The sequence below is a fragment of the Sylvia atricapilla genome, chromosome 13 (assembly GCF_009819655.1).
Source record: "Sylvia atricapilla isolate bSylAtr1 chromosome 13, bSylAtr1.pri, whole genome shotgun sequence".
In the NCBI taxonomy this organism is placed as follows: Eukaryota; Metazoa; Chordata; class Aves; order Passeriformes; family Sylviidae; genus Sylvia; species Sylvia atricapilla.
The window spans coordinates 10939954-11084132 of record NC_089152.1 but is presented as its reverse complement, the minus strand read 5'-3'; the positions used below and the strand labels follow the sequence as shown (position 1 = coordinate 11084132).

General features: G+C 41.3%; 1 protein-coding gene and 1 long non-coding RNA gene across 8 annotated transcripts; one reads left to right on the top strand and one right to left on the bottom strand.

Moving 5' to 3' along the window:
• The first annotated feature begins 27855 nt into the window (after nucleotides 1–27855).
• Nucleotides 27856–56864, top strand: SEMA6D (semaphorin 6D). 7 transcript variants are annotated; one of them, XM_066328422.1, is made up of 19 exons: nucleotides 27856–27937; nucleotides 44248–44389; nucleotides 44773–44884; nucleotides 45471–45531; nucleotides 45645–45707; nucleotides 45794–45895; nucleotides 46116–46206; nucleotides 46484–46603; nucleotides 47054–47142; nucleotides 47896–48113; nucleotides 48221–48352; nucleotides 48549–48704; nucleotides 48786–48959; nucleotides 49666–49806; nucleotides 49907–49984; nucleotides 50783–50874; nucleotides 51219–51275; nucleotides 53083–53250; nucleotides 55342–56864. In XM_066328422.1, exons 2-19 carry the CDS (start codon nucleotides 44281–44283, stop codon nucleotides 56643–56645), a joined length of 3267 nt encoding a protein of 1088 aa, XP_066184519.1. In that variant the 5' UTR covers nucleotides 27856–27937; nucleotides 44248–44280; the 3' UTR covers nucleotides 56646–56864. The 7 variants fall into 7 exon arrangements, with proteins under 7 accessions (XP_066184519.1, XP_066184521.1, XP_066184520.1 ...); XM_066328424.1 differs by lacking the exon at nucleotides 27856–27937 and having other exon boundaries at nucleotides 43650–44389; nucleotides 50813–50874; XM_066328423.1 differs by lacking the exon at nucleotides 27856–27937 and having other exon boundaries at nucleotides 43650–44389.
• Nucleotides 56865–60298: 3434 nt separating this feature from the next.
• On the bottom strand, nucleotides 60299–143110 carry LOC136366788 (uncharacterized). The gene is made up of 3 exons (XR_010744582.1): nucleotides 143024–143110; nucleotides 63759–63863; nucleotides 60299–62415 (listed from the first exon to the last, which is right to left on the bottom strand). It is a non-coding gene; the product is annotated as an uncharacterized lncRNA (long non-coding RNA).
• Nucleotides 143111–144179: the final 1069 nt, after the last annotated feature.

The window sequence follows — 144179 nt, the reverse complement described above, 5'->3', positions numbered from 1 at the left end:
ATCTTAAAATACATGCTTCACCTTCAAATGTGACAGCTGTTCCGTTTTGTTTTGCTTTGAGAGCTTCAACCCATATCAGATTAGTCAGTCTTTGGTGTTCTGCAGAAGCTGTCTGTATTCCAGGCTGCTAAAAGAAAGAATATTTTGTATCTGGCATATTAACGCCAGCATATTATAAAATCAAGTACAGTATCATCTTTACAATATAAAATGTGTGAATCATTTATACGTTTTTTGCTGTCAAATGTTGTTTGACAATCATCATATGATAATGAAATGTATAATTAATAATAAAAATGCCAGCATCTGTTAGATTGTTATTACGGACTGATTCTAAGTGTATTACTTGGAATATGTCATCATTAACTTAATTAATATTAAAATCCTTTAAATACAATTTGTTTTCATTAGTTGCTAATTTAGGAAGATACAAGGCATACAGAGTAGGTTCTGGTTTTTTCACTGTGTCAATAACCAAACTTCACAAATGCTTTTCAAACTGTTTAATTAATGTAAATGTACTATTAGCAGATGAATCCAGTTAGATGAATGTTGTGTTCAACTGTGATTGACTCAGCCTTTGCCTAGCCAGGTTTGTCTTTTTATGGGGACCCTCTCTCTGGGGGCTGTTGTTTTGTCTGATGTCCTGCCCACTAACCTCTTTAATTGTTCTTTCTGCTTTTTGCTGCCAAAAGCAGACACATTTAGGTGCTTGTTCGACTCCTACTGCAATATGCAGGCCCTTGAGCTAATATTATGCAGTTATACTATGCATGTTTATAGCCCTAAGACATTCTCCTGCTCATTGAAGAGAAAAGGTTCTGAGGTCAGGCTCCCCTGAAGATCTGATCAGCAACTGAATGAAAAAAACTCCCCACGAATTTATGCATATATATATATACACATATATATATATATATGCTTACCTGTGTATGTGTCTGTTTACTACATTAACACTTGCCAAGAGAATCACTGGGCATTTGGAAGACTGTGTGGTGAACGAACAGAGGCTGTTGTAGAGAAGAAATTCCCATTTCTTCTATTGTGCCATCTGCAGGGAATGTCTTATCTCTGGGACAAACTGTGAGGGACTGCAGAAAAACAACCTATAAAGCAAGCCTGCCTATCTTTTAACATGCAAATTAAAGTCATCCTCCAGTAGTCTGAGGGCGACCTAGGGATTTGCTGAGGCCATCTGAAAGATGCAAAGCTGCTCAGTAATGGGGGTGAAAACATCTGGCCATGGATGAAGATCTCTCAGAAACATCCCATTCTTCTGGTCACAACTGAATTGGGAGGCATTTTGTAATTTTTGTGCTTAGAGCCTGATGGTCGTGTGTGTCCCTGTAGTCTTTCTCTGAAAAGCTACTAAAGCTATTGAAAACAGTAGAACCACATAGACACATTTCATTTTGATTTATGAAACTGATATCTAAATATTTGTTATGATTGATAATTATCTTTTATACTCCCTGTATTTTTGCAACAGTAGATGTTGCAAATTTTCATAGGAACAATGCATACAGCAGACACTGACCACATTGTTCTTGACGTGCAATTAGAACTGTCCACAAAAAGGGCTCAGATCTCCTTTTCCTGCCTGGGAAGAGATCAAGCTGGAGTAAGTGAGAAACTATTCTTTTTTTCACATCCTTTTGCTCTTCAGTTAATTCTCCATCCACCATTTTGTGAATGCGATAGAAAGCAACTATTGCTGGTTTTGTGGAGTTACAATAAATAATTCATGAGTTGGAATTAACAGATTGTGAAAATACACTAATTAGGAAAATGAAAAAAAAAAAAAAAAAAAAAGGAGAACCAGCATTTATGATGACCACAAAGACAAGACAGCTTTCTTCAGTTCACAGTGATGTTAAGGAAATTAAAATCATCAGTGAGGCTTTATACGTAATTTAACAAGAAGAGTGATGCCATATTTCAATATGAGCTTTAATAGTTCAGTCTCCTGTAGTGCCTTTGCTTTTGTGGCATTCCTCCACCTGCATGAAGACCGGGCTGACGCCTTCTCAAACTAAACTTTTCAAGCTAAGCTGGTTCACTTTAATTGGCATAAATCATTCGTGCTGAGGGTATCCATCTCTTCCACCTGGACTGGGCTCCGTATTTCTGTAAAATCCCTTCAGCTGGATGTCTCAGTCCAATGCCTATGGCTGAAGTTAGGTGAGATGAGTCACACCTTTTGTCTTCATCACTCATGCAAAGAGTGAATAATTTCTCCTAACCACACCCAGGAGCCAACAGAAGTTTAAGGTGCAAATAATTTGTTACAGCTTCAGTGAACATTAGAGCAAACAAAATGAGCCAACATTAAAGCAAACAGTAGAAAGGGATGTAAGAAGCAGGTTGCTCTGAGGCTTTGTTTTCACATGAACAGCTTCCCTGTTGTATGATCTGTATGGGGCAGTAGGATGGAATAATATTTTCAAGCAGGCTATTAGCAGTGGGTCAGAGGTATCAGGTTGGTTCCACTCCAGAAATTTTTAATAGTGGATTGTAATTCAGTTCTGGATATAAAGACTGCCTGAGTCAATGATTATTGAAGCTATTTACTTTAATGAACTTCAGAGTGGATTTTTATGTGAAAATCTGGAGAAGAAAATTTTTTTTTTTTTTTTTTGCATTTAGTTAGTTTTTGCCATCCTGATTTTTAAAAAGCCACAGTTCTGGGCTCACATCTTCTATGGCCTCCAGCCTTCTGTTCCAACCTGACTGCAAGAGCTGCTGTGACAATGACTCCCTCCTTCCTCTCAGGCAGAGCATATCCTTGCTGTGCAAAATATGCAGACTTGGGGGGTTAGAGGTGTGAGCTGACCGTTGACGAAGCTTAGCTGGTTCATCAGAGTAAGCCATTACCTCTGGAACCAGGAGTGGAAGCTTATCCATGTCTAAGTGACCAGACCAGAAGCATGCTGAGGATGTGATTCCCCCTGTACCTGATCCTGTTAGTTCCTTTCCCCTCAGTCTTCCCCCTTCCATCAGTTTATTCACCAGGAGCAGCTTGGTATGCAGCAGTAGATGTTGGCATTGTTGCTGTTACACTATATGTGTGCTTTAATTTAAAAAAAATGAGACACTAAGAAAATTGTAAAATCTCTGATGCTGCCAAATACATTTTTTACATATTTGAATATATTCCCCTTTAAATAGTTCAGCCAATAAGCATGCTCATTTCTAAATAAAGATGGGCACCCTTTAGCTGGTCACATGTTTTATGCACAGTATTTACTAGTCTGCAAAACCTGGATAAACACAGTATTCTGCAAGCAGAGTGTGCTGGGACTGCACACTCACAGCACCAAAATTAAAATGTACTGATTTTAGTGGGGACAAGTTTCAACTTTGATAAACAGAAATAAGGACAAAGCCAAATCAGTTATGTATTCTTCAAAGAATAGGTGTTATAAGATATAACACTTACTGTAAAGGAAAAAAGTTTAATAATATTCCTGCCACAACTGATCTATAGTAAATGTAATATACTAATGCAAGTATAATATTTCCATTGGCTCATGTATTCACTTTATTCCACACATACAAGAATTGTGTATGTCTAATAATCTGTGCTTTTAGCATGAGAGAAGCTGGGTGTGGTCTGGCTTCTTTCTTGCAGAAGTGAATCTATCCACTGCACTTCTGCCACTATCACTATTATTTGGCTCTCTAATTCCCATCATGAAAAATGCAAACAAAGACCTTCTGGGTTTTGCATTCTGTATACAGAATTTTGTACCTTCTACTCTTTCCCTAGTCCAGGTAAGATTGTTATCTTAGATAGTATTGTTTAATCAGTGATTGAAATGTAAACAAATCCCATTTCCCTTTGTGCTGTTAATGGTTAGAGTGCATCTTTGCAGCCTGCTTGGACCAATGAATAGTTTCTGTGCAGAGGGTGAAGTATTGCACTTTGTGCATGTACCATGAGCTATTTGAGGGTATTTTCTAAGGCATCCAGGAGGTCTGAAGGAGAGAGCCCATCACATGAGGGACTGTAACCAATCAAGTTCCATTTCTGGGTGTTTTGCACGCCACCTCAAATCCTCAGATTTCGGTGTCCTGGCAGTTCCAGAGTGTTTGTATTATCATTTTATGAAAAATAAAATAAAACAGTAATACAAGCACTCATACTGTTCTATGATTTAATATTCTCTCCATACATTCTCAAATAACAGAAAAAGTTCAGTGTTCAGACGGAATCAAATGAAAGCATTCATTTACTAAGAATTCTGCAGTTGTGAGAAGTTTTGCTAAGGAAATAAACATTCAGGTGAGAAGGGCAAAGTAGAAAACCATGCTATTTAGACATCTGAATTTCTTATTTACATCAAATTTGATCAGTGCTTGTGAAATACAAACCATTGCAGCTCTATAGCTCTTCCCTGATCATACAGCAAGTCCCTACCAGTGCTGTAGAATAAAACGTGCCAATGGGCTGGCAGCTAAGATTAGTAATTTTGAGAGTTGCTTCACCTTTTAGAACATCTCTGTAACATTTTCAGATCTGTCTCTCCTGGAGGCAGGTTTATATCATGACTGTGGTTCTTCAGCTAAAAGCTGTAAAATATTAAAATAAAGGGACTGTAAGTTACCCATTCCCATTCTTGGAATGCCCCATCACCCTGTTCCCTTCTTTCCCTCCCAAAGTAGATGTAGCTCATATATCTCTAATGCTGAATATATTCAAATTTATGACAGCAGTTTTCTAGGGCTTTTAGGATTACCTCTGCTCTGAAAGGAGTCAGATCACATTCTTAAGTGGCAAAGGTGCAGCTGTTTCGGGAAATGACACCAAGTCCTACAGAGAGGTGGATATGAACACCATCAAGCAAAGAATAAGTACCTCAGTGAGATACACAAGTGCCAAAGTTTCTGTCTGGCATCAACAACATGTTTTGCCCATCAGTATCTGGACTCAATGAATGAATCTTAATTCATCTCGTAACTGAAAGAAGCCTTTGATCAAATTTTGAAAATCACAAGCCAGTAACAGCTGTGTGGGTAGATGAGAGGTCAGATATGCATCAGAATAAGACTTCCTGGCTGTTTTGCTATTTCATAACAAAAGCAGCAAGTGTAGAAAACCACATCAAACTCGTACTGTTGAACCAATTAAAAACATCAGCAAATCATCCGTGCACTAAAGTCCATAAAGGTTAGTGAGATGAATTATTTCCTCCTTAAGGACCACCACGAAGTAGGGGAAATTGGTCAATCTTCCTAAACAGAACACATAATATTTTCGGTACATCTGAGTTGGCATGGCAGCATGGAACTGAAAGCAGAGGCAGGAAAAAAGAAGTAAAGAATGTCAGTATTCATCACTGTGGATTTATTTATTGCTTTGCTAGGCCAGTGCACACCTTTCACATGAAGGTGGTATTAACTGAGGGAAGTATTCATCATCTCCTTTGTTTGACATAAGATATAAATCTGGTCTAAAGACTGCTTAAAGGAAATTATTTTTGAAGATTGTATGAAAACCATATTGGTTTGGTTTTCATCAAGGCTGCAGTTCTGGCCACAAATATCTAAGCAGAACACCATTTAATTGGGCTGTAACTGGCAGCACGTTACGCTCCCCTTGCTCCAAAGCTGCGTCTCGAGCTACTCACTCCTGATTCAGTCACACACATTTAGCTCGTGATGGCTGCTCAAAGAGCAGATAAAGCAGTTAGCATCACTGTATTTTTTGAGTCTAAACTTTGTGCTTACAGTTTTCCTGAGAGAGTAATGTTTTCTACGTAAAGTATACTTTTACAATGTATTGGAATTTAACTACAAAGATATACACCTTCATAAGTATAGGCTATTAAAACAATTTACTAGTATGTCAACAAGTAGCGATATGTACATAAAACCAGAATAATTTGGTTTGTTTTAATGCACTGAGCCGATCCAGCAGTGTGCTGTCAAGTGCTGTTGAGAATCACTTTGCACTAACGGGATGACATGACTGGAATCACATTCACTGCACATCTTAGTTCTATTGAATGATGCAGAGCTGAAATGAATGACTGACACTTTGTGAATAAAAGAATAAAGCAATTGTGCCATTCACACTGCATTAAGGGTGAAAATTTACTTTCATTATATTGGGTGTTAAGATTCACTGTGTTAGAGTTCATTAAAGTAGGTGGGAGATTGGCACTCATTGAATAATTAACAATAAGTCATTTATCAAGGAAAGCTAGTTTTTCCTTATGTTTGTAGAAAATCCATAAACAAATCACAGCTGCTTAAAAAGTGTTTGCTATGCAAATTTACTTCAAAAAAAAGGATTTTTTTCCCCCAATTCTTAACAGTTTGGATTGATTGTAATTTCTCGGTGAGGCTATAAGGTACTTGCTAGTCATATAGCATTGATTAGCTAGTTTGTCAGAAAGGTACATGATTAGCTGTCTCCCTCCTACTTGGATGTGTTTGCCTACTTCTCTAGAGCAAATGCCAGCGTGTACACATGCAAATGTAAAATTTTTCTTCATCAAAATCTCGTTAGTGACACTTTGAAGGCTATTTACCATGAATGCTGGTGTCAAAAAAGGGATGTTTCTTGAATTTCTGTGAAATGTAAACAAAAAATCTGATGTACAAGTAAATCAATTTGACATAATGTCAATATTTTCAAAGTACTTTTACAATATTACACCTTCTTTACAAAGTTGTATCTCTGCGTATTCAAATTTGGAAGAAATTAGACAAAGAAGCCAAACAGTCAAAAATAATTAGTCTGACATACAAAATAAGCATCAAATAGCAAACATCTGCCTTACAGCTTGCAGTGCTTTGTTACAAAAGGCATATTTTGAATACAGAGACCATGACAATATTTTTCCCAACACTTTTTTGTGTTTATGGCTCCACTGAAGTAATTTTGCCATTAAGTGCAGTGAGATCAGCATGTTACCCGAAACAATTGACCATTGTCCTTTCTAACAGCCCAGTGCACATTGTTCTGTAGGCTTCCTCCTTCAAATGATAGGATCCCTCATGCCACAAATTTAACTTTCCTCTAGTAGTAAGTGCCAGTATCTGGTTGAGATCAACGGATTAAAAGCTTTACGGGAGTGCTGAGAATTATTATTATCTTAGTTATCACTATTTTTGAGAAGTATTCCCCAGGACTGCAGACACTCTGGGCCTCTAGATTGCAGGGTCAGACAATGCTGAGTGCCTGACACTGTAATAACAAGAGAATTCATTCAAATACAAGTGGTGGTTGTCCCCTACTAGTTCTGATAGCTGTCAGGTAAAGGCAAGATGTCAAAAGATGCCTGTGGGAAGACATCTATCTCCAACCCAAAGCCATCCTTAAAGTCAATAAAATTAATTTCTCATTCATAGCCTATAGAGAAAAAGGTGCATTTACAGTAAAATATAGATACTGAATCCCCTTAGCAAAATAGCACATCTCTTACACTTAAGTATATATAAAGCCCTCTTTGAATGCCTTTTCAGAGCTCATGTTGCCAGCAGTTATGCCTGAAGTCTTTTATGTGACAAACTTGCCTGCACACCTGGCAAGCAACGGGCTGTGCTCCCTGACGGGGGGCAGATTGGGTTACGGGGGGCAGAGCTGGGAAAGTCTCAGGAGGGGTGTCTGAATTATTTTTTGAGAAGAAAAGCTTCAAATGGAAAGTGTAACCCTATGCTTTCTAAATGTGGAGACATGCTTAAAGAGCAGTGCTATTTAGTTTCTCTCTACTTTGGAGAAATTTAAATCCTCGGTAAATAAATCCTGCTCTTTAAGCACTGAACAAATGAAATCGCCCGATTAAAATTTAGAGAAGCTCCTGCTGCACATCTCAAAAGCAGAAGGAATGTCAAGACAAGAGAGTCAGACTTGCTAAAAGAGAGCAAAAGCTCAGCCTCTAGCCCACAGAGTTAAATTCTGTCCTTGGGTCAACTTAGTGGAGCTGGGATAGCCTGGGTGTAAGCTGAGAGCAGAGCCTCACCTTCCTGGAGGAAGATCACAGCCAAACTGAAGGCACTCCTGTAGTAGAAACAGCTGCTTTCAGAATAAAAGTCTTCCTCAGTTTGAAGCCTACAGGCATGACAAGCACAGGCTTAGCAAAAATAGACAAGAGGAGAAAGACTTGAAAACAGAAGATTATAGGAATTTTTTAAAAGCACCTAATGTACGTGGAAGAATCCTTTCATGTTCTTGTGCAGTTGTGATCTCTAGGCACAGGTGTGAGCACAAACACATTCCCCAGCAGTGGAGGCTGCCAGCATGGGAGAGGAGCTAAAACTGTTCGTGCTGATGAAATGCTCTTGGAAAACACATGGCTGGGACTTGCTCTCGTAATATTTTTGCATGAGTATGATCAGGTCTGTGGCCAGAGAAGCAGCAGGGATGTGGTAGGGCTCATTCAGAGCACATCAGCCCTCTTTCAACAGTTTGGTTTAGGGTTTCTTTTTTTCCCAGAAAAACGTCAATCAAGCAAAAGCAATCCCCATCCAGCAATTCAGCTGCCTGCTCACTCTGATGAGTCACTGGAGCAGAGACTCAAAGCTACATCATCGATACCAAAGGCAAATGCTCAAACTTGCTGGATTGTACAATCCATCTCTCATTAAATTGAATAATATTTAATTATTCCTACAAATCGGAAGAGTTCAAGAGTGACAGAAAAATCTCCTTTCAAATGACCAGCTCCTAGTAGTTAGAACAGGTATGTGGGATGTGAAAGTTTTGATGTTTTGATGTTTTGAGTTCTCACTTTGACCCATCCTGAGCAGATTTAAGACCATAAGCTGAAAGATCCTAACCATGAACTTACTGGCTAGCTCATTGTCAGGCCCTCTCTCTACTCTTCTAGGAGAAAAAAAATTAAAGAAGATGCAGTTCCTCCTGATGTAGTAGAGAATAACTGGGAATCTCCCTCCCAAATACCTGATGGAAGATCTTTTATGCTCCCCTTGCTCTAGATGGGAGCACAAGTACATATTTATATGAGGTACAAGGAGGTCCTTCAGGTGCAAGGTAGCTTGGACTAACACAAGGTCCCATCTTGTGGAAACCACATTTTCACATCTGTGAGGAACTCAGCCTTGTGTGCAAAGCTCAGAAAATGGCTTCTGTAGTATTTGTTTCATCTTTTGAGCCAAGAACGTTGTCACCTTTTGACAGTAAGATCTTTTTACCCCATTCCATGTCCCATTCTACCTTCAGCAGCAATTTTCTTCATTATTTTATCTGCTATCATTGTTCAAGATGAGAGTAGTTGGGCATTATAGCCAGGAAAGAAGATGCCGATGTGTGTAACAGTGGTACAAGACACATGCAAACTAAACCTATTCTGCATCCTCTTATGGCCCTTAAAGACTATTGAAAAAGGGCCAAGACAGGTCCCACAAGACTGAGGGGCCTTCAGTGTATTGTTCATGTTTTTCCCACAGATAATTTGGAAGAAATACAGTGTATTTTGCATGCCCCCAAAGTAAAATTACAACCAGCTGATAGAACTATCTCAGCAGCAATGAGAGTCAACTCAGAAAAGCAGGTTTTGTTGCCAAATAACACAGATTGTTTATAATGAATATAAACAATTACACTGCTGACCAGATTCCCAGTACACTTCCATCTACAGAATGTACAAAATACTGCTCTGGCACTGCTCTCTCAAATATTTGCCATATATTGGGCACTTTCAATGAATAAAATTCAGTGGAAATGACAAAGAGGGAATTCCACACCACACTGTTCTCATTCCCCAGCATTTTTTGTTCCATATATTTATTTTTGCCTTTCATATTATAATCCTTAAAAAAATATGCTTCTTGATGCACCATGATCTCCCCTAATTCTTTGATCCCACATTGATGTTCCTTGTCTTCTCATGTAACAGGTTTTACACTGGGCACAGACTAGAAGACAAGGGGAATTGTTGTGGTAACCCTGCAGGGTTTTTTTCTGTGTCAGTGATCTCAGTGCAGATCTAACAATGTGACCTGTCTTTCCAAAGCTGAGACCCAATGTAAATTTGTGATAGTACAGGAAAAAAGGTTTTCCACTGTAGCATCCATAAAGTGGACTGAGCCTGGACACTGCCAAGCATTTATCTGAAAGCAGAAACTTCAGAGGTTTCTAGTGCACTGTAAAATTTAAACCCTCCTTTGGGACAGTATTGAGGAAACTAAAGTATTCCCAACAAACAAGAAGAACCTTGCAAAAGAAAACTCTTTCCAAAGGTCTAGTGATAGAAATACATTGCATATGATGTTAACACAGGTAATTTGCAAGAAAGTTCCATAAATCATCATTTCAATGGGTCATGAACTTCAAACTGTGCATTCAGCTCAGCAATTTCATTAGAGCAGAATAACCTTATTTCCATATAAAGAGCAGTCATGGTGCTAATTCTAAAGTAACAAATTGTCCTTTTGTTTCAAAACTTATTAGTACTGTCACTGACAGATACAGGGAAGAAAAAGGAATCAAAACAACTGAGAAAAGCTGGCCTTTTCAATGTTGTCCACAGAGGGGAAGTTGGAGAATGATGAAGACCACAGCACACTCATTGCAGTTTTCTGTTGGAAAGAAATGTGTTTTTCTGGCAGAAGATAAGTTGCTTTACTTATTACTGGAGTCAAAAGCAATCTCTGTGTATACCAGTTTGGAGAACAGCTTCTAGCTACTGCTTACAGGTCTCAGTACTGTAGTCCCACATCTTTGGGGTTTTATCCCCCTGGAAAGCCACTCATCTCCACAATGTTTTTCTTGTAAAAAACGAGAATTACTGTTACACATTGATGCAAGAGACAAAAAAAAAAAAAAAAAAAAAAAAAAGGTAGTTTCCTTAAACCACTCCCACCAACTTTAGCACGAGTGTAAGAGTGTTGGGAAGACATCTGGATTGAAGCTGCATCTGTCTTTCCAGAAAGCTCTACCTGTGGTGCTATCCCATTGCCTTATTGTTGCATTATTGCTACCCCTCTCCTTGCCCGTTCCCACCTGCGACATCACCGGGGTCAGGTAGTCAGCAACAGGTTTGAGTTTCTGACTCTCATCTCAGCTAAACTCACTCTTAATACTGAAGGGGTATTAACTGGTTTTCAGTTTTATTGAGTTCAGTTGTGCACTTACTAAGGCTCATGACACTGACATTGACTATCAAAAACAGGGCTGGGCCTGTGATGCTGTGATTAAAGTTTCAGGCAAAAATACCAACTCACTTAAAAACAATGAACTGCCATACAATATTAAGTGCCAACCAACCAGACAAGTGATTTTCTTGGCTTCCTGTAAAACTGCAAGGCCTTGAGTATAGCAAATATGAGAAAAATAATGATAAAGTATGATACATTTGAGTCTGGCCTTGAAAATCTGCAGTTACTGCAGCTGTGGGTGCCTTACACTAACTACATCCTGTTTATAAACAGCCAGCACAAAAATGTCACTTTTCTGATTTGAAGCCATTTGCTGTAGCCAAATATGCATTTCACGATAACAAAAGTGTCTCAGCCAGTGAGAACTCATTTCTCTCCCTTCAAATAAACAGTAATCAGCTCACCCATTGGTGGTGATGGCTCAGTTTGTGTGTGCAGCTCCTGTTCTAAATGCGCAGATTGCCCCACTCTCATTAGTTCCCGAAGTGCCACTGTTCACCCTTCCTGCTGTAGCTGGTGTTTCTGAGCTGTTTGGATGACAATACCACAGCTAAAGACAAAGATGACTTTAAAATGTATATAAAAGCACAAAAACATACTATGCCACTAATCAAATAAAGCTGACTGTTGAATAATGCTGAGAAATACTAAGAAAGAGTGGTAGGAATACAGCTCTTGCAGATGGAAGGACCTTGTCTGTAAGGACTGGATCAGGCAGTGTCTTTGTCCTAAACCAGTAAACCTGGTGCGAGTGTGTTTGCAGGGCTTGGTCTGAGTATGGCACATCTCAGAAATTAAGTTTACTCAATGTTTATGCTCTTGCTCTCAATATAGTAATCTGCCTTCCCAGCACTGGCTGGTGCTATGCTTTCTATGTTGTTCTAGTATATTTTTTAATAAAAGAGAGTTTAGCAGGCTGCATCGTGTTCCAAAACTTAAATTCCAAAAAATATGTTTCTGTTATTAAGAAAACCCTGAATCAGCAACTCCATGTAGGCCTATATACAAGCTGCATGAGCAGGTTTGTGAAGGGTGTGTACATGCTGATCTTGCAGAGATTTACATCTGAGTGTAACCCATATCTCTCTTCCTCCCCTTGCCCAGGAGTCTCAGAGAAGTGGTTGGGAACCCACAACGTCAGTTAACAAACCCTCACTGTGGTTAAGGCATCACTGCTTTACTTTTCCCAGCGAGCAACTGAGTGTCAGAAATTTCCCCACATTTATTCAGCAGAATGGTCTCCGAGACTTCTCCCCGTTTTCCTGCTAGGCTCTTACGGCTTTTAAACTACATTAGGTTTAAATAGTTTAGCAGGTGGTTAAGCCGCCTGCCGGATTTTGCCCAGAGAGCACAGGGAAGAGGCACATGCTGTGCTCTGCCAGCAGTTATGGGGAGCAATTGCTTGGCAGAGGGGCAGTAAAAAGCAGCTGGGCCTGGAAATGAGCATCAGCACATGGGAGGGGATGTGTGTGCTCAGCCTGAGCACCTGGGCCTGCCCTGGTGCTGGCAGACCCCTCTGCCCCAGCAGAACCTCCGTGCTGTCCAGCACATTCTGGGAAGTCTTCTGGCTGATCCCATCATAGGACTGGAAGCTCTGGTCTCAATGAGGAAAACTGCTCAATCTGTGTCAGTGGTCCTTCAGTGGAAGTTCAAGACTTAGCCATCTGCAGATGGAAGGGAACATGTCCAGGGAATTTAGCTAAGCCACAGGACTTCCCACTGAAGCAGCTACCAAAGGCTCACACACCCTGCTCCATCCACTCCTTGGTGGGATACGGTGTCTGACAAGCAGGTGGTAACAAACAGCTTGAAGAAATGGCTGCATCTGCTTTGTGAAGTGAGCATGTATCTGAGCCCTGAATCCATCTTTCTATCAAGTCTTTAACAGGAAAATGTAATCCTGAAAATTATATTTCTGAATAGGACCCAGTAAAGAATAGATGGACAGTTAGGTATGGTTTAGAGTGAAATCAAACCAAAAAATTCAAAGTGGTGTTAAAAGGTCCTGAAAGCAATCACAGTTACACCAATGAATTACGAAATTTGAAACTGGCCAATTTCCTTGTCTAGTTAACTTGCAAGGTTGAGTCTGTCCTGAACAAAGAAAATCAACAGTAAACCAAAGAAAAATCATCAGGAAACATGTATCCAGTGTTTACATTTCTATCCCTTTCACTGGGCTATGATAAGGGAGAGACTAGAGAAATATGCATTGTAAAATACCTTATCTTGCTAGTCCCCTTTTAAGATTGATGAGTTATAAAAGCAATTAGCTGGAAATGTTTTTAAAATTTGTCAAATACATTATTCGACAAATATATTAATAAATCGTGTATCTAGTAACAAACTGCATAAGCTCTGAAAACTACATCATCATTTTAAAACAACTTGAAAATCTCATTTCATCCATTGATGAATCACCTGCCCACATTAGCAATAAACTGGCACAAATAAGACAGAGACATTTTTATCTTTCACATCATATGAAGTGCATTTCAGGACACTTTGCTAAATTTAGGCAAAGGCAGAAAAAGGCACATGTGTATGTTTTGAGATAGTGGAGGCACACACATAGATTTGGGGCAATTCTCTACACCTGTGCAAACTCCCACTCTAGTTTCTCTGCAGAGACTCTCTTTGCACAGGGGGTGGTGGAGGTCCAGAGCTGAATCTCACTCATATGATCCCCAGCCCACCTGCAGCTTCTGAACTGGGAAAAAACACACTTAGTCCATTAGACACTCAGAAAAATAAATTATAGGTCAAACTTTACATTCTTATCAGCAACTTCAGTCTCAAGCAGTCAGGTCTGCTCCATGCAAACAGCTCATGCAAAGAATCTGTGTAACCTCCAGTATAATCCAATGTATGTCCTTTAGGAAAGGGCCCTTCCCATCCAGGTGGCACACCTTGAGGTTGAGAAGCTCATTGCCCTTTCACTCCCCTTCTTCCCTCTGGCTGAGGTCTTGTCAACAGCTGAGTTTGTTAAAAATTAGAAATTTAAAATCCATATTTATTTAACTGTTTGTGTAACTGCAAAAGTGCTTGTGCTGCACATTTAACTGGCAGTGGCTTTCAGACCTGGTGGATGCTTCATCTGGCAACTCTTTTTTGCCTCATACACTGCTCATGATGCATTGTCCCTTAATTGGGTTAAAATTAAATAAACGGAGCCAATCCAATCCTCCAAGGTTATGGACTCCTAGCTGTGTACTGGACTGTAGTGACAGGTTGCTTTGCAGTGCCAGGGGATGTAAATTGTGCGCTTGGTTTGGTGCCTGTGCAGCATGTACTGAGCTCCTGCTGGCTTCTCAGGGAGCTCCCAAACTGTGGCCAAAGCCAGGTTCACCAGGTACTTCTCTGAAAGAAAAATTAAATTCTCAGTTCCTTGCAGTGTAAAATATAGCCATTCATGATACACCTCTGAATCATGGTCAGTTCAAGCTGCTCCTGTTATCCACTATCAGAAAGCTAATCATACTGTCGTGCTTTTTTTCTGCCATGTACTCATTGACATTTGCAGATGAGATGGCTGTAAGTATGATGTCTGGGTGAGGGAGAAACAGTTCAGAGGGACACAGTGGTTATCACAAAAAGTTTCAGCTGGAAAAGATTTGGATCTAGTAAGAAGGGAAAGAGAAAAAGAGGAAAGGAAAAAGTCATTTATTCAAAATTAAATATCGAAAAGCATGGCTTTTGGTGAAGAGATGAGTGGAAACTCACTATTTAGATTCTCAGAAGTTTCTGCAAAATAGAAGTATTGCCTGTTGGATCATTTTCTCCATTTCACAAGACAGAATGTCAGGTCTTAGCTGAAAAAGGAACAGAAATTTTTACATCTTGAAGTCAAGGTACACATTCTCTTGCTTTTTCCTAAGCATTGTTCCAGCTCATCTCTAGTCATTCACAACAAGCCATACCATATATTAATAGACAACTTGGCCTTGGAATTTATTTTGCAGGTTGTGCTATTGCCTCATAAACACAGAGATTCCTTAAATTGTCATCAAAATTCATCACCATAAAATTACAGAAGCAATAGAAGAAAAAACCTACAGTACTGCTACACCAAATTCTACTTCAAGTACTGTGCTGCTCTTCTGTGAAATTCATTGGTCTTGCAGGAATCTAACAGCTTTGCCATATTCTTTCACTGATGTGGGTAGTCCAAAAGAAGCAATCACACCTTTAGCAAAAATTGATTTAATTTCCATGGGACTGTGGGCTCCAATCTGGTAGGACCATCTTAACTCTTTTTATATGCAGCCACCACTAACTGCTGTTCTTTGCCACTTTTAACCTTAGACAGACATTTATGGCTGAGTAAAGTGGCTGTAATTTATATCTGAGCAAAGCAGGGCTCTTGATTTGGAGCACTTTCCATGGGTGTAAATGACAAGCCCAAGGCAGCAGCAAATCCAGCCCAGGAGATACAGTTAGTCCTTTTCAGGCAGCTGGGGAAATGAAACTTTGATTATTGTGATCTGTACTGGGTAGGTGTTGCAGGCTGTGTGAGGCTTTGCAGGAGAGGAGAGTTTGGGTTTTGCTGAGCCATTCAGTGCCTCATTCCCCACACTTGGGATGTGACAGGGAGCACCAGGCAGGGATCCCTGTGCCTGCCCCAGGAGACAGCCTTTCCATGAGACTTCCTCACCTCACTTTAAGGGTTTTGGGAACCTCCCAGATGTGCAGACACAGATGATGTTACAATGTGAACACTGTGATTCTCGGTAAATAAACTCTTGGGAAATGGCAGTACCCAATTAAATGGCAATAAAGATTTTGTTGTTTCAGTTTTATGCATGTTTTAAGACAAAATCTGTGATGAACTGCATCGTGTATGCTTGCACCAAAATAAAGAGGGTAGCATGGCATATAAATAAGTTTAGCATTAGACTGGTATCTTTTTCAAATTATGACTCACTAACAGAATTTTACAGCAATTTGATTACAATTTTACTGCATGGAGGACTCTTTTGCATCTGTTTCACTGATATCCACCTTTTAAATTTTATTTAATTTGTATTGATTTTTCCTGCACTTTCATAAGCAGGCATCACACATCTGAGCACACACAAAAATGATTACTTAAGTGATGATTTTTAAAAATGGAGGTACATTAGCACATGAATGATTAATTCCTTTTTGTGAGTACAAGCATCCAGGCTATGGCTGAGTAAAATATTGATGGTACAAAGGAAATGAGCTGTTTCTTAATTTAGTTTTGTTCTGGTAATGTGTAACTAATGTTGTTCCCTTCTAGCAGTATGCATTTAGTGACCCTTTTAAATTTTAATACCTAGTGATAGCTAAACTAATAGTTTCATGGGACATATAAGACGAGATTTTAAAAAGATGCAGGTAGAGTTTACATGCATTAATTTGAGACTCTGTTAGACATATAACACAAACAGGTAGTAAAGAAGAACCTAGATAAAGTCTCCCCACACGGGCTGGCATTTCACTGGAAAGATGAGGCTTTTGTCATACAAGACACATTGGAAGGTAGAGACTTCCTTGTCATATTAGTCTCACGAGGCTGTGGCATACAAATCCCAGTTCATTGAGGCCTGATGCTCTTGTGAGGCACTTGAGAGTGGGGCATTTCTGACACTGGAACAGACTGAGACTGCAGAACTGCTCTTACCAGCTGACACCTGGGCACATATTTACTCGAAATGCAGGGGGACTTGAGCACTAAGATTAACCTCTGCTGGGCTCCTGCAGCTCCACTTAGAGATACCTATCTTGTGGTTTCTCACTGTTTCACAGCTGTTGAGGCTTTTCTGGAAGTTTTTGCCTCGACTACAGCACCCTGAGGTGTTTTCTCACATATTTGCTACCAAATCCCACAGCTGGGAGAAAGACACTGAAAGCCAAGCACTGCCCACACGGTCCTGCCCACACCTTCATTGCAGAGCATGGCAGGCCAGACTCACTCATCCCAAACTTAAACCTGGTGCCAGTGGAACAGAGCAGGACGGGCTGCAAATCAAATAGAAACCTTTCAAATACTGCATAGATGTGTGTGAGCAGCAAGGTGTGTGAGGACACAGGTTAAGGTAGAGCACCGCTCCAGGCTTCGACATCCTCAGATGGGAATACAACCTTGTTACTCAAGGTTGATATACAGACTGGATTGCTGGCACTGCCTACCCCTGCCCATCTGCTGGAATGGCACCGTGCCCACAGCACGGTGACATGCCAGGTTTCATTTGAAGTAGGTGTCTTCTAACAATGGGTTTAGAAAGCAGCCTGTTGAAGACAGCAACTGACACTTCTTTCTTTAAGAGGCTATTTTTGGAGTGGGACCACTTGCTGGCAGCAAGTGCAAAGGGTCTAAATCAGTTTCTGCCAGTCAGCTGCAAAAAAAAAAAAAAAAAAAAAAAAAAAAAAAAAAAAAAAAAAAAAAAAAACCCAACCAACCTATTTGCTACAGTAACAGAAGGTTTGGGCTAAAAAGTAAAGCGATTGCTTCCATTTGCTCTTGCTGGCCTCACAGGGGAGTGTTTATTGTGGATACTTAATCTCACTTTACCAAACTGCATGGCAATTTGCAGGTGAGAAGGGAAGAAGAGGAAGAGGAATAGTGTATTGCTTTTGAGACAAGAAAGGGTGCTGCTTTGTTTAATTTTAAGTCATGATCCTTTGATATTTTCCACTCCTGCAATGGATATTATATGGTAATCCTGCCAGGACAATTTATATGTGAGGAAGAATTTGAGGGTTGGCTCCCCAGGATGACATTTGAAAAGTATAGTTCACTTTTTTTCTTTTGGCACCAGAGAGAAAAGAGGGATCTTCACTCAGTCCCAACAAAAAAATCAACAGGCTTTCTGTCATCAGGTCTGTTTGAAAGGTTTTTGAAGATCCAAGGGAAAACACAGTTTAGTCACTCTCAAAAGTTCATGAAGGGGTGTAGATCAGAGAGCAAGTTAAAGCATGCAGTTCTCCCAAGTGCCATTCTGGACACAGGACCCTGAAACGTGGGCAGGGTGTAAAACCCCATGGCTTTAAGAGCAGCCCAGATGGCCAGCAACCCCAGGAACACATGCACACGTGCCATCCTTATCCTTCTAGGAAGGATTTGGAATCTAAATTGTCAGCCTGACATCAGTGCTGTGACATTACTGATGGGCAGGACTGAGAGATGATCCACCTTGCTGAGAGCTCCTTGCTTGGATCTATAGTAAGTCATATGGCCCTCTTCTGATGTGTCCAAAGCTCATCTGAGCTTGAGTCCTGGCAATGTGATGTGATGGGAGTCCAAGGCTGACCATGGCCCTGACCTGCCCTCCAAAACCCCGGTCAGCTGGCCGAGCAGTGGACAGTCTGCTTTCTCCCTGCTCCCCCTTTACTGTGTCCCCCCTGACTCCACTCCTTCCCTTGGCAGTGCACTCCGGGCCTGGGGCAGTGCAGGGGCCTGGCCAGGTGGCAGGGAGCCTAAGCCTGTGCCTTATGCAGCTGGTCTCCACATATGGACAGTGTTTCTATCCGCTCTGGCTACATGACAGGTGGAGACCTTTCCATCCCTCTCTGGTTTGGTGCTGAGCTCTTGGCCTGGTGCACGTACGTGGGCAATAATGGCAGGGAGAGAAATCATCAATTAGGCATTCTCTGCCAGCATGCAAAGTACACATGCACAAAATAAACAATCACCAAGACTCTTCTGAACACGGGAAGTTATTCAGGCAGCATCTGAAGTACTCAGATAGAATATCCAAGTCTGAAACAGCTTTTGATAAGAAAGCTGAGAATAACCTGTAGTTATCTTTGGCTATTGGACAGTAGAGACTTTATTATAAAATTATTTATTTGCTATAACATGACTGCTGAAATCCTGGCACCCTGTTATGCAACTAATTTTAAAAAAGTGTCAAATCTATAAAAGGAGCTGGGAAACTTTGACTGGAACCACAAATACTGTTTCTTCCATTGCTTCCCAAGTAGTGAACCACTTTTCATGCCCTCCTCTTCCCCACAAAGACACAGAAGAGAAGAGATCTGTAGCTAACAGCGACAGCAGCTACGACTGCATCACTCCAAGCAGCAGAGGGAACACAGTGCCTGCAGCAGTCTCTGTGATTTGCCAAGAATGGAGATGTCACAGCTTACTCTTTTTTCCAGCTGTCAGATAATGGTGTTGGCATTCCTACCTGAGCCTATTTTTCCAAGTCAAGCACCATCCAGGGTATTTAGTTATAACTTGATTATTACTGGTTGTTGCTTTGTTGTATGTTTTTGCAATGTTAATTCTTCCAGGATGTGATGCAAATAAGAGATTTGGTAGGATAGAATAGGTGCCATGGCTAATTTATATTGCCTTGGATCCAAAGTGCTTTCTACACTTTTGACCCCACACACCCCCCTCTCCTAGACCAAGCCTCCTCTCCTGACAGCTCCTTTGCCTGACTGTTTCCTGCATGAGTTGTCACAGACAATGGTATTTCCCCAGACTCTGTGGAGCTTTGCATCACTTAAGATTAGTGGGCTGACATGCACAGTCATACAAGCAGCTGGCATACTGTGATCAGTGAGACAATGTGGGGCTGAAATGGGCCACCTATCTCATTGTCACCTACTGTCACCTCAAAGGTGAAAATGTGCCATCTTGCATTCTCCTAAGGAAAACAGTGGCTTCCAGACAGGTGCATATTTCAAATGTTGATGGGGGAAGGAGCAACAGTAACTCCAAAGGATCAAACAATCTGCACTCACTTCTGCCTCCTACTATAGAGAATAGTAGAATAGAGAACATAGAGAGAGAATATATAATATATAGAGAATAGTAATTGTGTGTGCTCCCCTTCCATAAGTGGAAATTTTTCTTCTGCACTAATGTGCAAAGCACAGAACAGAGGAAAAGAAGCATTTCGTGGATGCCTCTGTACAGCTACTCAACAGAAAGGATTTTGCAGCCCACAGCCAGCACACAAGAAGGAAAACTGAGGTACATCAAAGCTAGAAGTAATTTTTTTTTTCAAACAAACAGTAATGTTAGATAAGGCCCTAAGTGTCGAAAGACTAATTAAAAGGTAATCACCTATGTCTCAAGAACAAAATATCCTAGGCTGAAGCCAGACAGAGACATCAAGGAGCACACACTAAACAGAAACTCAAGGTAATATGCCAAAGGGAGCAGCTCCTGTCATTACTGATTGTGTGTGGGCCATGGACTTTATTGTGTGTCACAGAGGTAAAAGAGTTTGATCATCTTTCTTCTAACCTAGGATAAGAGTCAACACTCTTGCTGGATAGGAATGCCATGTGGTAAGGCTTTATTTCAGAATTCATTCAGACACAAATTTGCAAGCAGTTTGTTTACCTTTCTATTCTTAGTAATTACTGGTATTAACTATTTTCTAAGCACTCTCCCTACATCATCCATGGATAATGTCTGTCTGATCCTTTACAACTGTTTCACTGTCACCCAAATGAGGCAGGTTTTTGGCTCCTGAGTCAGTGTTAGGCTGGACAGCTGCTTAGCTGTGACAGCCCAAGGAGCTACCTCAGGCTTGCCCAAGGGGGATTCAGACTGTACTAAATTACATTCTTAGAGACTTATTTAAGGCCTTAATCCGTGGAGTTATATTTGGTGGGACAGTGAAGGAGCAAGGTTTATGTGTCTCTGTGTGTGTCTGTCTGCACAGGCACATATGTCCAGTTGTTTTCTGTAATACTAAAACCCCCATGACTATAAAATGTCATCAGCTGCTACCTGTGGACTCACCTTTGTGTAGGCTGTGACTGTTTGTGTATGAAGTCAAGCTGATTCATGTTGGATTTTATGGACTCTGGAATGAGTAACATGATACAGATCTATAGATAAACTAATCTGCTGGTATTTATAACCAGTGAGCAATTGCTTCATCCCTTCGCAAGTTCTGAGATGTGACAGTTACAGTAGAAAGTAGCTTTACTGTAGCTCTGAGCTATTTGAGAATGTGTAAGATTGGCTACATATCTGTGGGAATATTTGATTTACCTTAAAGAAAACATCAGTCATGTCTTTGGTCATTCTTACTGATAGGGAGTAATAATTCTTCTTGGTCAAGTCATAAAACACTTAGAATTCTGAGCCCAGTGAAGTAAATAGACAGATAAAATCATCTGCTCTCATCCTACATTATCTTGTAATTTACACATAAAAAACCCACTGAAATAATGGAATGTTTTCAGGCCTGTTTCTATTCTGAAGGTCAATGGGTCTGCACAGGACAACAGGGACTCATCACACAGAATCAATTACAGGATTAGGTAATCCCCTAAAATGGGACTGAAAAGTGACTTTGTGTAACAGAAGTTTATATATATAATATATAAATAGAGAACATTAAGTGTCTTGTCATCTTGTGATTATATGCCATGAACGCAGATTTGTTACTAATACATCTTTTCATCTGTCTATGCCTGGAAAAGGCAGCATATTTTACTACTAGTGAGGAATAGTGTAGATAAACACTGTGATGGTGAATCTGTACTGAGTAGCAGTATGACAAATGAAATTTTGGAAATTAAAATTGTAGGCTGCGAGGAAACTCACCTATTAATTTTGGAAGTGTGCCATTAAATCTAATTACAGTGTTTTGATGATATTACCTTAGATGTTTTGAATTAATTCCCCCATCAAAAGATGGGTGCTGTAATACACCAAACTGAAAAGCTAATAATTGTACAGAAAATGGAGATTTTTTTGCTTTCAATCATTCCTGCAGACATTTAAAGTGCTGAGGGGAGTGAGCAACACCTACTGCTCTATAGCTGGACCCAAAAGGCACCATGGCAATGCCTTCAGCTTGGCTTTGCTGTTGCCAACTCTCTGCCCTATACAGCTGTCCCTCACTGGGATTATTTTACAAGAATATTCTTTTACAAGGACCAGGAATGAATCGTGTTTTACTATTGCAGTGATCTTTGCTCGAAAGTGCCATGGCCAGAGCCACTGGCCTGAAAGAGTTGGTTCTTCAAAGTTAAGCCTGATGGGGAGCTTACAGGCAGGAAAGACCAGTTTTACAGGACTGTGCCCAGTTATGTTTATTGCTTGAATCCCTTTTATTAGCTTTGACATACAGTCATCCAGATTTCACTCCAAGCACATTTCATCCAGATTTCACTCTAGGCACCTTTCAAGTTGTAAAAATACACAGGACAGCACATTGCAAACGTTGTGTCTATGTCTCTTCTCTCTTTGCTGACATGGGGTTCTCTCTGTCAGCCCCACGGCCTCAGCAGAGGAGGAATTTCTGGCTTTCCACTGTTTCAGGTTCATCTGTTCAGGATCCTGCAGGATCCCAGCTGGCTGACCCATGCAGTATACTGACAAAGCTTTAAAACAATTATTTGTTTTCCAGTTATTTGTATTCATTACTGGCACATCTCCTCTGCCTCCCCAGAGTATAGATGGGGGAATTGGAGAGCCAACATATTGAATTTCAGCCGGACCTTTGCCTGAGAGCAGCTATTAGATTTATCACTTAAATATTCAATATAGAGATAGTTCTGTGGGCTTCTCAAGGCAAACTGATGTCAGATGATGATGGGTGGTCATGAACAACAGTGTGGACCCATTTCTTACATCAGCCAGAAAGCTAAATCACAGGAATGAAAGCACATGCACATGTTGATCCTTTACAGAGACAGGACGAAGTTGCCAAGTTGGGGTACAGAGGCCCGCATCAATGTTAGCAAAAAAATTATCACTACACCTTCAAGTGACAGGCAGACAGCCTGAGATTTCTGCACATGCCTCTAAATGAGGTGGCAGATAAGAAAAATATAAAAAAGGGAACGATGATGTTGCTAATGGTTGGACTCAATGATCTTAAAGGTCTTTTCTAACCTAAATGATTCTATGTTAAAGTGAATTCTTGACAGTGAGAAATACTTTAAACACAATTCTCAATACAGCATCCAAGAAGATGCTATGAAAAAGTGTTGGAATTGTTTTCTCTTCTCCCTATATTTTACAAAATGGTAATTGCTTAAAAGCACCTCATGTAATTTTCTGACAGCTGTCAAGGGTGAAAAGAGGGGTCTCTCATCATTTGGAAAATACGAGAAAATTATGTTCACTCTTTTAAGCATTATAAAGAACTACGCTCATATGATACCTTGGATACTATTTACAGGGATAAATTTATGACATCTTTTCTTGAACTTACCCCTCTTTAAATAATACTTGACTTATAAACAATTATTTGTCTGTATCAACACAGCACAGGCTTGTTATATTAGCAATCTGCTATTTTTAGCCAATTGGTGTAAATCATGAGCAACAATGTTCTGAAATGTCTCACTTCTGACTTGCATTGATACTGCTACAAGCTCAGGACTCCAAGAAGGAAAATGGTTGGCTCAGCTTTACTGCTTTGCCAGCCAAACACTGGGATTTTCACCAATATTCCCCCTGGTAACAAGATTTAGGGTGATTGAACAGGGATATGATTTACATTCACTCCAGGCAGACTAAAGACCCATGTTCTTGGGATCTAAACCATGGGGAATGGGGAAGAATGAGTGGCTAAAGAAGGGCAATACCTACAGAAAGGGTTCATGGAGACAGGTGCTAAAGCCAGGAATGTTCGGCATCCCTCTAACGGAGGTGAGCATTAGGAAACATGGAATTCTGCATTGTGCAGGCTGACATCGTAATGAGCTATCTGTTTCAGCTTATGTGGCTTTAACCCTGTTCTGGACATGAGCTGGGAGGCACTACAGCTTGATCTTCCTATTTTCTACATTTATGTTCTTGAAAAGTCCAAAGGAGAGAATTCTTCACCAATCAATAGAAATAAAATGCCTGTTTTTCTTGGAAATTGTCCTACATTTATTCACGTATTATACACGCCTGCCCTGCCCTGTGCAATGGCTCCCAGGATACTGACAAGACAAGAAGACACATAAAACCAGAGCTGTATGAAAATAACTTTTCTAGGCTGTTAACACGAACTACTATTATCAGGCAGACAAATGTTTACCCCTTCTATGGGAGCATTACTCATTGAATAGCACCTTAAATTGTCCAACTAATTTTATGCACTCATAATAAATAAATTCTATTCGCTTTTACTATCAAACTTAATTACAGTCAAGGTAAGTCATAACATCGCACTTTGCAATTTAGATTTAAGGACAGTGAATATAAAAACTGCATGTCTACTTCATCAGGAATTATGTATCGATCCATATTAAATTACCTAGCAGTTTCTCTATGCAATGCCTTGCAGTAGGCAGATGTCTGTATGCACTGGCAAAAAAAGAAGGGAGGAAGAAAATATTTAGCTAAAACAAAATGACTCTTAGGATATAACATCATCACTTCTTGGTACTGCTGTGATTTGACCATCCCCCTGTAAATGACATTTTCTGTTTTAATTGGAAATGACACAGCTTAAATGAACATATCCTCAAAATATAAGTTTGATATTTCATTCAGAAACCATTGTGTCTGTGTCTTTGCATGCTGAGTCACTGATGGAGCGCTGATTCAGCCAGGGGTAAACCACCCGTTCCATTTCCCTCAGTACTTCCTGAGGGTGTGCCATTTGAGCTCACTTTTCCTGAGCTACCATGATCTGTGCCCTGCACTCCTTACCAAATCACCACGTGGCTGAAGTGGTGATGTCAATCAACACACTCACTTGCTGAAATCAGTTCAGCTTTGGTTATAAACCCAGCGGAGGCATTCAAACAGAATGAAATGTCTGGTTTAAAAACAGTTTAGTATTATCCATATTTGAATGAATAAAAAACTTGGAATGTTATTCTAACAGAGGGTGGTTCTGTTACCAGTATGTAATTTTTTAATACTTTGCTTGTATTTTCAAGTTCATGAACAAGTGTTGCTCAAGTCTGTAAAGCACTTAGAGATGAAAAGTCCTTTTGACAGTAGGAATAACCCTACACCCCACCCAGCAGACAGTAGCCTGTCCTCCTGTTACCACCTGGGACACAGGGACGGTCTCATTGAAGCCAAAGCTGGTCCTCAGGCATTCCTGGCTCTTGGGATGACGCTCACTCCATTTTACTCTGCCTCTGTACTTTCAGATTCTGCTGATGTGTTTCTTTTGCAAATCAATCATTCTAGGGGTAATTAACATTTAAAAGCCAGGTTTCTTTTAATTTCATTAGTATATTTGTGACAAGAAATGTGTTGGCAGAATCCAAAGGTTAAGAGTTACAATGAAGAACAAGTTTTAGGATAAATGAAAGTTAAGGCCTAAAATAGCCTGACAATACCCCATTAATCTGCACACTATTGACACAATAGTGGTCTGTTGTGTCAATGAGGATTTAAGAAGCTTTGCAGCACATGTTACTGATAGTTTATCATATCAATAGGAGCCTGCATATATTTGTGTTTAAAAACCTGTGGCTGTGTAATTCCCTGACTGAACACATATTGTAAATGCACATACTTTAAATCCTTACATAAAGTGGTTTCTAGCCATGCAGCAAATTTTGAAACGATAATAAACTACCACATTTAAGTGCAGACACAAGATATTAGTCTTGGCTGTATCAAAATCCTCTAAAATGCTGTACTTCTAGCTGAGACCCTTTGCCCAACGAGAATGCGATCTGGTTCTCAACATTGTGTCACCTGCCTAATTGAAGCAGAAGGAGATTTAAACCATATCCATCTTTCATCCTGATATATGGAAACCTTGAGTCAGCTTGTGGGTGGGAGATATTGCGGGGAAGAAAGGTCCCTTCCCACAGGCTGCCCTTCTCAGAGCAGAGGGGAGCACACAGCCACAGCCCAAGCAGCGCCAAGGGCTGGGCATCCGAAGCCCCCGGGGCAGCAATAACCGAGCCACATCGAGGAGTAATTTCTACATGGCAGTCACCAAAGGGGTGCATTGAATGAAAATATAAGTGGCTCTTCCAGTACTGCAGTTTTCCTGGCTGGCAGTACCATCAGGAGTTTCAAAAGCCAAGGAGAAAATCCCACATTTTTAACGCCCTGGTGTGGGTAGCCTGCACCTAGGCACCCATCCGTCTCCACCATAAATCCCCACCACAGTGGGTCTGCTCCGAGTGTCTCACTTCCAGTGCAAAGGCCACAGAGCTATTCTGTGAAACAAATCCTTCTTTTGGAAGCACTTTCAGCTTTTTTCTCCTGAGGCTGCGATTCGATTCTTAACCAAGTGAGCAGTCTCTTTCGCAGCATTTTCATGCACTGTGCAAATTTTGATGCTTTTCAGATTAGGGCTGTTCATGAGAAAGAGAAAATACTGTCCTTACACCTTTAACCAGGCAGCAGCTCCTGGGGTGCCACATAGCTGTGCTGTGTTCGCTGTGAGGAAGCCCATAATGATCTTGCCTTTAGCCTGTCACCACTAGGAAACATCAGACAGAGACAGCCAAGGGACTGAGTTGCCAAAAACGTCCTATTCCCATGGCTGGGAGATTTTGTTGGCACCATCTCTAAAGAGAATTTACTATGGGCCAAATCCTGGCGCCCTTACTTAGATGAATCAGTTCTCAAGAGGCAACGCTCCCACTGCGAGTGGTGCGTGCATAAAAACCTGCCAGATCAGCCCAAAATACTGCCTGGGAGTATCAAGTGCTTGTCTTCCAGAGGGCTAGGAGTGCTGTGGGAAGCAACCAGCCCAAGGCTTTGCTGTGGAGACAGTGCTCAGCTAAGGGGCAGGAATTTGGGAACTGCGCATGAATGAAGGATATATTCCCCAGCAAAAATCTCTAAATTGCTTTTACTTGGAATTTTTCTCATTTCCCATGGAACAAACACAGAGGAAACAGTTTGGCAAGTAATCTTTTTTTTTTTTTTTTTTGTTCCCTTGCAGGGCCATCCAAAATACTCCATGGTCCTTTAAGCCTTAATTAATTTATCTTTCACGTGAAGAAAAATGAATTAGTGACAGCTATTTCCTGGACTTCATTTCTGGGATTAAAACCTTTTGTTTCTGGAATATCTGAGGGGATTTTGGACAGGCATTTAAAAAGATGTCATTTCAAGGACATCCCCCCCAGCACCACACGCGAAGTACTCGTCCGCAAAATCGAGTCTCATTAGCCTGCAAAATTGCATTGCTCGCAACGGCTTTTTCTTTCCAAACAGAAATGAAAATTTCTGTCTTAAGAAGCGAAGGCGGCGCCGGCGATGAACAAAACAAATTCTCGATGGCTTCGCCCCAGCTGTTTACCTCCGCGGCCTCGGGGCGGGGGCAGCTCTGCCGAGGCGGGCTGGGAGGGGTAAAACTACGGGCGAAGTTTGCCCGAGCTCCGCGCAGCCGGCCGGGCCCGGGGCCGGTGCCGGTGCCGGGGCGACGCCCGGCGCTGCCCGCGGCGGGGGAGGCGGGGGGCAGCGGCCGGGGCGGTGCCGGTGCCGGTCCGCCCCCGCCACGGCGCGACTTCCGCCGCGGGCCGCGCTCCCGGTGCGCTGACACCGAAAAGTTGTCCGCGCTGGCGGCGGGGAGCGGGCCGGGGCCCGCCGCGGCGCCGGCGACGGGACGCGCGGCGAGGGACGGGACGAGGGAATAAATCCGTTCGCGGGAGGTGGAGGCAGGGGCGGGCTCTCGGCCCCGGGGCGCCTCCCCCGCGCCGCCCCGGCTCCCAGCGCAGCGCCGGGATGGGGCGCTCGGCGGGGCACGGCGGGCGGAGCGGGCCCCGCCGGCGGGCGGCGGCCGCGAACAGCGGAGCGGCGGCCGCAGGTACCGGGGAGAGCGGCGGGAGCGCGGCCGCGCTGCCGAGCCGAGCGGGCGGCGTCCGGCGCCGGCCGCACACGGGGCAGCCGAAGCGGAGCCGTCGGGTTTGTCCCCGGCGAAGTCGCCCCGGGGCGCTTGGGGTGAGTCGGGGCTGGCGCCGCGTCGGGGGCTGAGGGGGCTCGGCGCTGCCGGCGGGGCGGGTAGCCTGGCCGGGCGTGATTTACGGGCTCCCCGGCAGCAGCCGGGCGCTGGGAGGCAGAGGGAGCCGCCGTTTCCAGCTCCCCATCAATTATGGATGGAAACAAATACTGGAGTCAGTTCTGAATTATCCCCGTAGCAGCTCCGCGCCCGCCCTCCTGCCGAAAACAATGCTCAGGTGCAGAGCGGGGAAACTTTTTTTTTTTTTTTTTTCCTGGGGGTGGGGGCATTTCATCACTGCAGAAACCGATACAGCTGCTTTCAAGGAGTAATTAGGGTTTAAAACCTTCTTTATTATTTATAAGAATGAATGGAAATGAAAGGTCACACAGATGTATCTAGGTAGGTATTACGCCTGTGTTTTAAAGGGCTGTGGGGTGGTTGTGGAGGGGTTTCTTTTTATGGTTGTTATGTTTTATCTTGTGAGTTGAAAAACGCAGTTAACTGCTTTAGGTTGATGTGTTGAAAAAATTGTAGTTCCGGTGGATATCCCACTTGTTAGCATGAATGTAGCTAGTCTTAAATTAGTGGGTTTCTGCCAGCCTTTCAGTTGTTTCTTACTTCTGGTCAAGATTATGTCTGTATCCCAGGCATTAGCCTGTGAGTAATTTGAGCAAAATTCAGCCCTGTGTGTAAAGTAATTTGTATTTGTATGTGTGTGTGGCTTAGAATACATTTACTTTTGAGCATAGCAGCAGCAATGATGGTTCATAATGCTCACATATGTGGCACTTGCTGTACAGATGGTATTGTAGCTTATCCATGTACACACACACACACGCTTCACACATAATGTGCAGGAATTACAGCAAACTTCCTCCAGAATACTGTTCAGTGCTCTGTAAATGTGTGGCTTTTTTTTTTTTTTTTTTTTTGCCCCTAGTTGTTTCCTTTGGAGGAAAAAAAAAAAGCGTCTTTATCGGGATACCTTTGTGCTTCAAGTTGTTGGTCTTATTAATGTTCCCTAAATATTATCTGAAGAAACAGCTTCCGACTGTCTTAGAGGCATTTACTGCTGGTCTGTTGCTCTCACATACAAATACTTTCACAGTGAATTTTCTGAGGTTCTCTCCTTTTTCCAAGTCCAACAGGAAGCTCATTGTAAAGCTTTGCAATTACTTTTGTAGCAAAAGAGAATAGACGTTTTTCCTGCTTTATTCATGCTATAAAATTGTGTGCACCTCTAAAGTCTACTTCAATTCCTTTCAGTAAATTAAGTTGTATGGAATCATGTTTAATGTAGTAAGTGACGGGCATATTTTGTTATGTTGGCAGATATTATATAAACATTTACTCTGGCTTAGATAAAAACAAATTGCCAGCTTAGTGCTCTGATTTCTTCTCTACATAATCACGAACTTCAACAGTTTTTGTGTGACTAATATAAAGCTTGGTTTTTTGTTTTTTTTTTTTTTTTTTTTTTTTTTTTAATCAGGAAGAAAAAGTTAGTAGTAAGAATTTATTAGGATTCTGAATTATGTAGCTCAGATTTGTTTTCAGAAAGGCAGCCAAAAAAGTATATCCCAGAGGCTCTACGTTGGTTTATTTAACCAGCTTCTCACTTTCATCTGCACTTTTAGTTACAGTGAACCTTCCTCCCCCATATCCTGCAGTCTGTCACTACCTGTTCTCCTTTATGGTGAGATGCAACAGAGATAACATCATTTTCTAAATGTGCTTTGTGTGATGCAGGAGTGTGTGCCAGGAATACAGTGATGGCCCTGTCACAGCTCTACAAACCAGCTGTATGGCTGCGGGTTTTCTCCCCCCAGCCTCTCGCGCCCTTTGAGCTGGACCATCTGAACGTTTCTGGGAACGGCTGAGCTGAGCTGACTGTTAGAGCAGATACTTTACCCCGTGGAGCCACCATAACTTTGCTGTCTATTTATGAAGAGCACATAAATAGCTAGGATGCTTAATTGACTCTAAGTTGATCTTTGATCCATTGGGCCTGTCATGAGAGGTGTGTGAAGGAAAACACTAGCTTGGAAGTTCAGTTCAAAGTGTATGTTAGGCATCTGTAATAATGTATTTTCTGGCCTTACTACAGGTGATCACGTTCAGATTTCAGTTCTGGATTTTTATGTGTTTTAAATTATTTTTAAAGCATTAGTGTGGTTAACACAGGACTCAGTATGCCCTGAAGTCAGGTTAGCCCAGTTAGCTGGACACAACCTGCATGGAAATGCCGAAATGCTCTGTTTGTTTCTTCTTCTGAAAAATAAAAAGGAATTTGAAATCTGAAGTCAAATGGAGAATACGGTCAGTTTTCATCAGGTGTAGAAAAGTGGTATGACTGAGACTGTTTCAGTTCTAGACTTTCTTTATAAGACAAAGGAAACAGTTCAGCAGCTTCTATGTCTGTATAAGCTTAAGTGGAGCTTACTTACGTTGCAGTGTCTGATATTTTTCAAGGCTTAGACTGTGTGTTTGCTTACTGAACAGAGGAGATGATGGTTGATTACATACTCATATGATAAACATACCTCTAATTCCAGATTGATAAGATCAGATACCTTTCCACTTGATAAAGTAATAATTTGCTTCACAAGTAATTAAGAAAAGATGGAATAAGGCATATTACTGGCATTGGGTAGTACAAGTTATTTTCAGTCTTAGCAACTCTGTATGTAATTAAAACAGTTCAAATGTCGCTTTCGTCAAAACTGCTGCTCGAACAGATGATCCCTTCTTATGCATCCGATAAGCTACTGCAGTTACTGTTAAAATCCATCTAAGCCATTTTATTAAGCTGTTACTTGTTCTGTGAATAGCTGCCAGCCTTAAGTTCAAGAGAAAGTGGGTTCTGATTTGTTCCCGTGTCACATGGAAGAGGTGTGCAGTGAGAATAGTATTACTGCCCTTTCGATGATGTCTGTGGAGCTGTGTGTGTTGTCTGCCATAGCCTGCTTTCCCTCACCGTGGCTTGACAGTAATTAGAGTACAGCTAATATCAGAAGTTGATTCCATTTATTCAGACAGGAAGACTGTTGAATTGTCCCACTTCCAAAGTCAAATGTTTGTGTTAACCACAGAGATCAAATCCGTAGTGCATATATACAACGTATGAGTAGTATTTATTTCCCTAACGTTTCTATTCCATTCGGCTTTTGTTAACTAACCCAGATTAGCATTTTAACAACCCTGAAGTGAACTTCTGCCATTCTCCCTGCTTGGACAGTGTGTGTAGACCATCCATCATCCTGTCCTTGGCCACAACAGGCTACTGGCTCCATAACCATTTGGAGCTACACAGAAACCACCCGACTGTGAACAGCACAGCTGGCTACAGCAATTTTTTCTTCCACGCCACTGGCAGCATTGTCTGGCTATGGTAACTAAAGTTAACATCCAGAACGTGAAGTTTCTTTCATTCTGGCACCGCTGCCCAGCCCCACTGCAGCTCAGTGTGCACACCTGCAGAAGGAAGGGCTGCAAAATATCTGGGAGGAGTGAGGCAACCGCTGGACTCTTGCTTTGCAGGGCTCCAGTCTGGAGACAGCAACCTGTTGTTTGGAGTGGGATGGCATTAACTCTGTCCGTACTTGAGGGGGAGCTTGCTGGCTGAATCCTGTGTGCACTCAGTGTGCAGATTGGGGTGTGCTTGGGAAGCGCCAGCTAAAGAAACAGAACTTGCCGCTTTAACTTAGCCACACAAACTGCCAAGGAGCACAGAAAGAAATGGAGGATTTCGGCTGTGTATTTCACACATTCTTGTAGAAGCCTTTTTAGTTCCACAACGGAAACCATGTGATTTCACAGGATCTGTGCCCAGACTCTAATACTTGCTACAGATGCTTTCCTTGGTTTGTTTTGCAGATCTATGAATGCAATAGGAAAAGTTGTTACAGGATTTGTTGTTTTAATTCTGATGTGTGCTGTGAATGGCAGGTAATCACCAGGTGAATGTACTTGTGACTCTCTGCTGATTTTACTTGTTGGGATTTTTGCATAATTTAAATAAATTGGCCTGGCATGGCTCTGTCATGTGTGAGCCACTGCTTTCTTGCTAGAAGAGAACTTTTGCTTTCAAGAGCAAAGGAGGTCAAGAGGTATTAGTGGGAAGGGAGGGGCTTGGTGGGAGTGGAGGAGCAAAGAAGTGGTGGTGAAAGAGGAGGAGCAAGGTGCTCAGGCAAGCAAGTAACATTTGTTCTGTCCAGAATGGTTACAAACCTTGTAAACTAAATCAGTCCCTGGACAGCTTTGATTTATATTCTCACACAGCGGAATGGCCTTGGTCTGCCTGACCTTGGTAACATAACAGAGGTTGTATTTGCACACAGAGACTCTTGGTGCAAAAAGGTTTGTTGTTGCCATTACTTTTTTTTTTTTTTTACTGTTACATCTAAGAGCCAAATTGTAGCCAGTTTTCTAATTGGATAGGCACTGGGAAAAGACAGAATGAAAGGTAAGGGTCCTGTTCCCACAGTGGATGATTTAAAAGAGATGGCAGATGGGTCCAGTTGGGCAGTGGCCTCTAGAAGCAGAAGAGCCATGTTGACCTGCATAACCAGCAGCTGTGCTGGTGCACAAGCCACCTAAACACAGCTGAGCTCATGTGTCAGGGACAGGGGGCACACACACTTCGGCATCACAGGCAAAGGGGAGCTTTGAAGAGGGCCTGGGATGAGAATGAGGAGTTAATTGGCAGATGCGTGGCAGGGGGCTCTTCAAGTGTGTGAGGGACAGCGGGGAGGCAAACACAGAGTTGCTCATCTAGAAAGGTAACGAGTGAGTGCTGGGGACCAGCATCACAGACTGGCTGCCCACCAGCAGTAGGAGTGAAACCTCAGAAGAGCTGAGAGCTGATCAGCTGGTCATTCAGCTATTACTGCAATAATAGGCTTTTCTTAATGCGAGCTACATAGTTCATCTTTTTTTACCAAATGGTCGTGGCGGCTGGGACTCTGCTTTCTCGAGCAGCGATAAAGTACCAGCTCACACCTATGCTGGGTAGGGCCCTCCTCAGAACTTTATTGCAGTGTGAAACAAAAGGTATTTCCCTCAAGTGCTGCTGCCTCGCTTCCCAGGCATGTGTATGGGCACTGGCGGTGGGCAGGGACTGCAGCACCAGCACAAAGTGTTGCTGCTATTTCTGTGTCTGTCTATCATGACAGATGCACTTTGGGGTCGATAGAAAATCTTCACGCTTGTATGTCAAGCTGTTTATGCTGTGCCTCCATTTAGGTACCCCCTTCCCATGTTGTGTGAACCCCTACGTGCCCCATCGGGCTGTGTAACCATCGAGTTTTGGGAGACCACAGAGAAGAAAAATGCCTATTTAATTTACAAAAATCCTTCATGTGTAGTTAAGGCTGCAGTATTGAAATTTTAGATGGCACTTGAATGTAGCCCAGCATGAGGGAGCATGACTCTGCCACGATTGGTGTGATGGTAGCCAAAGCAAGAAAGGGCTGTGAAGGCAGTGTGTGTTTCCTGAGCAGCTCTCAGGAGTGAAATACCAGAGCACTGCCTGGTGGGTCAGTGGAAACAACTTGAACCAACCAACCTGGGAGGCAGGAGAGGGCCCTCTGGCTCTCTTTGACAGTTGTCCAAGAGCCAGCTTTGGCACCCCTTGCAAGTATAGCTCTTTTGTGTATCGCCACCTGGGGACGAGTGCCTGAGAGAAGGGAACGGATAACAGAGGAGAAGCAGTAGTGGGAAAGCTGTCAACAGTGTGTGAACAATGTCCCCAGGTGTCTCATGAAAGGAGTAATAAGGGAGGGGGGAAATAATCTTGCAGAGTTGAATGGTTTCTTTCAATTTGCAAACTTCTCTCTGTGACAGTTTCTTTAACCCAGCACGTGTTTATCGAAGATTAACACCGAAAAGCCAGTAATTTGTTTTTGCTCAGTAAATCATATTTTCTTCATAAAGTAAATGCTGTGTGGGTATTTTTAGCATTATGTAGGTTTTTTCCCTGATGATAACCTCAGACAAAAATAATCAAATCTCATGCTTTGGGGATTAATCTGATTTCCTGCAAGGGTATGGATAGAATTTTTTTTTTTTTTTTGTCTTGCGTACCACTATACAGGTTTTACTGTGAGAGTGGATTATGGCTTTTCCTCCTCCTAAAGCATCAGGTTTTCATCCTCACCCAAAACATAACACTGCTCATGGCTAAATACTGCTCTTCAGCAGCAATCTATGCCAGCACAAACCTAAATGTTTGGTGCAGATGGGTAAGAAAAATAGACCTGCAGACCTAAATAGTGTGGAGATAGGTATGATTATCTTGTCATGTTGTTACACTGGCCAATATTACTAGTGACAACCCAAGGATTTAAGGAAACATTGTAATTGTGTTGGGGATCTGGGGAGGCTGGTGTGGAAGAGAGAATGGGACAGGCTGTAATAGAAATCTTTAAAGCCCTAAGTCTCCTTCCCTGATTTGGCACAGATTTCCTTCTGACCTTGATTCAAGCACTTGCAGTCCATATGTTACTGATTTGAATATTTTTTTTTTAGATTTTACTCTGAAAGGTCTGATCTGTGACTTCTCTGTGTCTCACTAGTCAAAATGCCAAAGTATTGTGATGCCAATATTTCCCTTGTGTTGCAGAGTGAATGTTATCATGAGGTGATGGAGCCCAAGTAAAAGAGAAGGGAGGGCTGGTGCCCAGCATGGCTGCATCCAGTTGCAAACGCTGCCATGGCTGGGCTCTGCAGGCTGTGTTTGCTCTGTGGAAAGTGGGCAGTTCTGTGGTGCAGAGTTCCCCAAATCAGCACAGGGATGTGCCCAAGCTTGGGACCCCGAGCAGAGAGAGCCGTGGCTGCACATTTCACCAGTCCTGTCTCGAACCCCTAATGGCAACAAGTAAATGTGGTTTACCTTACTGCATTTATATCAGTTTAATAACTTCAACAGGCTGCAGGGCCAGGAATCAGCCAGATCAAATGCTGCACTAATGCATCTGATTTCTAAATAAATAAAAATGAAATTTTCACCACTACTCTGCATTTCTGGTAAGCCAGGTCCCCATAAAAGACCCTCAGCAAAGGCACCTCTCAAGGCGTATCCCTGTCCCTCTGACCATCCCCAGGGTTTCACAGCATGAGCACCAGTGTTCTCCCCCTCCCCTGTGAATATGTATATACATACTTTTACAAATACACACTTGGAGACTACAAAGGCAGCAAATGTGATAATGTGATCCAACTGTTCAGTGCTAGGCTAGAAAGAAGTATTTTTCTGCCATTATGTGAAAATTTAGCGTGACTGGAACAGAGTCTGCATTTGATTAGGCAATTTAAGAAATGGAAGAGACTTCATACTGTAGGGCAGTGCTGCAAAACAATTGCTCGGAACATGTTCTAAAATTGGTTTGCCTTCACCAGATTTCCATGTGTTTCTGCACAACATCTCAAATGAAAGTATGAGCAGTCACGTGGCAAGTGACAACATTTTGGTATTATGGTAAATAAAAGCAGCAGTTTAAACAATTTCTCCAAATCCTGACAAGACTAAGATTAAAAAAAAAAAAAAAAAAAAAAAAACCCAAGAAAGCAAAACTCTCTATTTACTGCCAGCCTGGGAAAGACATTTCATAACACATCCTTTTACTGGTGTAGTTAATCTTTAATCGTAACAAGATAATAGTAATTGTTAACTTTGAGCTCAAGGTTCCTCCAGCTTTTCATGCCTGTGTTTTGTACATGTCATTGATGGTGCCTAGGAAAGGGGCAGGGCACATGCTTTGCATGTATAAATAGGTAACTGAGTGGCCAGCTACCAGATTTGTCCCTGCAGAAAAACCAAGACTAGTTAAAAATGTGTTGTTCCCCAGTCTCTGTAGGCTGCAGTCTCAGTATTCCTGCAGGCAAGGCTGGCTGACCATTCCAGCCCTGAGAATGGCATACTGAGAATACCAGCACAGTGTTCAGGATCTCTCATGTGCTTCTTGCCTGTTGAGTCCTCTGCTGTCTCTCCCTTTGCATTTTCCGCAGCCATTTACTTTCTCTCTGAAGTGAGAGCAGTGACATGCAGCAGCCTTTTCCCCAGCAGCAGCAACTCAAGCCAGCAATGCTCCAGCAAGGCACAGTGATCAGATGCTGGAGGGATGTTTGTAGCAGGGGAGAGCAGTGGGTGGAAAGAAGTGATGCTTTCTGGAGTGAGGTTGACAGCAACATTGTCTGAGGCACAGCCTGTTGAACAGCAGATGTGCCCTTTCCACAGTGCAAATCTCTTTTTCCTCCATCTGCCCTGCTTGTTGGGGCATATTCCTTCCCCCAAACCTCCCTTCCATTTCAAAACATCCCATTCACTTCATCCGGTAGGCAAACCCTGACCTCCTGGGCTCCAGCCAGCACTCAAATGGGCAGCACTTATCTCAGGATCAGGGCTGCAGCCCTGCTCAGGGGGAAGGCTGCTTAGACTGCTTTCTGCCGGGCTGGGAGACAACAGGGCTGGCAGACAGCAGGGCCGGGGTGCTGCCAGCAACTCCCTTGGCTGTGGCGTCAGCTGGACTTGTGCAAGTTGTGCTTGAGACCTTCATTATGTCCTCACCTGCAAGTACTGGTTTATACCTGTCTCAGAGTAACCTTATCAGATGATGCTTAATCATGCTGAAATGAGTGGCAGTTTTGCTATGTAAATCATGTTCTGCAGGCTTCCAGGAAGAACCCTGACTTCCTTCACTTCCAGCACTGACCCATACTTGTAGCCAACCCTCCTACAGGAAAGAAAAGTGATACTTTGATCTAGGTTTTGTTTCCAGCCAAGAGAGGCAGTTTGGGTCTTACTGTACCTACATCCAAGCCTGTATGTACTTTGGGAGGTAATTAGGTCTTTGCCATTATGGTTTAAGGAGTTCTCCCTAGTTTTCAGGATAAAAGTATTTTGGTCAAAAACATTAATCAAAAGCATCAGACACCTCTGACAGAACTGGGAGCTGGAGGTACTCAGGACTTCACCCTGATGAGCCACAGCTGATCTCCCCAGCAGGGTGGCTTTGCTTCCCTCAGGTTGGGGTCAGGGCAGGGGTAGGAGTTCCTGCTACCAGAGCTGCCCATGGCCAGGAATGAATGGAGGATCAATGCCCAGAGTGTGGAACAAATGTCACTGTACTGACATTCTCTGCACCAGTCTATGGACACTTCCACAAATAAATTTAGTATATCCTTAGGGCAGTCCCGGTTGGGCATGAGCACTTTAAATTAATGAAATGCAGATCTGCTAAAATGGTGAATCCAGAGCACTGCTTAAGTTAAAGCACCTTGCACTCCATCACTGATAGCCCAGCCCTGGCAAACTTGCAAGGAAAGCATGTCCTGCAGGAGCTTTGCAAACCAGAACAGATTTGACCCTAGATGTGAGCTGAAAGCAGAGGTTGGTTTCAGGTGCAGGACTTTCATGTCACCCTTACAAGGGAAGGTAGTTAACATTCAGTCTCAAAAATTAACTTAAAATAACCATAATTGAGGCAATCATTTACAGTTTGCTCAGCATTTTATTTCCTTTCCTGCTGAAACTATCTGGTGTTCAAGTAAATTTCTGATCACAGGAGAATTTAGCCCTCAAAGTGCTTCTAATCAACCACTAAACACTTGCATCATTAAAAGTCACCCCATCCACTTTGCAAGTTCTGTCAGCTCGTTCTAGAGCAAGAGGGGTGCGCTTGCTGCAACGTTCAAAGCCTGCAAACAACTGAAGTGTAGCTGGCACTGCCATAAGCCAATTAAGATGAAAGCTGTGATACTCACTGGTAGGGTTTCATCACTTTAATATTAAACTATCTTTTTTTACTTAGGCATAGATCAAGAGGTGTTAATGCAGAATCCTTAAAAGAAGTCAAGTATTATCTTAAAATAACAGACCTGTTATTTGCACTTTCATGCTCAATTAATATCTCAGCTCTAAATATCCTAAATTTTTTCTTCAGAGCTGCAGACTTTAAAGTTTTTATAAAAAGTAAGGACGGCTGCATACCGCAAGTTTACATTTGGGTGTACCTTTATAGGACAGAGTTTTTATTACCTATTCATTCATACAAAATCATACTTTGTGTTCCTAAAAGGGACTTCAAGAATTAAGTACCCTTCTTTCATTATAGCCATAAATATTATTCTGTGTTATTTGATAATTAGCTGGAACAATCTGTCACCAAATTCCACAACATGGATTTATCACATCATAGAGAATCTCTAAGATTTGAATGTACACTAAACCTCTGTGTCAGGCATTGCCTTCAGGAGCTTTACTGAAGTCAGCCTTCATTAGAAGAAACACATACTGGAATGACATTAAAAAGAATTATAAAGAAAATCACACTTGCATTGATGCTGGCTATTGTATCCCTGTTTGGGGAGGACTTACCATGCTATAATGCAATTGCATCATTGGAAATCCTATGTATAGATATGACCTAAAATGGGAATCTAATCCCCCGTCTTTCATATCATAAATACTGATACAGATTTTTAAGGCAAATGTTGCATTCTATGTGGAATACTTTCTGGCTTGTAAGCAAATGACTCATCATGCACATTTCACACAGTAAGACATAGAAAAAAAAGACCAAGACAAAAAAATAGAGAAAGGAAAAAGAAATGTTGGCTCTCCCTCTAGAGTTTGAGGCACCAGACCCTGGGCCATGTTGATCGTATATTTTGACTCAGAGGGTACAAGAAGGCTCCATTTTTATATTTTGATTACCAAAACACACTTTGGTCTGGTTCCCCCAGTGTGTGGCTCTGCTCTGGAGGTATTTTATTCCAGTCACAGCAGGGACTAGGTGCTATTCTGGGTGAAGGTTCTGGTGCATCTGTGGTTGCCAATGTGCACATTTCTACAAGTCTATGGCACCCCTGAAGGCAGTCTGTACCACCTTCATATATTTTCTTCTGAGTGTTTTATCTTCTGAAAGGATTGACGTGGTCAACAAACCGAAATTGAGCAACACTCTCCCCTTCTGTACTCTGCACTCACTGGCGAGCTGTGTTCTCTCTGCAGCTGCCTCAAGGAGCTGAACTTCTCCCACCTGGCAGCAGTTACCATCAGCAAGTAAACTCAGGTGCAAATCCTTAACCCTCTACAGCAGAGTCACTGCCGGCAGGCTTTTAACTTCATGAAGCCCAGAACTTGAACCCTACCCTTTTCACGTAGTGTTTTTTAACTGCTGTTAGTAGACCATAAGTGATTTGTACATCAAAAGATAATCCCTGAGGCTGCAGTAAACAAGATCTTTAACCTTTCTACACTAGTCCTTTGCATCAAAAAAAAAAAGGGGGGGGAGAGGTGCTAAACACAAGTAAGTTCCTATTCAGCCTTTTTTTGTGCGCAGATGGGACCTGTGACTTGCTGTAGCCTGGCCAACAGATCTTTGTTGCTTGAGTGTTCTTCTGGTTAAAGAGCTTTAAGGCACTGCTTTGGCCAAGGGCTCAGTGCCCTGAAGCCTCTGTCCAAGGGTGTCCTGTGCCCCTCAGGAGGGCTTGTCTCAGGGGCTCAGTGGGAGCTGCTGGGGTTGGCACAGGATCAGCCTTGCTCTGTGTCAGGAACTGAAGTCTCAGCTCTAGGCCCTGAGAAACTTGTTGAACATCTGTGAACAAGCAGCAGTAAAAGATTGTTCTGTTTTGGCTTAACTTTTATTATTAGACTGGTTTCATGCTCAAAATTTCAGAAGGTACCATCTGAGAAGCACTAGTCAGTGCCTTTGCACTAATTAGTGCCCTCAGGGAAACATTTGCATGCAGGAAGAAACAGAGGACAGCAGGGATTTCCTGATTTGTCCAAATCCAGTCAGCTGGGATTGTGGGAAACCACATCAACATAAATTGACTAGGCTCAGCATATTACTAATCAATTCTGCCTGTCCCTCCTCAACATTATGGCCAACTTGTACTTCAAAGCACAGCGGGGATCCTTGGTCTCACCCGAGGGAGGCTATCATTTACCTGTAGTAAATGACTACATCACCTTCCTCCTCCACCTCAGACTCACCTGACGCTGGTGGAGGAGGAAGGTGATGTAGTCATTTACTCAGCTTTTATTATTCCAACCCTTTCCTCCATCCCTTGCCAAACCCTCCACGAGTGAGCGAAGTTTTAGGATGTATCTTTTGTTCTGACCTGTCTTGAACTTGAGCCTGGATTTGCTGTACTGCAGTCCTGTCTGTGCTTAGCATTCTGAGAAGCGTTTATCGTGTTAAGAAAATTTTTAAGAATTTTTTTTTTTCAGTAAGTAGAAACTATTGCATCAGTCTGGTTTGAAGCCATTTTATATGTTGCTTCTCCCCAGCTGGCTGAATGCCCTTTCCCTTCCCCCTTCTCTTTTACGTGGCAGTGCACGGAAAGATGATTGATGGAGCGTCACCAGCACGTTGTCAAAGGCTGGAATAGATTAATGGGCAAGAAACACCAGCCTGTTCCCCTTCATGTGTGATTGTTTGAAGGCAGGCTCATATTTTAGCAGAAATTATATCCTGCTTCTCTGGATTCCCCCAATCAGGAATTGAAGGATGGGGTTTCTATCTGAGATTGAAAGGTGGTGGCAGCCACAAAGAGCCGGTTTATTACTTGGGACAACTGCCTGCCTCCCATTTGACCAACAGCATCTCCCTGAGGCCTGTTTCAGGCAGCCTGCTCGCCTCCTTAACAAGGTGGATTTTTGCCACCAGTTAACATTTACACCTCTAGTCCTTTCTCCTTGCAGACACAACTCATTATGGCATAGGCCACGTGGCCAGAGGAGCTCTGATCTGTAAGTAGCTTTTCACCTGAGGGACACTGGTCAGTGTGTCTCTGCTGCAGGGAAGGAGCACATCTGACCCCAAGCAGCTCAGAACCTTTGAAAAAGCTTTTTTGGTGGTTGGCCTTGGTCACAAATTCAGCCTTGATCTGTGCCTCAATTCCCCAGCTGCAACACAAGGATAGCAATATGGTAATTTCCAAACATTGCAATTGCCATGGATTGTTTTCTAACAGAAATGCTAGGAATGCAATTTATAAGAGAAATTAATCAAAGACTGGGCTGAATCCTGGCAGGGGAAAATAATCAAACCCAGAGTATGAATGTTTTCTGCATTTTCTTGAAGGTAGACATTGCCAGCATTTCATAATCAGCTATTCCAGGCCCAGCAGATATTTCAGCTTTGTTATTTGTAGTCCCCAGTAGTGGCCTCCACTGAAAGGTTTGAATGTGGCAGGAATTGCGACTTTCACACTTGTCTATCTGTGTCTACCAGAAGGCCACACCTGGCTGTCATAAACCCCTGCTCCAAGGGCTAGATGGAGCCCATTTTTCTGATTACCCAGGAAACAGCTGTTCTTCCCAGTTTATTCTCTCTTCAGTGGTTCTGATCTCAAGCCTGTGTCCAACCAGATAAAAGCTGTATTTAAGAGCCTCTTGAAGCAGGTGCATTTTCTTTTCAAATGTAGCTGGAAAGCATTGCTACTGTTAATATTCTTTTAATAAGTCTACAAGCAAAATAATAAAGATCTGTACTTGTTGCCTGGCTGGTGAGAAGTGATTACCTGTGGTTTGCTGATCCACTGCAGCTCTCTGTCTGCTTTGCTTTCTTGTCGTGACACAGGTCTGTGCTTCATGTTGGTATTTTCTTTGATAGAGATTTGTGGCAGATGATGTTTAGTTAGAAAAGATTGCTGAACATAACTATTCCTGCCCTGTACATTCTCAGAGTTCATCTCTGGAGTATCCTGAGATGTTTGAGGGGTTTTTGGGGAAGACATAAATGTGAATCTATTTCTGCTCTGGATGCAGCCTCTGGGGAAACACATCCTCTGGATTTACATCTACAAAATTCACATTTTTTTAGGGAGTTTGATACCCAGCCTGAAATTTGAATCTGTTTGAGAGAACTGATATTTTGTTTACCTGGCATTTCAGTTGTTTCCTGTTTGCTTTTGTGACAGTTTGCTGCATTATTGGCCATGATAATCATGACATAAAAACAAGTTGCCGTTTGACAGTTGTGACCTAAAAACAGAAACAAGTTGCCCTTTTTTCTGCAGCCATTTCCTGGAGTCCAGAAATCAGTATCTGCCTCTGTAAGGCAGGTTACACGGAAGTTTTGTAATTGTCACTCCAGTCAGTTTGTCCCAGATGGAACACTGGAAGGAAAAAGAAACTTCCTATTACAAGCCCCTGCATGGTACAGGTGGAATTTGTACAGTTTGTATGTTGTGTGCAATTTGAAGCCAGGCCAGGGTCTCTTTGAGTCCTGATGTGGGCCACAAGCAGCCTCATCTTCTATGCTGACTGCAGCCGACATGTCTGGGAGAGCTTCTTGTTCTTTGGCAATTTGTATTCATTTGTTCTCCAAGAAAACAAGGCTTCAGGGAGGACTTTTACTAAGCACCTTATAGATGTTACTGTGCACCAACTCCACATGCAGTTTATGTGTCTCCCTGTTCTCTTTCACTGGAAAAGGAGTGGGCTGGATATTTGGAGCCTTTTTTTCCTTACAAAAAGCACCCCCCTCCCCCCCAAGAAAAGATTGTGTAAGCATTAATGATTTGTTATTGTGTCTGGGAGCCACAGTGCTGCAGGACTTTGCTGTAATGGTGCTTTCACAAGAAAGAACTAATTTGACTAACTTTATTAATTCCAGTTTGTTTTAAGTTTGCTCATTAGTAATTTAACGCAAGATGCTTCAGCTGAAGAGGCCATGTCAGGACAAGGAAGAGCAGAGGGAAAGTGCCAGGAATCATTAGTGTTTATTAACCACTGCACTCATCAATCTTGACTAAGAGCACAGCCCATTCGTTCTGGACTGGTGGACTGAGATACAGAAATATCATTAACAGTGGAAAATGCTTCTTTCCAGGTCAGTCTGCAATGGGCAGGCATCCAGACAACACCCCCACCCCCATGCCCAAGTGTTCCCAGCCTTTCAGCTGGTCTCCTCACAGTCCAGCCTGAACTGACAGCTCAGCAGCCTCTGGAAGGAGGAAGCCCTGCCCCTAGCCAGCCATAGCATCAATTAACAAATACAGCATTTTCGCCCCCCATAGGCATTACTGAAAGGTTAAGTGTTGTTATGAAGGGGTTTCTTTAATTGCTTTTCAAATTATTAAATGATTAATACTTTTGTGCTTTGCTGGATCAGGCCTGGCACTTTGTGTTGGCAATATGTTCTTCTCACTAAAAGTCTTCAAACATTAAAATGGAATGGTTTCTCTTTTTTTCTGTTTAGACAAAGCATTTAATAAGCAATTTCAGCAACTGCAAGGCACTGAGCTGATGACTCAGAGCTCTGACCTGTGAGCTGGGGCTGAATGAATGCTTCCAAAAGGTTGGAGGAGGGAATAATATTACATTTGCCAGATTTCTAATGAGAAATATGACCCCTGCCCAGTCCACTTGCAGTCATTAAAGATCACATTTCACTTTGAGATGTGTTTTCTTGCATCCTACCCAAATTGCAACTTGAGTAGTTACATTCTGCTCACTAAAATATCCCTGTGGTTTAATTGAAGAAGTTATGTTTCCCTTCCCCTCTTAAAAGCTTTGTTGTATAATGTTGTGGTGCTGTCGTGATCTGTGCTGTCTGATCTACAGAGCACACACACACAACCCCCAGGTGGAAGCCTCTGAAACCTTCAGCAGTAGGAAACAGAATGAGGGGGGAAATGGCATCTTGGGTAGGTGGTTCAACATTGCATCCCCATTTGAGTCTCTTGCCACCCTTGGGAAGTGTGTGACAAGGCTGTCACACTGCAGGGGCAGCATTTTGCATTTACTTTCCTCATGTGTAAGTCACTGCACAAGGCAAAGCATCAGGTGCCTGCTCCTGGGCAGCAGGTCTGTGACAATGGGCCCAGCCTGGAGACAAGCAATGGCATTAAAACACAGCATGGATGTTCAGACACACTGTGTGTGTCATGATGTTTTGTGGATGAGATTTAGGTACTTTATGGGAAAAGGGTTTGTGCTGGATGACATTCGGTGATTGAGGGGATGGAAAGAGATTGCAGTTTAATTAAAATTCTAATCCCAAGTCTGACAATTTTTCTTGCCAGGTCAGCAGCCTGTACGTTCTATTTCTGATTTTGTGAATTAAATGGGCTGACAGTCGTCAGCTTCTTCGGAAATGCCCGTAAATCCAGCTAGAAATTAGCAAACATCAATATGTTTCAGAGCAGCTTGGAGCAGGGCTGTGTCACGCAGCAGTTTCCCATCAATGTCCCCTGCTGCCAGTGCTCCAATCCAAACAAAACGCCTCTTGTGCAGCAGGAAGTGGCTTTGGTGGCCCGTGCTGCTGCAGCCTCACCGCTGTGTCCCTGTTTGCAGGTAGTTGAGCAGTGCTGTCACCTGTCCCCAGCCATGAGGCTCCCCATGCTCTGTGCCTTGGTGACGCTGCTGAGCCTGTCCCGCTGCCGGGCCGTCAGCTTCCCCGAAGACGAGGACCCCATCAACGTTGTGGACTACCACTGTAAGTGATCTGCAAGGGCTGCTAAACACCAGGGAAAAAGTTATAATGTTGATTTTGTTTTTCCTTTTCCCTTGGCCACCGCCACGGGAAATTAAAAAAAAAAAAAACTGATTCTTTTCAAATTGAAATGTGTTTACTGGCTTTGTATCTGTAATAGAACACTTAATCATTTTCTTAAAAAAGCAATCAGAAATACAGCAATAACTTCAGGAAAAAGAACATTTGCTGACATTAGCCATCTTTTCCTCATTTATATTCAAGACATTACTCAAGGAATTTAGTTTAAACCCTTCTACACCTAGTATATACAGCTAATCAATGCCATATATTGATTCTTTAGCTCTATAATCCTGAGTGATGGTGTAGCCCATTTTTACTTGCAGATTCAAGGCAATATCCAGTATTTAGAGGACGCCCTTCAGGCAATGAATCTCAGCACAGACTGGACTTCCAACTAATGTTGAAAATTCGAGACACACTTTATATCACTGGCAGGTAATTTTCGTTCACTCAGTTCATTAGATTAAAATTCTTTTCTCTTCTGGTTTTGCATTTATGTGTAAAATTCATTTAGAAAAATGTGCAGAATATGATAAAAATTAGAATTGGGGCAGAATTTCCCAGAGAAATATACCATATCTATGGCCAGTGCATGAAAATTGGATTTGAAGGCTGCAGTTACTGTAGTTAAGCTTAAACCAATGATCAAATGCTCTTTTCCCTCTTTTATATTACTGCCCTGCCTGATAAAAACCTCTCCTGATCATTTTAAACTTGGACTGACACGTCAGGGCTGCAGGAAGTGAGGATAACACACTTGCATATTTACAGCCCAGGTTAATCCTCAGCAGAATGGACAGACAGGGATGGACAGCTGGACACGGCAGGTGCTGTCTCAGAACCACGCCAATAAAAATCAAAGCCACCTATGAACAACCTTCTCCCATTTGCATTAAACACAGAAAATCCATAAGCACAGAAGTTGCTGATATAACCTAACATTCTGAAAATAGATTTAGTTTATCAAATAAAGAGGCATAGAATTAATGAATTTACTGGTGTTTTTTTACTCTGCAAACAGGGACCAGGTTTACACTGTAAACTTAAATGAAGTTCCAAAATCAGAAGTTATCCCAAGCAAGGTGAGCAGATGCATGCTGGGAAGGGAAGGGTGTTTTCTTTGGTTTTAATGGTTTTTTTTAAGAATTTGCTGTGGCAAGGAATTCAAATGTTCCTTTCTGTTCTGCTTTAACAGAAATTAACATGGCGATCAAAGCAGCAGGACAGAGAGAACTGTGCTATGAAAGGCAAACATAAAGTAAGTATAGCACATTATAGAAAAATGACACTAGTATTTATTATATACATGCAGTTTATGATTAATACATCTTGCTCTGTTTTCAGGATGAATGCCATAACTTCATTAAAGTCTTTGTTCCAAGAAATGATGAGATGGTGTTTGTCTGTGGAACAAATGCATTTAACCCTATGTGCAGATACTATCGGGTAAGAGTCCTGAAGATGTCATTAATCTATTACTGGTTTTGCTTGCACTGGTTATGCCATAGCAAATACATCCAGTGTGCCTGGAAAATGCTCCAAGGTTAAATAAAAACAGACAGCAGCCAATGTGCTGAATTAAGTTTTGTGGAAAGACAATGTTTTGCTTTTGTGCTAGTGCACAAAATAGAAATGACACTATCACCCATTTATTTTTCTTCTCTAGTTGAATACATTAGAGTATGATGGGGAGGAAATTAGTGGTTTGGCAAGATGCCCATTTGATGCCAGACAAACCAATGTCGCCCTCTTTGCTGGTAAGAACTTTTACTTGTAATGAGTCTAAATGATTAATGACACCAAAGGAGACAGAGAGCTTTTAAAGCAAGCACAGGAAAGCTAAAGGTGTCATGGTGCCCCTGATCTTAAATTTTTTAAAGGGCCTCCAAAGGATTAGAAGCTGACCTGTTAATAAATAGGTTACAGCAGTATGGGGAAGTGTGACAGTAAAGAAATGGGGAAAAATACAGGCTAGTCAGAATTCTCTAGATTAATAAAGGCCTCTTAATACCATGTTTTCAACTTCCATTTTAGATGGAAAATTGTATTCGGCAACAGTAGCAGATTTCCTGGCAAGTGATGCTGTTATTTATCGCAGCATGGGGGATGGATCTGCCTTAAGAACAATAAAGTATGACTCCAAATGGATAAAAGGTAATTTGGGGAGTATTTTCCCATACACATGGCAAATGTAATTGCAGTGGCACAGAAGGTCATGTTATTCGCAGCCAGCCTGGTTTACACATATGCTACAATGTCAGCATATACGAGGCTTTCTGAATATTAAAAAGCTGTATAATGCAAAAAAAAAACCAGGCAAAAATTTTGTTAAATGCTTCAATAAACAAATTTGCAGTAACAAAACACCTTAGTTGAAATACAATTTCTGTGGGGCCTTTTTAGAGTCCATTAGTCAATGCTAAAGACTTCAAGTTCATTTAAAACTCCAGTGCACCTGTATTTGGACATCCTCAAGTGTCTGCAAGACTGGAGCTCACATTGGCTGGTGTGGACCTGGGGAGGAGCCACCAAGTCTCACAGTGTCACTGTCGTGTTCCCATTGAGCAGTTCTTTGAAGTAACTTCTCCTTGCCCTTCCTTACAGAACCACACTTCCTCCATGCCATAGAATATGGGAACTATGTCTATTTCTTCTTCCGAGAAATTGCTGTGGAGCACAACACTTTGGGCAAGGTCGGTATCGTCACCGTGAGCGTTGAGTCATAGCAGAAAGAGCTCATCCTAAAACAGCATCAGGAACTAGCACAGTTCATTATAGGAAGGAAGAACTGGGACAAAGCTTGCACAGTTTTACCACGGTTATAATTTACAGGGAGGGAAGATAAAGAGAACTAGAGCAGTGCATTCTTCAACCAGAAAGCTGTTTCTGTTCTCCAGGCCTTGCTGTCAGTGAGCTCACTACAGGTGTCTTTCAATGTGCTGTTGCCTTAGTGCTGCTGTTGCCTTAACTCTTGCACCAAGTAATGGAAAAGCTGAGGGTGCTTTCATGCTTATTAAAGAAACAAAAGAAAACAACACAAAAGGAGAGTTTCAAAGAAGTTTCTCTAATGTCGCTGGATATTGAATAATTCAGTCATGCCAGTACAGAGTATAATACTCATGCCTCACCATGGAAGGATATTCTACAATAAATTATTAAATCCCTTACACATGGTTAATTAAAGTCTTTAAATCTCACTAACAATATGATTTTGAAGGCAAAAAGGGTGGGAGCAAACCGTGGAGATGCATTTGCTTGGTGATACATTAAGATGCCTGTGCACTACAAGCTGAATGCATTTTGCTTTCATCTTCTCTGTGCAGATAAATGGCAGCTTCCTGTTAACAACATTATCTTGGTGTTTTATTAAGGGCTCAGAAACAAGCACTGCTTCCCTTGCATCTCTCAAGCCTCTCTCCCTTTTTCTTTCTTTTTGCCTTTCACAGGCTGTGTATTCCCGTGTGGCACGCATCTGCAAAAATGACATGGGGGGCTCCCAAAGGGTCCTGGAAAAGCACTGGACATCCTTTCTGAAAGCTCGGCTCAACTGCTCAGTTCCTGGGGATTCATTCTTCTACTTTGATGTTCTGCAGTCCATCACAGACATAATAGAAATCAATGGAGTGCCCACTGTTGTGGGTGTATTCACCACACAGCTCAACAGGTAAGAGATGAGCAACCTTTCATCAAAGGCACATCTCGGGTTCTCTCTCACGCTGACATTGGTGCCATTGTAATCTGAGTTCTTGAAACTATCTTCAAATTTTACAGCATCCCTGGTTCAGCAGTGTGTGCTTTCAGCATGGATGACATTGAGAAAGTCTTCAAAGGGAGATTTAAAGAACAAAAGACTCCTGACTCTGTTTGGACAGCTGTACCTGAAGACAAAGTACCAAAGCCAAGGTAAAAGGTTTTCACTCATGATGTCATAACATTGTCCCTGTAAAGAGATACCTTAAATCAGCTGCACTCCTGAATGCCTTGTTGGGTAAAACCCAAAGCAGAGCTTGCCACTTCTGCCATAAGGATGCTCATTAACCGGCTGCCTTCTCTCATTAACTAAAATATCAAGAGGAAAACAATATTGTTCTCATTTCAGACCTGGCTGCTGTGCAAAACACGGCCTAGCAGAGGCTTACAAAACCTCCATTGATTTCCCAGACGAAACACTCTCCTTCATCAAATCTCATCCTTTGATGGACTCGGCTGTTCCCTCAGTCACTGAGGAGCCCTGGTTTACCAAAACACGTGTCAGGTATGACAGTTCAAAAGTAACACCTGTGAAAAGGAAAACAAGAAAACTTGCTGTTAATGATGTGCTTTTTGGTCTTGCTAGATACAGATTGACAGCAATTGCTGTAGACCACGCAGCTGGACCCTACCAGAACTACACAGTCATATTTGTTGGCTCTGAAGCAGGAGTAGTACTTAAAATCTTGGCAAAGACCAGGCCTTTTTCTTTGAATGACAGCATATTACTGGAAGAGATTGAAGCATATAATCATGCAAAGTAAGTATTACCAGAACATCTAAGCTCTTCATCTAGTCCTTGGTACCTAAAAAAGATTATGGTAAACCAGCTCATTATCATCAACATCACCACTTGTTTGTCATTTTATCGTGTTCCTCATGTTGAATAACCTGAAAGTATTTGGTCACTTGCCATTTTGCATGGGTTGAATGAGCAACCTAATTCCACTCCAGTGACGTCAGTGACACAGTCTAACTCTCTCACAAATGCTTCTGAAACATCAGAAGTATTTGCTGATATTAAAAACAAATGATCTGTGCTTATCTTGAGAGTTGCTCAAGAGTGGCCAATAGTGTATAACCTATATCTGATCACTTTAAAATTTTTGATTTTTGGCACAAAGAATTTGGGAGTGGAAGCATTCCAATTAGACTTTACAGGCATCCAGTCCAGGACTCTTTCTCTGCTCTCTCACAATATTTATGCTGATTGAGAGAACAGAGAAAATAGATTTGGATTTTTTTTTCCTACGCAGTTCTTCTCACCTAGCTGTTAGCAGGAGCCAGAAGCCAGCATTTGATAACTCAGGGGTTTGTTTAGCAATGTCTCAGCAAAGAGTAGCAGGTTACATTTATGTATGTAAAAAGCTGCTGTTCAGTATCTACACAGACAATAAATAAAATGTTTACTGCACGAAGTACTACAGTCACTAAAGCCGTGGCCTGTCCTTGTTTTTGCTGACCAGGTGTAATGCAGAAAGCGAGGAGGACAGAAGAGTCATTTCCCTCCAGCTGGACAGAGACCACCATGCTCTGTTTGTGGCATTCTCCAGCTGCGTCGTTAGAATTCCCCTGAGTCGGTGCGAGCGCCACGGGTCATGTAAAAAGTACGGCTCCGTTCCTCAACTGCCCCTTGTGCAAAGGCACCAACAGTTCTTAGGAAGGAAGTAAAAAATGCATGATTTTTTGGGGTTTTTCTCTTGCAAGGGCATGTATTGCTTCACGGGACCCGTACTGTGGCTGGTTAGACCATGAGGCGTGTGGAAGAGTGACACCAGGCATGCTGTAAGTATTCCTTTTCAAGTTAGCCCAGCATCTCTACATACGCTTTACAGACCCCACGAGCTCATGCCCTATGCCTCTTCTCTTGCACACAGTTACTAAATCTCTATTTATTTAAAGATTTTTTTCAGTGCACTGTATATGTAAGAGAACAGAATGCTAAAGTCTGGCCTAATTCTGCAACTTCTGGGTGAAGACTTGCTCTCAGTGGGAGATTTACATGTGTAGGAGGACAGGCAGACCTGTAGGAAGAGCCGTTGAAAGCAGGAAGGCAAGCAATTGCAGCATGCAAACCTGAGCAGCTCCAAGAGGACAGGACACAGTGTCCCCTCCCAGGCATGCTCATGGTCAGGGCACAGGCAATTGCTAATATGAAAGCACAGGATTCACAGTGGGAAGAGCAAGGTTGTGCCTCCACACTGGAGCTGGGGTGTTATATATGCATACCAAAGGCATTTTGCACAAATCGAGTCTGTAATATATGGTGCACTAGCAGCTGTATCTTAAAAAGAGGCCTTTGTAGCAGGCCAGTGCAAACTTTAACTGGTATAATTGGATGGTTGTATCTAAACGCAAGAGCATGCCCAATGGAGAAGACATGATGTAGTTGCTAAAAAAAGGGATTGTTTTTCTTTTATTTCCTGGCATAAGCACACACAGATAGTTTTAAAGCCAGACTATCCTGTACATTTTGTACAGTCCTTTGGGCCATACACTGGCTGTTGTGTATGTTTCCATCTGCTGCTTCCCAAAAAAAAAATAAATCTCCATTTGTATCCTTACTAATACTGTTAATTGCAGGTTCTCTTTGTTTGTTTCATACAACCACAGCACTGGAGGATTTGTACAAGATGTGGAATACGGCAACACGGCACAGCTTGGGGACTGCCATGGTAAGGCACAGTCACTGCTGCTCCTTTGGAATGTCTCACCATAGTCTGTGGCCACACCTCACTGTGGATGTTAAATTTCTGATGAGCTTTTCAGTAACATGATGAACACATCACCTGGTGTTACTGTGAATGTTCACAAAGCTGAGCTTTTTAGTCCTGGGTGGCAGAGTTTTTCTCTTTCCTTCACCAGTTTACAGCTATTTGGGGTCTACAGCAAAGTATTGAAGAGTTTATTTTTTGTAACCAGTGATATTTTAGTTTTTATTTTCCATTACTCAGGTTTGAGATCTTTTGCTTTCTTTTTGTTACTTTTTACTGATTACTTGTTCCTTTAATTCTTTTAGAAATTTTGCCTACTACAGCTACACCAGATTACAAAATATTTGGCGACCCAACATCTGGTTAGTTTTTTTTAATTTTTTTGAATTAATGACCTTTACTTTCCTTCAGTTCAGCATTTTCAGCCCTTTTTTCCTTCCTTTTGCACAGTTGGCAATCCTCCATTTTTGTGCTTTTACTCATGTTCCCACTGATGGTAAAGATAGTCAGACTCTTCTCACTCAGCACTTCACCCTGTGTAGCCGCATGTTAACAGCTCATTATTTATGAAGACATCTTTTATTAAAGAGCCTGATTAACATAGATGACATCTTCACTGCACGAAGTCCACTAAGCTTTACTCTTGATCCCCAGCCATGCATTTGTGAATGCCCCTCTTGGTCATCTCTAGTAGATGAATGGCAGAACTTCATCATCTTCCTCCTTACCTCTCCTTTTCTCTTCTCCTTCTTTCCCAGCAAGCTTTTTGCACAAATACACATTTTCTAAAATGTGTATTTCTTTATTTTTGAAATGCTTTAAGTAGTTTATGCTAATGGAAAAAAATTTAACATCACAAACTGTGTAGCTGAATGAGAAACTGTGTAGACAAAAGTGGCTTAGAAAAAATGTTGTGCATGGTTGTCAGATGGACTTTTGCATCCTTTTCTACTCCAGTGATTTTTCTAATAATGTGTTCACCACCAGCCCCTGGTTTCAGGGACACCCAGTGCTCCTCTTGAACTCAAAAGCAGAACCTGTGTTGACTTCAACAGGAGCAAGACTCAGCCCTTATTTTCAGTCTTTGCTTTTGGAACTTGGGTCTTTGCTTTCAAACCAAGGGCACATTTCTGACTGACAAACAGGACAATAATCTATTTGTATCTTAAATTCATAAGAGTGCCACAAGAACATTATTTGTGGTTTGGTTTCTGACATGTTCACTTCTGTTACTTGACAAGAAGTAAGTAATGTTTGAGACAAATATTTTCCAGATCTATTTAACCACAATGGAAGTTAGAGACTCACTCAAGGAAACAAAACAAAACTGTCACACAGAAATGCTGCCTGGCTTTATGAGTGTTTATCAACTGAATTTTCAAAGTGATATTTTATGACACAGATACAATTGAACCTTATTTTCAAGTCCTGAATGAGTGTGCTTTTGAAGTACATTTCTCAAGTCTGATCTTGAGCCATAGACCTTCCTGTCTAAATGTACTGGGACAGTGAACACAAAATACTCAAGGGTGCAAACGAGACTGAACTGTAAACCCGATTTGATGAGTTTCCTCCTCTGCATTTTCACGTAGGCTGTGGTGGGTCTGTTCAGCAAGCATATTGCAGAGGAGCCAGAATCTCTGCAGGATTGTTCCTTAGGAACCATTACAAAATAGGGGTTAAAAACATTCCTTTTATCCCCACCTGCAGAAATGGCTCATTCAGCAGTTCCTGGTATACCATAATAGCAGTAATGGAGCTGATCTGGTTTCTCAGGCATAACCTGTCATGAGTGTGTATCATTCCAAGTAACTTCTTTTTTTGTTGAAGATGTTTAAAAGGCAGCCAAGTGTGTTGTCTCCAGTGAAGAATACAGCAATTAAGTAGACTAAGTTGTGCTTTTCACCCCCACAGTTGCTTACTTTAACTTTTGTGCTGGTTTCACAGTTGACTTCTCTGGCTTTTTGGCTAGCAGCTGTTGAAGTGTAAATGTACTATTTTCATACTTCCAGTTTTGAAGTAATTGATTTTAATCAGCCATCTGTACTTCTGCCGAGTGTAGGGGGGGTCACATTTTGCTCTGACATGTAACTCCCATAAAATACTGTGTCCAGCTATAGCTTAGATGTGCCATGAAACACATTAATAAAAATCTGTTTGCCACCACAGACATGGAGTTCTCCTCAGCTTCCATTACCACAATGGCAAGTATCCCAGTTATATCACCTAAAGTGATTGGTTCCTGGAAACCTAAAGTGACTGGCTCTCGGAAATTTGTAGTTCAAGATGACCCAAACACTTCTGATTATTCTGATCCATTATCAGGTGTCCCAAAGGGTAAGGCCTTACCAGGGAATACATTGCCGCTGAATGGAAACCTGATAGTCTCAGCATTGTCTAAGGCTTAAATGTAACAGCCATGATTGTTGGGCTCTATTTTACACCCATTTCCTGTGAATATGCAGACAGTGCAATCATGTTTTTCATACCTACTTATCCCATGGACAAAGTGCTGTAAGCTCTGCTTAGAGCTTATAACAGGAAACACCGATTATAATCAGCCTTTTAATCCTGGAGTGGTCCAAAACTCCCATTGAAATCAATGGCAGTTCTGGATACACTAAAAAAAAATTACCTTCAAGACCTATCTCCACCTCTGTTTATTGTTTTCAATTCAGTCTAGTTTGGCTTAGACTATTAGTCCTCATGAATGGTTGCTTATGTTCAGGGGTTTTTTCATTTGGGTTGGGGGTGGTGGCAAAACAGAACACAAAGCAGAGCTCCATAAGGGATCCATGTGTTAAATGGGGCAAATCCCAACCTCTGCTTGCCTGGAACGGGTTCTTGAAGAACTGTCAAGAGTAAGAAAGTGCTGAATTTTTATCCTCTGGAAATGAGCATCAGCTTAGAGATGATCTCAGTACATACTGAGACATGCAGAGGTTTTAAGCTGAACACAACAAGAAACCTATTCTGCCTGTAGTTTACCTTTCTCTGTGCATTCTTTCAGCTAAGTGAACCTTTGATCAGGCTCTTACGGTAACTGAGACTTTAATTCAATAGGACTTTTGCAGTCAACCACAGAATCGAGAAGCTTCCACTCCCATAACCAAAATTTAACACAAGTCTCTCTCAGTGCATAGCACAGCAAGGTGACAGACATGTTTGCACAATTCTGTATTTACTCAAAAATCTCACCAGCCAAAAACCATTTCTATTTTATTACCATTCACCAAAACATATCAGGTTTCCTATCAGCCATTATGGCCGTGCATTTGTCATTTTAATTTGTTGCAGTTATTTTCTGTTTTGCTTTAAGTTTTTATTATCATCTGCTCTTGGTTCTGAATCACATTTTGTGTCATAGCTATTAGTGAACTTTACTCATATTTTCCTTCTGCTTCTGCACGGTGCCATTAAAACCTGTAACCCTGAACATTAACAATATTCAAAGGCCTTGCCTCTAACAAAAAGTGGCTCTATTCCTTCCCTCTTGCTCTTTCATTTTAACATCTCTTGGGATAGCAACAGAATTACTTTCATTAAAAACTAACATTGTCTTAGCTGCAAGATGTCTGTGGTTGCTTAAAAAAAAAATCTAAAAAAATCAAAGGGAGCTTGTTAATACCCAAATAAAAAATTAATCAAATATTCAATTTCTTGGTCTAAGCTAAAAAGTTTTTAAATTTTAACATTCTCTAATAACTTAACCTAAGTTATTTTTATAATAATGTTATGCAAGTATTTATGTTTGTTATTGGTAAAATATAAAGATCAGTGCTCTAACAGTATCACATTGTCTTCCAACTTGGACATGTATAATGAGTGCAGGTGCACCACTCCAGGACTAGCAGCCTGGGAGTGGAGGAGTTTACAAGTTTTCTACTGTTTTCCATTAGTGTGGCTGTAACAGCACAGTATATATCTTATACATTTTAACACAACATTTGCATAATCCTGCCTCTCCTTTGATACTGATTTATGAGTTGGGCAGGAAAGTGAGAGAGAAATCCATCCGTGAGTTATTAATTGCTTTCTGGCCCAGTAGGACCTTTTAAACTCAATTTTCCAGCAGAAATCATTAATGTTAATAATGTAAGGCCCCTATTTGTGAGCCGTAAAGGAAATTTGGGGACAGGCTAAACAAAACATAAGGAGAGAAGCTGCAACAAGCATTCCTCATTATCACAGAAAATGGACAGTCTTCATTTAGCCTTGTCAGTGCACACACAGTCATTTTTATTTTTTATAAAATTATTTGCATTCACCAGTGGAGTAGATTGCAGGATCCTACTGAGTTACACCCACACGACAGCCAGAGCACTTAAAAACATTTGGCAGACACTTCCATGAGGAAGGCTGCCTTCTTCTGAAATGTGTCAGTATGAAATACCTGTAGATTTATGATATCCTGCCTGTCTTTTGCAGGTGTGAGGTGGGAAGTACAATCAGGAGAGTCCAACCAAATGGTTCATATGAATGTCCTAATCACTTGTGTCTTTGCCGCGTTTGTCCTGGGAGCCTTTATTGCGGGAGTGGCCGTTTACTGTTACCGGGATATCTTTGTACGGAAATCCAGGAAAATACACAAAGATGCAGAATCGGCTCAGTCCTGCACGGACTCCAGCGGGAGCTTTGCCAAACTGAATGGGCTGTTTGACAGTCCTGTCAAGGAGTATCAGCAGAACATTGATTCACCCAAACTGTACACAAACCTGCTGACCAGCAGAAAGGAGTTGCCTCCAAACGGTGATACCAAGTCCATGATGATGGACCACAGGGGCCAGCCTCCAGAGTTAGCTGCACTTCCAACTCCTGAATCTACACCAGTTCTTCAACAAAAGACTCTGCAGGCTATGAAAAGTCAGTCGGACAAAGCGCATGGTAACCTCAATGCCTCACGAAAGGAAACCCCACTAAAAAGCCCTCAATTTTTTCCTTCTAGTCCTCCACCCCACTCTCCTCTAAGTCATGGACATATTCCCAGTGCTATTGTTCTTCCCAACGCTACCCATGACTACAACACATCTTTCTCAAATTCTAATGCGCACAAGGCAGACAAAAAGATGCAACATATTGATCATCCACTTACAAAATCATCCAGCAAAAGAGACCACAGGAGATCTGTTGATTCCAGGAACACCCTGAATGATTTTCTGAAACACTTAAATGAAACTACCAATAATCCCAAAGCCATCATGGGAGATATTCAAGTGGCCCACCAGACTTTAATGCTGGATCCAATGAACAATATGCCTGAGATCCCACCTAAGGTTCCCAACAGGGAGGCGTCTTTATACTCTCCTCCATCGACTCTGCCGAGAAACAGTCCCACAAAACGAGTGGACGTTCCCACCACTCCTGCAGTACCAATGACCTCTTTGGAAAGGCAGAGGGGTTATCACAAAAATTCTTCACAGAGGCACTCAATATCTGCCCTTCCTAAAAACTTGAACTCACCAAATGGTGTTTTGTTATCCAGACAGCCAAGTATTAATCGTGGGGGATACATGGCTCCCACGGCAGGCACAAAGATGGACTACATGCAAGGGACGCCTGTCAGCGTTCACCTCCAGCCTTCCTTGTCCAGGCAAAGCAGCTACACGAGCAATGGCACCCTGCCTCGTACAGGAATAAAGAGGACACCCTCCCTAAAACCCGACGTGCCACCAAAACCCTCATTCGTCCCTCAGACGACATCAGTCAGACCACTGAACAAATACAGCTACTAGGACATGTCTGTGCTAAAATGAGCGTGGCATCAACCTGTACGGGTTGTGAAAAGATGTTGTGGTAGACACAAAAGGCAGAGACTTGCTTGTTACTAAGGAGAACAAAGTGGCCAAAGAAACTGTCTTTACCTGAGCAACAGCTGTGTCTTGCCACATGTAGCTGTAGCAAGACTTCATGTGCTTGCTACAAGCAAACACAAAAAAAAAAAACAAAGGAAAGTGCTGGTCATTACATTTCTTTTGTTTGGAGCTAAGGAGACATGTAGCACAATGGGGTGGGGGCTACGTTACTGTTCTAAATAGCTAAACAACAGTTGTTGGGAAAAAATCAGTAAGCAAATACTTGAAAAATGGGTTCCATTTTAGACTGCCATTAAGTGTGGTCATTCCCATTAAATGTGAACATTTTACTATGTATGCATTCACCTTGCCTCTTGCACAAATGTCAGAAAATGGTAATGTCTCAATGAATAGCTGGGTTAATAATCAATTTGCTGGAATTAAGTCTCTGGCCCAACTGTAGCATTATTTTTTTCTCTCCATGCGTGTGGCATTTTGTTTTTGCCACCGATAAAGCTGTGCGTGTGTGTGGATGTGTGTGTGTGTACTGTACACACTAGGATGTACTTAGATTCCCATTGCATCTTTTATGCTATGGAATTATTTACATTGAGCATGACTGAACAAACAGATGACTCTGCCTTCTGCAGCCCGCTGGGTTCAGCTCGGAGCCAGCTGAGGATGAACTGCACATCTCTGACAGCCTTTGAGGGCAGTGCCTGGATCAGACAGTCACCCGGTCAGAGAGTGCAGATATGGTTAATCCTTCATAGCTCCGTTATGCTGCTATTGATTCAGAGCTGTGCATTTCAAATCTGGTGTTTTGGGCTGGAACGGGGGAGTTTTACTGTGTTTCCACAGTGCCTCCATCCAATACCTGGCCACTGTGAACTCGAGCCCCTGTACTTCTCGCTGAGGGCAGCTAATAGTCAGTTCACTTGGCAAACGCCTGTGTAACTGGAGAAGGTCACGTTTTTGTTGCATTTAATAATGCCCTACACACTGATAGACTCTTGTCAATAAAAAAGGAGAAACATTAATTGGCCTGGCAGAAGCAGCCTGTGAAAACTCAACAGTAGTGCAATCAATTTGTTTTTGTTGTGTAAAGTAAGGTTTGTTTTTGTTTTTGTTTCTGTTTTTTTCCAAAGTCATGCAGGTAATGACAATATTCTGTAAATATTATGTGTGAGTTTACCTGAATCTGTGCATTTTGTGCCTTATTCATGCAAATGATAAAAGTACTAAAAAAAAAATTAAATCTGTCAAGTGTTCTCACTATAGCACATATCTCCCGAGTGCCAGTTGTAAAACCTCTCAACAGCACCCCCCCAAAAAAAAAGATAAAATGTAAGAATAATTAATGGTAACTAAAGGCAGCCTACAATCCAAGAAGACAGCAGCATTAAATCACCTTACCATGATAAACATTCCACTCCAGCTCTCTGAAGGATCAAACAGTTATAATGTGAAATCAAATGAGGTTTCCAGGGTAATGGAACACCTGCTAAAGTTGTGTAAGCTATTTAGTAGGGTTTACAGTATCCACTTGCAGCTGATGTTCAACACAGATGGCTATTTTAGCTTGCAAACTACACACTACCACATTGTTTATTGAACATAACTATAGAAATAACCATGGCAGAGGAATATTCATGAATTAGTGGGACAAATAACTGCAATGGGTTTCAGAGATGGTGGAGATTTATATTATGTGCTCAAAAGGGAGAGAAGGTTAGTCACTAAAAACTGGATCTGTGTTACAGAACAAAGAATAAAGGATAGAAGTAGTCATTTTTTTCCTGTAAGGCTGTAAGGGACATTTATTTCCTGAGACCTCTGGATCCAAAAATCAATGATCTTTCTTCCTAAACACTTCTGTCTTGCAACTAAAACACTACAGATTAATAACTATTAAAATGTACTCGGTTGTCAGAAGACACAAACTGATCCGAATTCACTTTACAAATATTAATACAGACTTGTGTGACCCGGAAGATAAATGTATGTGAACCCTGATAACCTCCTGTAACATTGTGCTGCCTTGTAGATGGTAATGTGAGTTCTCTCAGTATTTATGTTGAAATTTCTAACATTCAACCTAGTCCTTATTCTGTTAATTTAATAATAAAAGATGCTTTATCCATTTGTGTAAAGGTAAACGCAGATTGTATCTTTTTTAATGGTACGGCATAAAAAAAGTAACCCTTAAATGAAGCTGCTCTATTACTATAGAGTACTTTAACATGTATAGATATCTTGTAAACTTGTATTGTGGATGTGTAAATAATACGTTCTCTGGGTTTTTAACACTGCATGTAAAGTCAAAATAAAATATTCCCATGTACCGAGCGTGTCCTGTCATTGTTAGTGCAGTTGTGCTGTGGGATTACCGTAGGGGAAGTCTCTGCTTGCCTTCAGCAGCTCTGCGAGGATGACACAGAGCCCTGGGCTGCTGCCTGGCCTGGCGGGTCCTGGGCAGGTGGGGTGACACACCAGGGACCTGTGTGTCCTCTGCAGCCACTCTGAGCTGTGTCCCTGGGCCACAGGCAGGGCCTGGCGGTGACTGCTGGGGTAAAGACAAAACGTCAGAGTGACCAGCACACAGTGCAGAGCTCGGAACAGTCAGGGCTGCCCACACAACACCACGACCAGGCACTGAAGGTGATCCCTGGAGCTCCAGCCAGGTTTCAGCTGGGCTCTAGTTCCTGCAGACCTTTCTTATAAAGGTCAAAAAAATACCAATTTTGTGCAAAAACAGTACGGTTTTGAAAGAAGGTAGTGTGTTCCTTCTACAGTGTAGATTACAAAAGATAGAGCTAATTCCTGGCCAAATTAATTGTTGACTCACATAGCAGGACATTCCTAAATACTTAATAATGCTTAATAATTGAAACTCACATTTCAGGCAGACAGTTAAAGCCCAACAGACAAATAGATGCTGTATATTTAATATGTGCCAACATCCCACACAATTTTAAAATAATCAAGGTTATTTAGTATCAGAAAACAAATATAACATTCTTTTAATTAAAAGTTGATTTTAGATAGTGGATAAAAATGATTTTTTACAAGATTGTGCTGTCAAGGTATTAATCATTTGAAATTGCTCTGCATGTTATAACATTACAATGGCACCTAGTTGTATCTTACAAAAAAAAGAATTCTGAAGAAAAAAGAAATATGGTGCTTAAAAAGTTCCAAAGCTATAACAGCTCAATATATATTTTCCTAGTACCAAAGAAAATTTCTACTTTTGTATTAGTATGGGGTTTTCTTCATTGCATGTCTTCATATATGAGATGAAGCATCAAACACACAGCTCTAATAATGTGCTGCTTTCCCACTTTGAAATTAGCTATGCCTTTGACACCAGTGTGGCTAAAGGCCTTCCCTCTGTGGAGGGGCTGTACCTGCCTGAGTCATCTTCAGCCAGGCATTAAAGGTCATCATGAGAAAATTACAAATAACTCTTTTAGTGATGTGTAAATGTGCATCTGCAGAACAAATCCTGGGATATTTTTAGTTCAGAAAACGTCTCTATTTTATCTAAAATGCCTCAAGTGACCGTTTTCTGGAGTTCTGTGGTTTGGTCTGGACTGACCCAGCCTTCCCTCAATCAGTGATGTGGAGGCTGGATGGGTGCAGCCAGGCCATCAGCGTGCTCTGTTGGGCTACATGGTGCATGCAAACACCACAGAAGTCCATGCAAATAAATATTAGGAATTTGTTAGGAAAAAAAGTACAAGAAAACTCCCCCATTACTAACAGAGATGGTTTGTATGCAGTGATGATGCCAAAGCAGCCACCTACAGAAGCCCCATTTTGAAAGGAAACTTCAGCAATAAGAAAAAGCTTAACAAGAAAAAAACCAGTTTTTCTCCTGCAACAATTTCCTGGGTCAGCCAGTTGGTTTTAAGCATCTTAAGGTCTCTCTTGAAGAACAGTGCAAAGCCACAGCTGATAAAGGAGCACATGAAGGGTGTTTGATGTGGCCAGAGTCACTCCAGCAAGGGGAGGTCCAGCACTGTGGGATGTGGGGCAGGAGGGCTGTGGGCACGGGAGGGCACAGGAGAGGCTCCTGCTCAGCTCTGGCTTGCTTTGGGCTTTGTAGAAAAAAATAGTTTTGAACAGAACACAGACAAAGCACCAAAGGGCTGCAGGCCTGTGCTAGTGAGATGATTGCAAGAAAACCAATTTGTAAAGCAGTGAGTAGTTATCTCTATGACTGCACTGGCAGAACAAACCTATGGCCTTTTAAATTGGGGTCTTAAAGCAATCACAGTAGTTAGAAAAATCAGGATGCCTCTGTCTTAATGCTGTCTTGCTAATGACTCACTCTGTGACCCTGGGAAGATTATGCAGGGTTTATGCAGTAAATGGCTCCTCAGAATGCAGTGGCTTTTGCTTCCTTCTCTCTCTGTGATTCTGAGCACTAGCAAGGACATCTTGCAGGTAAATAAAGGGAAAGAGAAATACCTTCCCATCTGGGAAAGGTTAGTATTTGCAGGAGTAGGGAAGAGTTAGTTGGTATTTCCCCAGGTGCCTATTAATTTCATGGCATGGAATAATATTTTTTAAAAATTGATCACGACAAAATACCTCATAAATGCAGCATCTGGACTTCAGCTGGGATGTGCAAGCTTTTCATATAAAAAGCACTACCAAGAGACCAACGTACTAAGACTGCATTTGTTGTTCAAATGTCATCATATCACAGTATGAAAGAGCAAGAAAGAAAAGGATTTGGGAGGGAAAAAAACGCACATTAAATATTTAATTAGATTCAGCTTTGCTCAGAGAAGTAGAGATTCTTGCCTTTTTATTCAGCCCTACTGAAGTTCAGCTGGTGTGAGGGCCTGACTCTGGTCCAGCCATTGCTGCCTGCTTGCAAATATTTTCATAGGCATATTGCATTGGCCTGACACACATCTGAAATTATAATCTGTCCCAAACTCTCAACTGAGAAACTGTTTCTACTCTGCCTGAAATGAAATTTATTGGAAGCTCTGATTTTATTAGTGCATTCTGAATTCATCTGAGGGCCTGATTTATGGTCTCCTCACTTGCTTTTCTCCTACAGCCACTAATAACTTTTCTGAGCTCTTCTCTTAAAATTTGTAACTAGATCCCAGCCTGTGTCCTACAGTGAAGGCTGCTGACAAGAGCAGAGGTGCCAGAGGGTCCCCACGTTTGGGTAAGGGTCCCTGGACTGCAATGGTGGCACTGCATCCTCCCCACCAGACTGGTGCCTCTGCCCTTCATGTCAGCCAGAAGTAAAGCTCAAGCTCCTGTAATGCTTTAAGGGGAGGGGAGGGAAATCTACCACATAGACAAGCTGTCCTGACCATTTTCAGGAATGACTCCCATTTTTCAGCTTAAAAGGAATTTTATGACAGAAAAACTTAATGGCCAAAAAATAAATCCCAACCCCCAAACCGACCTGCACACCTCTTGCTGTCCTTGTTTTGGGAATGAGAAACTGTTTTCCAAGGCAGAGTCTCACTTAACTACACAAAAATGAGCAAAGAACACCAGTTCTCAACGCAGGCCCTTCTGCAGGATCATACCTGGCTGTAGGAGCTGTTCTGTAACTTTTTCAGTAGCTGACCTTAGCCATTGGCAGAGGCAGTCCATGAGCTCACTGGTTTGCTGTTGCAGCAGCACTGACAGCCTCTAATACATCTGTTCCTGCACAGAAATGGACAGCTGCCTAGGAAGAGAAGAAAGGGGGCAACTGGCTTTTAATTTGGGTCACTTCAAGCACAGGGTTATTTCTCAAATCTTTGATTTACAATACTGGCCTCACATGAGGAAAAAATAATCAGAAGCAGATCAGAGCAGATGAATCATAAAAGCAATGCACAAGCTAGCTGCACCTTCCTTTTCTGTGCACTGAATATCCATGTGATTACTCTGATTTCCCCAGGAATACATGTTAGTCAATTAACAGCCTGAGATATTTTTTTTTTGTTAGAGACTAATGGCAAATTTTTATGATCAGACCGTGGTGTATGAATGGCCATTAGTCACAGGTTATTGTGCCTGGCCAACAATTAGGTGAGACAGGAGCACTTCCAATATTAATGCTGCATGTGAGAATTGATTTCTGTGAAAGCCTGTGCATGCAGCTCTAACATTCAGTCTCTGTCACTGCTAGCACAGGTGAAATACTGACTCCATCGAGGGAGATGGCAGAGCTGCATGGGGCCAGGCCTTCACCCTCAATCACTCAGACCTCCCCAGAAAGCAAATGCTGAGGAGGTGTGAGCAAGGCCAAAGCAAAATGGGATGCACATCTGCAGGAAAGCATTTGCTGGAACAGGATGCAGCCCCCAATATCATCTCTGGCCACAAGGGTTTGATAAGGGGAATCAAGGCTTCAAGGTAAGAAAAATGCCTCTGTGAGAATGACCTGCTTATTCTGGTCATTGGAGAGTTTTCCAGCAGGTACTGCTGCAGGAACTGAACAGGCTTGCTTGGGGCCAGCTGACATTTTGTGTGTGGAGTTCTCTTGCCATTCCTGGACTACCATGTGTGTGCCTGCAAGTCTGCTTTTAAACTCACTAGCAAATCCCATTATATATTGGACTCAGCTGGGACATAAGGTGCCAAATGCTGAGCTCCCAGGCGCAAGAGGAAAACCAGGGGAAGGTACCTAGAGAGCTCATTGACATTGCTGGGAGGGGGCTGCTGGTGCTAACAAGAAGCAGAAGAAGGTATCTTGAGTTTGTTTCACTTCTACTGGTAACACTCAAGTCAGGCACATCTAAATATCAAAATCACAGAATGATTGAGGTTGAATGGGACCTCTGGAGATCATCTGTTTCAAGTCCCCCTACTTAAGCAGGGCCACTTGGCGCTAACTCAAACATTCAGGAAATCACTGACCTGAACTAGGACTCCGGACTGAATGACAGTAAAAATGATTATTCATCCTTAAAACCTTTGCTAAAACTTTCAGATTAGGCAGGTCTTCTTGTAGACAGGTGAAGTCTTCTACCCAGACTGAGGAGAGTTTAGATATCCAACTACTCTCTTTATTGCAGCACTTACTTCTCTTTGACAAGCGCAGAGTGCACATCTCAAACAGCGCTCCTCTGCTGAGATCCCGGAGGATGTCTGCCGATCCCAATGCACAGCACCGCTCTCCGTGCCAGCCTTTCATCTGAAATGACATCACCATCAAAGGCAAGGTTATACAGAGTGCAACACACTGAGAAAGTCATGTGATATTTCAGAGCTGCTTCATTACTGGGACGAGAGTTCAGAAAGTACTTGAAAATGACATTTTACTATACATGATACGTTCCATATTACAAGCATTCCTTGCCAGTTCCTGCTGCTTCAGTTAAACTGCAGTACTTGGTAAAAGACTGGATTTGCTCTTCCCAAAGAACAAAACTCCTGGCAGAATTGCTCCCCATACTCTGAGGGAGGGGATACACCTCAAAAGGCTCTAACTACAAAAGGTATTCTAGACCAGGAGGGACAAAATATCACATAGGACACAAAGCAAGATCAGTTGTCAAAAATATACTTTTTGTCACATTTCAGAAGAAAACCATTTAGAAACTTGTCATCTCAATTTGATGGCAGAAGGGAGGAGAACATATTTGCCCTGAAACTGGTTGACAGAATAGACAGTTTTATGGTGTTGGCTTCTAATAAAATCTTGCACAAATGCCACCCAGCTAACAATGTCAGCACTTTCTATCTAAATCCAGTTCTGGACCTTTTACACTCCTCCTTGTGTTCTCTGAAACAGTTTAACTTGTTCTGCACAGAACAATAACTAACCTTTCATGAAACTGCAGTTTAGTATTTTAGTAGTGGTTTGTTTATTCATGAAGTCTTTCCAGTGAAGGCTTCTCTCCTGAATTGCTGCTTTGTAGGATACTCCAGCCCCACTCCCCTCTGCTTCAGATGCAAAGTGAAGTCAGGATCAGAAGAGTCCAGCTTCAAAATGCCAGACTGCACCTTTGTTATGCCACCCAGTCTCACCTCCAAGCTTGCCACAGCATGGCAGAACCTTCTCCAGGATGGTTCCCTATTAATTCCATCCTATCAAGCATGGGCTCCTCCATCTCATCAGTGTAACTCAGATATTGACATTTGTCTCTGAAAATTTCCCCAGATCTCCATCAAACACCTGTAAGCAGCTTGTCCACAACAGGGTCAGGGAGAGCAGTGGGACAACAGACCCAAAACAGGGGTCTGAAAGCAGGTTAGGAAAACCAACAGAAACCAGCAGACGATCCATGTCTAAATGCCACTCGTGCCTTTGAAAATCCCTTCAGCTGTTAGGCCTATTTAATCCTTGCTCTCTGTTCAGACACTAACAAAGACACCAGCTCTGATGTGTGACATTCACCCTGTAGACATGGGGAAGACCCATGGCATCAGTGGACAACATAGCAAATGCCCTAATCCCAGACACCCCTGTCCCTACAGACACCAACCAGTTAATGCTACTTGATGACAACAGAATTTCAACCAATAACCACAAACCTACACAGTCCCTAATACCTTTTTTAAGAATTTCTCTGCTATTTAAGGTTACAGAATCTGTTTCCATTTTGGGGGCTACTTTCCTCACTGGGTTGTTCTGCTGTTATGGCTGTTATTTTAAAATAAAGCAATTCTGGAATACTAATAAGTCTATGTGAATTCCTTTTCCCCTAAGATTATTACAAACGCTGACATTAAATGTACTAGCCTGAACTCAGTTTCTGTCTGATTTAATAAATTTATGCCAGCCAACCAGCAATTTTTTTTTTAATTAACCCTGGAGGTTAAATGGAAGTTTACTAAAATGAGAATATGTTAAATGAATAATTTCTCTTGGCTTCTTTCAGGAAGTCTCTCTCTTACCCCAATAATCAGTTCAGCTGCAAAGAGATCAATAAGGTCTTTCAATTCAATGAGTAGAAGGCATACATTAAAAGGTTGGTAACAAACCTGATATACTGGAGAAGATATTTCAGCTTTTATGGGTTTTTTTGACACTAAATCTATCTGCTAAAAATTCTTGAGAAAAGGTTACTGCCCATACACTAATATTGCCAAATGGCATAATTTGTTAGCACTGCTTGGGAAGATTTCCTGGCATTTATCCGCAAACACGAGTCATGTCTGTTAAATCCTCATTACAGAAGAAAGCACACTTTTAATCCTAAAGCAAAAAATAGCTTCAGAAGCCAACCACTGTTGGCTTTTCCCATGCCATGAACAAGCACCGCAGGTTGTCCTTTCCTACCCTGTAAAATCCCCGTTGAATTCTGCCCTTCCCATGGAGGAGAGTCCCACCTACGAGCTCACAGGCACAGTGTGTGCAGCCCAACACCCTGCACAGCCCCTGACACTTCTGTTAGGGACCTGGCTCTACACAGGAACTGGGTTTTGCTCGCCCCAGGAGTGGTCACTCAGGACAGACCAGTGCAGGTCATGCTTGTGAGCTAAGATTAAATTCCCCATGATTTAATGTGAGTTTCACTGAAGGACATGGAACAGAATAAAACCCTTCAGCTGTATCCTCTTTGGGGCTGTAATTATACCAATAGCTTTAGATCATTAAATGTACCCATCATCATACTTCTATCAATCTCACACCAAACATGGAGGCTCCCAGGGAAAAGGATGAGTTTTTAGGAGAGTTGAACTGGAACAAGAGCTCAATGACAGCATGCAGAGCAGCAGATCTGGGCTCTGCAGCTCCCAGCAGAGCAGCCACTGTGTTTATCCACTGCAGGAGGATGTGTTCAGAGAATTTCATGCCGCAGAATCTTCTCTGTGGATTTAAATCCTCAGAGGCACAGAAGTCTTGGTTTATTTCTGTGATATTTCAGTAAAACAGAAATCACCTGGCAGATACTTCTGGTCATGTCTGGCAGGAATTTACTTACACTGGTTTCAGTTCTCCTCACAGTCTGAGTTCTCCTCAGTGGCCCCATTTAGTTCTTGTTAAGTAAACAGAACTAGCACTCAGGAAAGTGCTCGAAGTAAAGCGCTTTATATGAGGTGCCTGACTGAAATAAGCATTTCAATTAGATTCATTAAGTAAGTTATTACTTGTTAATTGAATAGCAACAGACTGCTAAGGATCACTTACTGAGGTCTAATAAGTATGTAAGAGTGAAATCTACTCTTCATGTAATTCCATCAGCAATAAACTAGTATAATTAGCTTCTTACTAACAAACTTAAATTGTGGGGAATGTTGAGGCAGATAATTGGCACTTAGGAAGATACCTATAGCAAGTTATTGCAGTATCAATTAACATACTTATGAAATGTCAGTTTAAACTCTGAACAAATAATTGATACCAATGGGCTTGGGTTACTTACTTAAAAGCTATTTAAATGCTACTAAATTTCATATTCGGAAAAAAATTATTACATATACCTCATTTCCAGGTGCATAACCTAGGAATTACCTGTAATAACCATCAGTAAGGACTCTGGGTGTGCTGGCTATGAATACTGACACCAGTGGTTCCAGGACCCCTCTGCTCAGGTGAATGCTGCTTGCCTTTCACCCCTCACTCTCTCACATCATATGAAGGTGGTATGAAGAATTTAGCAACTTATTTTCCCAAAGTTTTGCTTCCAAAGGAGTGTTAATCATCTGAGAAACAGCTAATCCCTACTCCTTGCACCTGCAGACTCAACCACCACAGGACCTCACCCTGGCTTGATCAAATTAGGGTTCATACCCCATGTCTGCGAAGTCTCATTCTATACATAGAGAATCTGAGGCACCTAAGCAGTAACTTCTGCCCAAAGATCACACAGGAGGACCTCAGTAATTCCGGGATCAATTCCTTCCCCAGGAGCTAGTACATAAAATAGCTTTATATGTCTTTTGGACCAACCAGCCTCAGTGAGGGAACACGGTAAACAGCAATTGACTGGTCAGGAGAAGCAGCAACAGAACCAACGTTCATGCCTCTAGACCTGGGATCTTATGACAGCTCCATCTCTTCCTCCAAACATTCTCTAGATGTTCTGGAAGTTCTCTGACTTCATGTTAGAAATGGAAATCTCTCTTCTCTCTGGATTTAATTTGCAGTTTGGCTGAAGAAAATTAAACACTTTGCAATGCACAGTGTGTATGGAGCACTTCTGTTTGTATGCAAAGCTTGAGCCCTCAAACCCAAGAGAGGAGGAAGGTAAGAAACTCCCACTTCATGGAGCAAAGGAACTGGTGGTGGCCGAGGTGCTGCTGGAGCCCCAGGGCAGGTGTTGGCCTGCAGGGAAGGTGCAGGCAGAGCACGGAGCTGGAGCCTGCCAGGGCAGGGAGCAGGCAGGAGAAGCAGGACAGCAGGCACGAGTCCCCAGCTGGGCACACCAGGGCGTGAAGCAGCCAAGGTGCAAGGGAAGGGGAATACAGGGTCTGAGCCGGGGTGAGGAGCACAGGAGGGCCAGCAAGCAGGAAGTTGTTGGCAAGGGTAGTAGTACTTGCCATTTAAAGGGTATCTGTGCAAACCAATTTTAGAAACTTCTATTTTAAATCGGGTTCACCCCTCCCCCTTCCCCACATACAGAAACACATACTGATCCATCATCTATTAAAAAAATTGTCAGCATGTCCCTGTCAGCTAGCAGTGTGATTTTTTTTTCAGCTATGCCAGCAAAAGCCCTAATGTAGACACAGATATAATATGAGCAAAAAGGGGAAAAAATGGGAAAAAAACTTTATTTTTGCCAATACAGCTTCTTTTGCTCAGGCAACTGATACAAGGTATATTCTTGCAGGTTTTTTTCCTAGTATAAGTTTCTGCACTCTGAGTGATTGCACTGTCAGTGCAGTTGTGCACTAGGTTCAAAAAAGGTGTCCACAAGACCTTAAATTGTGTTGGGGAAAGGACAGCACCCAGCACCATGCAATCCTGTCAGTGCCTGAAGCTCCTAGGTATGCATGCAATAAAAATACAAAATGATACACAATTGCAAGCCCACCATATCCAAGCTCCAGAGCAATGGCACCAAATTTTCCTCACTTCCCAACCTTTCCAAGAAGCAGTTTCAGCCCAGTGCAGCACTACAGGTAATCAATGCCCTCTTAGAGTAAATTATATCCTAAAACTTAGAGCTGGTTCAGTGTCCAGAAGCTGAGAAGTATGAGAAGGACTTTTCTGTTCTGTATGAATGGAGCAAAACTTAACATCTAGGGGAAAAGGCAATCTCAAATTATAAATAATGCAGAAACTCCAACATACCTTTTAAAGCCTCAGTCCCCTTATAATTTAATGTTTGAAATGCTACGCTATTCCTTTAGAAGCCTTTTCTCTCTCCACTGCTGATGATGGTCCATCTTCTTAGACACTTGAGTAATGTCTCTCTTCCTCTTGGAACACCTTTTTTGACTACTGCTCATGCATAGTAATGCTAATAATCTTGCAGCTTTCAGCAACATTTTTCCTCCTTTAAATGAAAGCCTGGTTTTATGCAGGGCTGTTTTTTCAGTACCTTGTCTCCTGCATGCTCTTTCACTGTACAGGGCACCTGTGTACATGCAAATGTCTATTTACTGTTGCCCATTATGAGCTGTTCATGTTCCATTTAGCAGCATTCAGGAGAATTGGACTAATTGATTACCTATATTGTATAAATTTTAGCAAAGCATAAATGATACAGTCAAGATGAGCTTGCTATTACATTGACTATTTTACAAATCTATATGTAAGCATAATCCCTCCCAAAAGAACTTACACCATCATCAACCAGGAACCTTGTGCATGTGAAATGGACTTGATACCAGCAAATTATACAGCAGATAATACCATGTGCAGTCAAGTAGAAGGACATATTTTATACTACCTGACAACCACAGAGTTTTACAGTTCTTTCCTTAGAGAAGATGAAACCAGATCCTATCACCTCCTAAAAGTAATAACATAAATATACACAATAGATAAATATTAAGCTCATTTGTCAAGAGAAACTAGGCAATTCACCTCAGGTCATGAAGCAAGCAAGGACAAGAAAAGCAAACAGAATCCAAAATTTAACTGTAAGCCCAGTCCTATAACTGGTGGGGACCACACTAATGTTCTTTGTGCTTCTAAGTTATTTTTAAGCACCTTCTCAGTCATCATTAAATGTTAAAAGGATCTTGTATCTTTTGGAAAGGGTGCAGTTGAAGATCCTGGCTATTTCCAAAGGTTCCTGAAATAGAAATCCTCACGTGTAAATGGCCAGTATAGAATTACAACTGCATTTTATATGAATAATTCTGGTAGGAAACCTGGACTAAAAACATTCTAATGACTTTGATACAAGTGCACAGTTGGTCTGTGAACTTGCAGCCACTGCAAAGAGTAATCACATTAATCTGAACACTATTCCAGTGGCAGCTGACAACGAAATGAACACCAAACTAGTCAGCTCTGGCCTCTCCTGCTTATTTAACCAATGCTCCTGCTGCACTTAATATTATCACTGTAAAACCCAGAGAGAACCCTTCTCCTTAAATATAATCTGGAATCAAAGTTGTACACTGCATTCTCAGAAACAGTCACACACTATTAAAACAGAAGAAGCAAATTATAAACAAGAGCTTAGAATAAAGGTGGAAAACACAGACACCTTCAAAACATTGAACACGATTACAGCGAGTGCCTTCATTTGCTTTCCCTTTGAATTGATGTTAACAAGTAAAGCATTTTACTTGTCTCTGTTTACCAGGAGAACATAAATACTGCATAAACTACATCTTCTTGCCAACTAAGCTTTGTCTGCAGGATGGCAGCTTGTTCTAACTACACTTACACTTTCAAAGAGTTGAAAGCTCAGTGGCTGAGCAGGAACAATGTGGAATGCTATATACATGTGAAATGCATTCTTCATTAAATAAGTACTTGAGAAACCTTTAAATGTCTCAGCTGAAGATTGCCCAAAGGTCTGCACTGCTCATCGGGATCTATCTCCAACAAGTATTTCATGAACCACCGGAACTGGGAGCCTAGATCCAATCCTAAACAGAGGCTTCCTAAAGGATTTAGAGCCACCTTTTCTAGGAATAGGATGACAAAAGCTCTCAGCTCTTTCTGAGGTGTTAATGCACTACTAGACAATCCAGCAGTGCCCTGCCTAGGCCTTCTGTGTGTTCTGACTTCCCTGTTTTTTCCCAGAGAAGCCTCTCTTCCCCGTGTACTCAGTGGGTGCCCAGAGCTCTTCAGGCTCCCTTCAAGGAGCCAGCTGCACCATTCCTTGGTGCACTAACACCAAAGCACCTGGGATCTGCTGAAGCCTTCCTGTCCTGGGTACAGCATTGCCAGGCAGGGCTCTACAAACACTTAGAGTGCCTGTGAGCTCCACAGGGCCAGCAAGCCCCTTGGGAACGATTTTATACAAAGGAGCTTAGAGAGGGCTCTGAATGTCAGCTCAGCCACAGCACTACCCACAGGGCTCCTTGTGGATATTCTTGCAGAGCAAACATCGAGTGATATCCAGGGATAGTTCTTGCATTGTGTGCTGTTTTGTGAGGATAGAATAAAAGCCCTCTCTGGCCTTAGCTTCCTACCAGGCAGGCAGAGGAGTTTGGCCAATTCAGCATGAGCTGATCAAAACTCAGCTGTTTCAATCTGCCCGTGATGGGCTGGTTCTGCCTCCAGAGCTGCAAGCTGCCTGAAGACCTGTTGTTAGCACCTATGGATTGAGAGGAAGGAGGAACAGTTTTCTACTGGGTTTATGAAAGAAATTACATCAAAATGTGTCTTTCAATTAACCCAAGGATGAAATGCCTTGAGTGTGTTTGGTGTGTCTGCCTTGCTTGAACAACCTAATTCTGATTTCCCATTTCCCATGGAAGAAAAACAAAAGAAATTATATGCCTAAGCATGGCTCCTCTATATGATACAAACTGGGCTCTACTCCATAGATTGCTGGATGAAAAATTAGCATCAAGTACCAGCATGCAGTGTGTAACATCTGGGAAAAAATTATAGAGCCATCTTCATTATATTTTAGAGGAGAAGAGAAAACTGTAAATTGCAGAAGGTGTAAGAGGAAATTCTAACAGATTGTACACTGTTAGATTGGCACTCTATTTCCAGCTGTGGCAAACCTGATAATAAAGCACACTATCACCTCAAAGTTCAGACATCAGCAGAAACAAGGCAGCCCCCATGGAGAGCTTCCATGCAATATGGGCTTCCAAAATGGCAGCTCCCCACAGGTAAGAAGCAGTCTGGATGTTTTGGAGAAAGTCTGAAAACATTTAAAGGATCAAGATATAGCCTTGAGTAAGATACTCCTTTTTTTGTATCTTTGGCAGACGTTTTCCTTGTTTTGTGCATTATATAAAAGAGAGAGAGGACACTTATAATAATATCCTCCACAACCATATATTCCTTGGAGAATAAAGCGAGGATGATTAGAAAGCAAAAACAAAGGAGACAGGAGGAATTCTAGGGACAAAATGTTCTTGACTGGCTGTGGAGGAAAAAAAAAAAAAAAAGCTGCAAAACAGCAGCCCCTGTTATTTGCAAACACGTACCAAGGAGGCTGAGAATAGATCCAATGACAGCTGCAGCCTAATTGATAGGAGACTCGCCTAACAGGTTGTCAGACTGCTGCGTGGCTCCAGTCCAGGCCGCCTTGCTGGAGGCACAATGTTAGAAATACTGACAAACGTTTACCAAAAATAAATAAAAAATATTCCAGGGCAAAGGGAAATATGGCTCCAAGTGACTACTTGCAAAATTGCGTTAGATCTCTAGGAAAGAGGAAAGTAAGCGGCAAAACGTGTGAGAGTCCCCCCAGGGCCTGCAGGACAGACACAGGCAGCCTGCCAAGGCACTCCAGGATTGTGCTGCCTGTCAGGAGCGTTGGCTCTGGGTGTGCTGAGAGCAGCTCTCCACACAGGCAACAAAAATAACCACCAGATCAGCAAAGAGCACAATCAAGAGAGTTGACTAGCTGCAAAAGAAAATTATATTAGATGCATAGAGATGGATCTGTTTAATGGTAGGAGGGAAACCACAGGACAAGTCTCTGAGCTCTTTTCTTACTTCCCAGGAAAATGATGTATGGTTTCCTTGGCCAGTAGGGATGGGAAAAACTATGAGAGAGTTGAAAGTGGCTTAGGCACAGCCCTCAGCCCATCTCATGCAACATACTCACAGCCAGTCTTATTTGGGAGTCTTTGTACGCATTCAGCTACATGCTGGGACAGAAAGCTTGAAAGAATCCTTGGTCTTGAGCTCCCAAGGCAGCAAGGCATCCAAGCAAGCTGCAGAGCACAGAGGTGAACAAGAGAAAGCTAAAGCAGAAGGAGGAGGGGGAGAGAGAGAAGCCACATGGATGAAAGCCTGTTAGGTCTGTGAAGGCAGCTCTCTTTGAAGGAGATCCAACCTTGGTAAAGCTGAGACTATGTGGGAGGGAAACAATCTTCTGAAGGTAACACCTAACACTTTAAGAGGCACCTAGGGCAGGAATATTACAGTGCATGTGTGCACAGAGGAACCGTAGGACATGAGTACACAGTCCCTCTGGATTTACTAGGACTGCTGATCAGACAAGTAATGCCTGAAGAGAGCCCTTGCACAAGGGGAACAGAGCCGAGAAAAACAGCTCTGGCTGAGTTCTCCATCTATCCTTGTTGTCTTGGAATTACTGCACTTGACAATTCTCTGTTAATCTCTGGTTATTAGTGAAGATGATCAGCAAATTAACACATTCAGAATTAATTCTAAAAAAATACTTCATTAATTTCTATAGAAAGGAACCTGGGAACAAGCACTTTCTTTAGTTTAGTTCTGATATTCATTCTTCTCTGAGAACGTCCAAAAACATTGTGAAATACCCATAAACAATGTTATGCAGAACTAACCAAGTAATGAAATAACAATAAACTCATAAACCTCCCTGTCTTCATACACTGCAAAAGAAGGGCAAAATACAGCCAGGAATCACTTGCTGCTCTCTCCTTTATGGAAACTGAGATTAGGTCTTTATGATCCCCGAATTCAACTCCGAGGGCATTGAGTTTTTCCACAGCAACACACAGAGATCTAACAGAGGGCCACCATGAAAATTACTGGAGAAGCCATATGGCTAACAGCTCTCTAGGGTAAGTTCAATATATGCTCCTCAGCACCGAACAAATCCCTAGGCAGCTGAGGAGAACAAGAAAACTCACAAGTCAGGGCAGTCTGGATGAGCAGAGTTCACTGCAGCCAAGGGTGCTGCTATGTGACAGTGAGACACTGTCAGAAATGGGTTTTAGAGGTAGGTTTCTGCAGAAATGTGAAACCCCAGCCTCCTCATCACAATCTCCCCCTGGAGTGCAACTGCTAGGAGACACTTCTCCTTCACTAGGTGAGGTCAGCAACAGTTTCCAGTACTGGAAAATGGGGAATAGCAAACAAGAAACTCAGCAAGAATCATGAAACAAAAAGTTACTAGTAAATGGAGCCAAAATTCTTGAAAGCTTTATGCTTGATGGATGCCTGTGTACATACAAATATCCAGTTTATGCATGCTGGCAGATCAGAAGACTGATAATTACAGGAGGAGGTGAGCCTATTTGCAAGCTATACAACCAAATCCATCACCTCTGGATCGTGCACATCCTGAGAGTATCAAATTAAGAAAATTAAATCACACAAAACTTCAGGTTCACAGCCCCTGTTGTGGCTGAATCTATCAGTTACCCCTCTGTTGTTAACTGTAATGAAAAGCCAGTCCCTCAGCCATGGGGAATGTAAAGTCCTGTGGAGGGTTTGTCTCCTGCTTCCTAAGGCCCAGCACACAGTACAGCCCAAGGTGCTGTGTGGAGAGAAGACTGCAGACAGAACCACTATTTTTGTATTGTTTATGAAATAGACTCCCTGAAGAGTATTCTTGCATCACATTACTGCAAGAATGGTATTACAGCTTTTGCTGGAAAACAAGCATCTCAGTTTTTCACTTGAAGTTTTCTTCCCCTTTATAAAAGCCTCCGACTTGGACTGGGTGAAATTTAGAAGCACGATCCCCTTATTGACTTTAATAGAAACAAGATTGAGCTCTATAATAAGCTTTTATTTAAGGCAGACAGGCTCTTTTGTACTGTGTTTTTGTAACTTCACTAGACCTTAGAAAGCATTAACCTGTTTTGAATTCACAACACTACTCCTTAAATAGTGGACTCTCACCCCAGAGAGTAAGGATGCTGGAACACTGACCTCCTGCATCCAGGGATTTTGATCATGAGTTTGCATCCCAGAGCTGCAGGTCAGGTTTAGATCTCAGCTCAGTATATGAGCACATAGTGGGAGTGAGGAGTTATTTTCTAGGGCACACGAGTCAAATGCTTCATGCTGATAGAGAAAATGGGATGGTTACTGAATGTAAAGGAGTTGCTGCTTCTTTACAGCCAGCCCACTTCAACAGAAACCTCTGCAGCAAATAATGTGGAATCACTTTCTTACTGAGCAAACTACTGAAAGATCTTGTTTATTGACAGGGAGCAAGAGATGTGAGATAGCAGAGCACAGGAATATGCAAATACAGTTTGGGGTTTTACCATGAAAACATCTTTCTGCTTTCAAATGGAGCAAACTGTAGTTAGTCAATTTCCCCAGACAGCACAATCAGAATTTTTGAAATTCCATTAATTATTCATAAATTGCATCTGTGTCATCCCAAGAAGCCCATCTAGCCACAGTGCTCAAAATTCAAAAAAGGGCTGCACATGTCAGAAGGGGATCCAAAGCCCCATACACCACACTGCCAGAGCACAGATATACACATTTGAAACTTCATCCCTTATTGGAGCATAAATCCTGGGCAGAGCTGCAGGAATCTTCAGCAGGGCTTCAACACTCAAAGTGACACAGCTATCTTCTGTATAATTTTTTTGAAATTTTAGGCACTCACCTGGGCTTCTGCTATGCTGCAACCAACCAACATTTGATTCACCTTTCACGTAAAGAAAAGTGTTTCCTACTCTGCTTTCAGTAGTGTAGTTTATAATTAATTTATAACTCCAGTGATTTGAGTTTCATTCAAGGCTGACATACAGCATGTATTGGCACCACAGGTCAAGGCCATTTGTTGACCATTTCTGATGCTCTCCAACATAGCAACAGAATTGCTCAAGAACATCCTCTTTGCAATTTGAGAACTGCAATCACCAACTGTGTTCCTTTAGCAGGTTCACACTTTCCTTTGGTTATGACAGTAAAACTCATCTCTGTGGGATACTACCCAGGACAAAACTGCAAAGAACTCCCCAGAGCCACAGTGCCTTTACAGCCCCGGTGTCCATGCCAAACATATTCCTAGCATTAAATCAGCATAGGTGACAAGAGCAACAAAAAACCCAACTCCCTACTGTAAACACACCCTACACAGCCCCCTGCAGCCCAGATGACTGTTACTGGGAGGTAATAGATCATACAATTAACTATTCACCACTGGCAATGATTTCAGGGACTCTTTGGAGGTATATAGAGAAAGGACAAAAACATTAGACAGCAGAGCACTGCCATATCCTACAAGCTCATTAGCACCACATTCTATCTTTATCCTTTAGCATTTTAGGATCAATTCTTCAGGTTTTACTAAAGCAAACACCATGAACATTTCCAGGCACACAAACTTTCTTCCACCAGAAAGGAAGAAGCCCCAGGACACCCCAGCCAGTAAACCACCCCTCTACACACCACTGCAGTGGTCTCAAAGAAGGCACTGGGCAACGCTGGGTCAGAGCCTTTCTTCATTCTTCCACAGTCCTGTATGCAGTAACTAAAATTTGTATATTGTCCATCAATGTTTTGGCACTAACTGCAGGGCTAGAGTCAAACAGCTTTTGTTTGTCAGCTGTTAACCACTCCCCAATTAGTGGTCTTCTTAATCATGTGGATAACAGTTGTTTTGTGAAGCAATATTTTTAATCACTATCAATTAAAATAAAGACTCTGCTAATCCTCCAAGTCATGCAAAACAGGCAGGTCACAATTGTTTCAGGGCAATCTTTTATACTTAATGCTATCAGAAGGGATTCTTTACCTGAATTGCTGGTATTGGAATTCTTACTGTTTAAAATGTTCAGCAAGGGACTGTCCTGCTCACAGGTGCTGCAACACCAGAAATTACATTTTGGTTATAAAAGTTCAAGTGCCACATGGGAAGATCAAGTAGATGTACTAAACATAAATTTGTACAGCTTTGGTCTTATAAGGCACACCTAACAGCCCATTACCAATCAAGTTGTCACTATTATTATTTACTGAAAGCAAACACTGTGTCATGGTACAAAGGCAAATAAGATCTACTCCTTGCCCCAGTAAGTTAGAAAGATTCAATCACTTGGCCTCAATGAAGAAGTCAAAGTGAGTGACACTTGCTGTGAAAACATTCAGTGGCAGAGAGGCACCTTGGAAAGTTGTAAGGCTGTAAAAACAGAGGTGTAACCTTCAATGCACATTAATCCTAACCAGTTAGACTTAAGCTGGCAGTAAGTACCAAGCACTAACAATACAAGAAGCCTGACACTGTGAGAAGACAGACATGCCCTTACCAATCTGCCTGGCCCAGTTCCTGGCTTTCAAACTCCACCCCTGAAAGCCTTTGTGATGGCCCAGGTTGACTGACTTTGAGAGGAGGGCTCATGGCTTAGGCAGATACTTGACTGAAGGTGAAGAGTAGTAATGGCCACAACCACCTAGGTCCCAACAGGATCACCAGCTATTGCTTTTGTTTGGCCCTGTTCCATTGGAATTATTGTGTAATGGAACTGCACAGAGGGTTAGAAAAGAAAAGATAACCAGGAAATTTAGCATGACCTCAGCGACATTCTCTGCCCTGCATGTGTTTCAGTCCCTTATTGGTAAACAAGGGCCAACCTGAACGACAAAGTGCTGTGTGATAACCCAGTGAGCAATCTCTCATTTTGAAGGTGTCTCCCAGATGGAAACACATTGTAACATACTGAGCTTAATTTTGTTTCAAGTATCTATGGTTTTTACTGTCTAGCATACCAGTACAATTACCGGTCACCCCTTTACCACATGGATATATTCCACCATTCTATACTACAGTAGTAACTTACTCTGTATAGCATGACAATTACGACTGTGTTTCCCAGAAAAATTCCAAAAGAACAAAAACATGTTAATTATTGAAATTATTTTCTCCATGTGTGTCAATTCACTTAATCCTGTATACAACTCAGCAAGCTTTAATCCTTCTGCATATTTCCAATTCAGTTATATCACCCTTTTAGCTACTGCATTTGCTCTTAATAGAATTTTTCCCTTGTGGTTCATTTATATTCAAGAGACTATTCAGGTCACCCAGTGCAAATATTTTTGGATCATTGGCGATGTCATTGTCCAGAATCATATTCACTCTATTTCCTCCATTCCCAGAACGAATTTACTAGGTATGGGATGCTGGAAAAAAAACCTCTTCCTCTCATTTCATATTTAACTCAAGAAGCAAAAGAGAAAATAAAATGAAGTCTGATTTGCATGAAATCATGCATTCTGTACTTTAGTGTTGAGCAAGAACACAGACATTCTTTGAGTTCTTTCACGTCAACTCTCTATATTTAATTCATCTTCTTGTCACCTTCTGTTGAATTAAGAGAATGATACAGTAAGTTATCAATAACTTAACATCTTCCACTTCATCTGGCTACTAACCCCACCCTAACAACACTGCCTTTCTTCAAGCTCGAGAAGCAGCTTTTGTTTCTCAATACTCACAATCCTGAACAACCAAACGCAATTTAACCTGTTGAAAAATGCACAGGAAGAGGGAAAACAGGGAAGCTCATCCTCCCCGTTGGCTTCCCAGCGGAGAGCAGCACTGCAGTCATATTCTGCAGCTCCTGCTCCAGAGGACATCGTGCTCCTTTGCTCCCTGGTGCACTTTGATCCCCCAGGCTGAGCAGTGCCTTCCTTCTCAGGCACCTCCTCACTCTGCTGCAGAGATAGCCCCAGACAAGCCTGTCTCCTGGAACTGCCAAGTGACAGATCAAAGCCAGAAAATTGCCCTTGTTTCCAACGCTGCTCCTGCAGTTAACACTTTGCGCTCTCCCCTCCAGGCACTCCAGAGGCCTCTCTGGCTCCTCCAAGTACAAACCTGGAGCCTGAAATCCTGTGGGTGGGAGAGACAGCCCCAAACACACCCCTAAAGGCCCAACAATCAGATGATGTGCCAAGTTCCATGAAATTAGCTCCCTTGTTTCTCTTAAAGGAGACAAAGGAAATGAGAGCCGAGCTGGAAGTGAGGCTGTGTGAACCCCCTGTTCCTTATCCGGCCCCTTCTAGACATTATTTACAGCAGCCCTGGAAGCGCTGGAGTCTGCCTTTAGAGCTCACTGAAGGAGGCAGTGGGAACCTTTCCAACGACTCTGTGGCCTTGCAGAAAACTGCTGAGGTTTGGTCTGCGCTCCTTTAAGGCTGCAGGGAGAGTATGAGTGGTGGGACACAAGCTGAACTGAAACTGCTCTGGAAGGAAGGGGAGGGGGAAGTGACACGGCACCAAACTATTCTCAAAGTTGAGAAAATAATAATTAAAAAAACAAAACAAAACACAAACACATTCCAAGCATTTTTTTTCCAACTTTAAAGAGCAGCTGCAGCTGGAGTGGTGCCCAAACTGTGCAGACTCGCTCAGCAGACACAGGCTGAACATCACAATAACTTTGGGTATTGATGGTTTTAAGACCTGAGGAGCTGGAAGATAGTCAGTTTTGCCTTTTCCAGCCCCTTAACCCTCAAGCTGCTGCAGAGGCCAAGGAATACCTATTGCCAAAAGAGGCACAGGTTTAATCCTAGCACAGCCAGCTCAGCCCTTCATCTTGCACAGACAAAGAACTTGAAAACCCCACAATTCATTGACCATAGGCTGTCATGACACAGCATTAAAAACAGACTGGAATGGCTTTACAGCATTTTTCTAAGTGTGTCAATTTGCTATAGCACTCCCTCTCTCTCCATTCTTTTGTAACATGCTGGATGAGATGGCTGCCATTACTGCCATGTGGCAAATTTCTGTGACTTATCAGAATTAAAACAGCTGCAGAAACATAAAATGACAGATAATCACAAATGCCTGCAATCTTCAGATAAAAGCAACACACAGAATAACAGAACTTGTTTAAATAATATGATTTTGATTTAAAAATGCAGCTTCTTTTCCCCTGACACTGCTTCTCAGATGGACAAACTTTATTCAACAGCAATCTGTTTACTGTGGGTACGTAACTGTCCATGCTTTCATTTAAAGAATACTTTGCTGTGCTTGAGTGGCATGATTTCACGTCTCCTGGATTAAAAGAGGGGTTGTCTGGTACCACTCTTACCCTGGTGTGAGGGAGAATCCTCAAGAATGGCCATGCAGGAGGAGCAGCACTGCAAGCCAGCACAACCTTCAACAGCAGATGGATTTGAGGGTCACGTTAATCAAATCACTCCAAGCAAGGACAGAATGACATGATGCTGTGCTGTCACCCAAAGCCCCTTACATCCTAGTGAACCAGGTATCACTAGCACAAGTGTTGCTTGTGTGGGCTTCAGTGAAGAGTTTGATGTACATTTTCCTACTGCAGTCAGACAAACACAAATAGCATTTCCTGTGTTACTTCCTCTGCTTGGAAGATGGTGTGGAAACTTCATCTGCTTTTTTTGGAAATATAGGGAGAGAAAACAGGAGGTGAATATCCAGAGAGCTGTCAGAAGTACAGTAAGAGGAAATAAAAGCAAGCCTAGAGAAAAGAAAGCAAAAGCAGACTAAATGCCCCAAACTTGCACAGACAGTGGTCAGTAAAAACAGGCTCTGCTAGAGAAGGGAAGTTTAAACAGCTTTGTGTGGTAAACACATGCAGTGCAAGTTCCCAAGAGAAGAAAATCTTCTACGGGTGGCTTTATTTCCTGATTCCAGGGGAACCAGCAGAGCTCAGCAGGACAGGGCAGCAAGGAAGCAAAGAGATTAGTAGAAACTGAACAAAGCAAAAGGACAGGGGGTGAGGAAGTGGAAGAGAAGGATACAAATGAGAAAGAGTATATTATTTTGTAGAGCAATACAGTGCTTTGCTGGGTCACAGCCAATCTGAATGTACCTTAAACTTCTATTTCCCATTCTCTCCCAGCTGGATAGATAATTGCCTGACTCTAGAAATATATTAATCATTTTTATGTCTATGATCTTCAATGCTAGCACAAGGAGTGCTGTTAGACAAAGCCATGTCTCACCATAGGCTACAAGTACAGAGGACGACCCCCTTCCCCTCCTGTATCTGTGATCAGTGTCTAAGAAAAGCACAGGAAACATCAGGAATTCCCAAGGATCAATGGGGTAAAATCTTCCAGTGGTTTCAGGCATATATATTGTATTCCTTCCCCAAGAGTTTCATACACAGCCTGATTTATTAGCCTTAGTCAGCATTCTGTCTTGTACACCTGCCAGAAAAACACAGTAGGATGAAACATCTGGTAAATTTGCTCAAATTCTATTATGAAATATCTTCAATTCAAGTTTCAATGAAAGGTAAACAAGTCATTGTCTTTAAAAAGTGCTTTGCTTTGCTGTCAGAAAACCCTGGCACTCAGCAGTAGGCATTAGTCCTCTTTTCAGGGCTGTCAAGGGAGAATAGCTCCCATTGTGAACCACCCTGGACCAGGCAGAAGATCATGTGTATCACTGCTCATTCAGTGACATTTGACTTGTTCACCAGTGTCTGCAGTGGCACTGCCATGCAGGGACATTTGCTTACACTTTAAGAGCACCTGGGGATGCACAGAGCAATGGAGCACAGAGGCCTGCCCTCCCTGCAGGGTGCTGGGGAGCCTCCCAGCCCTGAACTGACTCCAGATGTGTGCAGTTTGACAATGTGCAGGTTCAAGCCTCCCCAGAGCCAGCTGGGGGTTTCTGACAGCACAGCACAGTGCCTTGCAGATGTCACCAAATGCAGTCTGTGGTGATAAACAGGTACAGCCTGTGGAGCTACAGGCAAGAAAAGGAGGTACATAACAAATGCTCTGTATTCCACCATGTGTACACAAATCCATAGGTCCAAAACCCCCACATTATCCTTCCATGTAGGGCAGAGGCTAGAGGCCATTTTTTCAGTCTCTAAATTGGAACACCACCTATGGAGAACCTGCTCTTCATTTCTGCAGGTGAGTTCCAGCCCTCCTCAGTCACTTGGGCTGTTTGTGGAGAGAGGTGAATGTCTCCCACCAAAGGACTTTTTGGTGGCAGTATAATTTCTGCTAAAGAGAACCATTCCTCTCTTATGGTCAGCAACTTTAATAAGTGGCTGTGCTGCAGGAAATAAATGTATTGGTAGATCAAACTACAGCACTTGACTGTATTGATCCACAGGGGATATTTTTTAATTGGTGAGGAGCCCTTACAGAGCCATCTGACTTTCCTACATACCTATGGTGCAGGGTATATTTGAGACAGATTTAGGTACAAAAGACTAAATCAAAAAGACACATCAGAGATCATTACAGAAAACAGAACTGCATTAAGAACTAGCCCATCTGTACAGGAGCAGATACATACATTCATGGCAGGTTGTGCACTGAATGATGGTATAGCAGAGAATATGCTTATCTCTGCAATCCACACAACACACTGTCTGCAGTCAACACATTCCTACGTGCGCTGGCAGGAGCCAGTTGAAACTGATTTTCCATTTGTGCCAATTCTCATGTTACACCATGCCAGGGTACTGGAGCTTGGACACTGAATGAGGCAAATCCCTGCCACCCTCTTTGGCCCAGGGTAACTTCAGGACAACACAAAGTACTTGGAGTAAAACAAGATAAGACATAAAGTGAAAAAACAAACCAATTAGAAGTGCCGTCAGAGCTGGAATTTCTCTGGGAATGTGTGATACAACTGGAGAAGGTTTAAAAGTGCTGCAGACAGTAATGTGGCTGCCAAAAAGAAAGCAGCTGTCAGAGCAGGGAACTTTTTTGGGTCAGGGCTAGTCATAAAGACGATGACATTTTTCACAGTTCTCATTTAATCTGGGCAAAGAAGGCTGAGTGGGGAGATGTAACAGAGACAGGAGCAGAGCTGCAAGCGTGGAAGATTAAAACATTTCAGAGTTGTGTTTAGAAACAGTCTGCAAAAGAGGCTTCTGGCAACAGAGAGAAATTTTGGATCAATCCAATAACAGGGCACCAGTAAGGGGTGCTTCTGAGAAATCCTCTCGAACCTGCCAAGAAGAGGAAGTCAGTCAGTCCAGACCAGAACTGATGGGGAGAGGACAGTCCTCTTCTGTTGCAGGCAGGAAAGAGAATATAAACTACTAAGAAAAACAAGACTGGAAGCGGAAAGGTGCAAGGAACCCATAGCTGGAGCTGAGTGAAAAAACAACTCATGAAGCTACAGACAACGCCTAGGAGAAGAGGCACAAGAATGTGAAGGAGCACATTTGAACGGGATCGCAGCATGGATATGGCAGGAGTGCCAGAAACAGTGACATCAGCAGTGAAAGAACCACCACAGATACAAAGCAAAGGGGTAAAAATCCCTCCCATTTACCAAGCAGGACCCTTTACTAATCCCCACTGTGGGAGGATGTGAATTGTATGCTTGAATAAATAACAAACTGGGCAAGTAAGAATATGTGATAAATAGCCCCATGAGGAAAAATACAGATCCCAAGGTAAAACACATGCCAAGGTCCTGATCTCAACAGAGTGAACCAAATGTGGACAGAGGGGAGCAGAGCAGCTGGGGATGCAGTGTGGGGCAGGCTGACTGCTGGGCTGGCAGAGCTCTGCCGGAAACCAGCGACAAAAGCAGGGAGGAGGAGGAGGGATGAGACAGATATAACAAAGCCTTTGCAGACTGTCTCTATGGGGAAGAGCCAGGACTGGAGGAACATTGGTCAGCCAGTACACTAAATAGATGGAAAACTTTTACTTCTCCAGTGAAGTGTGTAACTGAAGTCACCACAATGATAACATAAGGTAGGATTAAAATACTGCCCATTTCACATTCTGGTGAATTGTGTTTTGAATGAAATTTTTTCCCCTACCAAAAAAAGAATATCCTTTTCTATAAGAAAGTAATGAAGCATCTGCTGCATCTGTCATCACACCACACTGAAATTATGTGTCCTGATCATCATGTTTGGAGGAAGCAGACAGGAGCTCCCTGCAAATCTGCAGCAAAGATAGAGAGCACTTTCAAAATGTTAAAATTACACAAAGGGTTATTTCCTTGTCCAAGATAGCATATTCCCCCTGTGCCAAGCATTGTTAACAGAGCAGATCAGGCCTGTCACCTACTTGCCCATTCTGATGTGGCAAGGGACAGCTGCAATCACACTGCCCCAGGCACTCTGCAGGAGCCTCCCTCTCTATATACCTCTTCCTCACCTTCCTGCCCTGCTAGGAAGAAAAGGCCATGAGGTAAACTAGAAGTACAAGCTGTAAGAAGCCTCCCTGCCAAGACTGCCAGAATTCACCCTGATCCAGTGGATCAGCAGAAATCCAACTGATCCAGGCTCAGAGACTCTGGGAAAGAGTGGCAGGGGTAAGGATATGGACACAGGGTGGGTGGTGAGTAACTGTGAGAGGTTTGTGAACAGTGATGTGGAACAGCTTTTTTTCTGTGAGTCCCATCAGTGTGGCAGCCACCTCCACACTCCAGTTGTCAGACTGGGCTCTTGCAAGCACCTTTTTTTGTTGCTTTCTCTAGCTGCTATCTCAACAGAACATTGTTTCCATTATTTTCCTTATAACTACAGTTTATTCTAATCAATAAGATTAATAATGAATGATCAAGAAAATACAGAAAAGAGGCAAAAGCTGCTTGTGCTCTCAATGGCCTCTGATCATCACTGGCAAATTGTTTAGGAGCCCAGTCCCAGCCATCAGACAGCAACTCCTCAGCCATCCCTCTTCACCCTCCTGCTCCCTTTGGCATCCTCCGCTTGGGCAAGCCTCTGGGGTTGGGCTGCCTTGGCAGTGACAAGGTGAGTGGGAGGAAGGATAGAGAATGGAAGGGATGGACAAGCTCCATATTTAATCTCCTCTGTTCCTTGTAAATCTACCATTGCCTTGCTCTTAATCATTTTCCTCCTTTTCTCCATGGCTTAGAAACAGCAAGATCTCAGCAACACAGAAAAAAAATTCATAATGCTTTAGGGATTTAATCAATAGAAATTAATGGATTTTTTTTTTTTTTTTCCCCAGGGAAGCACAGGCTCCACACTTCCTTCAGTCTTTTCTTGTAGCCCCCAGGCCTTTTTCCCTCTGGCAAAAGCTCCCCATTGAAGTGCATGGCATTTTCTGGGCACTATATCTTCAGTATATTCTTTTCAGCAGTGTAATTTTTTTGATAGTCACTTGAATAATCAGCAGTCAGTGTTAGAATGCAGCATTGTATATTGACACCCCTAAGCTCCAGGAAGCACCAGAAGATGAAGAGGGAAGCCTGCAGTTCCTACTGGCCTCATTTTCTGTCCTTGAGAACTAGCTCTTTCTTTCCTATATACAACTATCCCACAAAGTTAAGGCCAGCCCTAGTTACCTACATCCAGCCCTTGTTCCTATCCCTAATATACAACTGGATCAAGGAGGCTCTTCAGGCCAGTAAGTGAATAACATGAGCTCCTAAAATTGTCCCAAAATGAGTTGTTTGCACAACAGCACTCTGTATTCCAAACCTGAACATCTCTTTAGACATGGCAGTACTTAAAAAAGCCTGTAGAAATTTTTCTTTTGTAGATCTAAGTTGATTTGTTAAATGTTACCACAGGGCTAGTAAAGAATCTGGCTGCTTTAGGTCCTACCCTTTCAATACCAGGATGCATTTTGTAAATAATTCAACATGACAGAACAAATTAAGGAAGGAAACATAGAGCCAAGTCTGAAGGAAGGAAAGACTGTTCTTTTATCACAGCTGAAACCATTTACTTTTGTTACATGTACTTACATTATTTCTTAAGTACTCAGCTCCTTTAATGTTAATTCAAGCTTGCTGTTTCTTGCTGACAGCCAGCCATATGTGACCCCCTGTTCTTTATAAACATTACACACCGTGCAAGATGATTATGTGGTTGCAGACAATGGGTTTTTTCCTCTCCTGCAAGACTAAATTCTATCAGCCCGAACCACTGGCTTTCTGCCTCTTCTCCTCTCCAGCTCTGAATTTGCAGCATCAGAGGCTGAGATGTGAAAGATTTTTTCAGTGAGGAGCACATCTCACTGGAGGCTTCTTCTGCTTCCCTGTATTTTCAGGCTGTTGTTTCATCCTGTCCTCTTCCAAGAGCACAGCTGTTAAACCAAAAGCTAAACTGAAAAGCAGGAGAGGGGATAATCTCACCTGAGACCACGTAATGTCTTTCAGAGGGCTTGTGGAAGTACCATCATCCTCCTTTAATCTTCCCTCCAGGATGGAGGACTTTCAAAGTCCTCCAAACCCGCTCAGTTAGATACACTGTTGGAAAGTCTGCTTGTGGCCCACTGTGGCAGCACTGAAGAGAACACAGTCACAAAAAGAAGCCGTATTGGCATTTTTAACTCAGGAATTTCTGGGTTTGCGATTGAGCTCTGCAAACACATACAGAGGCCTGACACTTCAGGCAAGACACTGCACACATACCAAGCAGAAGCTGACCCAGAAATCACAGGGATGGGGTTAAGGCTGAAACAGATTGAAATAAGGCCAAGTGGAAGCTCTGTGTACCATAGTCAATAGGAGCACTCAAGCAGAGCATCTCAGGAAAGTGAGGAGAACATGCAGAATTTTTTTGGGGAAAAAAAAAGAATTCTACAAGCAAACTGTGGGTTTGCCATGAAGGAATCCGGGGGAGTAACCCAGATAATTACCCTGCTCCTGTTTCATGGGGAAGCCAACCCCTAGGAACAAGGGCTACCATCTACCCCTAAAGGCAAGTGCTGTAGTTTACTTTAAACACAACCATGGTTCCACCGAGGACAAGCAGCACCAAGGGTCTACTGCTCCCCAAAACCCCGCCAATCCTTCTGAAGTTCCTTCTGGATACACAATGCACACCAAGCCTTCACTATTTCCTTTCTCTTAGGTTCTTTTCCTGGCCTTGGAAAAGCCAAAAATGGACTGGAGCATTGTGTGATTCAGCAGATTTAGAAGAATAAAGGCTATCCAATGAAGTAAAATAAAGGAAAAATAGACACAAAACCAAAAATTAATGCATGTGTAAGTAAAAGATATGAAAGGTGTATGAGACAAGAGACATGATAGCAACAAGTGAGCAAGTGCTGGAATAAAACTAAAAGAATAAAATCTGTCTAGGAAAGGCTGAAAGGAAAAGTAGAAAATATTTTCAAGGAATAAAGACAAATAAGAATTTTTCAAGTATATAAGAAGCAAAATGTCAGCAGGGCTCTAAGAGAGTGCTAGGGTTATTTAGTAAGAGATGAAAAAGATTGCAGAAAAATGAAATCTTTACCAAGTGTTCATAAGAAAGGATGTAGGACTGAAGTAGGAGAGAGAATTACTTTTTCCATGAGAGGGGAAAAATGCTCAAAGAACTCTAGGTCACAAATAGAAGGAATAAATAAATTACAGCTCTGCATAGTACAGACAGTCCCCCTGCCAATCATAGATGAGGCAAGAAGGTCTCCTAAGAGTGAATTTTAAATATCTTCTGTGAAAGCCAAGAACAGAAGAAAAATGGATTCCTATTATATTCATCCATTGCACTCATTTGTTCAAACATGAAACAGAAATCTATACAACCTTCCAATCTTGGGTACTTTGAGAGCAGAGATCATCCTCAAGAAACTATAGTTAGGCTATTTTAGTCCCTCTGATGCTGCAGGAGTCAGGCAAAAAAAGACTGGGTTTGTGTGTGCACACAACAGCTCACATCTGGCCCTGTTTCATACTCCAAAGCTGCTGGGGGAACAACAACCCCCTGAAGCCCTCCTCCATGTCCATAACTCAGGAAGGGATTTCTGGACGCTGCAAGGTGGCCCAAGCTTACCTGTGAGTCCAGTCAGGGGCTTGCACTGGAAACATTCAGCAGAAAAATAATGAGCAGAGTTAAGCTACAGACAGAAAACCACAAGTACAAAGTGAAAACAGTAGCATCTCTGAGATGGGAAAGGCTTCAGGAAAAAGTTGCCAGGACTTCAAAAGCCATCTCTATCCACTGTTCTGATTCCTTTCAAGAAAAAAAGTTGTTTGTTTGGGGGTTTTAAATATATATTTTTTAATCTATTCAAGGACATGATAATGACAAGGCACATGTACATGGCAAGAGAAGAATCTCCTCATGAGGCCTCTGCTTTAGAGTCACAAAGTGCCATGGCTGATGGGCTTTGAACAAACCTCCTCTGGATATGTGTCCCAAAGGACAAACACTGCCAAATGGCTGTCACCAGTGTGTCTTTGAGCTGCCTAGCCCTTAACTTGCATTCAATTTCATACTTTATATTTAGCTTTTGAAAACTAAGTGTATAGGCATAGGGTTGCTGTATTATAGCATCTTGGGGAACACTAAAGAAGTAATAAATATTGGCAGATGCTGATTCTTTCTCCTTAAAGTGCTTTTGCTCAGACTTGGCTTTTCTCTCTGCCATATCTCTACACTTTCTGTTAGAACACAAGGTGACCTTTCCATGCTTAATTATCTAAACAAAATACACAGAACAATAATGCCAAAAATGCCCCTTGTGCATTCTACTACATTTGCAGATCTTTGAAGTAATCTAACCTTATCTCTTCTTTTTCAGGTTAGGGTGAATGGAGTGTGAAATAACCAAACAAGTAATCAAGAGAAGGGAGGATGGACAAACATATGTTGACAAATACAGGCCAAGCAATAGTGTCTCTTCATGCAAGCATCTCAAGGCATATTTCAAACAGTCACATACATGCAGCACAGCATGGCAATCAGAAACTACCAAGAATAATCATTTTACAGAAGAGTGAATTGATTTATATGGTCTGGATGATTTACCTCCTTCATCACAAAAAAAAAAAAAAAACAAAAACCAACGAAAGAAACCCCAACCCATCAGTGAAGAAGCTGGGAGTACAACATGGAAATCACTACTCATGAGGCTCTAAGTATCATCTCTGCTCTGTGCTCTTCAGCCTTGCAGGCTGACAACACTGCACAGTGTGAATTCCTCACTGTGCACTTGGGGAGGATGTGCTTCCTTCACAGGAGACACCTCTACCTGAACACTGCCTGGAGCACACACTGATGTATTTTTGCTAGCAGGGACTGAAGCCCCACATGCTCACCTCACTACCTGTCATTTGTGGCACATTCAGCTGTTCTCTGGTACTTGAACTTCTCACCTACTGTTCATGTGATGAGGCTGTTTCAGGTGACTGGCAGCGTAGCTGTGCTGGCACAGGTGAAAACGGGGCTCCAAATCCATTGCAGCAGGAAGAAGTAAATTGCAGGTACCCTGAAACCCAGCTGGGCACAACCATGCCACACTGGAAGAAGAGAAACAGGAGCTATTACCATGTCTTATCCATGGACTACTTCCAGAGCTGCCCCAAGAGCAGGTTCTGAGGGCGGTGTGTGCCTTGGGCTCTCAGCTAGAGGAGGTGTTAGGTAACAGCTAAACGTATCGTGCAGATCTCTAGGCAGAGGCCTTAGAAAACTTTTCAGTAGGCTGGAAGCACAGTAATGCTCAGGCATACTTTGGAGGATCTAAGTGTGACACAAAAGTGTTAAAACCTATTTCTAGATGAAGAGGCACTTAAATAGTTCAGCCAATTAGACTACTTGATTGGCTGACATTCCAAACACTATCATTTTGCACACAGGGTGCCTCATGCATGAATGAACTGAACACTGCATTTGAAGGCTTTGCTTTTTGTCAGTGCTTGTATGTTTTTTTTTTGTGGAATAAGTAAGTCCATATCAATTTCCCTAACACTTTTCTATAAATGCTCAGGGCATCTAATAAATTAAGTTACTATTTATTTAGTTACTGCTTAGTTATTTGAGAACTAAATACAAACACATGTAGTGGCCTGACCTTACAGAGAAATTACAGAATTCCTCATTTGCAGTTCAGCTATCAAGGTAGAACAGCTCAACTTCTCTTCACAGTCCTCTAGCCTGGCACCCAAGTGGACATAGAAGCAATTGAGATCATTCAAATGGAGACACCCCCAGGGTGTTATATGCATTTAGAGAGAACAATTGAGAAATAAGAGGAACATTTAATACAGGAGAAAAATGTCCCTTAGGCAAAAATTTCACTGGGCATTAGAGACTTGTGGGATAATCCCTTTCCTCCACAAATGACGCAGTTCAGTCTTCAGCTCCTTACTGCATAAGCAGCCCTAGAAACTTTTGTAAACCTGCCCTCTTTGCTGCATGCTAGAATTAAGATGCTGTTAATTATACAAATAATTTCTCTTGTCTTTCACTAGAATACTGCCAAGCATTTATACAAAATCCTTCACTAAACTCACTCATGACACATTCAGAGTTTGGCACTCACCATCTCTCTTTCCTGGAAGACGAGGCATGGAAAGGACAGACCTAGATTAGGAATTACTCTTTGAGTTTTGATGCTAAATTCAAAATAAGTAAGGTTGTCTTCTCACTTTTTAGGCAAGTAAAGATATCTGCATTTACACAGACCTTTGCCATCTCACAGGAGAAAGTAATTTAGCCTGAGGTACCCAAATCTCCAGGAGAGTCCTTGGGTAATTTCTGCACACACAGGGGTACACAGACCTCTCTTTCTGCTTTGCAGTGTCTGGGTAAGAGCCTGACACAATTTGGACACCAGTTCACAGCAGTTTGATCTAGTATGCCTCACCCTACCACAGCACTAGTTCTCTGAACTTCTGAATGATGCCCCAGCTAATGGGGCACCCTATATGAACTCTTGCTTTCCTCTCTGATTGGAATAACAGTCTTGAAATAATAAATTACTTCAGGAGAACATAATCACTCTCATTGGCATACTCACTGGAGTGATGCAGGTCCTAAAGGTGATGATAAAGCTCTTTCATCAACCAATTTCAGATTATCTACAGAGGTGTAAGAATAATTAGTCTGATTCACATTTACGTTGCTTCATCTCTTAGCTGATTAAAAAAAAGATTGGCTTCAGTGCCACTACAATCCCAGAGCTAGAACAAGGTTAAACTCTACTCAGCAATACATCTGGAATAATACAGCATTCTGGGAGGACTGGTAAGGAAAAGCTTCAAGCCAGTGGGGCCAGGATTTAAGTGGTCCTTATTTGGGTTTCATGCTCTTTGAAGGGTCAGAATCTCACAGAATTGCAGAGGACCTCCAGAAACCACTCCTGCCCTCCTGCATGGTGGGACCAGTGCACCTCTGACTCTCCCAACAGATGTTTGTCCAATCTGTTCAACAGTGCTCCAAGCAAGCCAAAGACTTGGGCCTTGACTTTATCTCAATCCCCAAGATAAGTGAGAACCCAGGCATGTTTTCTGTATATGTCAGGGAAATTAAAAACGCGATGGATTTTCATATCAGACTGTTGAGGACTAATTACAACAGTGTTTTCCAGCAAACCGGTGATTGTAGGCTAATTTTCTGTTATGAAACAGAAACCAGGGTTAATGAGGCTAATTGTGTCTACCAGTGTTTCAGACAAAAAGGAAGCCAACTCAATTTTGAAGCGAGTTCTTTGTCTGGAACAAATTGAGGAAAATTGCTACAGTTGTACCAGCATTTCCTAAAATTGCTTAGTACCATGCTTGGGAAACCAACACTATAGAACACAAGCTAGTGGCACAGAAAATGAAGCTTATTAGACAGTAAGTATATTGAGTTTCAAATGCATGGCTGTGGGACATACCATGATGGTTGAGCTGTTGAAAGCAATGCAACAGGGAGTCAATGATAGAGTGAGTGACCCTCATTCCAGCTCTACTAAGATACTGCAAAGAGAAATCAAGGTATGCAGTAATACCTGACAGAAAAACAAAATCTTCACATTCTATGTCTCATCCGTGGCCGATTAATTAATTACACAAACTGGACTGGTAACAAATGAATGCATTGCCCTGCAAAACAAAATTCCCCAGCAGAAGGCCTTTTAAAAAAATCAGTGTAGCCTTTCTTGCTGATAATGTTATTAACTACTCAGAAGAGCTGACTGACTTAAGTGACAAAAGGCATAAACAATGTATACAGCATAGTACAAGCAGGTGCTGCTGGGGAAACCTCATCAAATGCACCTCATCATTAGTGCCTCTGCTGCTCCCTTCCCAGTCACTGCTGAATCCCCAGCCAGACCGACCAGCAATGCCCTGAGTTTGTGGTGTAACCAGCTGGAACTAAAATGCAGCCACATTCATTTGCACTCCAGACTGGTGTCCAAATCAAGCCAGAGTGTGCTTGGAAGAGTATGAAGGCTTTCAGCTACAAAACACACAGGCACAATGTCTGCAATTTGACCTTACTTGCAAAATTCAGGCTGTCCAGCTCCTCTGTGTGCTGAAGGCAGAAGCATCCTGGGATTTCCAGGAGAGCCTTACTCTGCAGCAGGGGAGTTTATGGGATAGAGACCTCAAGAAAATCCACATCTATACATATGGCTGTGCAAAGAGGAGCTCCTTAGGATGACAGTGCATAATAAAAAATTATAGCATACCAGATAGCAAGGGCAAAAGCCAGGAAAACAGGGAAGTGGAGGAGGTCCTGTGGGGAAAAAACGTGGCACTAAGGAAGGAAAAGAATTAATGTTCCAAAACATCAATGTAAGAGAGAATAAAAAACATATAGAAGAAAGGGAGAATCTTCAAGATTAAGCACAAATAAGGAGACACGGTAGTTTAAAAAGGAAACAAAAATGGGCATAACATTGAGGAAAGTAAAGGTCACCAGATCCTTGACCGACATTTCCTATGCTAAAATCAGTTCTGGGGAAAGGTGGCAAGAGGAAACTAAGAAAGTCTCAAGGCAGGAGGGGGGAGCACCTGAAGTTGAAGCTTCCCTTTAGAAAAATTGTCTGCAGCCCTTCTGGTTTGCCAAGATATAGCCTTTGCTGTGTAAATCAGTGTTCTGCTGTCTTGTTGAATTTGCAGCCTGAGGTATGAACATCTCCCATTCATCTTAGTGGGATGTTAACCTCAAAGCTTCATTGTGACTCTCCAAATATTAATACTATATTCAACAAGTTAATATACAGATGCTGGGTTTAAGTCACTCACAGCTTTTTTATAGGAGAATCAGATTTTACTTTGATTTTGCATCTGAAAAATAGAACAAAATACCTGAATTTCCAGTCATTGGTCATTCTGTAAATCAGCTTTATTTCAGTTTAGAGATTCAGGGAGGGGCTTAGGCTGAATGACTGCTAGTTTTTTCTATTTATCATCTCCAGATGATGAGTGATTCTTCTGTATGCTTCCAGAGCTTCAATTCCCTCTCCTAAAGCTGGTGTTCATACCACTTGGGTTTAAAAACCTTTTGATTCATTTTTCTGCACAAGATTGTACACTCTTTGTTCATGCCTTTGGCTCTTCAGAAGATCTCAGCAAGGACATGGAAAGATGAGCTCAGTGATGGGGCACCACAGGACCATCAGCAGGTATCAGGTGCCCTTTGCTCTCACTGTGCAGCTGCATGGGCAGACAGATCCAGCACTGGAGCAAGGCAAACACCCCATCTCACAGCGCTCACAGGGGGTGAAATTCAGGTTTCTAGAAATTACCAGTAGCTACAAATGCTGCATGTTCAGGTTTCAAGAGAAATCACTTCAAAGTTTGCAAATTGCCAATATCCTGAAAAACCTTTCAAAGTCTTGCAGTTAAACAGCCAACACCTCTGATCTCCAAGTTCTCCATTGCTCTAGGAAACTGTAGGTAAGAGCCTTAACCAGAAGCCACAATCAAGCCCCCACACTTTAGCCTTGAATAAAGACTTCAGTACTGGGCTTACTACCAGAAGTGAATGCATATCCATCAAAAAATAGATCAAAAGACAAACGAAACAGCCTGCTCAGATAAAGCCCTTTTCAAAAAGTTACAAGGGGGAGGGGAGGGCCATGCGAGAGGATGTAAAGAAATGTCTGTTGAAAGATAAAATAAGCAAGATACTGTGATGAAGAAAGTGAACAATGAAACAGAATCAGTACAGAGAGATCAAGTGAAAGAAAACCACATTACTATTTACAGTAAAGATCACTCATCTAACATGTATAATTAGAAATTCACACACAAAGATAAAAGTGACCAGTGAATGCTGTTGTAATCAAAAATAATACAGCATTGTATACATTTTTAAAAAAACCTAACACTCTCCAAAAATAGGAATAATGGGTCTCATTAATAGAGTCTTCATCCGAACTAAACAAGTTCCCTTTATTCACACTGCAATTTTTCCTAGCCTGCTAAAAGAAACCCTCATGATAAGCTGTCAGAGTGCAGCCCCCCCGCCCCACACATCTGTGCCTCGATGAGGTTCAGTTGCAGACAGGACAATGATACCCAAAGAAACCCATTCATGTTTCAAAGGCTTTCATTTTCACATGAGTTTGCGTTGCTTGGGCTATATCTGAAAGTACAGCACAGCACTTGGATTTTTCTTCTTGTGCAAAACAATGGCTCACAATACTTCAGCACTCCATTCAGTGCACACACTTCGGGTGAAACACAAATGTTCGAGGAATATGTGGGACAACACACTGCAGTGGAAAACCCTGAAGGGCAAGGAGTACTGAGAGAAGGTAATAATTCATCAGGACAATTTGGAAGGTCTAAATTATCTGCTTAGGAAAGTGTCTGCCTTACCAAAAAAAAAAAAAAAAAAAAATAAGGAAACAAAAAAATTAAAACAAATCAACCAAAACCCAAAAGAAAACAAAAACACACACAAAAAACCCCACCACAAAGACACCAAAAGAAACAACAAAAAAGAAAACTCAAAAATCTTCTAGCAATGGAAGCAAGTGCTTTTTTCCTTCGTTTCTTGGAATTTTAATGGTAGTCTGTTATTACTGGCATGCCAGTATCCCAAGCAGACACAAGTCAGAGATAGTTTCTACTTGGAACTTATAATTGAGTAGAGAATCAGACTTCCACACAGGTGACAAGCAAGAAGAGGGTTTGTAACTAGACAGAGTCCCCTGAGACTCACCAAAAATTCAGCCATGAACGTGAGCAAATCTGCAAAAGGGGACATGATCAGGTTGCAGCTATATCATCCTAACACTAGAAAATTACAACTGACTGTGTTATTTACTATTCTTTCCAAATCTGATAATACACTAACAGTACCTTGTACTTAACAAGGTGCTCCCAGGGGCATCCATGGCTGCTGACATTGCACCACTCAATCTCTGCCTAGTGAAATTATGCTGGAAAGGCCATAACCTACTGAGCTGGGTTGCTCCTGGTCTCCCTGGGCTGTAAGTCTACCAGACACAGTGTGATCTGGAAAGCTGTCACTGAGCAACTGCCAACTCTTCCTCTTGTGTTACCAAGGACAATAAATATTGTTACGTGGCCCTAGATTTATCCTCATTTTTGTCTCTTAGGTGCCATTTTATGCCACATGGAAAAACACTTGGTGAGAAAAAGGATGGGAAAAGAAGATGAGATAAAATACCTCATCTGTGGATTTTAACTTGACTCTACTCCCTATGCAGGGTTTGCATGTTTGGGCTTTTTTTTTTTTTTTTTTTTTAAATAAGCAGCCAAATGTTCTGTAGATTCATCTGTGGGGCAAAGAGAGACCTCACTGGTCAGCACCTCTGAAAAGTTAAGCAGCTAGGACATGTCCTACAGGTTTAATATTTTAGGCTTATTAGCAAATAAAAGAAGTGTCAATAAATCTTTCCATTGTTGTTATCTGCATCTTTATCTTCATAAGTCAGCAGTACTTTTAAATTAAACCTTTTTTCCTGGTCTCCCAAAGTGGTAAGTAATAATTACATAACTAGTGCAAATCAGAGGCAAACATAAGACAGGAACAGCAGTCTAAAACCAAAATATTATATTTTATATTATTTTTCTAGTTAAATATATATTATACCCCAGGCAGTCTCATTATTATTATTCACCAGCAGCCAGCCCAGCAAATATTCACTGAATTCACACCTTTTAAAAAAAAAAAAAAAAAGAGAGAGAGAGAGGAGAGATGCAGACAGATGGAATACATCAGTGAATCAGGAAAACAGCTATCTAATCTTTAGCTGAGATTTTTTTACAGGAAACAAAAAAAAGGATTTCTTACTTTCCAAAACAGTTTACAACATACTAGCAATTATCAGAAACCTTCCTGCACAATAACCCTTTACAAACATTCTCTTCACCTCTGAAAATCCGCAAGAAACCTATGGTAGAGAAATGGTAAGGATGGAGAACAATAAACAATACACGAAGAAGAGCATGGCAGTTTTATGTGCTATCCTAATGAAAACATGCTACAGAACTGAGTAGCAAACACCTGAAGTTTCATATATGCTCCAAGAAATATCATAAAACCCAGATAGAAACAGCTGAAGACAATGAAACTTTCTTACTGAAGTCAACAATACTTTTATCATTGACATCACCAGGAGGAGTGGGGACAATAAACTACCATGGATGTCCCTGAGGGAAGCAGTCCTAGCACTTGGCTGTAGTGCTCTGGATGAGCACTCTAAAAGAGGACCTTATTCTTCCAAATAACCTGCCCTAAAAAGTCCAAAACAGTAGGAAGGGGGAAAAAAGCTTTAAGTCATAAAAAGACTTGTCTTCAAAGGAGAAAAATAAGATTCCCCTTACATTATTCAGAATAGGAAAATAACATACATTTAAATATAAAAATATTTAAGTCACATTCACTGGTTAAAGTTTTTTGCCATCGTGCTGAAACACCTCTCAATGTTGTTCTGAATTTACTTATACAAAATGACTTTAAATTAGCATATGATCACTCACCAAAGATGTCAAGTGCATTATCAAGATAAGCCATGTATGAAATACTGTGGAGGGAAAAATATTTCAAAGACACAAACTGACCTAGTTTCACAGCCCGTTGTTCCAAATTATCAGGATTTCACTAACGATTGCATTTGTTTCATCTTGTCAGAATGACTTGCAGCTTATGAAGTGCATTGATCTACTGGTGAGAATTAATTGTAGAACCCAGTGACTTCTGTCAAAGTAATATACTTAGTTAAAACCTTTCTGTTGTATATCTTTCTTAGTGTCTCCAAAATTAAAATTCAAAGTTAGCAAAAGCAGAACTCCCTAGGAATCTCAAAGCATCAACTGAACGTAACAATTTTTTCTCATTTTGTATTCCACTCTAAACCCAAGGTCAGTTAACAAAATATATTCTGTGAATAAAAGCATAATTATTAGTGTAATTTGCAGTGCAAATGAAAGAAAATCATTACTGCCTAATTAACAGTACATATGTCAAGAAATCAGTAAGAAAAATACTTAGAAATAAAATAATAATATTTTTTAATTCCAGAAGCTTTTTATCTTCTGCTGTGAACAGAAACCTCAAGCCCTGTTTGTTGCCTAATTTCTTTTCTAAATCATTCACTCCAAATCATGGACATTTTCCATAGCAGACATTTAAATCTCAAGAAGGATTAGTGCACTAAAGAAGAAGAGCTTCATTAATCATTCTCTATTCCTTGAAGCCAGTTTTTAACTATGGCTTCTTGATAAAGAAAACATTTTTTTACTTCCAAGTTTTGCATGAGAGCTTTCAATAAAAACTCCTCTAGGATGTCTGAGACACTTCTAGAGATTTTTCTTTTTTAAAAATCAGTACTTTCTAATAGAACATTTACAAATGGAGATATTCCATGAACATGAAGCTCTTGATGAAGGCAGAACTGCACTCAGCTCTCAACAAACCACACAGTCATTGAGGGGGTCAACTTCCCAAATTAAGGCAATCCCAATCACTGGCTTTTTCAAAACAAAAAGAACAATCAACACAGCTATCTGTAAAATTATGACACAAAAGGGATTACAGGATGTGGCCCTGTAGGTTCTCAAGTAAAGAAATATGGTCTGCCAATGATTTTGTAGCAAAGATAGTGGACTCAAGGTAAAACAATTTTTTTCAATTTACAGGACCTATCCCAACAGTGAGAAAGTTCAAAAAAGAGATTTCAAGTAAAGAATTATAGTTATGCAGCTGATTTGAGAACTTTTAAAAAATAGTATTCTCAGCAATTTTTTTAAATATCAGAGAAGTTGCTTATATGTAGTGACAGATGACTTTAAAATGAAGATTTCCCAAACACAAAGCCCTAGATTAAACTGATCTAATAAAAGCCACAACTTAGAGAAAGATATCACAATGATTAAATCACAATAGAATTGTATCAGCAAACAGGTGTCATTGAAAATAATTTATCCCCATCAGTGTACAAGTCAGTAAAGGCTTGCCCTGTTCTAGGGACTCTACCAACACTGAGCACCATGGTGACATCAAATACTATTTCCATTCCCCCATCTAGGTAAATGTTTGGGTTTGGGTTTTGGTTTTTTCTTCCTTAGGTTCTCCAATCAACACTATCAAAAGCTTATAGGCAGAGTGAAGAAAACAGAGACAATGGAAAGCACAATATAACAGTTCTGTAAGAAAACAAAGCCTGTTAAAAACCACCCACCCAACCTCACCATACCAGATGTAACAGGCCACAAGGCAAGGGGAGAGCACAGACTGAGGGACAGCAGATTGGTCTGAGGAGGGAATATTCCCTGGGTGAAACCACAGGGTGGCTGGGGATCGTTAAAGCCTTGTCTAGAGATATTGACCTCTTCCGAGGACAGGCACAGCATTAGGAATAATTAACTGCATTAACAATCATTACACTGCCAAGCATTGTTCATCCCTTAGTAGAATGAACTCTGGGGTTTGCCTTGATTAGCCGCCACAATCAAGGAAAACATGTCTGAAATTTGCAGACAATTTTCATGCTTGAGGAGAGAGCACTGTCTTATTCTGCAGCACAAGTGCTGTATTATCCTTCACTTCTACAGAAGAAGATGTCAGTATGAGACACACTATATGTGACAATTTAAATGCATGCCCTAGGGCTTAAATCAGCACAGTGCCAAAGTCTAGAGATACTTGCAATCACAGACAGACTGACCTCAACTGCAAGCTGCAGAAAATAGACTACATTTCCCAAATTCTGAGCTGGACAAGGCCTCTTTATAAAAGGTCCTGGGAAGAAACTCATTTCTCCTTTTATATTGCGTTGTCTGTCAACAGCTACTCACAAGCCTGAAAGTAAACAGAAAATTTCCTTACCTAATTCCACTGGTTTTCTTTTAATAAAAATTATGTTTAACAATTTTTTAATTGTCTCTGTTCAAACAAGGTATAGTATGTCATAATGTACAAAATGGTTTCTGAGTCAAGCAAGCACAAGAAGGGAATTCAAGCTTCTCCGAGAGACTTTGAGGAGTGGGGATGGATAGAGATGTGTATTTTCCCACAAAAAATTGGAACTATAATTACGGCGTTGGAGTGGAGCAGGATGGAGCTCCCTGAGCAGCAACAGCCCACCCCAGAGACAGATGCTCACCCCTGCTGCAGTGCGGACCCATGTTTCATGCTGGCTGTTTGCTTGGACTGCAGACTGCTTCTCTACCAGCACTGCTATTGCAGTAAGGTATGCAGTCTGGAGCAGCAGCATGATGTCTCCCAACACAGAAACACTGCTATACTGATAGAAAAAATGGCCTTGAAGCGTCATCACAGCTTATTCTCCTCACATGAGCTCCTTAAGGGTGGGATCACTACATGAACACACAGTGTTATTAAGGGGGTACAAGCCTCTTCACACACTTACAGCTATGTAGTTACTGCAATATGCTACAGCTATTCTTGCTGAAGAACCAGGTGGTGTCTTTCCAAAGCAAAGCCTTCCTAACTCAGTCACCCATCCATCTCACTCTCAGATGGCTGTAATCAAATACTGCTCATTTTGCTTTGCATTTAAAAGGAGCTTGGATAAACTCTTCACTGTGTTCTCCTCACGTTTGCACTAGCCTGGTCCTCAAAGAACAGATCCATACCCACCCATGTTGTTTCTGTCAGAGGCGTCACATCACTCCCAACGTGCCAGTGAATGTGTTGATATCAGAATCCCACAGCTATTCCCACTGTGGGCTCTGCCTTTGCTGCCATTTAACATGTAGTTCCAGTGCCTGTTAAGGAACATGATCTGAGGCCAGCAGAAGAAAACTTCTCATCATTAATTTGCTATTCTCAGCTCTTCAGGTATGAAGTATTCACACCACTGGAGAAGAGCTCTTTGCCTTAGAAACAACAAACAGCTCTGGATATAAAAAATATAAACATGCACAAATCTGTGCACGTATTTCAACACAGATTAAATCCATTTAGAACCAACCATCAACTATCAACCAGGGGGGTTTGCAGATCAGAATTCATGGAGCCTTCTCAGCAGCACTCTCCTTTCACAAACCCTCAAAGCTGTTTCTCACACACATGCCCATCTCACCAAGCATTGCAGGGACTGGCATGAAATTCTGCATTCTGCAGGTTCCTCCCAAAAATCTTCCACAATGGACCGCAGTGTCTGTTGTTGTACAGCTATGTGAACTCTTAGGGGCTGTGTCCTACACAGCACAGTGATGCTACGAAGCCAAAGTGCTCAGCACCTTCCAGAAGAGAGTCATTACTGTTCCCTCATTTTACAACAGTGCCGACAGACTTGGCCAGTTCCACGGGCAGGCACCAGCTTCTCTGAGACAAACGGGCTGCCTGCACTGCATTCCTCCTGTTCTCGCCAGCCTCTGTCTATCATCTGTTTTCCATTTCAGCCCTCTACCTCCCATTCTTTTAACATATCTGGAGGGTTGAAAAGTATCTGCTGGCTTCCCAGTCTCAGCTGCTGGAAGCAGAGTCGTTTTTGTTACTTGTTCCAGGGAGCAGGCCAGAAGCCGACAGCCAGGGAGAGCATCAGTCCAAGAGGTGGAGTTTTAAGGGGTTCATGGGTTGTTTTTTAACTTCTTGTAATCTCTGCCTCCTGCCTTGAGACTTTCCAAGCATATCCAGAGCCACTGGGCCTGGCCATGACATGCACTCATGGTTAGGCCACACGGTCACGATCACAGGCTGTGTGAATCACTGAGCTGGGAATGATTCCTTCCTCCCTGCACTCACTGCCGCCCTGATTCAGTTAAAAAATCTATTTTTTAATAAAAATAACCCAAATTCCTACATGTTGCTCTCAATTTAGTCTAAGAATAGTTTACTTAGATTTAATCTACTTGTGCCTAACCAATTAAACCAAAATAAGCCATTTTTGTGCTAAAATCAGTGCTTAGGTTTAACTAACCCAGAGCTGGTTTGTCCTTCCAAATGTATGGAATAACAAAGAGCATACGGAGGCATGCAGTGAGTATTAGCTCGGACTGTGAAACACAACATTAATCTGTCACCCCTGACCCTCTGCTGCATTGCCAATATATTGTCAAAAATCTTCACTCTGCTTAGCCCAAGCACATTTTGTGCACTGTGCTCTTTGTCAATAACCATTCAAATAGTTCTTTGCCAGTAAAAGTCACGACATTTTCCTGCCCCCTCCAGCAGAGTTCCTTAGCTCTTCATGAAAATTTAAATGAAAAATATCGACAAGTTTTCATTGTTTTTAAGCACACACAAAAAAGCAACTCCATCTGCTTTTTTTCCTCCTTTGAAAGGGAATGTAGTGCCTGCAGATTTGTAATTCCAACTTTGTCTTCAAGTCAGAGTTGAAAAACTAAAAACTTGTTTTTATGTGGGTTTTAAGAGAACAACTTCAGAGCTTCTCAAAACAGTTTAACTGAATTCCGGCAGTCCTGCATGTGAACAATTTTGTGAAGAGCTTTGGGATCCTTCAACAGAGGAAATGCTCTGTAAATGGACAACATTTATCATTTGCACAATGCACACACAAACACAAAACTGACAGAAAATATCTCTTATCTCTAAGGCAGGGCAATATCCACTTCTGAAGCACAGCTTGTCACAGCTGCTCCTCAGCCCCACTCTACTGCCTCCTACCACAGTAAAAGAGGCAGCCTGGGCAGCAGGGGTGAGGTTAAACTTCATCTTCTGGCTGGAAAGCACTTCTTTTAATATTAGTGAGCACAAGAGACACAAGAAAAAAGAACCAGCATCGTTTGATACCTTTGCAGTGTGAGGAAGAATAGCAACAAGACCCTGGAGGGGTCACTCCTGGATCCCTGCATATGAAAAACACCTTAGCAAGCTACAGGGTGAAGACACAAGAACCTCTGGGCAGCAGATGAATATTAGGCCTTTTAAATGGCAAAAAAAAAAAGGAAGGGAAGTATGAAAATATCACCAGCTATTTGGGAAGAGAGTTTTTAATGAGTCTTTTGAGAATTTGTTGTTTTGGGGAAAGGAGAGGGAACATGTTCTCTATTTGGAAGTGCAATGAAAACCCTCATTCTCTATGTCTTTTCCATGTGTAGTCCCATGTTATTTCTGGGATGTTCTTCCAGAAATATTTGTGTATATTCATCTTCTAGACTCAGTTCTATGACACATGTCTGCAAAGTTGTGCTGACTTCAGAGGGACACTGAAAAGGTGAGGAAGACACACTATTAGACTTCGCTGTGGCACAAAGGTTCAAGTGAATTATTTGCTCTACTGATGCTCTATATAGTAATTTCTAAATCCATCATGAAAGTCATTCTGTTTCCCAAAGAATTTACAATTGTAGAGACACTGATTTCTTTAGACCTTTAACACTCTGCTTGTAGAGGGACAGTTTCTTGATACTTCCTGTTCTCAGTCTTAGAGTACATGATAACACTAACTTCAAAAACGAGGAAATAAAGTACTGAGGGAAAAGCTACAAGTAATATTTCCCTGCCTCCCTCACCCCCCCCAAATTTTTTATTTTGGCTCTCCTGCAACATCCCATTTCTCTCAGGAAGCTTTTCATCTTTTTGTACCTTTCCCCCCAAATGGAAAGCATTTCACAGCAGCTTAAGTGGCTCTGCCTTGCATGCTGCCCTAAAGCTTCCAGCCTTGGAATAACTTCCAACTAGCCATGATTTATCTGGCTGGTCAGAGGTTACTGTACACAGAAATGCAATTCCTTCCTCATACTTGCTCTAGCCTTCTTTGGCAACTCCAGGTGTCATCAACAATCTGCTGTATTTTATTCAACTGATAGCCCTTTTGCTGAGCAACACTGCCTAGAAAGGACTAGAGCCCTTTTCTCTATATATATTTAATTAGTTTAACTGCTGATTTATGTGCTAAAGAGTTGAAAATTCATTCATAATAGTTCTCTCCTTGAAATGCTACCGGTGCTTTGCTTCAACTTGACATTTGAATAAAATGTCTTTTTATTCCTGACTGTATTCAGGTCTGGGTTGATGCTCCTCTCCAAAAAACAGTGTTCAGAATTACCTGGCTACTCCATAGTTTCCCGCTTTTGAGTTGCATCAAATATACCATTAAGGTTTTACACTGAGCTTTCTGAGTTGTGTGTTTTGACGACCCTTTTAAGCCTGGCCACTGACAATCTCAAAACCTTCTTAATTCCAGCAAAATAAATGAATTTTCCCATGATCCTGATAATGTTTTAAACAGAAAGCAGAAAAACTGTATTTTAAAAGCCTCTACTTTCTTTGAAAATCTGTTGCTATGCTGCTTTATCTCTTCTTCTGTTTTTAGATCAGCCCCACAATGATCCACAGCGAAGGACCCAGATCAGATTGTTGCTGACATCCACTGCTTGCTAGTTAAACCTGGGGGAAAGTCTGCACCACAGCTGAGTCTAGTCTAGTGTCAGAGAAAATACATGTAATTTTTCTTTCTTTTTAGTTACTTTTTTAGAATATTGGCAATGACCAGGACAAATTATCATCCTTTACTTCATCTTATTAGGTAATGACAGTGCTACTTTTTCTGCTATAAATTTTTGCAAATACTTCCATCACCAGCCCATAGTTTTAATTTAACAGCAATAGAGAAAACCAAAAGGACATAAAAGAGAAAGTAACTATCATGAAATTATCTTGATTACTAAAGTCTTGAGGATTTGTAGATTATAGAAAATAAAGTTTTTCCCCCAAACACTGCTACTGCAGTAACCATAGCCTAGACCTGTGCTCCTGGAGAGAATGGGAATTTTTAGTTATCTTCAATGTAAGCACGATCAAACTCAGTAAAGCCAAGAATGCAGCACTGATCTATGATTAAAAGGGCAGTTCGGAGTAAGGAAAGGCACATCCTGCAAAGGAAGAAGATATAGGTTCCATTTTTCTTACTAGGTGATCTGAGGTGCTCCAAAGCCTGATTTATGGCACTCAAGATTTACAGCACTCGAAAATCCTGTGTATCCAGATATTTTTCTCTTTTCCTAATCTGAGTCCTTTTTGCCCCTATTTCAAATAAAACTGATGTTTGATTATCATCTGCAGCAAATCCACGTGCCAACATTCATCAAATTAGGCCACTAAGTATACTGCTACCTCATTTTTAAAATGTTGCTTGCTTGAGCTGCCTGGGGTTTTCAGCAAAGCAGATGCACAATTACAGCTTTATGAGGCTAATTTTTAAGCACCAAGGACTGAAAATATTGGCCTAACAAAAGTCAAGAATAATAACCCCTGTCAGTTAGAGCTTGCTGATTAAGAATGAAGGTGGCACTAAGAAGTCAAACAGCCTGTGATGACATTAAAGAACACGATCCTGTTATTGGAGCATGTGACAAGAGAAACAGAAGCAGACTCTGAGCACTGCTAAACCATCAAAGGAATAAGACAATTCTAGCTCTAAATATTTTTTTATTTTTTTAGTATTTAAATTTAAGCAAATAATTTTCAGGCATGTTTTAATATGACATGTAATTTACAAAATATCTCCCAAGTTGACAGGAAGAGTTTTCTCAATGTCCCTAGGAAACAGAGATAATCCACATAGTTTTGGGCACAACTTCACAGTGGGTCAAAGGATCAAGCAAGAAGATGAACAAATTAAATGTTATCAAATTGATTAACTTCATAAAGCCAAACATTTACATTACCTGCTCTGCCAAAAGTTATATCAATAAGTATACTGAGCAATACCTTCAGCAACAGATCTACTCTGAAATGTGTATGAACAGCTCTTTACACACAAACTCCCAGGGGTGAATCCACTGATGGCCAGTGCTCACACAGTGGTCACACTGCTGTGGTTATTGAGCTGCCAAGGGGCTGCAATGCCTTGCAGCAGATCAGCTGCACACCCATCCTGAACTGGTTGGTACCTTCATTACTGACTCTCACAGAGACAACGGCCCAGTTTGTGCCCCTCTTCTCTCTGCTGGCTTTGGTTGGTAGCCTGAACACTCACAGCTCAGACTGCCTGAGGAAGCTGAGGCAGTTCCACACAACACACGATCCAAACCTTTTGCTGTGTTCACTGATAATAACTTTAGATTAACATTAAGCACATGATACATTGGCTCGAATTACATTACTTCAACTGTAGCATGTCACATTATGTCAGCCAAGGTCAACATTCAGTGTGAAATGATACGATCTAACACGGTGCAGGGTTATTGCCTCCTGAGTTAGGAATCTCAGGCTAAGAATCAGAAATAGAACAAGCAGATGCACATAACAGATCACTTTATAGTACTCCTGGGAAAAAGAATTATTTCATGCATTGCAAATTTTGCCAGTATCCTCCTTCCTGGATTCATCTGGACCTCCAAACTACCATGATATGTCTTTTTTCTTTCCTCTTCTTTTTTCTTTCTTTTTAAAGTAAGACATGAGGCTTGTCAAGTCAATCAGACTGACACTAGGACCTCACCACAGGAAGAATTTCAAATAATTCAGTGAACTTCACAAGCTCTGATCATTCTGCTAATACTTTCTGCTCTCGTAGACTTCAGTGACCTCCATTTCATGAATAATGTGAGTGGTAGTGCTGAAAGTCCCAGAGGATTCTGATTCCACTGAGCAATGTGGGGTTTTGGCCTGCAGGGTGACAAGCTGTAGGAAGGAAATGTTTGGCTGTATCCAAAAAGGGGAAATTTTTAAAAGAACTGCTAAGTCTTCTGGAGTTTTAACTTGTTTTCACACACTGTGGAGCTTCCAAGTTACAAGCTCTGCTCCCTCCTCTGTTACACCCACAAAACTGCATCTGTACTTCAAAGACCAAGTGATACCAAAGTTAAACTCAGCCATATGAGTCAAAGGGCTGGTAAGATTCATGCAATTCTGCTACATGGCAGTAACCTCTCTGATTTTATTCTTGCACCCATTATAAGCACAGCCAATATGTGTAGTGTAAGGATGGTAATTTTCAGCTTTACACATGCAAAAGCCATCCAGATTGCAAGAGACTAAAGACAGGAAATTTTCATGTTAGGGTGAACCTTTGGTTTCAAATTAGACATAATAAACTTGCAAAAACTACAACAGAGTTATCAATGGCCACTGAGATCATTTGATAGCTGGCAAAACAAAAAAGCAGAGCTTCAAGAGCCCATCCTGTCTCTGATATAACACAAGGATGTAGCATTTTTAGAACAAAGGCTAAGCTAATCACAGCTGACTTCACATTTCTCTATTTTTTGTTCACCTTTATAAACATGAAGGTAATGTTTTTCTTTTTAGTATTCTGTGACAACAGAAAACACAAGCATTATTTTATTAACCTTTAAATGCAATTTGGTTGTTCTCTTTCCATTTCAGCTCTGGAGCTTTGATGTCTAAGTGACATTAGATATACCTTAAGGGCTCAAAAAAAAGTTCAATATTCTTCATAGTCTCAGCATAAAATACAGAATAAGAAGAGAAAATAAATAAATAAGTAATACATATTTCCCTCTTTTATGACTTTGAAAAGCTGCAGCTGTCATTTGGTTCCTCACTTTTTCCTCAGGCTAGAGATCATCCGATCAGATAGGAATGAACAGAGTAGAGTCTTCACATTGGATACAGAGAGGCTGATATTTTTTACCTAGTAGCCATCTCAGTGGAAAAAAAAAATTCAAAAATGTAGACAACTCCTCAGATATACTCTGGGAACTGCTCCCCAAACTCATCAGCACCTACCTGCACCAGTCGACTCCCATTTCTGTGTGGTCTCCAGAATCCACAAAAAAAATCTTGAACCTTAATCTTCAAAATTTTTGTATCAAGGTTTAAAAATCTTGAACCACCACTATGGAATCTTGAACCACAATTTTCCAAGACTGAGTCAATGTGGGTAAAAAAAATTGACCCAAAATCAACACAAACATTAATTCAGGCCAGAAAAATCAATCCTCAGAGTAAAACGTAAGGCACTGTTCATTATTTTGAGATACCTTCAGCACCACAGTACCAAACCTTCAAAAAAACCTGCTAGTACAGAAAACAGATGGTAGGTTTAGAGCCCTGTTGACAACAGGATGGTCTAACACTACAAGAAATAAACTGGATTCTTGACCCTGTCAATATCTAAATCCATAATAGAAAAAAACCACAAACCAACACACCACCACAATCTGAAATTTTTAATTCAGAAATGGGATTGGCAATAGTGAAGAGGAGACATTGGCTTCTACTAACATCAGTTCTGCTGAATTCTGAGACCTGTATCTTGATGGATAGAATGATCTCTGCCACCCTAAGCCTTAGCCTCAGCATAACTCCTCATATGGGGGACAGACCCATTGCTTTCACAAAAGACAATATCAGGCACACCAACACTTTCCCTTCCAGCACAACACCTCCTTCTACAAAAGCTCTCTCTGGAGGGCTCTTTACACAGCAAAGATATAAATGCATAATTTTTTTGCTCAACTAACAATCTTATGAAGAACTGCCCAATGTTTTGACTTGTAATTGTTGTGAATTAAGGCTTGATGAGGACTGTGAAGATGCCTCTTGGATCTTACCATATCTTGGAGCTTTGTTTTATTGTCTGTATTTCTGATATTCAAAACAGAGCTTACATTTAGAATATACTATTGCATCCAGCTCTGCAGAAAATAAGTAAATAAAAACCTGATCATGCCCCAACAATGGTGACTCAGTTCATTTTCACAAATAGCACAAGCTCCTGAAATGGGAACAGCTGAGCAGCATAAGCCAGGATGGCAGGTGACACTACTGAAGTGACAAATCATGTCTACTTGATCTACAAGGTTGCATCACTAGCTTAAAACATGAAACTGAACTTTGGTTCAGAAACAAGCAGGTGAGCTTGTACCAGATTGCCTGATTGCACTGACCCTCCTTTTGTTTGCATTGTATTGAAATAAAAATAAAAATCACATCCTTATCAAAACAAATGGAGCTAAGTTACATATTGCTTGTACTACTCTGTCATTTGTCAGTGAGCAAAGGCAGAAAGCAAAGCAGCAGGGTGATGTAGTGACTATAACTAATGTTGCTAAATATCACAACATTTTTAGCAAGTCTGGCTTCTCTCCTCAGTAAACACGAGACAGTCACTGAGCTTGGTGACAATGAAGAAAAATCTGCTTCTTTGTGGAGGTGGGTGCATTTCACTGCCAGAATTATGGAAGATCCACTATCAGTGAGATATTCTGATTGAAGCTAAAGGCAATCCCATCCTGGAAGCTGATAAATTCCCAAGAATATACCCAGGCAAAAGTTAACAGAAAGGACAGTTCAATTTCTTGCAAGGGATTATAGAGAAAAGATGAACATTTACATTTCAATCCCACAATAAGATTCAAAGCAAGTCTTTACTCTCCTGAAAATAAACCTGACAAACACTTTTTTTCCCCCAAGGCTTCCACCAGACCTAAGCAGGCTGTGATTTTTAAAGTTTCTGAACCTCTAGAATAATTTTGTAAAAATCTAGACTAAAAATTACTGTTCAGGAAAACCACAGAGCTACAAGAACCCAGATCAAAAGAAAAATGGGAGAAGATCCAGTAAAGAAAAGCTGCAACAAAGAGGCAAAAGAGCCAAAAACACTGACCATCCAGCAAGGAGAAATCACAGTGGTCATATTACCTGCACTGTTAATTAGGTAGGGCAGTTGTCAGTACAGGAACATTACTGTTAAGTGCCTGCCTGAACAACTCAGCATACTTTAAATATTCCAAATCCATTTCAGTTTGAATTAAGAGCATTTTTTAACCTACAGTAGGTTTCAAGATGGAATGAGTAATCATGGTACACTTCACCTGTAAATAGAATTTTTGGCTCTTCTACCACATGCCCTAAATCTCTGTATTTTCCCATCTGTCAATCTTCATTATAAAAATTCCCATTCAAGCTGAATAACTGTCTTCCAAGACCTCATCTGCTCATGGCATTGATTCCCCAGTTGAAGCCAGGCCACTGCTGGAGATGTCATCTGCACACCCAGCTGCAATGTCACATGCAAGGGATTACAACTGTAGGTAGGGGACTGGAAAACGATACAGATGCAGTTAAGGAACTGAAAATTTCTTTCCATGTAAATGCCCCAAGCACATGGACAGTAAGCATAGAGAAACACAGATCATATAAGCTAGTATACGCAGAAGGATTTTAAAATAGATTTGAGGTTTCAAAACTGCCATGGAAATGAGCAACCTCTAAATAAAACGCTTGGTATAACATACCTCACTGCTGGCAAAATTTAAATTTGGTTTTTTAGGCTACAGAGAGAGAAAACACATGAAAAAAAGAGATTGTGCATTATTCAGATGGAGCTACCCTTGATGTCAGCTTGGATGAGGTTATTGACAAATACATAAAGATATTCTAGTCTTGGGGAAGTTGGGGTCCTGTGCTGTCTTCCCAGTCAAAAATGGTACTAAGAAATTTTTTAATTGGTTTGACTGATATTTGGTATAATGATCTTCAAAGCAGTAAAACCCATCCTTAATCAAGTCTGCTTAAGGAAAGGACGTGTTGTCAGAGGATTCGCTGCAAGGCAGCAACAACCTCAGGGTTACTTCACCTAACGAGGACCATCCCAGAGCAGCCCCAAGCCTTAAGGGCTGCAGCATTCTGATGTGCCAGGAGAACCATCCTGCTGGCCTGGAAGCAGAAAAGCTGAAGCAGTGCCGTGAACAAGCTGTAGCTTGGTGAAGGTGGGGGGGAGATGGGGGATTCCAAGAATTGGATTTGCTTTTACTGGAATCCTTTCATATCGCCAGGATAGATGTATAAGCAGAAAAACAGAAATAGGGTAAACTCTGCCAAAAAGCATCCTGCACTAGTAGCAATCTGCACAGTAAACCTGACACTCCTGCTTCATCATATGTTTTCCAATTCCAGGATCATTAAATAGTAATTGTTGTGCTCTACTTCCTGTTTTGAAAAATGCTCTGCCTTTGTTACATCTTAAGACATTTAAGTTTTAATATTCTCACAATGAATAGCTGTGAGAAGGAACCTTGCTGAACTGTATAAATTTACTTCAGGGCTTGAAGATGCCATTATTTATATTAGTTTCTAATTATTGTAGCCGTCACTTCCAGCTGCTTCAAAATGCCCCCATGAAAAAGAGGAGTCCTAAACAGAAAAATTTCCAAGGGTTTAAAGCTTCTATTGTGGTTGTTGGATACAGAATCTACCACATTTAAGTGGCTAAAGAAAAAGCAGAGAGCTCTTTCAAGAATGTGACCGTGCACAACTTGTCCTCATGGATGTCTGTGTCAGAGCTGAGAACAGGCCACATACCCACAGCAGTGAGAGCACCCACATTTAAAGCTGTGCTACAACTCATCTAAGGTAGGGAACAGCAATAACAATTTGCAGCATCCCAGTGTTTTATCTTTGCAGGATACACGTTCCTTTTCCAAGTTCAAAAATGTCGAGCAAGGGCATGCATATTCAGGTGAGGGCAACACTTTAGTTTATGAAAAACAAAATATGTGAGGTAAGGAGAGATAGGAGATTGTAAGAAAATGACACAATAGAATTAAACCTGAGCAAGCAAGATATAATTCTGATAAGACAGGGAGGCAAAACAAAGAATAAGTAAGCATCCTGATGAGGAAAGCATCTTTCACAGCCACTTTACTACAAACACTCTCTACACCACATGTTTTGTATGTTCTGGTGCTATAAAGCAGGGTCCCTGATCTGTGGTACTCTTTCCTACTGAACTCCACTGTGGAAATAAAGGGGTGTACTTCTGCTGCACTTGACAAAACAAGGCTTTTGATAAACGCAATGCAGCAAAAAAATCAAAGAATAAGGCACAGAAACGGGAGGGCAATGACTGCATTATGCCCTCAGTACGCTGTGGGCTGCTCAGCCGGTGTTTCAGAAACACCACCAGAGCAGAAACCAGCAAACTAAGACATTCTTCACTGTCATCACACGCAGGAACTTTATAACCACCTTGCAGCATTCATAACTGTGCTGCTCTGTAGCTGTTTTCTCCAAGCAATATTGGGCAATGAGCACACGTCAGCATGCCTCACCTCCAGCCAGGGAGTGACCATCAGTCCACCCTGAGCAAGCTCTGTGCCTACTGACATGTTTACTGCTGACTTTGGCAGGGGTTTGAGCCCCCACTCACAACCTCAACGAAGTCAAGCTGGACTTGCTGCCAAGAAGGCTGTTCCCCCAGTGCTGGTGGTGACAGCTGATTGCTGGACTAATGTCCCGTATTTGACAGAAAGCTGCCTGATGAGCTGCTGCTCAGTCCAACCCTCTGCTTCTGACTGAAGATTTTGCTGCATCCCAACCTGCAAGTTTTTAATAAAAAGGCAGAAATTCCCAAAGCCCTCTTTGGAGTGCTTCCTCAGAGCCTCTGGCTTCTCACTGGTGAGTGTATAGCAAGAAGGGGCTCACAAACTGTAGAGGAAAGTATAAAATCTGCTATCACAGCTGCCTGCCCTGCACTCAGATGTGGGGTTGAAGTAAGAGGGCCCAGGAGTAGGACCTAAGGCTGAACAGTCTGGAATAAGATGTAGATATTTATTTGAAAGAACCTACACAGCAAAGAAAAGGTATGTTCAGATCACTCCAGGTATTGTTTCAAATCTCAAAGAAATTAACTGCAGTGCCTGTGCAGAGCCTCTTGAAACACACATAAACCCTTCAGGAGCTTCCAGAACAGGGTAATTACCGCAAAATTGGGAAATCCTGTCTTTCAGCATGAAGGTCACTGACATTGTGCCACCTTATTTTCTGCAGAGTGTGTTTAAGAGCCTTTACTAAGATGAAAAAGCTGGGTCATATATTCGCACATCAGCGTGTTCGCACTCATGGAGACAAGGGAGACTTGCTAAAAGCCTGCAGGGTGAGACCCTCTCTGCCTAAAGGATATTCCCACAGGCTGGGCATGTCACACCTGGAGTCCCTGCAGCTGCCCTGCCACCCTTTGGTCAGCCCATCCTTCCCTTAGCTCCCAGTAGTGCATTCAGCTGGCTATCAGTAGGTCTACTGGGAGGCAGCCGTGAGGACCAGATGTGAGCAGGAATCCCTACACCAAACATAGTTAACAACCTTGTACCTCTAGGGTCTGGCATTCAGCAATTCTGATCACATTTTCTCCAGCATTCTCAGGTTTTGGGCACCCTTCTCCAGGTTCCAAGAGGAGAAGGACTGCAGGGATGCCCCCACGAGGGAAGGGTGGGGCTGTCCTGGACAGGCACTACCAGTGGGGTAACTGTACCAGTGGGTACAGTTTCCCACTGTGGGGTACAGCCAAGGGCCCAGAGCACTGGTGCAGCCTCTGTGGAATGTGTTTAAGAGCAGAGCCGCAGAGACAGTGGGTGTGAGGAACAGCCCTGCCCGCTCTGGGGCCAAGGGGAAACAGGGCAGGAGATGCTGCAGGGACTGGAGCAGGGATTCCCCTGCACCCCCGAGGAGCCCACAGAGGAGCAGGTGTACCCTGAGAGACTGCAGCCCATGGGGTTTAATTGCTCACTAGCCAACTCTGTTTCAATTGGCAACAGATGAAATTAATTTTCCCCAAGTCAAGCATGTTGTGTCTGTGAGGGTAACTGGAAGTGATCTCCCCGGGTTTATCTGACCCACAAGATTTTACATCTTATGATTGAGGAGGGAAGTGGAGATGTGGGGGTGTGCACAGCTGGCAGCTAGACATGTTAACCCACCACACCATGTTTAGTAATTCCAGGGGAGATAGTTAATATATTGCCGAGAGCAAAATGTGAAGGTGTCATTATTTACACTCAGAAATAAAATTAATTCTAAGCTTTTATTCCTGGAAAACGCACTCCTGTCAGTGACATTATAGCAAACGTGACCTCCCTACGTCTGTACACTTCTTGCTAAAAGTAAAATATCCTGATGAAAGAAAACAAAATGAGCTATTTAAGCAGAGAATTCAACTAAAAATTGTGGAAAGATACAGATACAAGAAAATCCACTTGCTTTGGTATTAAGGCTCCTAAAATTAAGTCAATGCCTTTTATTCTAATTGCTATTTGTCAATTGTGTGCTTTTTCACCTGTATGTCTAGTTGTTTCAAACACAGTCTCAGTCCTGGTCTAATGACAGAAAACTGCCCCCGTAAGCCATTTTAGTGGAGTGACTTGGACACTGGGCATTTATTTGCAATTACAAGTCCAAGTTAACTGCTAGAGATGAGCCAGCAGAAAACACCTTCTAAAGGAACAGCAAAACTGTGAAAAAACCATTTTTGTTCAGAAGACACTTTGTTTTGATGGGTTCTCAGACAGGCAAGACTTCCATACCTCCCCCACCTTCTCTGGGTCACCCATTCCACTGGGGATGAGAGGAGGCAATGAGGCCCCTCACCTTTCCAGGGCAGAAAAGGGGAAGAGGAAGGACAGGAGGCTGCAGAACAGCCCTGAAGGAAAGCTGAGCTGCAAGGTGATGGCAACTGCTACAGAGAGGAGCACTTCTTGGTGCAGTAAAACTGCTCCTCACCTCAGCACTCCTTCCATCCCCTCCCTGCACAGGCAAGAAGGGCTGCACAAGCCAAAACAGCCGACCATCGTCTCCCCATCCCCAGGCAGACTTGGCAAGAAGCTACAGGCTGATGAACTAGGCAGTGGCCTGTTCTTCCAAGGCCCAGAGCTGGCTCTGGTGTTGGCTAGCTCTTGGAAAGCAAGTACAGACACCTGAATACTAGCAATTAAAATGATGCAATACATGACACATATCTGTCAGAAATAACCTCACAATTGGGTTGATGGCACATCATGCTGCAGATAAGGCAGTGCTGGTAATACTTGAACTTTTATGTCTCTCACTAAGAGATGTTTGCCATAATGCTATTTGTTCTCTGCTCTCAAATCTGTATGCTCACTTAGCTTTACCAACTGATTGCAGGATAAAACTCTGATTTACCAAATCCAGAAATAATTCAGCTTGTGTTTGAAGATGCATTTTGCTGGATTTTTTTCTCATTGATCTTGGAAGTTATGTAATAATATTAAAAACTGAGCCACCACAAAGAGCGCAGCAAGGTACACCAGAGAAACAGGAACAACCTGGATAATCCCCTTCACAAATTGTTTCAACTTATCTTGCAGACAAAGAATATTCACATGTTTAAACGCCATTCTCAGTTCCGACAGAAGGCAAGAAGTGCAGTGGAGGGCTTGCCCCATGTTGGCTGTGCCAAACTGCAATGAGCTACTGAGGGAGATGAGAGGTTGAGCAAGTGCAGCACCTGGCTGAGCAGGACAACCAGGGCTGTTGCAGGTACAGCCACGCTGTGTGAGGTGGGGTAGGCAGCTCTCCCTCTACCAGGCGTGTCTGCACAGCACAAGGTGGGGCCACGCAGAGAAACAAGACTCAGTCTCTACATAACTCATTCATTCACAGCTATCTTAGATCCTAAAAACAACAGTCATGTTAACATGGTGCTCCTGCCTGGGCATGGCTAACCAGTCTTCCCAAATATTGCACAATGTAGCTGTTCCTGTGTTCCACAAAACCCAGTCATATGAGCAGATCTCACTCCCTCACTGTGCCTTGTCAGTTCAGGTCCGAAGCACCTTCAGAGAAGGTCCATTGGACTGGTTAATTGTGCCACGTCCCAGCCTCAGGACTGTCAGCTAGAAGAGGCTGCATGAGGATTTCTTGGTCTGAGTATGGTTAAAGTAACATGACCCAGAAGTTACAAAAAATTTGAAAATCATGCAATTGTAAAAAAGCATAAAAACCTGAGATCTACACTTCAATGGACAATCATGCATCAAAGAAGCAGGTAGCTGTAGATGTTTCTATGTGCCATGTAACAAGTGCTTGATTTCTGCTACTGTAATCCCTGTAAAAATAGATATCAGTTCCCTAAGGTCATATTTACTAGTGTTCCCTTCAACTAAAACACCCACAACAGTTATTTTTGGAAACAAGTTATCTCTATGTATTTGGCCTCCTACTAGTACTCCACACTTTGAAAACTTGGCAATACCTCCCAGTCAAACACAGCTACAGGTCTTACCCAGAAAAATTTTCCTTATGCACATAAGGGTTACTCTTGTTCAGTAGTCACATGGATTGGAACAACATATGTACATGAGTTAGGATTTACAAGAAAGGATCTTCAATGGTGACAGAGCAGTCACTATATTCATAGCTAATTAAATTAATTTGAAAAGGTGTGTTTATGGTTAGGATTAGACTATTAATACAACAGAGTGGCAATGGAAGCATATATTTAAATTATCAAAAAGCTTTTGGATAAGATATAGCAATCATAGAAATTCCGTACTTTGATATATCACAGGCTGTCAGGGTGATTTTTTTGCTTTTTCTTTGCCTAGGTCAACCAACTACATACCATGCCTTGAGCAAGAAGTAGCCATTGAACTGATCACTCCTTAAATTTCAATTCCTAGTCACACTTAATAACTGTCTATCCCCAAATCCCTGCAAGGGACAGGAGAGTATCACAATGATACAGAGCTCACATCAATTTCTATGACACTGACTTGGGTATTGCTGGCATTAGAAACACTCCACTTTCAGATGGTGAGCCTACAAGCCCAGACTGCAGTTTAGAGAATAGAAGAAATATTAAGGGAAAACTGGGGAACTAGGACTCTGCTTCTTATTCAATTTTTAATTTTTTTTTTTTTTTTTAATCTGACTTCAAACACAAGTATCCCATATTTTTAAAGGTACAGATAGCAAAAAACTGAGAAAGGAGCATCATTGCTAGATGCACTCAATACTTATGCTTCTAGTGTTTAATCTAATTCTGCAAGACAGATTTTGGTTAATCTAGTCACATGCATGCACAGTTTAGCTTTGGCTCTTTTCAAAATGGAGCAAATCTAACACTACACAGTTTGGAAGCAATCTTGAGAGTATCTTATCAAGACTGCTTATTGGACTGAGTGGTCCTTCCGTATTCCTGAGCAGTGGAATCTTTGGTCAGGAGAAAATGCTGACTTGGAATAGAATTTTCTCTCTACCAGTTTATAAAGAAATCACACGTAAATTATGAAAAAAAAATCTATCAATTAAAGTAGAAGCTAGTCTTCTAACATCATAACAATGACTTTGTTACAAAAAGGAAAAGCAAGTCAAGTGTGTCCAGGGAGCGCTGGACTGTCCTCAAACAAGTATGTTGGCAGCTTAAAGGCTGCTGAACATTATGATGTTAATGCAGCTGCATTATCTTGTTCACATTAATAAACACATGTGTGGGAAGGTTCAACTTTCTGCATGGCAAAGTAGTTCTACCTCTTTGGTTTCCAATGGGACATTGTTTTAGGCTTAGTCCTGAAAGATCAGAGTTGGTGAAAGTCTCTGAGTGGGCATTCAGTGCTGCTGCTGGGCTGTGCTTCCAGATGCTGTTGGAGAGAAAAGGCATCTTGCAAAGAATTGACATGGTATTTCATTGATGTCATTCATAATCCTTTTTAACAGATTAAAATTATGGGCTGTCTGGTTCTCAAACACAACATCATCCAATTTGCATGGTCCAGGTCCTCTTCTGCAATGACTGATGGGCTCAGTAAGTGATATTTACCAGTCCGTCATGCCACAGCACTGCATCTAACACACACTGAACCTTCAGAAAGGCAGTGTGGAATTAATTCTCAGAAGCAATCAACATTCATTTTACTCTTTCCCTATATTTCCTCTGTATCTCTAACTTCAGTGATTTCACATCAAGAGAAATAAGCAAACCCTTGAGCACTATCAGCAAACATCAAAATGTGAACTGCTAAAAATCTACAGGGAGGCTCCCAAAGGCATCAAATGGCAGCTAGGAATTTAATTTTCACTGATGATCCATGATCCAGAAGTCAGCAAGCATGGGATAGCTTTGCTGGCATTTTTATTTTTGGAAGTCTCCCCCTATGGCCACTTACACGTGTCTACAATTGTGCATTGTAAAACTAAATGCCATTGTAAAGCACACACCCATACAGAGACACACACAGACTCACAACACAGATCAAATGCTTGTTTTGCCCTCCAGGAGTCTCAAGGGCCTTCAACTACTGAAATTAACCCTTATCCTTCAGTGTACCCGAGCCTATGGCTTTACAGCATTCCACAGCATCTAAGACAACACAACTATTTATGTTCCTGCACATACTGAGGTTTTTAGAAAGACCACATCAGAATCCACATCATAACCATTCCTCCTGACAACAGGAGCATATCAGGAACACTTGCAATACATAACAAAGAAACCATCTCGACTTGTCTGATGTTGACAATCTGACTGAAGGATCTGCAGACCCTATATTGCTCCGAAAGTGACATTTATAAAGATAAATACGTGTCTAACTTTTGCTTGTTTGTACACACACAGGTAATATATACACTCTACTCCCACATAAAGACTTCCTTGTGAAACCAAAATATTATGAGTGTATTGCCATTTCACTGTCAGTGAAGGCATGTGTAATACACCAGCTCTAGTCCAAGGCACTGCCTGCAGCTGCCCTGAGCAGATTTTGCCCCAGGTACCTGCAGTAGAGCCTCCACACCACCTAAGCTCTGGGAGTCACAGAGTGGTTGCCATCCTGTCCACAGATAATTCCCCAAGCAAGAGGCAGGGAAGACAGGCAGTGCACTCCCCTGTGCAATACAGATACTGACATTTCCCACAGAAGAGAACTTTTTTAGCAATTTGTTAGAAATAATCAGCACCTCATTTACATCATTCCAGAGCACAGTTAAGCCTGAAAGCACAGCTCCCCAGTTCCAAGACTCCTGGCTCAGCAATGTCACCAAGTGCTCCTGGGTTCCCCCTGCTCCATCAGCCCAAATGAACTGACAATGGGTTCAAATCCCTGCGAGCCATAAGAGAGCAGGAAATCACAGAGCTTGGGAATCATGGCTCCTACACTTCCAGTTGTGTGGCATGCTGCCCAGAAGCCCTCAAAGCACCCATGGTATATGCCAGGTCTTTGGGGATCTCCAGAGGCAGCCAGCACATCAAGGCTGTCCCAGAGACACAGACTCACAGCTCGCCAGGAGCCATGAAATCAGGCATGAAGCCTGTCAGAACCCATCCCGTGTCTTTGTAGAAAGTCACTAAAAAATGATGTTTCTGCAAAATATTTTGGTATCAATGAATCTGCCTTTTCTGATGGAAAATTGTTTTGGCAGAAAGTTTCCAGCTAGCTTCAGTCTGTCCCTTAGGCAGGTTAAAAATTAGACAAACTGCTCCACTGAAGTCCAAAGGTCTTGTCTAAAATTATTTAGAGAATTAATTTAAACTTGTGCACAAATATCAGACTTCTACTGAAACATCCAACAGACACTACTTGCCTGTAAATGACGTGGCAAACTGGACCTGCATTTCCTTATCCATGATCATGTTTGTGTTTTATCTGCAACCACTTGCACTCCAGCATTTTCCTTTTCTTTGTCCCAACTACAAGTTCTTTGAGGCAGGGCCCTTTCCTGACAAGCAGCAAGTGCAATCATGTAAGCAGTAAGTCTGTATCAGTAACAGCCACGGCATGTTCTGTTTCAGAAGAATGACCTCAGCAATGCATTTCCAGAGTGACTTTGTCCTTTGGAGCCAAGCATTTGCAAGAGCATAATACTGACCACAAATTTAAGAGCATTTTACATAGAAAATACTTTCTTTTAAGGTTCACACAGAAAATTCTCTTATGTAAGGATCTGGGATCTTTTAAAGTACTCTTGGAAAAGAGTGGAGTATATAAAACAGATTTTGCTAGTATAATATTTCTCCCTAAGACTAAGGTGCTGCTTATTAAACATGAAATGATGGTTTCTTGGTCTCACTGCTGTACTGTCACTGACTAGATTTTGCATCTTTTCAATAAATGACACAGATGTTGAATCACCACCAGCTAGGAAAACTTCCCCCTAAAACTTTTAAGAACAAATAGGGAAAGACATTATCCTTTTATTCAAATGAAAATCTTATAAAAGGTCTAAGCAATATTTTCTAAGCCTTGATTTTTCCATATAAAAACATCTAATGCATTAAGTAACATCAGAGCATATTACTGCAAAACTTACATCACAAGCCCAAGCTACATAAACCAGCTGTAAAGCTTTTAATTTGTCTGAAGAGATAATTAAGCTGGATCAAGCATACTCAGGTGTTACAACTCAAAGGAGTTGGGCAATTCTTCCTTTGACAAAAGAGCTGCACTAACCAGTGTAACTTTTGTCTCAAGCAATCCAACATGCAATACCAACTGCAGCAATTATTAATTTTGCCCACATTTTTTAAATGCTTAGATTTTTAAAATAGAACAACTACATTTTTAGAATTTTATTTTCATTTTACTTTAGAACTTCAGGAGACCTTGTCATGCTTTTACCTAAATTGCACGCAACAAATATTTGCCATCAATTCAAGTCCATGTATAGACAGAATTACCAATTTCTTGTTAAGCAACTTGTTCGTGGTTATTACCTGAAATTTGACTTCTGCTTCCAACTTTATTCTAAATTGAACTGGAGAGCATAATTTGTTATGCTAAAATATTCATAGTTCAAAAAGTTAGATTAGTTAGTATTTTATAGCCTCAGTAACCTCTTTCAAATACTTCATAGGCAGGAAGAACCTAACCTAATAAAAGCTGACAGTTTGAAACCTACTGCAGAGTCTGAACTAAAATCCACTGAAATGAATTACACAAAATTCATTTGACTCTCAGAATTTCAAGTGTGGACTCAATAAATGACCTGGTAAAGATAGTGATCACAGCATCATAGCCTCCTATGCTTTCTTCATTTCTCATTAGCAGCTGCATAGTTTCACAAGATTTATTTTGGTAAAGATCTTTTTCAATCCATTGAGACACAAAAGCAAACAGGGAATCTGACTGGGTCTCGCATAACAGGATCCCAATAGCTTCAGATACTCTGTGGCCTGAATTTAGCTGAAGTCTCCAGCAAGACCTGAAAAGCCACATTCTTACCACCATCTGACAGAAACTTCTACCTTGCTGTACACCTACAAGTGTTGTTCCTTGTTTTGCAGTTCAGAATAGGCTCTATATTACGTACTATAAAGAACTGACAGCACACTAACAGGTGTTCAGTAAATTGCATGCACTGTGACTTTACCATGTACAGCAAAAGCTGGTTCAGAGTTCATCCTAAATGACTGGAAATTGGCATCTGCAGAAACCCCCATCTCTATATTTTCTGTCTTCTTGTCTGGTAATGAACTTTTTTTCTACTTTACAATTCAATCCCTGATTTAAGTATATTTGAAAGATTAGTAATACCCATATACTACACACAATGGTATATCACCACCTATATATTTAAGAACCAGCTAGTGCTCACCTTTGCCACCTCAGTACTGGAAGATTTTAACCATGGTTAAACAGCTGACAAGCTGCCATCATTGCTTGCTGGATAGCCTGACACAGTTTTCCCAATCCTTCCATTCCCCACCTGTAGCTTGTGTCTGCCTCTTGTCACATCCTTGCTTGAGCTGGTACACCACCTGACACTGAGGCCTCTAGTCAACAACCAGGGCTCTTTGACACTGCTAGCCTCCAAAAAAATTAAATGCATAATATCACATTGATGCATAGGCTTCTTTATAGGGAAATTAATTTATAGTTTCTATTTTCATTTTAAACTGCTTGGTAAAATCTTCATCAAATGAAAAATTTTCTTAGGAAGCAGCTCAATGAAACACTGAGTTGGCTACCCATTACAAAGCACAAAATCCCATGTGGTAGGAAACTTGGAATACTTTTATTGCTACATATAAGGGGAACATTCAAGCTTAGCCAGAAAAAAGAAACCTCACCTTATTCTGAGCTATATCAAAACAAAGTTTGTAGAGTACATAGGGATCATAGTCATAAAGCAAGTAAACACTTCGCTGCCTCAAAGTCATAGTTTTCAAATACTCAAACTGACTAAGTATTCCAAAGAATAAGACAAAACATGCAGCAACAATGTTTAAGAACAATAAATAAGACTCCAGTCATTGTAGGTCAAGTCAAGAAAAATGCTGCTAGCTGTGGTACTGTATAACGAAAGTGAAGATACTGCGTTAGAAGAATTAGGGTTCTTAATGATTCTAAAATCTGTACAGCAGCATAGGTCGCTCAGAGCTTTTCACTGAATTTAGTGACTGAAAAATTTGATCCTCCATTTAATTCAATTTAAAGCTCTAGAACCAAAGCATTTGTGTGTGCAGCTATTTCCAACCTTTTGTCTTGATCACTTTTCAGCACTTGGTACAACAGTATCTACTTCACAATTGCAATTTAGTCACTGACTTGTAAAAAAAAGACATTTAATTAAAAATGCCAATATTAAAAGAGTACAAGAACAGTCCATTGGAAGTTGGATTATATGGGTCATTGGAGCCATTACAGACACTTTCCTGTTGTTAAACAGGTTACATGGAGCAACTTTGTGCCTATACATGAAAAACACTAATCAGCCACTTCTATTGATCAATGAAACAGGAGCAGATGTTGAAGGCAGCAAAAAATACAAAGGTGCACATGGAAATTGAGTTATCTTAGTCTACTGAGATCCACTGCTGCACTGTGTGGGTTTGTTTTCCGAGAATTTGACAGCTGTTGTACTGGCCAATACACGCTCACTGCTGCAGTGTCCTGGATCTGTTTTCCTGGCTGAGAATTTGACAGCCATACAATTACTTCTAGAGCAGAACAAGAAAACACACCGATTATTGCCATCATCTTGCTTTATAAAATTCAGTGTCAGTACAATGCAACATAGCTGCTATTCTTTCACATCAGCTGCTTTCTGGAACTGCAATTTGGCAATGAAAACACATAAGAAGATGGGCCTTAGGTTAACACACAAGAAAAAGTCTTGATAATCATCTGAAAGACTTATTTTTTCCATCCAGACAGAACGAACTCAGGATGAGCTGTTTTTTTCTAGAAATGAGGCTGATGTGATGGCAGCCCAGCAGATTTCTCAGTGATCTTAATGTTCCAATCAATCTTCTGATTCCCAGCTGATTAGTGACGACCCTACAAAGACTGTTTGACCAAAAATAGTCTTTGAAGCCTCTTTCCTATTTCTCATTAATTGTTCTATATCAGTTCTTGGAACAACTGCCACAAGTATCTCTTTGAGTCTCACATTCCTCCACCTCCTTCCATTCATTTTCCTCCATTTTTTTTCATTAAAAATAAAGATGTTTTGTGTATTGTTTTGTTACTAGTTTTCTGTCCTCTGCAGTGACTATGCTCTCCCTCCCTGCCACATCCTTGAAGCCTCTCCCACTCCAACTCAAGAGGAGCTGCATGTTGCAACTGGTGAAACTCTGATGTGGTTAAATGCTGTGCCAAGGGCTCTGGAGAGAAGAATAGACGCTGAGACTGGCAGGAAGAGGGAAGCTGGATAATATTCAAGAGGCTGACTACCGTTTTTGTTCAGAACAGAGAAGAATTGATTTCAGAGTAATCTCAAGCTTTTGTGGCTTTTCCCAGGTCCAAATCCCATCCCCCTACACCCCCCCCCCCCCAAAAAAAAAAAAAAATTGGATATTTGCATAGTGCTTCTAATCCACAGGTTTCATAATTAATGGCATCACCCCTTCACCCAGGACAAGTTCCAAGTCACAGAAAGGTTGTGTGATTTTCCTACACAGTAAGGGAAGGGGAGAGTCCTGGCTACGATCTGGTTCCCACTCTTACAGTGACTCCACCAGGTCCCTACATATCTCCTCTGCTCACAACAGCCCAGGACAAAGACCTCTGCAGCATAACCAGGGTAGCACAAAGCTCCAGCCCAAGCTGAGTGTCTCAGCCACCATCCCACCTCTCAGTGGGCTGGCAGCCCTTCCTGACAGGCAGCCTGTGACACAGCACAGACACGCCCAGCTCAGGCACCAGCAGGGAGGAAGGCAAAGGCAGCCAGGCTCCTCACTGCACGACTCCAGCCCTCTAGCTGGGCTGCACCTCTGAAGTCTGAAATCTCCAGGAACACACACCTGAGCCCTGTGCTGCTGGGTGACACTGCTGCCCACATGTCACCCTACCAACTGCAGGGCAATCCTGCTGAATGCACTGGCTTTAATGTGGAAGTTTCCTCCATTTCCTGTAGGGAAAAGATAAGAAACTGCAACAAACAAACAGATTTCCCCACTCACCAGGGAGATTCTTTTCTAAAGGATTATTCGGGAATTGTCACCAATTTACTGCCTGCCTCTATCAGTCTTAAATTGTGCATGATTATTTTGTTTAGTTTTGCTGACATTTGTGCTTTGTTTAAGGGTCTCTTTGTGCAATCTTTTGTGTCGGCTTTAAATAAACACTCTTCCTGTGCTTGTTGCAGCATGCGTAGGTTCAGCAAGATGTCTATCACTTAATAACTAAATGAAAAGTTTAATCACCCAAAAGCTAGCTTTCAACCTGCAGTTAAGAAAACAGAAAAGCTAAGGGTGTTCCAGATGTATTTTTCTTTCTATTTCTTCTGTTATCACATTTGCTAGTCCAGGCAAGTTTGATGTTGTGTATTTAGGCCTGTAAATATCAGCTTGGCACATGGAAACAAGAACATTTATTCTTATTTTGCAGTAAGAATCAGTGCAATAAAATGAAAAACAACACTCACTGTATTCCTTAAAAAAATAGCTTGGGGTTTTTTTTCTTACTAATCACAGAGAATGTATGAAACAGAAATATACTCTAATAGCCAGTTGAGCACATTGCAGAAAATTGGTCAACCACGACATGGAAACCAAACAGGAAAATACAAGTCATGCCAAGGTGTCATTTTTACAAAGTGACTTCTTAAAAAAAAAAAAAAAAAACAAAAAAAAAAACAACAAAACAGAGAGACAAGTTAATGTCCCAATATGGGACAATAAAGCTATGTTAAAAACACTTGCCATTAACAGCCATCTGCTCTCTGCAATTTGGGGGTAATTTTTATGTACAGCTGACAGCTTTGCATCATCTTTCCTCACTTGTGAAGGATTGTCCCTGCCTCTGGTGTACAAAACCACTGAGAGGCTGGATCTGTCCACTACATTGTGGCTTTCAATAAGCTTGTGCTGCTAAAAAACACATAGCATTCTGCACTGGATTTCCAAACAGAAATCAAACATAAGGTTTGGGGGAAAAAAAGTATATCTATATATGCTAATAATATTCAAGTTCTCTCTAATAATATTCTGCTCATGTCAGCATTGCCTGTAAAAATCAAGAGGCAAAAATGTGCTCACTGCCCTTGACATATTGTGATGGTAAGAAAAATCAAGACTGCTTTCTCACTGTTCTCTGAGTACAAGGGTAAATCTCTGCTTAAGCCTATCTTTCTTGATCAGAACGTCTCTGGTGTCCTTACGCCTTTTTCTCCTGTTTGAACTTGTCTCTTCAGAATATTTAGTAAATACATTTCATGTTCACACCTAAAGTAAAGCTACCTTCTTTTGTTTTGTTATGTGTTAGAAGTCCTAAAATACACATGCACGACAAATGGCATGTGGGTCACGCTTCCCTCATCTGCAATCCTTGCAAAGAACAGTTATGCAAGAAAAGTGCAGAGAAAACTAAAATTCTATTAACATTCAAATCATACTCTACCATTTTCATTCCTCAGATCTGATATAATTTTAATATACATTAGGAATAAGACCAGGAAAAAAAAAAAAAGAAACTGGAGCAGCCAAAAAGGATTTGTCTATTGCCTCTCTTTGATACACAAGAGATGGTGATAAGATTCTTCCACCAAATCCAAATCAATTCCATACCTACATCACACCAACAAAACACCCTTAAACAGTGGGCACATGTACAGATTATCTAACACTGGACTACACAAATTAGAGAAAACCTCTGCAATGTCAAGAGTTGTTGAGGCATGATTTTATTCCACGTTTCAAACATTCCAAAGTAAAGAGTTGGTTTTCATTCACTTGAGGGAAAAAGGGACAATTTTCACAGGTATCCTTCAGGGTGAAATTACAAACATCTTCAGCTGAACTGAATTTTCTTCAGCTTGTAGCAACCGACAGAAGGGAGCCAAATCATCATGCTGGTTTTGTTTCATGCCCTCAATTTCCTTACACTTGGGTCTGACCCAAACCCAGAAACACAACAATGGAAAGACATGCATTTCTTACTTGATCTGGTTCCAAATCAGTATCAGGATCTAGTACTTTTCTTCTGTGTCATACCTGAACTTTGGTGCAGATGACCTAAGAGGAAGTTTCAGGAAATAATTCCCCACACAAACTGGGAGCCTGATGTTCAACAACAGTCAAGCAGACATGGCATTACTGCCTGCAGAGAGATAGCTTAACTGCAGCACACACCTTAGGCCTGAACCTTTCTTCAGGTTGCTTTTTCTTGCACTATAAAAACAGCCATTCCTGTGGTACAGTCCTTCACACACCTCACCTCTGGAGTGCCTTGCCAAGGAATTGTGAATACTCCCAAGTCATGAGACCACCACTCCATAAGGGTCTTCTGGTGAATATTTTACCCTCCTAACCCTACATTGTTTATAAGAATCAGCCTCACCAAGATTCAATCATTTCAGGTAGGCCCTTATTCCCTTACTTCTAGGTGTTCTGCAGCAGCTGCTTTCAGAGGCTGAGATTATCATCAAACAATCACATTGCTGCCTCTCAGCATGACATTCTGCAGCTCCCAAGTGCTACTAAACCACATCCATCATTTAGTATCCATGCTGGATTTCCATAGCTCCTGCACTGCACATGATCACAGGATCTGCAGTACCCCTGCAGTTTCTCAATGTTTTCCTCATGGCTGAGCCACATGCAGATAAATTCCAGTTGATGGGACTGAGCACCATCACAGTGACTGCTCTGTGCTCTCACACACCACCTTTTGGGTTAGATTTACAGATGATTCCAGCCTGGGTGCTTCTCCCTACCTGACCAGTATGGCGTTGGCTCTGTGGGGCTGATCCCACAGTCAGTGCTCACCTCCCTGTCAATGTGCTGAATGCTAACTGCTGAGTCTCATCTCTGTGCCGTGGTGCTTGGGGTATCTTCCACTGGAACCAAAGCAAAAATAGCATAATTGAGGTTACATTTTTTGCTGTCTCTTCTTCAACTCCATTTTATTCTTTTTCAAACAGCTACCTTAAGACCACCTTTCTGCAGCTCATTTCCCTGCCTGTCCTGTCTTTCCTAAATGTTATAGCTCACTTCTTATAGCTTTGTTTCCTTTGAAGCATTTTGATTCAGAACAAAAGGAAATTTGTGCTTTGCATGTCTGTAGGCACAGAATCGTGCATGTGTTTCACGTTATACTGCAATGAATATTTATTTAGTCATCCATTCTAGCAATCCCTATACCTTACCTCCTTAAGTCTCTTATTAACGATCCACTAGAACTGAACAACTCACTACTTTTCACTGATGAAAATTATGTATTGTGTTTTAGAGTATCATTCAATTCCTGTCTCCCACTCAAATCAGAAACATTAGAAACTATTTTTTACCAGATTTGCAGCACATGGAAAGTTTCTAATGTCTTTGCAAAGACCAAGATGAGGAGTACAGCTGGTACAGGCAAACTATTTAGAATTTGCAAAAAAGCTTATCAGCTAAGCTGTGATTCTGTAGACTAAAACAGATCTAAGTCCATTGAACCCGAACAGAATAGCCTCTACATCTTCAGATAACCAAGTCGTATTTTACCCTTTTCTATATAGAACTATAAGTCCATGAATGACTGAACTGGGTAAAAAAAAAACCCTATCCTCAACCCACATCTTACTCAGAATTCTATCTCAGAGTTTACATGTCTATTTTTCCTGAGATTTTCCCACTGCTTCTTCCTGTGGAGCCTGTAAACACACTCCAGGAAAGAAGCTTGCCAGGATATGAGAGAAATCTCACGAGAAATTCTGTTGTTGGTTCATTTCCAGGAAAATTCTTTGGACTCAAGACAGACAAGTGAATTTCTCCAAACTGGGGACACACTACCTGCAATATCTCTAAGAGCAACAGTGATCACTTCCTGAAGTGATCTTAATAGTCTCATTTCTCAGACTCCACTTGGATGTGGAAACAATTTCCAGACTGAGTAGTACAGCCATAATCAAAACTTAATCTATAATCTTAAATAGCGAATTTAGGTTTTACAGAGGGCTGCAGATAGCTTGGAATCTAAGAAAATTAGAGGATGAAAAACCTGTACTGTTTCTCCTTCCTTTATTTTCATAGGCTCAAGACTCAGATGTTTGTGGGTGTAACAGAAACTGGTTGTTCTGCTTGTGTCCAAATCTGTGATTCCACAAACATTTCTTTAGCAACACCATTAACCTAATTAGCTGCTGTTCTAGGAGCAAAGAAAATCTCCTGAGGATGTGTATGGGGACAAACAAGGGTCTCAGAAGAACCACCACACTGTAGAGGGAGCACTTCAGCATACTCAATGAGAAACTGTGTACTACTAGCAAAAAGAGAAAGGAAGATGACAGGAAGGCACCTGAAATCCAAGAAACATTTCCCCAGGATTGAAACCAAAGTTAAATATCTCTGTCTGATTATGATCCACAGCTTAAAATGCTGTTGCAACACCGGAATGTCATCTTCCATCTCAAGAAAACCTACCTAAAAAGAAAAGAGGCACTGCCAACATTGAAATGGGTCATTGCATAAAATCCCCAAATAGCAACCACGACTCGAGTTTCCCTAATCCTACTGACAACACACTACCCATCCCTGCATACTCTCATGTTGCCATACATAGACATTATTCTGGAACTAGCTGCCTCCTAGGAGAGGTTACTGCCCTCCTCACCATCACCCCTTTGATGCAGCTTACAGTGCAGGTGATGCCTGAGACCAATCAGATGATATTCACAAGGCAGCTCTCCTGCCCTGATCAGGAACTTTGCTGTCTTCCCTAGTGCACAGAGCCCAGCACTCCCACTGCACATGCTACAAACATCAGCCAAAGTAGGCTGCTCAGGGGAGACAGATGGAGGAATCCCACCGTCCCCTTCGGATTACGTTGGGATACATCCTGGGCAATGGACTGCTCTGATTTGGTCTTTTTCAGGTGTTCACAGCACATTTCAAGCAGCTCAGGAATGTTTTTAATAAAAACATATTCATGAAACTGAGGCAACTCTAGGGCCAGGTAGTAACTAAGCTAGATCAGAATTTCTTTCTTTAATTTAAATCCAATTTTAGGCACCACCATGTGTTATGAAGTCTAGTTCCAAGCTGCACACCTTATCTGCCTCATTTGAGTAAGTTAAGAGAAATGCTTCCTTGTTCAGTATTCCTAAACTATTTGCATACAATAGATACTAAATAATTCAGGAGATTGATTTGTAAAAGATGAAGGCTTTACAAAAGGCTAGAAATAGAGTTTCTGGAAAACACTTCAAAGTACCCTAGTTCTGCTGTTGAGCCTCAAGTGCTTTTAGTTATTACTATTCAAGGATTTTCATTTCTAAGACAGGTACTAATCTTTCAGAACACATCCCTTGGACACATGCACATACCCACGCTACCCCATTAGGTAAACAAATGCACAGTTTCCCACCTATGAACCATTTTCCTTGATTTTAGTAGGCAAATTTTGCCCAGTTGCTAGCCATAAGTAAAGTCCATCATTTTACTTTTATCGGTTGTAACAGAACATTCCCACCCATAAAATTAACAGCTGACCTAATGCCCACTGAACACAGGAGAAAGAAATCCTCTGATTTCACTGAGTGGGGAAATGAGCAGATAGAGAAGTGGTGTGCAGCTATTTGTTGACTAAATCCTAGAGGCTTGAAATGCATATAGTTTACTTCTGAGGTCAATTTCATACTGAATTATACAAGGTTAAATTGTTGACACAATCAAAAAAAGGCAGCATATCCAGATCAACAAAATCACCCAAATTCTGATTTATTACCTATAAATTAGTGTGGACAAAGTTTCCTTATTGAAGACAAAAATGCTACCCTTTTACATTCTCTTTTAACTTTTTCAAAATGACTTTTTACTGGTTTACAGTGAGGTAACTTTTGAGTTCAGCAGGTCAGGGAACAAAATGAAGTTGCCAATTTAACCCCACATACTACAGCCCACAGCTACAAAAATATCATTCCTGCAAGTGAAAGCTGTTAGTGAGTAATTCAGCGCAGCTTCACAGGACCCCTGCTCTCGGGTGTCTGTAACTTGCATCTTCGCAGTGTAGCAATCATATTTCCACAATAAAACTTGTAGGGGTAATTTGATTTTACGCTGACAGCCAGCACTTCATTGCTCGCACTTACGATGCATCACATATTTGTCTGAGAACATTAGCACTCAGATAATTAACTCTTCTGCCGGGTGTCCAGTTTATGCTCTTCAGTGAAAACACTGCTACCACAGAGACATGCCTTGCATGTAAGCAAATCTAATCCCTAAATCTTTTATGTGGTCAGTAAATTAAAATCTAGGTTTGTAGCAGTTAAATGAATTCCTTTTTCCCTAGATTTTTTTTCTTCTTATTTTGGCACTTTCTAGCAAAACCGTTCACTTACAATCACTCAATGGCTGGAAAGTGGGCTTGGCAGGAGGAGCCAAGGCTCAGCATGGCTCCAGTCAAGACAAATGGCTGAATAATTGTGACGTTAGTAAACAGGTAATTAGCTTTGCATGTCATTGTTCACCACCTCAAGCTCATTACTGAAGTCTTACAACACTCCCTTTAAAAATTCAGACCTGTTTGACCTGCTACCAGCTATAGTGCATTTCAAGCACTCATGGATAAAGTGCAATCTTGTCAAACTGAAGACACCTGCTCCCAGCAGGAACACTACTTATGAACTGCCAAGTCTTTTGTTACAGTACCTTGAGAAGCAATGATCTTTCCATCTGGAATAGCCAGCATCAACTTGGCTGCAAACACTGTACAGCAATCTTTGAATATTTATTATCACATGAAGTACACAGAGCTATAAAAGCAGTATGGATACAAATGCAAAAAAGGACACTACTCCTGATAAATTTTGCTGTTTGCCACACGAGTGTTTGAAATTAATTTTCTTTCAAAATTGGCTGCTGGTAACAACTTTCAGTTCTTTTTCCTCTGCCAGACCTACCAGGGCGAAGCTCACCCTTGTACAAATAACTTATTTCACAGCTGACACATGTAACTCAATGTATCTCTTCTTTCTGTAACTCAGTTTTTGTCAACGATTGTTCATCTTGGGGTGGATAATTTATGCTATGAATTATCAGGCTCTGTCCTTGTCTCCCCCTCAAGGCCCCAGCATGGCACACTGCTTTAAGCTCCACTCCATCAGTGTTGTTTCAAGCTGCCCCTGCTCCCTTCCTTGCAAGGGAGTGTATACTGAACTACTCCTCTTTGCTTAATTTTTAGCTCAATTTCATTTCTTCAGCTATTCATCCTACTGGAGAGTGGACTTCAGTTTACTTCTGATTAACAGCTGTGATTAATGCATTCTGGTAACAAGGAAAGCACTGGATAATTCTCCCCTTGTCATCTTTATTTTGCGAGGGTACAAGTGGTAATTAAAGCTAATTACATTTTAGCACTGTGGTCATCAAAAATCCAGTAAAAGCAGTCTAGGGCCTGGGTGAAAGTATTATAGAATTTAGGTTTATTCCCTGCATTTTCTTTGCTTCAGTGCTTTTCACAAGGGCAGTGAAAAGCCTGATCAGAAGCTCAGTGCTCCTCAGACTTCCAAAGGCAGTTTAATTCAACAAAACACTCCTTGCTATCTTCTCTGCCCTTAAGAGACCTCAATGAGCAGAGTCCATTCTGCAGCACTTAATCATATATATGTAAATGTTGCATTTAGAATTTGGAGCCCACTGTGAGCCTATTTTTCTTGAGCTGTTATTTTAAAATGCGCTTTAAATCAATTTTGCGGTAAACATGGGGTTTGTTTCAATAACAACCATTTTTCTCCTGATTAGTAAATTACTGTTGTTTCCAATGTTTCATTCTAACTACTACTTGCTCAGAGTCATAGGAAAACAGAGCACTTAGTCAAGACAAACTTCGCTTTATTTCCATCTCAGCAAACCAAGGTCTAGATTACTTTCAGAAAAACAGTTTTCAGCTGACAAAGTGAAAAATGTTGCATAACAGCAAACTTATAACGTGGTAAGAAAGTTTTAATAGAAGGATTACCACTTGCTGTTGTAACTAGTTTAAAAGTCCTTTAAGACTCTGCTAAGAACAGACGATTATATTTGCAGTATTTATGTAATTTCTATTGGCTGGCTGAGTAATAATTTATGAAAGTTGTGGCAGAGCAGTGCTTTAATACAGATTAAACTATATTGAGAGAGGAAATACAGCAAAATGCCAGTGTGCTGCACAGAATACCAATCCCAGGATCATCCAGAATTTTAAAACAATTCCGTTGAAAAATACAAATTGTCTTTTTCCAGCCACTGAACATCATCTCTCATGCACACATTTTTCTCTGTGGATATGCATTACATGTATTTCTTTGCATGGAATTATCTGTTTTGTCAGACCCCCATTACACAGGCTGAGAAAAGCAAGCAAGTCATTCATGTCATCTTCATCCAGAGGCAACACATATCCTAAACTTTATATCCTGGTGCAATGGGCATTGGCCACATGTCTTGAAAATGTGTACAAATAGCATTGATAATATTTCTATTTGTTAGGCTGGGCAATCACAATGCAAGTATTGGAGGAAGTTGAAGGTTTTAGCGTTTTCATTCATGGCAGAACTGTCCAAAACAACTTCTAAGAGTCCAGACAAAATTACTCTAATTGTAGCAGGGTACTGCAGTGTAAAAAAATGTGAGGTGAAAAGCCAGAGCAGACTGGCTTATTCTTTACAGACTGGCAGACTCTTTACACTGACACTGCTCCCATCCACAGGCCTGATAGTTACTGGAAATAGTTTTCTATCAAAGAATTTTTGTTTAGGGTAGTAATTGGAGAATAAGTTAGGTTTTAATTTGGTTTGAGGCCAGTCAAGAACTGTGATGTCTAGGAAATCCATTAGCAGATTAGTAAACTGGTAAGAAGTAAAACATAAAAGCAGCTAATGACAAAGATTTCATATCTTTACCTGTTGATGCACACAAAAATGAACCTGCAAGCCCTAGAACCTGCAGATCTGCCTTTTACTTTTGTGAAGTCCCCATTTTAATTAATATCAACTGTAATCATATGGGAAAGTAGGCATAATAACAGTAATTAAAACCTTGGCCTGTTAAAACACATCAGACGTACACACAAGGGCAAAATCCAGTTTGGAGAAATATATGGAGCATTCAAGGGTCGATATGGAGATTCTATCTAAGCTACCTAAATAAACAGGCAAATCAACCCTATTTAACAATGAAAGTGTTTTTCTTGAGATCTCAAGAGGATTTCCAATTATTCACAAATGACTAACCGTGCACTCCTTTCCCAGAATTATAAACAAGTCACCAGAAAATAGCAAGTTTGACAAAATTGTCCAACAGCCCATTAACTGTACAACTGTGCTAAATAGCCAGAGACAAGTCTAAATCTGCCAGAACCAGTGTCTCTCGAGTCTGCCAAGGGGATAGATGTTTCAGCTGCAGAATATCCATTTGCAGCTTGCCACCATCTGGACCCTGGGAACGGGGCACTCAAGTGATGGGCTGGCACAATCCAGCTAGGAGTGACCCTCTGCTTGTTCAGAAAGTCTTTAAAGTATAGGATGGTGTTACTGAAAGGAAATCAGGCTTGCTTGCTTGGGACAAAGCAATATTTAAATTCACAAAAAAACAATTCTACCTGTATTCCATCAAAAGTTTGTTCAGCATGTAATTCTAAAGATTTACTAAACATATCAGCTTTAGTTATTTACTAAACAACAGCTTTAGTTATTGTGAGGCTCAGCAACTGGAATTCTTCATATATTCAGATTTACACCTTACCTCAGCTGACTTTAAGTTTATTCACCTAAATTTCACAACATGCAGATGCTAAGAGATAGTTGGGAGAGTTCTGTCAACACTTCTATGAAATTAGACAGGGAACATGGGGATCACCTGAATGCAATGAACAACGATGTGGCACAGTGGTGCAGCAAAAATTTGGGTTTCAAACCCCTACAAAAAAAGCATACTAAACTGGTCAAATAGTCTCTGCCTCTTCGAGCTTTGTTTTCTGCAAGTGTGGAAGGGGAAAAAACACCCCACAATCTTGATTTTTGGAAGAAAACATAGTACTGCATGCTTTGAGTTAAAGCAATATATAGAAGTGAAAGAAGGGGACACAATGACTACAGTCAATGGTAAGAAATATTACTATAAAGGATTTTTTGCCAAAAAAATGCACTATTCAGTATTTTAGCAAATGTGCTTGTTTGTACTACCTTTATACACGCCGGATTATGAGGCTGTGCTTACCTCCTTTTTGGACTGTCTGAATACAAATACTTCTTAGAATCAAGGTTGCACTCTTCAAGCACAGAGCTCTGTGAAGCTTACCCCTTTTGTAATACCCCTAGAGAAAACTAACATAAAAAATATTGTTTTGAGGTTATGTTAGAGCACACTCTTAGTTGTGAGCCTGCAAATTGTTTTTGTTCATCTAATGTAAAATGATTCATAATCAATTCAAACATTACAGTTTTTATGTCAAAGGTTCCCAGTTGTCTTCTAACCATCAGATCCAGAGCCATCCCCACCAGCAGCAGGCATGCTCAGAGTTGTTCTTTTTAAGTCGTATGAAATCAACATGTCTCTACTTCTTACCACCTGAAAAAGCACTGTTCAGTCTCCTTTGAGGCTCATGCTTGACCCTGACACCAATGAAATAAGAATGGTTCCATTACATTGGAAGCTTCTTCTCAAACTACCAGACAAGTCCTATGTGTCATCCCTGAGCTCTGCTCTGGAGGAAGCACACACAGAAGCGTGGGTCAGGCATGCAGATTCAGGTTACTATAGGAATATCATCCCCAGTACACTCCATTGAGCACTGAACATTTAAGAATTGCCTTTGGAGTTCTAGAGCTGTTCCTGTATTTGAATTGACTCATTTACAAACTTAGGCTATTGTGCATTCTTTAACCACTTCTCTGATGATGCCTTTCTACTCACTACCAAAATCTTAGATTAAAGTTTTCAGGAACCAATCAGAACTCCAAACTTTTGGAAGTGGGCCATGGCCTTAAGAAAGGCTAAGCACTAGATCCTGAGCCAGATGATAGGCACTTGCATAATGATTGGCACATTTAGATTAAACCTTTTCCTGACTTTAAGAAGCAGTTCTTTATTTATTGACAAACATTACACAGTGACACAGTGATTGAAAAGAAAAGAAACTATCCTTTAGGGCCCTTTGGCCTTCCTCTAAAGACACATTATCAATTTTTTTAATTATCACAGTGGTAGGAAAACTTAGTGAAATATTTAGAAGGTGGAGGGAAGAAAACATGTGTTACACTCGTTTAGGACCACTTGAAAACAGATTATTCTGAAGATGGAAAGAGAATCATTGCACATTTAAATAATTAATCTCAACAAATACATTAAATGTGAAACAGTGTAACATTTTGACTGATTCAGCACAATCAGCTTTCACCGCTTCCAAACTGCTATTGCTAAATTGGCATTTGCAGGAATTTCAGCATAGCACAGTGTAACTCACTAGTCAGTCATGTGCCCTGGGCACAGGCAGAACTAAGATACAAACAGCCTGGTGACAGCCTGGCTGTGATAACTAGATAGACATCATGCAAACAGACACAGAACTTCTATCATGCCCATCTCTCTGAGAAGCTCCCCTGTTTATAAAATATTAAACCCTGGACATTTATTTTAGTTAAGATTTACAGCAAGTCATCTACCATGTTGTTGAGCACTATAGGGTTCTACGTTTGAAAAGCAGAGAGCATAATTTCTCAAGCTTCATTGTTTGTTACAAGATGAGAAAATCAGAAGCAATAATCTGATTAAGACTGCTCCTACCAGTGTCTTTATCAGGGCAGGAAGGCAGGATGAAAAGTAGTTTTTGCTGGTTCAAATGAGCTGCACCAATTTCCTGATGCATAGAGCATTAAGAGCCAAAAGCAGGGAAATGCACGAGGTCAAAAGTAATAAAAGCAGTTTCTTAAAAGCTACTCATCTCTCTATGCTTGACTTTTTTTTTTTTTTTTTTTTTAATGAAATGTCTTTGTAAAATATCTATTTTTTTTCTTTACATGTAAGTGATACCTACCAGCCAGTTACTGCAATCTCAGCTCAGCCAAGCTGAATAAGGTTAAAGAAGGGAGCCTCTTCCAAAGACATTGCTGCTGCAAGAGCTCCACAGAGTCTGGTAAACAGCACTCTATTGTCAACAATGTAACAGCTTAAAATGCATGGGGTTTGTGATGTTATGCTGACAAAGAGGCAGTTGCAATTCTTCTATATGAAACATTATTTAACCTGCATCCCAGCAAATTGCCTGTCCCTAGAGCTGCAATTTTTCACATGAGCCATAAAGGCATTTCTGAGCCTCTGAGTTCAGACCCCAATTCTCATGGTACATTGTGTGAGAAAAGAAGGTACACCTCCCAGTCTCCTGCCAGGACCCAGCTGATGATTACTTTCTCTATGACTACATTCTTGCAGTATTTTGAGTTTAACATGCATTTTCCCATTTAGATTTCTGTAACATTTTGTTTTGTTTCACTGCTTTGCCAAACAGTGCTCAACCTTGACGAGCTGCTGTAATCTATATATAGTTTGCATATTGATTCCTGTAGTACTTGGAGATCCTTCAGGCAGAAGGTTACCACTATATAAGGTTCCTTCATCTGTCCTTTAAGGTAACCTTTAAAAACGACAGAGCTCAGTTCAGTCCAGATGTTTATCCAAACTGTTCTAAATCTCTAATGTCTGAAAAAACAGAAGGAACAGGTTTTTTGAGAGACTTCCAGTACCACTTAATACCAATTCAGACAAACTACCCTATCATCCTGTCACTGTAATCACATGGGATGCTAATAACATCTACCATTTCTGTAGAACGTTATAAAGATGAATCACCACAACAGTCCTTTGCAGTATTATCCCCATTTTATTACTGAGGAAAGAGTGTGTCTGCTTTTACATTATACCATAAAGTGACCTGCTCTTTCAAGCTAAAAAGAGTAGCAATGAAAGATGCAGAAACTATTACTGAAACTTCCCTGGCTTTTGTTTGGTGAAATGCTGTTTAGATATTTAGATCCTACAAATTCTTTACCATCATAGACTGTTGTTAAAAAAGCAAGCCTCTGAATAATCAAAGTGACACTCTCTTTTGACTCTGCTCTGACTTAATAGCAATATTTCAATTTATTGCAATTTTGATCATGGTAGAAAAGTCAGCTGAATGAAAAAATAAAGACACCTGTCACTGCTCACTATTTTCTCATGCAGTCTTGAATGTGCAATCCTATCATTTAGATAAGGCCTCAACTTCTTGAAATCACAACAGCTCTCCATAGGAAAATAACAAGGTATTTATTCACTATGTGCATATCACAGATTGCAATATAGTCCATTATCTACTGAAACACTTCCTAGCTCCTGTTTTCCCTGAAACGCCAGTGGGATTAAAAAATTGGGAAGTTGTTTTTGTTTGGGTTTTTTTTGGGCAAGTTGTTTTAGGGAGTTTTGTGTTTGTTTTTTTTTTTTTTTTTAAGCCTCAGCTTTCATGACTAACATCACAGGCATGATAGAAAAGCATTATGAATAGGGAAAAGCATTGTACGAAAAAAATTTCTGAAGGACCTAAGCCCAAGACATGCTTAACTTCACTAATCACAGAAGCCAGGAGAAAACAAAACAAAACAAAAAAAACCAAAAGAAAACAAAAAAAAAAACCACCACCACACCACCCACAAAAAAAGTGTTTAGCATCATTTTGGACTCTCTTACAAATGAACATTTGTGTGGCATATAACTCTATACAACCTGAAAAAAAGAATTCTACAGTAAAATAGTCTCTGCAGAATTATTTAAGTACCAGGTTGGCTCTGCTTAACACTTCAGCAGAGTCATCTAAGGAAAAGTTGTTGACAAAAACCCCAGCACAATTCCAACTTCTGACTCCCAGGGGTCACAACCTGGGAGTTATCCCAAAATATTGCAGTATGTGTTCCACAGTAACTACACCCCAAATTGTACAAGACATAAATCTTTCCTATTAACAAAACATGGCTTCCTATCAAACACTGATGGAACCATCATGGGTCCACAGCTATCACTGTTGAGTTGGGATTTTCCAGTGAAAAGCCCTTCAGTCAAGACCATTTTGAGATTTGACCTTCTGGAAGAAAACAACTCACAGGAAATGGGTCAAATTCTGCCCTTTGCAGCAAACTGCAGAAGGATCAAAAGAAACTTTCATTATACCAGTTCTGTAGCTGGATAGAGGAGTTGTTGTCAGGGTATGCACCTAAGTGTAAGTGTAAAAGAGATCACACCTTTATCTGTATTTTATCAAAGTTGTATTTCGGAATTAATTCACATGACACTTAACAATAATTAAATTACTGAAAATTGTATCACACCATGTTAAAAAAAATGAAGTATAATTAGCACAGAAGCAAATAATATGAGAGTTTCCCCCAGATGCTTCTACTTCATTCACCCATTTTGCAGTAGCAACTTTGAGACCAAAACAAGCAGAAGTGTGGTCATCTCAGCTTCATCTAAGGGTTTGGCTCATTCTCACATCTCAATAATCATAGCAAGAATAGCTCTTTCCCCCTTTCCCTTGACTTTGCAGAAGACAGACCTTTTCAAAATTGAGCACTCTCACATAAAAACAAAGAATGCACAAACCACGTGTTTTAACGTGCAGAGATGTTTCTATACCTAATTAGCAAATGAAGCTTAGGTGAATTCTAGACATTAAAAGAGATGCAGAAAAGTCAAAGCTAGCAAGATGGGAAAGACAATTGGATAGCTTCATTGGTGAGACTACATGATAGAGTGGCACATGGAAGCAAAGGACTAAATTCTGTCAAAGAGCCTGGTCTAGTTCCTACTTTACATCCTGGTGATAAAATACTGACGTTGAGTAGATGAAAAATTATGGACAGGGACTGAAAAGGGCTGGGAGAGGAAGATTGCAGGATACTGAAGTGTTATTCTCACCAAACCTTTATTCTTTTAATCGCCAAAGCATTGCATCTTCTGCTCTACTCTATGTGTGATATATAGGAACTAGACATGAACAGTGACGTTCAAATAACCACAGCTAATAACTGCATTCATCCTTTGAGAATTATCTGTGTGCATACACATTGCTGTTCCTGGAGGGTAATACCATCTCTGAAGAGTCGAGATAGAGAAGTTGAAGATAAGCCTAGCAGATTTGCTAATTTTAGTAAACAAATGACAATTCTCCCTTTTAAAAATAACTAGGAATTAATCAATGGTATTGCCTGTTACTGCTTTCTAGCCTGAATCAGATCATGTCAAGCGGTAGCTAACCCCATGGAGTCCCACTGTTTGGCATCTTTGAGGTGAACAGCACCAGTTACAAGGAGGAGACCTTGTCTGCAGCTCCATTTTCAACAGGGAGTCATAAGGGTGCCTAGAGGAGTCAGCTTTTTACAACTATACTAAAACAACAGGAGAGTTTCATCTTGTCAAGCATCTTTACACTCACCTCACCACCAAAGAGGAAAATGAGTACCTATTAGTTTCTTTTCTCTTTTAGAAGAGATACCAATAATCAGTCTATGTAGAAAAAGAAAAATGCCTTGCAAACAGAGAATTAAGTAAGCCCTCAAAAACTGTATGTATTATCGTGTTAACTTCCATGACAATCCTTTGTGGCAGGACACATCCTCATGTGTAATGTACTTTCTAGGCATAACACTAAAGTGGCCAGGGGTATTATTTCAATTTCTAGAAAGGGCAGTTGATACAGATGAGAATCAATGCTGTTTAGCAGAGGAGACAGCAGCACTGACCCACATATTTTAACAAGGATGCATGCACATGCAGGATAATTCCAGTAATTCACATCAAAGTTATATGCACAAGAGGTGTGGAGCAGGGCAGATGATGGTAATTGAACATGAAGACTACAGCAAAACATTTTTGTAGTGTGTTTGAAGACATCAGAATAAGAGGCTTTAAACACATGGATGACGAGTGAGCTCCTATTTTAATCACCCTCTAAAGGATTCTACAGTCCATGCCTGAAGTCAAATTTCAAATCTGCTACAGCCTAGACTGAGTTGCATTAGACAAAAAAACCTTCTATGCACAACCAGTGTTTTGTCACAGTCCACTCAGCTTCCTAGAAGGCATGGCACTTGAATTTTCCTGGCTGAACCTGTCATTGCCACAAATGTACTGCTCCTTCCTCATAGCATGAACAATGTATTTTGATCTTCCATGTTACTATGAAGGAAGATGAATCTGCATTCTAAATCATGGTATTTCTTAGATTCACCTTACAGAAGAAAAGCTGTATAGAGTATTATGGATCCTTTGCACAAGAAAAGGGTACTGTTGACATTCCTTTAGAGAAAAGATTTAGTGTGTAGGATACAACCCTGATAGAGGTCTAGAGAACACACATGGGCCTCATTTTCCAGTGCAGTGGACAAACCTAAAGAAGCAGTCTGATATTGCTACCGAGATAAGCAGCAGTTACTGGGCAGCAGCCAGCAGATAAAGCCACAGTATTATCCAAAGCAATATTGCCAGTGTCATTCTGGAACAGTAACTTTACCTACCACCAGTAGAGAAACATAGTAGATTGAATACCTCTCTAGGCGCTTCATGCACTGCAAGGCTGCTCTAATTGTGTAGCTGCAAATCCTCCATGAAAGGGAAACCCTGGGCACAGAAAGCCAATACAAGAGACATTGGACACCTGCTTCCATCCCTGTCTTGGTTGATTTAGCTTATTGTGAGTAGTCATGTGAGCATTTTTCCATCCCCTCTGTATCTGACCACTGCCTACACTCAGTCCTCTTCCAGACTTTGATTTAAACACCAAGGAATGGGGTACAGCATTTACTGTGCCTTTACTAGAGGAGGATCCTTATGAGAGCGTGTCCCAATGGCACAAGTGTTATATACTCTTCCTCAAGACAAGCTACATATTTGATATTTTAGTGAAAAAGCAGCCAAATTTTATTAGTAGATAATGTAGTTAGATTAAAAAAAATCCTCAGTCCTCTCTATTTTCTAGAACTAATTCTCTCACTATCCTGATTTATCCCACTGTTTTACTATTGCTCTGTTGGCTTTTTTATCTTGCTGGAACAAATTTAAGATTCTTTTTATTTAATTGCTCTTATTAATATTCATATATTAATGCAACACATTTATTATTCAAGTTGATAACAATGTCTGTCTTCTAACAGCCTTAATTCAGACAATGAAGATCCTAAGGAAATCAGAATGACATTGTTAAAAGTCAAAACATTACTTGTTTTGTTTCCAGCTATCTTGGAGCTTTTTCAGGTTCAACATTACATGTATTTGAACAGGAGTAGAAATGATGCACAGTTTTCTCAATACCCATTAATTGCTCTTTCTTGCCAATTTGCCAGTATGACATTTCAGTGAGCCCTTCTCCAACTCCCTGTACCTTGAAACAGACCCTAGACTTGGGAAGTCGGACAACAGAGTGGATTAAAACACATGGAGAAAAACTGACCCAAAACCAAAGGAAAAAGCCATGTTTAAAGCAAATGGACAAAGAACAAGCGAGTCTGACAGGGATGTCAAACCAGTCCTGCCTCACATTTACTCCTAGAAAAACAGAATGTTGACCTTAGAAAAGGGATGGGAAGCCCTTGGTTTTAATTTTCAGTTTCCCAATGACACTGGGACGCCGGACACGGGCACCACATCCCATAGAACAGGAAGATGCTGCCACCTGCAGGTGGGAGTCCCAGGAAGGCCCCAAATGGGAGCCCCGGGACCCCAGCACGGGCACGACCCCGCCGCTGCCGGGGACCACAGCGACGTGCGATCTGCCAAAGAGAGGCTTCGTCCTCGTCCTTAGTCCGGTGTTCAGAGAGCGATACAGGCACACAGATAATGCTCACAAAATAGGAGTTTTTGCTATGTAGTCTTCATAGTGCAAAGATCCACTGCAGGAGATACAGGACCTCTTCAAATCCTCACCGTATGACACTTAGACCTCCATGATGCAAAGATTAAAGTAAGATGTTCTTGTAAATAAGTCCATGAATCCTCATCTAAAGACATATCAACATCCACAGAGACCCAAATACCTCTCATGGCTGTACTTTCAGCTTGCAAGTTATGGAAACCCACAGCTTTTATCTTTATAATGCTTATTCTTAGTTCTAAGGTGGGTTTATAAGCATATTTCTTTATAACAAGAGCTCAAGAAAGAGTAAACTGAGGAAATTATTTAAGAAGATGCTTAAAACAACATGAAAATTCGGCACTATAGGGGAAGAAAGTAGTCTATAACTATGGTTCACTCAGATTCAGGGGTTTGGCCTATAACTTCCATTTCCAAAGAACATATTTAGAAGGCCTCCATTTTACAGAGCACTCAGTGAAACATGGGAAGTCTCACCTTTTGAGTCCAACAGTTTAGAAGTTTATATTCCTATTACCATGCAATACTAGTAGTTAAAAAAACCCATCATAAAACAAGAAGTCTTAGGGAAAAAAACCAAAACCAGTTTATTTTATCAGAGCCTTTTTCTCTGAACAGTGTATCTGACTCTTTTTTTTTTTTAATCAGAGTGTAAATATTGTATTATGTTTATTCAATAATACTCCCATCAGCATGCCAAACAGCACAACTTCTTGACTAGGGACACAGTAAACCTACAACGTCTGCCAAAGTTTACTCCCTTAAGGCATTAGGGAGTCTCTTGAAAGTAGCTGTGCTTTGAACTGCCCTGGCTCCTGTGGGTTGTGCCTGATTAACTGGTATTTTACATAACACTAGCAACCATTACCACAGCGAAAGAAAATAAAACAAGGTATGTACAAATGCAGGGGGGGCATTCTTCCCACATTCCCTGCTGCAAACTAACACAGCAGATTATTCCATCTTGTGTAAACAGTGATGGAGCTAGGACAGCCACTGCAACCTGGTCTGCTTCAACAGCCAAATCTGGTGGTACAAGACTTCATTTTAAGAAGGCAACAAACTTAGCCCTAGTCCTAAATTTTAGGGACAGAGAGACTCCTGAAGTTGAATGAGACCTACCTGCAAAAGCACCCTGAATTTACAAGCCCGCCAGAAACTAACAGCATTAACAGCACTCCTGCAGAGGGATGGGCATGTGGAGCAGCTTGCTTGCCTGCGTACTGAGCTGGGCAAGCGGCAGCCAACTCTGCCTCAAATGCTGCAGACTCTTCCAGCATCCTTCAGATGCATTCCCTGGGCAGCCTGCACAAATGCCAGGACATCAGCTGTGTATCAGATTGCAACACGCTCCCTTTGTGTTCACATGTTCACAACTGCAAAAACTGAAGTAACATTCAATAGGATACATATTTTGTACTCTGCTTATGAAAATATCTGACACTAATAGACAACTGCCACCCACATGCAGCACACTAGGGATTTCCATAGCTAAATGTGTCATGCATCAAGTTGAATAAAGAGCTGATGCTTGTTCCTAGTGGCTATAATAATTCACACCTTCTGTATCAGACACAGAAGACTACTTAAAACATACTCATGCCAGTGGGCTACATATGCAAATTACACCTTGCTGGGCAAAGAGATTAAGCCTAGGATAGCTGTGGGTGTTTTACACCCATAAACAACACCTGTATCTCTCTGCATGTATCCAGATTCGGACAAATGCACCAGTGCAATTAGTACATTAGAAAGGTGAATAAATGCATTGCAGTAGGGTAAAAAAAAACACTTTGCTGATTCTCACCAAACTGATCACTGGCAGGTTAACACCGAATTGAGTAAAGCCAAGAGTTATACTGGCATGAGGTCAAAGAAGAATCAGATCCACAGAAATACAAAACACTAAAATTTAGGATAACAAATTCTGCCTTTAAAATTTCATTGATAGCTTTCTTAATTGAAACTCACCTATTTAAACTCACTGTGTTGGAACAAAACAGCAGGCAGCACAACAGGAATACTGAAAACAACTTCCAGATTTGGGGAAGAAAACTCCTACTTGGATGCCATTCTCTTGATCTTGTCCAGCTGAGCAGAGTTGGAAAGTGGCTCTGCAAATGTAATGCAAGAAAGTGAATCAATTCTCCTCAGCAAATATGAAAATACAACACTATTACATTGGTCAGACTTTCCCCCATATGCACCAAGCAATACATATTATTTTCAGTCTGGAGGATTTATTTCCAATTATTGGAAAACAAAATGAAAAAATACAGGTTCTGATATTGTTTGCAGCTCTATGCTGACAGACCACTCCATCTGCGTGAGTCTCCTGCCAAAAATCACTGTCAAAAAGTCCAACAAAAAGAGTAAAACCAACTTCGACTTATTCTTAGTCTGAGCTGGGCTGGCCAGGATGAGTTCATCTCAAAAGACATTCCTCTAAATTCACCTAGGTTTAAATCTGCAGCAGAACTACATAATCCCTCCACAAAAAAAAAAAAAAAAAAAAAAAAAAAAAAAAAAACACCACAGCCCCTCCCCACTCTCTCAAAGAAAGGGGTGTGGGGGGTGAAAAGAAAGATATTTTCATTTCAACACACACCACATATTCAGACAGACAGACAAATTCATCACTGCTCTAATTAATTGCTGTACATCATTATCATTGAGTGCTTTCATCCTTTATGGCAAATTGTAGAAAGAAAACATCTTTGCTTGCCTCTTATGGCACCTGCTGTAGCCAGAAATCAAATCCTCTTGAACCAATAGCCAGTCAGTGGCTAAAGCTCACACAAGCTTAGCCATTCCCTCTTTGTCAGATCAGATAAAGATTAAAATATCAAAATTCTTTATTCTATCACTTACTACTATTTAATGCCATGAGACCATCCCAGTCCTGTTACTGCACTAAAAGATGGCACCAGTTCAACCCATCACTCTAAGCTTACCACTCATCCCCAACCAGAAAACAGGGTGTTTGATCATGAGTGTCCAAGATTCAGTCTCTTCCTTACAAACTGGCATCTTCTGAAGTATAAAATCAGAGCACCTCCATTCATCCAAGTCTCAGCAGTTAGAAGGTCTCAGCAAATAGCAAAGTCATGTTGAGAAGCAAAACCCATCTGACACTAAACTTTAGGGCACAAGAGGCCTCTCAAATTGAGGAAGGTGTACACAAAGA

What these genes read in the sequence shown, in the direction of transcription:
- SEMA6D (XM_066328423.1), top strand. Translation starts at nt 44,086, where the DNA reads ATGTTTCAGAGCAGCTTGGAGCAGGGCTGTGTCACGCAGCAGTTTCCC. An exon ending in CAACGTTGTGGACTACCACT is followed by an intron (nt 44,390 to 44,772) that starts GTAAGTGATCTG and finishes TTTTACTTGCAG; the next exon opens with ATTCAAGGCAATATCCAGTA. An exon ending in TTTACCAAAACACGTGTCAG is followed by an intron (nt 48,705 to 48,785) that starts GTATGACAGTTC and finishes TGGTCTTGCTAG; the next exon opens with ATACAGATTGACAGCAATTG.